Source organism: Capra hircus, chromosome 18 (assembly GCF_001704415.2).
Source record: "Capra hircus breed San Clemente chromosome 18, ASM170441v1, whole genome shotgun sequence".
Taxonomy (NCBI): Eukaryota; Metazoa; Chordata; class Mammalia; order Artiodactyla; family Bovidae; genus Capra; species Capra hircus.
In genome coordinates this window covers 50,841,900-50,979,561 of record NC_030825.1, presented here as the reverse complement: position 1 = coordinate 50,979,561, position 137,662 = coordinate 50,841,900, and the positions used below count along the sequence as shown (strand labels likewise).

At 51.7% G+C, this 137,662-nt stretch overlaps 9 protein-coding genes and 1 pseudogene across 20 annotated transcripts; 4 read left to right on the top strand and 6 right to left on the bottom strand.

Moving 5' to 3' along the window:
• Positions 1-1,571, bottom strand: part of LOC102189704 — a 15,533-nt pseudogene extending 13,962 nt beyond the window's left edge.
• LOC102191547 (cytochrome P450 2F3-like) lies at positions 9,084-20,564 on the top strand. 3 transcript variants are annotated; one of them, XM_005692427.3, is made up of 10 exons: positions 9,084-9,205; positions 10,722-10,925; positions 11,005-11,167; positions 13,270-13,419; positions 16,337-16,497; positions 16,769-16,945; positions 17,351-17,492; positions 18,240-18,427; positions 18,955-19,096; positions 20,233-20,564. In XM_005692427.3, the coding sequence occupies exons 2-10, from the start codon at positions 10,755-10,757 to the stop codon at positions 20,412-20,414; spliced, it is 1,476 nt and encodes a 491-aa protein (XP_005692484.2). In that variant the 5' UTR covers positions 9,084-9,205; positions 10,722-10,754; the 3' UTR covers positions 20,415-20,564.
• On the bottom strand, positions 29,556-38,753 carry EGLN2 (egl-9 family hypoxia inducible factor 2). 2 transcript variants are annotated; one of them, XM_018062448.1, is made up of 6 exons: positions 38,633-38,753; positions 36,487-37,541; positions 31,331-31,450; positions 30,749-30,885; positions 30,486-30,553; positions 29,556-30,189 (listed from the first exon to the last, which is right to left on the bottom strand). In XM_018062448.1, the coding sequence occupies exons 2-6, from the start codon at positions 37,303-37,305 to the stop codon at positions 30,134-30,136; spliced, it is 1,200 nt and encodes a 399-aa protein (XP_017917937.1). In that variant the 5' UTR covers positions 37,306-37,541; positions 38,633-38,753; the 3' UTR covers positions 29,556-30,133. The 2 variants fall into 2 exon arrangements, with proteins under 2 accessions (XP_017917937.1, XP_017917938.1); XM_018062449.1 differs by lacking the exon at positions 38,633-38,753 and adding an exon at positions 38,142-38,358.
• On the bottom strand, positions 40,189-49,389 carry RAB4B (RAB4B, member RAS oncogene family). 3 transcript variants are annotated; one of them, XM_005692424.3, is made up of 8 exons: positions 49,223-49,389; positions 47,952-48,032; positions 47,573-47,687; positions 45,989-46,051; positions 45,751-45,905; positions 43,789-43,884; positions 43,567-43,697; positions 40,189-40,591 (listed from the first exon to the last, which is right to left on the bottom strand). In XM_005692424.3, the coding sequence occupies exons 1-7, from the start codon at positions 49,236-49,238 to the stop codon at positions 43,582-43,584; spliced, it is 642 nt and encodes a 213-aa protein (XP_005692481.2). In that variant the 5' UTR covers positions 49,239-49,389; the 3' UTR covers positions 40,189-40,591; positions 43,567-43,581. The 3 variants fall into 3 exon arrangements, with proteins under 3 accessions (XP_005692481.2, XP_017917935.1, XP_017917934.1); XM_018062446.1 differs by lacking the exon at positions 47,952-48,032 and having other exon boundaries at positions 49,223-49,388; XM_018062445.1 differs by lacking the exon at positions 49,223-49,389 and having other exon boundaries at positions 47,952-48,572.
• On the bottom strand, positions 50,110-53,856 carry MIA (melanoma inhibitory activity). 2 transcript variants are annotated; one of them, XM_005692423.3, is made up of 5 exons: positions 52,730-53,856; positions 51,335-51,406; positions 51,112-51,245; positions 50,522-50,632; positions 50,110-50,201 (listed from the first exon to the last, which is right to left on the bottom strand). In XM_005692423.3, the coding sequence occupies exons 2-5, from the start codon at positions 51,381-51,383 to the stop codon at positions 50,178-50,180; spliced, it is 318 nt and encodes a 105-aa protein (XP_005692480.1). In that variant the 5' UTR covers positions 51,384-51,406; positions 52,730-53,856; the 3' UTR covers positions 50,110-50,177. The 2 variants fall into 2 exon arrangements, with proteins under 2 accessions (XP_005692480.1, XP_005692478.1); XM_005692421.3 differs by having other exon boundaries at positions 51,335-53,856.
• Positions 53,964-64,853, bottom strand: SNRPA (small nuclear ribonucleoprotein polypeptide A). The gene is made up of 7 exons (XM_005692420.3): positions 64,748-64,853; positions 64,191-64,285; positions 60,887-61,059; positions 58,457-58,636; positions 56,199-56,372; positions 55,686-55,774; positions 53,964-54,342 (listed from the first exon to the last, which is right to left on the bottom strand). The coding sequence occupies exons 2-7, from the start codon at positions 64,261-64,263 to the stop codon at positions 54,183-54,185; spliced, it is 849 nt and encodes a 282-aa protein (XP_005692477.1). The 5' UTR covers positions 64,264-64,285; positions 64,748-64,853; the 3' UTR covers positions 53,964-54,182.
• On the top strand, positions 65,139-73,372 carry C18H19orf54 (chromosome 18 C19orf54 homolog). The gene is made up of 6 exons (XM_005692419.3): positions 65,139-66,153; positions 69,347-69,415; positions 69,892-70,016; positions 70,776-70,905; positions 71,016-71,086; positions 71,841-73,372. The coding sequence occupies exons 1-6, from the start codon at positions 65,840-65,842 to the stop codon at positions 72,176-72,178; spliced, it is 1,047 nt and encodes a 348-aa protein (XP_005692476.1). The 5' UTR covers positions 65,139-65,839; the 3' UTR covers positions 72,179-73,372.
• Positions 73,369-91,127, bottom strand: ITPKC (inositol-trisphosphate 3-kinase C). Its single transcript, XM_018062443.1, has 7 exons — positions 89,835-91,127; positions 85,189-85,288; positions 82,440-82,653; positions 80,769-80,973; positions 78,446-78,547; positions 77,757-77,828; positions 73,369-74,818 (listed from the first exon to the last, which is right to left on the bottom strand). The coding sequence occupies exons 1-7, from the start codon at positions 90,966-90,968 to the stop codon at positions 74,615-74,617; spliced, it is 2,031 nt and encodes a 676-aa protein (XP_017917932.1). The 5' UTR covers positions 90,969-91,127; the 3' UTR covers positions 73,369-74,614.
• On the top strand, positions 94,201-112,208 carry COQ8B (coenzyme Q8B). 5 transcript variants are annotated; one of them, XM_018062437.1, is made up of 15 exons: positions 94,201-94,285; positions 94,693-94,797; positions 94,934-95,053; positions 95,203-95,269; positions 97,035-97,112; positions 100,173-100,295; positions 100,445-100,530; positions 101,744-101,884; positions 101,971-102,052; positions 103,023-103,116; positions 105,950-106,091; positions 106,246-106,353; positions 108,670-108,735; positions 110,838-110,924; positions 111,427-112,208. In XM_018062437.1, the coding sequence occupies exons 2-15, from the start codon at positions 94,696-94,698 to the stop codon at positions 111,706-111,708; spliced, it is 1,578 nt and encodes a 525-aa protein (XP_017917926.1). In that variant the 5' UTR covers positions 94,201-94,285; positions 94,693-94,695; the 3' UTR covers positions 111,709-112,208. The 5 variants fall into 5 exon arrangements, with proteins under 5 accessions (XP_017917926.1, XP_017917928.1, XP_017917931.1 ...); XM_018062439.1 differs by having other exon boundaries at positions 94,217-94,289; XM_018062438.1 differs by lacking the exon at positions 94,201-94,285 and adding an exon at positions 94,309-94,422.
• Positions 113,060-136,946, top strand: NUMBL (NUMB like, endocytic adaptor protein). 2 transcript variants are annotated; one of them, XM_018062436.1, is made up of 10 exons: positions 113,060-113,311; positions 117,077-117,161; positions 118,974-119,113; positions 120,790-120,864; positions 120,951-121,025; positions 121,956-122,096; positions 126,863-127,052; positions 131,962-132,264; positions 134,323-134,445; positions 135,534-136,946. In XM_018062436.1, exons 1-10 carry the CDS (start codon positions 113,288-113,290, stop codon positions 136,157-136,159), a joined length of 1,782 nt encoding a protein of 593 aa, XP_017917925.1. In that variant the 5' UTR covers positions 113,060-113,287; the 3' UTR covers positions 136,160-136,946. The 2 variants fall into 2 exon arrangements, with proteins under 2 accessions (XP_017917925.1, XP_017917924.1); XM_018062435.1 differs by having other exon boundaries at positions 131,959-132,264.

Below are 137,662 nucleotides of genomic sequence, written 5' to 3'. Positions count from 1 at the left end.
ATCCTTCTAATGAACACCCAGGACTGATCTCCTTTAGAATGGACTGGTTGGATCTCCATGCAGTCCAAGGGACTCTCAAGAGTCTTCTCCAGCACCACAGTTCAAAAGCATCAATTCTTTGGCACTCAGCTTTCTTCACAGTCCAACTCTCACATCCATACATGACTACTGGAAAAACCATAGCCTCAAGTAGATGGACCCTTGTTGGCAAAGTAATATCTCTGCTTTTTAATATGCTATCTAGGTTGGTCATAACTAGGAGTAAGTGTCTTTTAATTTCATGGCTGCAATCACCATCTGCAGTGATTTTGGAGCCCCCAAAATAAAGTCTGACACTGTTTCCACTGTTTCCCCATCTATTTCCCATGAAGTGATGGGACCGGATGCCATGATCTTTGTTTTCTGAACGTTGAGCTTTAAACCAACTTTTTCACTCTCCTCTTTCATTTTCACCAAGAGGTTTTTTAGTTCCTCTTCACTTTCTGCCATAAGGGTGGTGTCATCTGCATATATGAGGTTATTGATATTTCTCCTGGCAATCTTTATTTCAGCTTGTGCTTCTTCCAGCCCAGCGTTTCTCATGAGGTACTCTGCATAGAAGTTAAATAAGCAGGGGGACAATATACAGCCTTGACGGACTCCTTTCCTAACTGGAACTAGTCTGTTGTTCCATGTCCAGTTCTAACTGTTGCTTCCTGACCTGCATATAGGTTTCTCAAGAGGCAGGTCAGGTGGTCTGGTATTCCCATCTCTTTCAGAATGGCCATCATCAAAAAGTCTACAAACAATAAATGCTGGGGAGGTTGTGGAGAATCCTCTTGCACTGTTGATGGGAATGCAAACTGATACACCGCTATGGAGAACAGTATAGAGAGTCCTTAAAAAACTAAGAATGAAACTACCATATGATCCAGCAATCCCACAACTGGGCATCTACCCTGAGGAAACCATAGGTGAAAAAGACACATGGACCCCAGTGTTCACTGCAGCACTATTTACAAGATCTAGGACATGGAAGCAGCCTAGATTTCCATCAACAGATGAATGGATAAAGAAGTTGTGGTACTTATTCACAATGGAACACCACTCAGCTATAAAAAGGAATGAGATTCTAATGAGGTGGACAAACCTAGAGCCTATTATACAAAGTGAAGTATGTCAGAAAGAGAAAGACAAATATTTATATTAATGCATAGGTATGGAATCTAGAAAGATGGTACTGATTATCTGCAAGGCAGCAATGGAAATGCAGACATAGAGTACAGACTTGAGGACACAGAGGGGAAAGCAGAGGGTGGGACCAATGGAGAGAGCAGCGTGGAAACACAGACATCACCACGGGTAAAATAGGTAGCCGGTGGGAACTGGCTATATGACTCAGGGAGCGCAAACCACTTTTCTGTGACAACCAGGAGGAGTGGGAGGCAGTGGGAGGTGGGAGGGAGGTTCAAGTGTGGGGGACATATATATACCTATGGCTGATTCATGTTGATATATGGCAGAAACCAACACAATATTGTAATTATCCTCCAATTAAAAATAAATTTTAAAACAACTCACCTGGCATACATAGGTGTGTAGATTTATCGTGAAATGAAGGCAATGTACCAGGAACATTCCTGATGTGATTCAGTCATTTGTTTAACAAATCTTGAGTTCTGTGTCAGGCACTTCATTATGGGTTGGAATGTAAAGTATTATCTCTATTCCACTCAAAAAGAAAGTGATGTACAAAGATACCCAGTATACAAAATGGATGGCTAGGAATTTGCCACATCTGCCAGTGGCTTCAAAAACAAATCAAAGGTTGAAGAGGAATTCCTTGGTGGTCCATCGATTAGGACTCCTCCCCTGTACTGACAGGTCTGTCAGCACAGGAAGAAATAAAAGTTATATTAAAAAAATTGAGAAACAGTCTTCAATTGAAAGAGACTCTCATCTGGCCTTCCAAACCAGAAAAAAATTATTATAATGAACATTATTTGGACAACTACCAAAATGGAAATATTACCAGAAGATTAAATAATATCAATACTAAATTTTTCTATTTTGATAATATTACTCTCAAGGTAATAAAAAGTGTCCTTCTTTGGAAATACTCAGTGAACATTTTAGAGGTATAAGGACACCAAGGCTACAATTAATTCTCAAACAATTTATCTAATTCAAGGAAATAAAGATAAAGAGAGACTCTGATAAAGGGTGGCAAAACGTTATCAATTGATGAGTCAGAGGAAAATGTGCATAAAAGTTTCTTATATTATACTTGCAGCTTTTTATTAAGTTTGGAATTATATACTTCTCAAATGTTCACAAAAGATTCCTAAGTAACTTAACTTCATGACAGAATAAAACGCAAGAATATTTATAGGAACACAAAAATATCCAGTACTGACAAGGTACTGGACATCCAATCAAAAATTACCAGGCAGAAATCATAAAATTCTCAAATGAGAACATAGGCAGAACACTCTTGGACATAAATCACTCTAAGACCCTCTATGACCCACCTCCTAGAGTAATGGGGAAAAAAAATGGGACCTTATTAAACTTAAAGGCTCTCTCACAGCAAAGGAAACTATGAACAAGGTGAAAGGACAACCCTCAGAATGGGAGAAAATAATAGCAAATGAAACTGACAAAGGATTAATCTCCAACATTTACAAGCAGCTCATGCAACTCAATACCCAAAACGCAAACAACCCAACCAAAAAGTGGGCAGAAGACCTAAACACACATTTCTCCCAAGACATACAGATGGTTAACAAATGCATGAGAAGATGACCAACATCACTCATTATTAGAGAAATGAAAATCAAAACTACAATGAGCTATCATTTCACACTGGTCAGAATGGCCATCATCAAAAGTCTACAAACAATAAACGTTGGAGATAACGTAGAGAAAAGGAAATCTTCTTGCACTGTTGATGGAAATGCAAATTGATACAGCCACTATCAATTGAAGACAGTACAGAGAGTCCTTAGAAAATTAAGAATAAAGCTACCATGTGACCCAGCAATCCCACTTACTGGGCATGCACCCTGAGAAAACCATAATTGAAAAGACATGAACCACAATGTTCATTGAGGCACTATTTAAAAGAGATAGGACATGGAAGCAACCTAGATGTCCATCAACAGACAAATGGGTAAAGAAGTTGTGGTACATATACACAGTGGAATATTACTTGGCTATAAAAAAGGAATGCTTTTGAGTTGGTTCTAATGAGGTGGATGAACCTAGAGCCCATTATATGAAGTCAGAAAGACAAATATCATATATTAATGTGTATATATGGAATCTAGAAAGATGGTACCCATGCATCAACTTGCAGGGAGCAATGGAGATGCAGACATAGAGAATGCACTTGTGGACACAGTGGGGGAAGGGGCGGGCGGGACTGATGGAGGGAGTAGTGCGGAAACACAGACATCACCGCACATAAAATAGATCGCTAGTGGAAATTTGCTGTATGACTCAGGGAGCTCAACCCAGTGCTCTGTGACAACCTAGAGGGGCAGGATGGCGTAGAAGGTGGGAGGGTGGTTACAGAGGGACAGGACATGTGTATACCTGTGGCTGATTCATGTTGATGTATGGCAGAAACCAACACAATATTGTAAAGCAATTATTCTCCAATTAAAAATAAAGTAATTTTTAAAATTATTTGGCATACATAGATGTGTAGAAGATTTATCACGAAATGCAGGCCATGTACCAGGAACATTCCTGATGTGATTCAGTCATTTGTTTAACAAATCTTGAGTTCTGGGTCAGGCACTTCATTAGGGGCTGGAATGTAAGGTATTACCTCCATTCCACTCATAAAGAAAGTGAAGTACAGAGACATTCAGTATAAAAAATGAGTGGCTAGGATTTGCCAAATTTGCCAATGGCTTCAAAAACAAATCAAGGTTGAAGGGAAATTCCCTGGTGGTCCAGAAGTTGGGACTTCTCTCCTGCACTGACAAGGGTCTGTCAGCATAGCAAAAATTAATTAATTAATTTAAAAAAATAAAGGTTGAGGAACAGACTTCGATTAAAAGAGACTCTCATCTGGTCTTCCAAAGCAGAAAAAAAAATTATTATAATCAACATCATTTGGACAACTAGTAAAATTGAAATATTGCCAGAAGATTAAATTATATTGCAACAATACTAAATTTTCTATTTTGATTCTTCTGCTATCAATGCAATAAAAATTGTGTTTGTTCTTAAGAAATACACACTGAACACTTTAGAGGTATAAGGGCACCTGGGCTACAATTTACTCTCAATTCATAGAGAAAGAGAGAAAAAGAGAGATTTTGATAAAGAGTGCAAAAATGTTAACAGTTGGTAAATCCGAGGAAATTGTACATAAAAGTTCCGTGTACTATTCATGAAGCTTTTTGTTAAGTTTGAAATTACATTTTTGTCAATGTTCACAAAAGATATCTAGGTAACTTAACTTCATCACAGAAAAAACTCAAGAATATTTATAGGAACACAAAAATATCCATCACCCACAAGGTAAAATTTATGAAGACTGACATCCAATCAAAAATTACCAGGCATACATAAGCATGTAGAAGATTTATCATTAAATGCAGGCCATATACCAGGAACATTCCTGACACTTTTCAGTCATTTGTTTAACACATCTTGAGTCCTGGGTCAGGCACTTCATTATGGGCTGGAATGTAAAGCCCATTATATAAAGCCCAGTATAAAGCCCATTACCTCCATTTCGCTCCTAAAGAAAGCGAGGTACAGAGACATTCGGTAACTCATTCAATGTCACACAACTTTCAAGTTATAGAATCAGGATTTTAATCTGAATCTACTGACTGCTAAATCCATGCTCTTTCTATGTGTCACACTGAAGGGGAAGCAAAAAGCTATAACTCAGTAACATAAAGCCATCGAGAGGACTTCACTGGTGGTCCAGTGGTTAAGAATTCACCTGCCAGTGCAGAGGACCTGGGTTCAATCTCTGGTACGGGAAGAACCTTCATGCGGAGGGATAACTAGATCCGTTTGCCACAACTAATGAAGCCTGTGCTCTAGAGCCGGTGCTCAGCAACAAGAGAAGCCATCAAGATGAGAAGCCCGCGCACTGCAATGAACAGCAGCCCCCCACTTGCTGCAACTCGAGAAAGCCTGCTTGTAGCAATGAAGGCCCAGGCCAGCCAAAAATAAGTAAATTAATTCTCTGGAAATAAAATAGAGTGTAAGACCCTAATTTTTCCCATACAGAATCTTTCAGAATCAAATTGTACTGTTGATTTAAAATATTTCCTTTTTTAAAAAAATTGACTCTTTACAGATGAGCCACCAGGGAACCCCTACACCAGCATATGCAACCAAAACTTAGTAAATATTCATGCAAGATCTGTATTTTTTTTTAATTGAACTATAGTTGATTTACAATGCTGTGTTAGTTTTGTTTTAATTTTGGCTGCCCTGGGTCTTCAATAAGCACCCAGGCTTTTTCTAGGTACAGCGTGCAGGGTCTTCTCTAGTTGTGGGGTACAGGCTCCAGAGCTTGCAGGCTCAGCAGTTGCAGCACTCCAGCTGAGCTGCTCCACAGCATGTGGGATCTTAGTTCCCTAATCAGGGATTGAACCCATATCCCCTGCATTGGAAGGCAGATTCTTCACCACTGGACCACCAGGGAAGTCCCTGTGTTAGTTTCTGGCATATAGCAAAGTGATTCAGATATGTGTATATAGGCATGTATTCTTTTGTAAAATGTTGTTGTTGTTGTTCAGCTGCTGAGTCATGTCCTACTCTTTGCAACCTCATGCAAGGCAGCCCACCAGGCTTCCCCGTCCACTATCTCCCGCAGTTTGCTCAAATTCATGTCCATTGAGTCAGTGATGCTATCTAACCATTTCATCCTCTGCTGCCCTCTTCTTCTTTTGCCTTCAATCTTCAATTCTTTCTTTAAACACTTTCATTTATTTGTTTATTTGCTGTGCTGGGTCTTCATGCTCTGAGGGCTTGTCTCTACTTCTGGTGAACAGGGCTACTCTTCGTTGTGATGTGTGGTTTCTCCTGTTGAGGAGCAGACTCTAGGCTCACGGGCTCAGTAGTGGTGGTGCATGGGTCCAATAGTTGTGGGTCCTGGGCTCTAGAGCACGGTCTCAATATTTGTGGTGCACAGACTTGGTAGCTCCAAGGCATGTGGGATCTTTCCAGACCAGGGATCAAACTTGTGTCTCCTGCATTGGCAGGTGGATTCTTTACCACTGAGCCACCAGGGAAGCCCCTATATAAATATAAGTATATATGTATATATATTCTTTTCATATTCTTTTCCATTATAGGTTATTACAAGGTATTGAACACAGTTCCCTATGCTGTACAATAGGACCTTATTATCTATCTATTTTATATGTAGTAGTTTGTATCTATTAGTCCCAATTTGTGTATTTCATTACATGTAAATTTTACCTCAAACAATTGTAAACTAGGAAAAAAATCCATCTGCCCACATCCACACAAAACACAATGCAATAAAGAGAAAGAAAGCCATCCAGCTAGTGACGGGGTGGGATGCCCTGTCGCCTTCAGGAAAAGCTGCACTTGGGAATTCCGGTGGTCCAGTGGTTAGGAATCTGCGCTTTCACTGCAGGGACCACGGGTTCTATCACTGGTCAGGGAACTAAGATCCCACAAAATAAAAAAGAAGAAGAAGGAAATGTTGCCCTTTCTCTGTCAGGAAAGCAAGGCTACATATGTGGCTCAGATTCTGGTAGGCGGGTGAGCATGCTGCTTTTTCTATGGGATAAGAAATGAGACCATCAACAGAGGGAGGAAAGGGTCTGGAGGTTGGAGAGGGCAGAGAATACTGTAAGTGTTGGGACTTCCCCAGTGGTTCAGTGGTTAAGAATCTGCCTGCCAATGCTGGGGATAAGAGTTCGATCCCTGCTCTGGGAAGATTCCATATGACACAGAGTAACTAAGCCCCATTCACCACAACTACTGAGCCCTGGCCATGCCTACTCTCCGAAACAAGAGAAACCATGACAGTGAAAAGCCTGAGAACCACAGCTAGAGAGTACCCATGCTATGCCAAGTTGCTTCAGTCATGTCCAGCTGTTTGCGACCCCATGGACTGTAGCCCGCCAGGCTCCTCTGTCCGTGGGATTCTCCAGGCAAGAATACTGGAGTGGGTTGCCATTTCCTTCTCCAGGGATTCTTCCCAACCACAGGGATTGAACCCGAAGAGAGTAACCCCTGCTTGCCACAACTAGAGAAAACCCAGGTGCAGAAACAAAGACCCAGAGCAGCCAAAAATAAAATAAATTAATTTAAAAAAAATTTAATGTAATTGTTGGAAGTCAAGGAGAGGCCAGTTGGAGATCAGGAGAGTTCAGCTGCCCTTGGGTGTCTTTCAGTTTCTCCCATTACACCTTCACTTCCCAACTGGGTTGGACTTTGCCCCCAAGTGGACATTAAATAATATGCGGGGTCATTTTTTTTATTTTTACACCTGGGAGAGGGGTTACTATTGACATCTAGGAGGTAGAAACCAGAGGTACTGCTAAACATCCTGCCACTCACAGGACAGCTTCCACCCCAAGAGAATTACTAGCCCAAATGTCAATTGTGCCGAGGCTAAGGAAACTCGCAATACATCCCTCCCTACCCTACATTCCCTCTGCAGCAGGGCAGCAAGTCAGACCATAAGAAGAACTCAAAGCCCCTTAAAACTCCCCTTCTCAGGAGTCCCAAGTTCCCCACTAAGGCAAGTCCCAAGAGGCCCCTCTCAAACCAGTTCTGGGGTCAGAGAAAAGTCACTTGTGGGGCTTCCATAGGTCAGGTACTACTCCTCTCCCCCAGAAGTAGGGGTTCATGCCAAGGGAAACTAGAGATCTGTGATCCCATAATCAAGCCTTCACCCCTCTTCCAGGACCTGCCCTAACCAGCCTTTCTGGGACTGAAACAGTAGCACAAGCCCCACCTCCATCCCAATAGGGGCCTGAGATCTGGGGTGTCAAATTCCCCAGGGCCTCCAAGCACTTCCTCCCCCACCCTCCATGGGAAAAACAACCACCATGGTGTCTACCAACGGACCTGGTTGCGGGGGGAGGCGGGGGGCGGAACAAAACCTCCACTTGGCCTTGCAGACTCTTGACCTCTGGGGCTCTCTCCCACATCTTACCCTCCAAGGAACTAGAGTCCTAGCCCCCCTTCAGGTTTTTGCAACCTGCCCTTCTGACCTAGCTAGGAGTTGAGTGTGGTCAGTTTCTGGGTGTAGAGACAAGGGTAGAATCAGAGCAGGTGGGGGGGGGGTGGCGCTTAGGAGAGACGCAGAAGTGGAGGTGGGCAGTAGCAGGGGTATCTTTTGCATCTGAGGTCCTGTCTAGTGAGGTTCCTGACTGCCCTGCCCTTCTTCCAAATCTTCCTTGATCCTCAGTCTGGCTTCAGTCCTGTCCACTGCACTCCACCTCTTGGAGGTATGAGAGACAGACAGACACTCAGTCAGGAGGACAGAGTGACTGAGAAACACTGTGGAGAGAGAGAGAAGCAGGGAGAAAAGAGAAAGGCCACAAAGAAAATCAGGGGGCAGAAGAGATGGTGAAAGACAGACACACAGAGGAAGAGAGCCGGGGAGCAACAGAGACATAAAAAAGAGACAAGAAGATGCAGAGGCCAAAGCAGAGACACGTACAGAATTTCAGAGACAAACTGCAAGAGACAGAGAAGGCTGAGAAGAGTTGTGAAAATGGGGCCCCAGAGAGTGAGAATCCTTCCCCTTTTCAGGACAGAGACCCCGACCTCATCCCTACCCCTTCATTTGGCCAAAGCCCTACAACTCTAAACCAGACCCAGAACTAGATCGAGGATCCCCAGTGGCAACAACAACAAAAAATAGAGAAGACTTCACCCCCAATCCAGGACAGATGGCCAGCATTGGCCACAGTGAGAAGAGGTAAGGTCAGCCTAAGGGAAGAGAAGGCAGGGCTCCCAAGGCACTCATTCGAGGCCTCATTCCAGCTGGCTGTGAGCCCCGGCCCGGGCAAGGAAGGCAGGAAAGTGGGAGGGATTAAAAGTCACTGGATGAACTAGGGAAAAGGGTGGTAAGCAGCAGTGGACGGAGATGATTTAAGGGCAGCTCCCACCCCTCAGTTCCGAGCTCCTGGGCACACATCTGGAGCAGCCGCTGCCAGCCGGACTGGTCCCTCCAGCTCCCCCCTGAGCAGCTCAGCAGGTAGAGGGCTGGTCACAGAAGAGGGGGTGACTCTCAAGAGAGACAGTCACTGGCTCCATCTCCCTGTCCTGAGACTGGCCGGGGTCTGCCTTGTCAGCTCCTCTGAGGGGTCTCTGGGTCTACCTCTCAGGGGCTCTCTCTGGGACCCTGTTCTTGAATTTACCAAAGTGTTTCAGAGTTCCGAGCCAGGGCCTGGCACTGCACACTCTTTGTGATGCACTTTACCTGGCCAGGTGGCATCTCTCTCTGAACTATGACTCCTGGGTTCAGGACACCTTTCGGTCTGTTTCTGCTTCTGCCCTCCCATGTCTCATCTGTCTTGGTCTCTCTGTCTCTGCCTGCCTCCGTCGAATGTCCCCTGCCCATCTGTCTGCCTGTCCGTCTGAGTGTCTGTCTCTCTCCCTCCACGTCTCTCTGTCTCCGTCACCCTCTTCTCCACCGGCCTCTGGGCTTGCCTCTGCCTCCTCTCTCCATCCGCTTGTCACCCTCTTCCTCCTATCTGTCAGTATCCATCTCAATGTCTCTCAGTCAGGGGGTATCTCTGTCTCCCCACCTCTCTCATCTCTTTCTCTAGCTCTGTGTCTTCTCTAGTTTGATCTCGCTTCTCTAGTCTCTCTCTGTCTGCCTCTCTTTCTGTGATTTCTCTCTGTCTGGCTATTTCTCTGTCTTGATTTGTCTGTCTCAGTCCCTGTGTGTCTCTATCTCTATATATCACTATGTGAAAGATGATAGATGAAAATTGATAGATGGTAGGCAGATAGCTGGGAGAAGGCAATGGCAACCCACTGCAGTACTCTTGCCTGGCAAATCCCATGGACAGAGGAGCCTGGTAGGCTGCAGTCCATGGGGTCGCTAAGAGTCGGACACGACTGAGCGACTTCACTTTCACTTTTCACTTTCATGCATCGGAGAAGGAAATGGCAACCCACTCCAGTGTTCTTGCCTGGAGAATCCCAGGGACGGGGGAGCCTGGTGGGCTGCCGTCTATGGGGTCGCACAGAGTCGGACACGACTGAAGCGACTTAGCAGCAGTAGCAGCAGCAGGCAGATAGACTGAAGACAGACAACAGACAGACAGATAATAGATTATCGTTGTTGTTCAGGCGTGTCTTCCTCCTGATAGACAGACAGATAATAGATACATAGAAGGCAGACATGCACCGATATCCAGATAGCTCGCTCTGGTTTTTGTCTCCTCATTATCTCTGCATGTAACTCTGTCTCTCTTAGACTCTGTCTCTCTGTCTCTATCTCTCTTCTGTCCCCCTCCATCGGTCTTGACTTCTGTCTCTCTGTATTTTGACTACCTCATGCCCTTTTTCCTCTCTCTCCCTCCCTTCCCCTCTCCTTCCATCTCTTCCCCCATCCCCTGACCTTTTCGCAGTGTCTCCCTCTCCACTTCCTTTTTTCTCTCCATCTGCTCCTATTTCTGGGGTCTGGGGGAGGCAAGGTCCAGAGGGAGATGAGCAGTGCAAGGCTCTCACTCCCTCCCCGGCGCTGCCTTCTCCCCAGCCAGCTCCCAACCCAGGTCCCTGCAACTGCCTGCACCATGGACAGCATAAGTACAGCCATCTTGCTCCTGATCCTGGCTCTCATCTGTCTACTCCTGACCACCAGCTCAAAGGGCAAGGGCCGGCTGCCCCCAGGCCCCAGGGCCCTCCCATTCCTGGGAAATCTGCTGCAGCTTCGCTCCCAAGATATGCTGACCTCCCTCACCAAGGTCAAAGGACTAGGCTTGGATGAAGGGAGAGGGGTCTCTGGCCCCAGAGCCCCCGTGACCTCTGTCTTCTTGCCCTCAGTTGAGCAAGGAATTCGGCGCAGTGTACACAGTGTACCTGGGGCCCAGACGGGTGGTGGTCCTCAGTGGGTACCAAGCCGTGAAGGAGGCGCTGGTGGACCAGGCGGAGGAGTTCAGTGGCCGCGGCGACTACCCTGCCTTCTTCAACTTCACCAAGGGCAACGGTGAGCCTGCTCCCGCCTCCTCCACTCCCCACCCATTCCACACTGAGGGAGGGAATAGGCAGAAGAATGGCCTCCCAGTTTTGGTGACACTCAGGACCTCTGATCTCACTGATGACACCAAGTGGAGTGGAGCCAAGTAGGGTGAAGTCTGTCCCACCTTCACCACCCCCAAATCCCACCACCACCTTTTTTTCTTCTTCTTTCTCTGGCTGTGCCATGCGGCATGAGGGATTTCAGTTCCCTGACCAAGGATGGAACTCATACTCCCTGCATTTTAAGCAGAGTCTTAACCACTGGACTTCCAGGGAAATCCCTCCCTCAGCCGTCTTGAATTGTACTTCTATACCCATTCCCATCTCCACCCAACTCCAACCCAATCCAACTCCAACCCTCATCGCAATGCTTCTCTCTACCCTAACCACGTCATCAAATTTCCATCTCAGTCAAGTGGCTAAATTATCTGGCCCGTCTGTATCGTCCACTTCTCCGCAGTCCCCACCAACCCTGTTTCCATGTTCCCCATTTCAATCTCAACTCCATCTGTCTCTCAACACTGACTACACCTCACTGCAACCTCCATCCCCACTACAAACCTCTCCCAATCTCCATAGTAAAATCCAGTATTAACTCATCCCGATCCTTTAGTCAAACTCAATTCCATTATCGTTTTCCTCCCCAGCCCCATTTTCTATCTCAGTTGCCTACTGAAGTTCGCAGTCCCTAGGTCTCACTTTTGACCTATATCCCTCTACTGTCACCAAAACCAATACTACCACATATGGACCCAACCCCAAGCTCAATCTCAACCCCAATCCACCAATCGCTCTCATTCTACCCAGTTCCATCCCCACACTAATCTCAGACCCAACTTCTCATCTCCCTGATATCTCCCCTCATCCCCACTTTCATTCCCATCCCAACTCACACCCAACTTCATCCCCACCCACCCAGCAACTCACATCACTCACTCCAAACCTCTCCTAGCTCAGTAGCTTGTCCTCTGTAGGTCTGGAAGTCACCTAGTCTTGTGGATTTTTTGTAACATAAATCTCTTCCTCAAAGGAAGCCGTGTGGCATGGCCCAATATATGAGAAAGAAAGATCAAAAACAAAAGGAAGGAAAGAGGAAAAGAGGGAGGCGGAGGGAGGTGGGAGGGAAAGAAGAAAGTTGCTCTAAACGAAAAGGGGGTCCTGGAGACCTGTCTCCTGGACTATTCGTCTCCCCCTAAAGAATCACTATGGCTCCCCTTTGCCCTTACACTAGATGTGTCCCAGCTGCCCCAGGATCTGAAGTTGGAAAGTTCTAATTAAAAAAAAAAGAGAGAGAGAGAGAGAAAGAAAGAACACCTATTGGATACTGAGTACACTTGCTACCTTCGTGTCTCCTGACTTGATCTTATGACCTCACCTGTCCAGATGCAAGGAGGTAGAGAAATGCCCCCGCTACTTTTACACAGAAAACATCTGGATATATACCTCATCTGTTACTAGAAATAGCCAGCATCTGGTTGTTCAGTATGGAGGGTAACAGCAGGGTTCTTCCGCCTTGCCTGCACTTTTGGCACTCCCCTCTCCGACCCTCAGTCTATTATCATGAGAAGGCTGCTACGAGAGGTCGATGAGATGATGCACACGATGAAGGCAAAGCACGATACTTTCTTCCTCTTTAGCATCCAGTTCTCTGAGGACTGGAGGACTAGAGGACTCAGAGATGAACACATGTGAGACCGCATGTCCTATTGCAGCTCCTATTGTGCTCCTGGGAGCACAGTGACGGCCAAGACAGGCTCCCACCCCGCCTTCACGGTTCACTGAAGGGGCAGGTTCCTTGTCAGACAGTGACAGCCCAGAGTGGGCAGGTCTGTGATAGCAGAAACAGAGACAGGGTAAGCAGGACTGTGGGGAGAAAAGCCCAGTGCCCTATGGAAGCTCAAAGGAGGTACCTGACCCAGCCCAGAGGGTCTGGAAGGACTTACTGGCAAGGCTGGGGAGAGATTCCAAACTCAGGGTCTTTCTCTTATCAAACATTGGGAAAGGGGATTCAGATGACAGCTGTCTTGGGAATAGGTCATTGGTGGAGCTGGCCCCTTCCCTTCTACCCAGGCATTGCCTTCTCCAATGGAGACCGGTGGAAAGCCCTTAGAAAGTATTCTCTTCAAATTCTGCGCAACTTCGGCATGGGGAAGAGAACCATTGAGGAGCGGATCCTGGAAGAAGGCCACTTCCTGCTGGAGGAGCTTCGGAAAACTCAAGGTCTAGTTTCCCACATGCAGCCCATACCCCTCATTCACCTACTTAGGGGATCAGGGCAGCCCCATACCATAGCATGGGTGTGTACTCAGAACTAGAGGCTTCTTACTTGACCAGTGCTGAGAGAGGCGCCCCCTGGAGGTGGATCAGTTTATGACGCTGTGTTTCCTTGAGGTATGGTGACAGCGGGCATCCCAGGTGGCACTAGCAGTAAAGAACCTGCCTATCAATGCAGATGTCAGAGATGCGGTTTCGATCCCTGGGTTGGGAAGATCCCCTGGAGAAGATCCCCTGGCCACCCACTCTAGTATTCTTGCCTGGAGAATCCCATGGACAGAGGAGCCTGGCAGGCTACGGTCCATAGGGTCGTAGAACTGGACACGACTGAAGCGACTTAGCATGCCCGCACAGGGTGGCAGAGTATGTCCTGGTCCCTTTGTTGCATTGTCTCTGTGTGGTTTTTCGAGTGATGCTCCTGTCATAGTGGCGGGCAATATGCTGCTGCTGCTGCTCTTGAAAACTCACCATGTATGGGGGCCTGTGTTAAGCTCACTTTCAGGCACAAGCCCCTTTAGCCTTGGAACAATCCATTTTGCAGATGAGAAGACTGAGGCACAGAGAGATTGAGCAACCAGCTTGAAATGATAAAGCTAGAAAGTAGAAGAGCCAAGATTTAAACCTAAGTCTTAGATACCAAAGTCCTCATGCCAAACATTAATACTCATTTATCCAGTGCTTACAGATCCCAGGTACTATGGTAAACTCTTTGCATGTGTTGACAAGTTGCACCCTCCCAGAAAACCTAGGGAGTTATTACAAGTGACGAAGCTGAGGCCTAGAAAGTTTAGTCATGTGCCTGGGAAGTGCCAGAGATGGGATATAAACCCCGGTCAAAGCTGTCGACCATGAAAAAAAGTTAATAATCAACATTTAAAGTGATGCCTACCATATGCCAGCACTGTTCCAAAACTCTGTGTATATCACCTTGAAAAATCACCCAGGGATGTCCCTGGTGGTCCAGTGGTTCAGGCTCCATACCTCCACTTCAGGGGGTGCAGTTTCCAGCCCTCGTTCAGGAACTAAGACCTGGCATGCTGCACAGCATGGCCAAAGTAAATTTAAAAGTTTCAGTTCTCCTTTAGAAAAGAGAAATTACCCAAACCTCAGAAGTAAGTGCTATCATAAACCCCATTTTACAGAAGAAATTGAGGCAGAGAAAGGTAGATGGCCCTCTACCCTGATCTCCGAATCTTGCTGACTTTAGGGGGGGAAGTGGCAGGTAATACCTCATGGATTAACTGACGTGATGTAAGTAAAAGAACTGCCTGAATTATTCTCCTGTTGCTGCTGCAACAAACTGCCACAACTTTAGTGTCTTAAAACAATACAAATTTATTCTCCAGTCCTGGGGGTCCAAAGTTTAAACTGGGTCAGCAGAGCTGGCTTCTTCTGGAGGTTCTAGAGGACAATCCAATTCCTCACCTTTTTTAGCCTCTAGAGGCTGCCTGCATTCTTCAGCTTGTAGCCCCTTCCTTCATCTTCAAAGCCAGCAGCATAGCATCCACCAATGTCTCTTCCTCTCTCTCTCCCTCTTTCCATCACCACATCACTTTTTGGGGGGTTGGGGGTTGGCCACACTGTGCAGCTTGATCTTAGTGCCCCAACCAGGAAGTGAGCCTGAGCCCTTGGCAGTAGAAGCATAGAGAACCAACCACTGGACCACCAGGGAATTCCCATCACATCACCTTTCCTACTCAGACCCTTTGCTTTCTAATAAGGACCCATGTGATGAAACCCACCTAGATAATCCAGAATAATCTCCCATCCCAAGATCCTTAATCACATATGCACAGGCTTTTGGAATTGGGACATGGACATCTTGGTGGGGGGTGGGGAGCGTGGCTGGGGGCATTACTCAGTCTACCATATCACCTTTCTTTGGCTTGTGACGGCATGACGGCGCTTAACTAAGGATTCCCAGCCACACATTCACTGACTCTTTATAAGAGCCCCATGAGGAGAAGACTATCATCAAGCCCATTTTATAGATGGGAAAACTGAGGCTCAGAGAAGGGAATTTGGTTCCCCTAGGTCACATGTTGGAGAAGGCAATGGCACCCCTCTCCAGTACTCTTGCCTGAAAAATACCACTTACGGAGGAGCCTGGTAGGCTGCAGTCCATGGGGTCGCTAAGAGTCGACATGACTGAGCGACTTCACTTTCACTTTTCACTTTCATGCATTGGAGAAGGAAATGGCAACTCACTTCAGTATTCTTGCCTGATGAATCCCAGGGACGGGGGAGCCTGGTGGGCTGCTGTCTATGGGGTCGCAAAGAGTCAGACACGACTGAAGCAACGCAGCAGCAGCAGCAGCAGGTCACATGTAGACTAACAGGCCAAGCCAAAATCCAGACTATGTCTAGTTAACTCCAGATTCAGTCTTCTGGGCTGTGCTGTTGTGTAATGGCCAGTGTGGGAATGCACTGTATTGGTGTTGCTTGCTGTGATCTGTTGGGTCATCAGATCATTGGGTGTCAGGTGTTGTGTTGTAGGTGTTGTGTCAGGTCATCAGATCAATTGTGTGTTATTGCTGAGTGAGGTTGTAGTGTTGTCAGGCACTGGGTGTAAAGTTGTATTGTGTAGGCTGTGTATTGTGTCACCAAGAATATCCTGTGCAGCTGTTTAGTACTGCTGTCGGTGTGCTGTAAGGTAATGTGCGTTCTGTGCTGTCTGTTGTGTGGCCAGATATTTTGTGGGTGCTGTTGTGCTGTGTTAGGTGGTCAGGAGCAGGAGTTCAGTGCTGTGAGTCACACTGATATGGTTGGGTTGGATGTCGTGCAGTTGCTGCCTGGGGCCTGGTTTGTCGTACACTGTGTCTCCTGAGCCATGCCCCTTGACCCATTCGCCCATCATCTTCAGGCAAGCCCTTCGACCCCACGTTTGTGGTGAGCCGCTCCGTGTCCAACATTATCTGCTCAGTGATCTTCGGCTCCCGCTTCAACTACGACGACGACCGTCTGCTCACCATTATCCACCTCATCAATGAAAACTTCCAAATCATGAGCAGTCCCTGGGGAGAGGTCAGGAGACCGAGTTCCACGGGCGACAGGGCTGGGGGGTCCAGCCAGTTCAGGGCTCTCGGGGAAGAAGTGGGCAGGGAAGGAATTGCTATTGGCCCCGCCCTCTCCGTATGACCCCGCCCCCGAGGTATGCGGCCCCGCCCACTCCGCAGGGTCTCTGCTGACGCTCAGGCCCTGCCCCACTCTACACGCACACACACACCCCCCTTCACCTTACCTTCTCTGCTGCTGCCTGCTCCTCCCAATCCCTCCAACTCTGCTCCATCCTTAGATGTACAATATCTTTCCGAACCTCCTGGACTGGGTGCCCGGGCCACACCGACGCCTTTTTAAGAACTACGGACGCATGAAGAACCTCATCGCCCGCAGCGTCCGTGAACACCAGGCTTCCCTTGACCCAAACTCTCCCCGGGACTTCATTGATTGCTTCCTTACCAAGATGGCACAGGTAAGTAAGCCCTACCTGGAAGTCCCATCTCTGATCTGACCTTCCATCCTGCTTCGAACCCACAAGGATCTCGAGATGAGCGTGTTTGGGTCTGAACTCCCCATATCCAGGAAGTGAAGTTGGACCACCTGGCTCTTCTGGAGCCACTCAAGGCCTCCGCCAATTAACAGCCTCATTAAGAAATCCTTCAGGGTTTGTTTATTTAATCGGCCGCATGGCTGAGATTTTTCCCTACCCTGCCCTCAGAGCTCCCCAGATCCCCCAAGGAAAGGAAATTGAACAGAGGAGGGGCTGAACTGGCACCCAGTATTAGCTGTGCAGGTCTGCCGGGAGTGGGTCGCAGAGACTCGGCGCCCAAAGATCTCCCTCCGCCTTGACTCACATCCCCGGCCCTAACCCCTGCAGGAAAAGCAAGACCCGCTGAGCCACTTTTTCATGGATACTCTGCTGATGACCACACACAATCTGCTCTTTGGCGGCACCGAGACCGTGGGTACCACGCTGCGCCACGCCTTCCGACTGCTCATGAAGTATCCAGAAGTGCAAGGTGCGAGCGCCGGGAGCCCCGCCCACAGACCTTGAGCGCCCACCCAGTGTGCCTGGTAGCGAGAGCCCCCAGCTCACGCCTGGGTCCCACAGCCACACCCTCAAGCCCACCGGAGGCTGACCCCACTCACGCGGCTCCCCCGATCCACATATTCTGTCCGGACGGAGACCCCGTCCGCAACGTCTTGCTTTGGGACCCATCTCTGACCCTGCACACACAACTCGCACAGACGCCCAGAGCCCGGGCCTACCCAAGAATCCCTCCCCTCCCACTGCACAGCCTGCGACCCCGCCTCCCCAAACCCTGCTTCTGGGTCTTCCCCTGAACCTTCCTGGCCGCCTGGACGCTGTGTGGAGACCAACTGGATCTTTGCCGCCCGCCCCACCCCTGATTTCTCAGCTGTCCTGCACACCCCGCTCACTCCATCCATCCTCCAGCAGCCCTAGTCCTCGAAACCCCGCCGGCAATCCCATGTGGGACCTGGACTCCAAGCAGCCCTGTACCCTGTCCGCACAACCTCGCCCCTGGAAGCCCAGGCGGGAACGAAACTTTCGCCCTCACTGCATCTCTGAACCCAGCCCCTCCCTCTGAACCTCCATCTAACCTTCACATGCACCCCTGCAGCGACCCCGACCTCGACTGGAAAGCAGTGGCTGGACTGCCTCCACACGCATGCACACACCTCTTCTCGGCACAGTCGAGTCTGCTGATCCCCTCAACAACCGCTCTCCCCTCCCCCCACCCCAGTCCGCGTCCAGGAGGAAATCGACCGCGTGGTGGGACGCGAGCGGCTGCCGACTGTGGAGGACCGAGCGGAGATGCCTTACACAGACGCAGTGATTCACGAAGTGCAGCGCTTCGCAGACATCATCCCCATGAGCTTGCCGCACCGTGTCACTCGGGACACGAACTTTCGAGGCTTCACGATACCCAGGGTGCGGGGGACACCTGGCAAACCATACCTAAAACCTTAGGAAGAGGCATCCCACACTCGATATGGGGCATCCAGGGTTCTAGCAAGGAAGACCCAGGCCCTAGCAAAAGACATCTGAGGCCCTTAAATCCAGAACCTCAGACCCTTCCCAAGACCTCATCCTATACCATACTAGACTAGACCCTGTCCTGAACACCAGGCTCCTTCCTTGTGACCCCTAGGACCTCTCTCTGAAATCCCCAAGTTCTGAGACTTCACTCTGGGGATCCCCTGTACCTAAACACTGTTCTGGGAGACCTTTCTCCCTCCCCAGGAACCCCAGATTTGTTTCTACAAGGAGGATATCCCACATCCCTACCTCAGACCCCAACAGAATCATTTTCAGCACCCATCACTGGGAACCCTAGACACAGATACCCATTTCCTGGACTCCTGATGTAGACCCAGGCTCTGTAGAGTGGAAATCCTCTACTGGGAACCTCCCAGCCCTTCTAACCGGCCACTGATTCTGCCTCCCCACCCACGCAGGGCACCGATGTCATCACCCTCCTTAATACAGTCCACTACGATCCAAGCCAATTTCTGAAGCCCAAGGAATTCAACCCTGAACATTTTCTGGATGCCAATATGTCCTTCAAGAAGAGTCCTGCCTTCATGCCTTTCTCAGCCGGTGAGAGTGGTGGCGGGCAACGGTCAGTCTTTCTGGCCCAATATTCCACCTACATTCCCCAAGCCTAATTCAACTCTCCAAACCCTTTCACTTCTTCATCCTACCCAATCCTCAGCTTTAGATGCGCAGACATCCTTTCTCCTTCCCAATTCTTCCCCTACAGGCTGATAGCAACTGAAAGCCTTGTGGAGGGAAGCAGGGTGACAGGATTGTCATCTAACTTGGACATGGTCATTATCAGTCTCTCCACTGGGTGGTGCAGTTGAAGTGGTTCTGGTTTTTCTTGGCTTTGGTCTTTAAACGGCTGGAAAAAACCTCTTTTCCTGCTTAACTCAGTGTTCGAAAAGGGAGTAGGGTGCATAATAATAGGTAACCTACAACATTGCCTGCTGTGCACCAGTGCTACCTCTGAGAACTGTAAGAGTGGTGGCTAAGAGATGCACTTTGCTGCCAGACCCCAGCTTTGTTATATTCTAGCCACTTGGCCTTGGATATGCTCCTTGCCTTCTCTGTGCTTCGGGTTTTACATCTATGAAATGGCGATCATAAAAAAGCCCACCCCTGGGAGTTGTTACAAGGATGAAATCAATTGATAGTAGGGCTTAGAGCAGCGAGGGCACACACATACTAAACTGACATAGCATTATATTCTCACTGTTTCACCTCCATTTGCCTTTCACAACAACCTGAAAAAAAAGTGAAAACGTTACTTGCTCAGTGGTTTCCAGGCTCCTCTGTCCGTGGAATTCTCCAGGCAATAATACTGGGGTGGGTAGCCATTCCCTTCTCCAAAGGATCTTCCTGGCCCAGGAATCCAACCCCCATTGCAGGCAGATTCTTCACAGTCTGAGCCACCAGGAAAAGTCCCTTATAGCAACCTATTGAAGCACTACTATCCTCCCCACTTCAGACACCTACCCAGAGACTCTGGCTTGCCCAAGATCACAGAACTAGTAACAGCAGTCAGGACTGCACTTGTAGGAGGTCCACAATGTACTTAAACTGTCTGTCCCGGGCCTTTAGATAGATGGGTCTGTGAGTCCCCACTCATTGTTCTCATGCTTTCCTCTGAAAGTGGAGGAGGCCCTTCCCCTCCGTTTTGTCTCATTGCTCCTCCCGGTCCTTTCTCCCTGCAGGACGCCGGCTGTGCCTGGGCGAGGCGCTGGCGCGCATGGAGCTCTTCCTCTACCTCACCGCCATCCTGCAGAGCTTCTCGCTGCAGCCGCTGGGGGCGCCCGAGGACATCGATCTGACCCCGCTCAGCTCGGGCCTCGGCAATGTGCCCCGGCCTTACCAGCTCTGCGTGCGCGCGCGCTGACGCCGAATCCCTTCCAGATTCGTCTGTGAACGATGGGGCCTGTGTGGAGGGGTGCTTCGAGCCATCGTCTCGTTCCCCTGCGCCCCGTCCCTCTCGCTGTCACATTCGCTTCCCATCACCTTGCGCCAGCTGCATGCCCTTCCCCAACATTCCTGTCTTTACCTTCTGCGGCCCTGAAGCATGGGGAAGGGAAAGCACGTGCCTTGTTTAATCCACAGAATTCGTTCTACTGCACACCGTTTGGTGGAGAAGGCTTTTTGTATCCGTTCCTATTAAATTATCTTTAGAATAGATTCAAAGCTACCTTGGCTGAATTAAAGGGAGGAGGACAGTCCTCTAGGATGGACAGAAGCAAGGTCTGGCTGCAGAGAAGGGAGACACCTGGCTTGTTTGCGTTCAACCCTCACTCTTAGGGAAGTTTAAAAAAAAAAAAAAGGGAGAAAGTGTTTCCTGGAGACAGACTGGGAGGTTAAGGCTGGGAGGGCCTAAGTGAAGACAGAAGTAAAGAAACCAAGGCCAAGAAAAAGACAGCAGCCCAGAAAGGTTCCATAGGTCTGCAAGAGAAGCAGGGTGCTGTACAAAGATGGAGATGTAAGCAGAGAAAGTGAGAGATACGGAAAAATAAACAGACATGGAGACTGGGAAATCACAAGTGCTACCACTTACCTGCTGCTGCTGCTGCTGCTGCTAAGTCGCTTCAGTCATGTCCGACTCTGTGGGACCCCATAGACAGCTGCCCACCAGGCTTCCCCGTCCCTGGGATTCTCCAGGCAAGAACACTGGAGTGGGTTGCCATTTCCTTCTCCAATGCATGAAAGTGAAAAGTGAAAGTGAAGTCACTCAGTCATGTCCGACTCTTAGCGACCCCATGGACTACAGCCTACCAGGCTCCTCTGCCATGAATTTTCCAGGCAAGAGTACTGGAGTGGGTTGCCATTGCCTTCTGTGACTTAGTGCTTCCTATTCACACACTGGTCCAAATGCCTCATTTAAATCTTCCTATGGGGCAAAGCCAGGTGGCGCTAGTGGTGAAGAACCTGTCTGCTAATGCAGGAGACATAAGAGAGGTGGGTTCCATCCCTGAGTGGAGAAGATCCCTTGGAGGCAGGCATGGCAACCCACTCCAGAATTGTTGACTGAAGAATCTTATGGACAGAGGAGCCTGGCAGGCTATAGTCCATATGGTCGCAAAGACTTGGACAAGATTGAAGCAACTTAGCACACATACACATGGCACAAAGCAATTTTGTTATACATTGTTTTAAATAAGGTAGGCTTTTATTTAGTTTACTATTTTTGGCTGCAGTGGGTCTTCGGCGCTGCACACAGGCTTTCTCTAGTTGCAGCGAACGGGGGAGGAGCTAGTCTAGCTGCGGTGCACAGATTCCTCATTGCAGTGGCTTCTCTTGTGGAGCATGGGCTCTAGGGTGTGCAGACTTTGCCAGTTATGACACAGGGGCTTAGTTGCCCCTCAGTATGTGGTATCTTCTCAGACTAGAGATCAAACTCATGTTCTGCATTGGCAGGCGGATTCTTAACCACTGGACCAGTGGGGAAGTGCTATTACATATTTTTACAGCAAAACTGAGGTTGCTCAGAGAGGTGAAGTGACTTGCCCAAGATCACAGTCAGAAATGAGCAGAGCCGGGTGCAGAAAGCAGATCTTCTGGCTCCCACCCCGCTCTTTGAAATCTTATGAGTCAGAGATACAGAGGAAAGGAGAGAGATAACAAGGACTGAGACCTGGGGAGGTAAAGAGAATAGAAGATAGAGACAAAGAAAGAAAAAAAAACAATGACCAGAGAAAGACAGACAGAAGGGCAATTAATGGGGAAGTGAGGCACTGGAAGGCTCAAACTCTCACTCATTTCTCATCCCTCTCACTGAATTATCTGTCTTGCAGTTCCTCCCTTTGGGGTCTATAGCAGTCCCAGGCATGGGGCCTCCCAACGTGGGACTGGATTTGACAAGCTGACAATCCTGCTGACAGTAGCTTTTCTCAAAGAGCAGGCATCTCAAGCTTCACTGAGCTGGAGGCAGACAGAATGAGGCTGGCCCCTCAGCCAGGGGCAGAGGTGATGTGGGAGGCCCTTCCCTGAGTGGAGTTTCCCAGGGTCATTCAGAAGTTGGGACAGCTTTGCTGAGTATGGGGCCAGCTAGAGGGAGGCTTATAGGCAGTCCCGACATGGGGCGGCAGCTCCCTAATCCCCATGCTGTTCCCACCCCAAGCCGAGTCTGCCCCAAGGCCCAGGCAGGGATGCAGAGGTGGAGGGGGAAAAGGAGATTCACAGGTCCTAAGAAGGAAAGATGGAGAGACAGCAAAGAGAAACACATGGTGAAGAAAAAGAGACAGGAAGAGACAGAGAGATACATAGAGCGAGATACTGAAAATCAAAGACTGGGAGTGAGAGAGACAGAGGAGGAGAAAGAGAGGAATTGAGAAATGGGGAGAGACAGGTGTCCAAAGAGATGGAAGACAAGGAGACGCTAAAGCCAAGATGGAAATTAAGAGAGGCTGAAGAAAGGCAGCGATCTGAGAGGACAAAAAGAGAACTGGAGAGAAACCTCAAGAGATGAAATAGAGACAAGGCGGGAAGAGAGACATTTACAAGCATTCAGCCAAAGACAGAGACAGAGAGAAACAGAGTCTGAATTAGAGAGAGACAGAGAAAAAAAGGCACAGAAACAGGGATGAATCAAAGCCATGCCTTCTTTCAACAAACACTTACTGGGTGCCCACCGTGTGCTGGGCACTATTTTAGGTGCTGGGGATACAGAAGTGAACAAAACAAAATGCCTCCTCTTGAAAAGAGCTTGAAAGGAACTTTCCTGGTGGCCCAGCGGTTAAGACTTCACCTTCCTTCCAATGCAGAGGGTATGGGTTTGATTCTTGGTCAGGAAGCTAAGATCCCACATATCTCGTGGCCAAAAAACCAAAACATGAAACAGAAACGGACTTCCCTGGTGGACCAGCAGTTAAGAATCCCCCTGCCAGCACCAGGGACATGAGTTTGACCCCTGGTCCTCAAAGATCCCACGTGCTGCAGAGCAACTAAGGCCATGCATCACAACTACTTAGCCTGCGGTCTAGCTTCTGCGCACAGCAACAAGAGAAGCCAGCAGCACTAGACAGTAGCCTCTGTTCTCCGTAACTAGAGAAAACCTGCGTGCAGCAATGAAGACCCAGTGCAGCCAAAGAAAAAATTAAGTTAAAAAAAAACCAAAACACCCAGAAGCAATAGTGTAACAAATCCAGTAAAAACCTCTTAAAAGTAGCCCGAGAAAGAGGATCCATCTGAGAATCTGGGAGGGAAGTTGGAGGGTAGAGTCCAGGAGGGCACACTTGCTGCAACCCTGCTGTCTGAAGGGTCAGCGCCTTTAAGCAGAGCCCTGCCCCTAAACCTCTGCCATTCACCAGACAGGGAAAGGTTGACAGGTAGGGAGATGTGGTACACAAACAGGCAGGGAGATGGGGAAGCAGAGACAGAGGGAAATTAAGGTAAAGACAAAGTGAAAGAGGCTCAGGGAGAGAAACAGACGGACATTGAAAAGGGCACACCAGAGAGAAAACTGGTTTTCAGACACAAACAGAGGCAGACCCTGAAAGTAAAACAGAGAGAAATGGGAAGAGAGAGAAAGAGACGAATAGAGAAACAGAGGGATTGAAAGTGAGAGATACTTCCAAAGGCAAGCCCAGTCCTGGACTCTGCACAGTCCCCCCATCATCACCCTGGGTCTCGGCCCTGTGCCAGGCACCTGGCGGAAGCCTGGGTCCAGCAGGACCTGGCCGCCTTCCTGAACAGTCTGTTCCGAGTACAGACTCAGCCACATCCCCCACCCCTGGCCCATCCAGGCCTGGGTCTGCCCCACACCACCCTACCCCAGCCCACACTCCCAGGGCCAGCTGGAGTGAGGGCAAGTTTATCTGCCATCGTGGTCTGGCCTCAGGTAGAGGTGCCCACTGAGGGACCTGGGGAACTGGAGACCAGGGGTGTAGCAGCAAGGGTGTAGGACATTTGGGGCATCTGGGAGCCAGGACATTGGGAACAGAGATGGAGGAGTTCAGGACAGGGCCTAAGTATGGAGATTCAGGGGGATCAACTGTGGGAAGGTACCCAGGAGTCATAGGATAGGCATGGAAGTGGCAGGCTGAGTGGCACTAGGGGGCTCCTAGTGAGCATCTAGAAGACAGGTACAGCATACAAGGCTCCAAGAGTAATGAGTGTGGAATTGACAAGGGCTCAGGTGCTGAGTCCTTAGGTGGTAACACAGGCATGGAGCACAGGTGCTGGAGTCCAGCTCCAGCAGCCAGGGAATCAGCCTGAAGGGGTGAGCGGTGTCAGTGGACAATGATGTAGCCTCTGACTCGAGGTACAGAACTACATGTTTATTTTAAGCCTCAGGTTTTCTTTTATACTTTGACAAAAGCATTAGGTCAGAGGTTTGACATTTTTAGTTTTCCCCACCCAGATTTATTGTCTCCAGAAATCATTGTTGCCCTGCAGAGTTCCTGCTTCAGCGATTCTCTCAGAATCAGCTTTACTATCTATTATCTACTTCCTCTTATATGTCTTATACTTAACTTGTGATTACATTGTAACCCATGTTACATTCCTCAGTTTATTTCTTATCTTTCTAAATCCTGTTTGCCCCTAGCATCTTAAGATCACTATCTCCTAAAAAGGCTTCTACCTATTCTTAATTCTTCCTAAACCCTAAGCTCAGCAAACTTCTTTTGCCATAAATATTTCCCTCACAAACAGGTCTCAGATAACAATCCTTCCCATGGCCTCAAGCTGCAGCCTACGTGCTCATCCTGGAACATTTTTGTAAAGATCCTTGAACAAATGTCAGTGGTTACTTTATATTTTCTGGGCACAACTGCAGAAGGCTTTGTGCTTTCTCATGCTTCTCTCAAGAACAATAAGCACCTTAACATTTTTTCCAGCCAACTCAACAGAAGAACGGAAAGAGCAAGTCAGGATCACAAGGCCTAACTCCTTCATCCTGGAACCGTACCTGCGGGATGAGGAGAGGGGGTTGGGGCCGTGCCTCCATTTTGTCACTAATGCCTAACACAGCTCCCAACACACAGGAGCACCAGGCTAATGCACACATCACTAGGGGTGTTTTATGAAGATAATTTAGGAATCAGGGTGTATTCAGCAATCAGAAGGGCAAGGTACAGGACTTCCCTGGTAGTCCAGTGATTAAGAGTCCGACTACCAATGCAGAGGGCACAGGTTCGATCCCTGGTGCAGGAAGATCCCACATGCCACGGGGCAACTACCTTCGAGCTGCAACTACTAGAGCCTGGGCACCCTAGGGCCTGTGCTCTGCAGCAAGAGAAGCCACTGCAACGAGAAGCCCGTGCACCGCAACTAGAGAGTAGCCTCTGCTTGCCACAACTAGAGAAAGCCCACTAGTACTGACAAAGACCCAGTGCAGCCAATTAATTTTTTTTTAAGTATAAGGTCCAACATTCATGGACCCAGAGGTCTCTGGGGGATTTAGGAATGCACAACTACAGGACAAGTAAGATGGACCCAAAGGTGCTATGGAGGGTGTACCTGTTGGTGTGCTGACATGAAAATGCTAGTGCATTAAGACTACCAAATAAGACAGGCTGAGGCAGGCGCACAGGTGCACACATGCGCGCGCACACACACACACACACACACACACAGCCAGGAGAAGCCAAGCACACCAATGACATGGAAAAGAACTGGATTGACAAATCACAGAATGAGAGGCTGGCAGGTGCCCACTCCTCCCACACTCAGTCTCCACCCTTGCCCCACCCAAGACCCCAGGGGAATAAAACAGAAGAAATGAGGAGGTGCGAGCCTCGAGGATCAGGGTATGATGATCTCTGGCCTCACAGCGCTGTCATTGCTGGTCCTGCTACCGGCACCAGCCAGGCAGGGTTGGGGTGCACGCAGCACTGAGGCAGGGAGCCCGACCTCCTAGGCCCACTCCACTCCCGCTGCTGGGGAGCTTGCTGCAGTTAGAGTCTGGACGCCTGGACTGTGCACTCATGGAGGCAAGCCCCAAGTGGGTGGGGGGTCAGAATTCAGAATCCTGCATTTCTGGAAATGGGGCTGGGGGCTGGAATTCTTAGCTCCCTGAATGAAGACAGAGCTGAGGGCTCAGACCCGGCGAGGCCTGAGAGAGGCTGAAGGGGCTAGAGTCCTGCTTCCTGGGGAAGGAGGAGACGAGACGGGGTGGGAAGGTAGATCTGGAGGGAAAATGGGCAGTGGGCCTGAGCTCCTGGTTCAGGGCGGAGTCTCGCTGCCACACGCCAACCCTTACTCCCGGGTCCTGAGGGAGGGGGAGCCTACGGCCGGCCGCAGAGAGGTCTGTTTTGGCTCAAGGCGGTGGGGGAAGGGGGGCGGGTCCTGAGGACCCAGACACCTAGTTCTGAGGGGGCAGGGGGCTGGGGACCTGAACTTCTAGATTTTGACGGAAGGCGGAGGGGCTGGACTCCTGGATCCGAAGAAGGGAGCTGGGGTCTCGGCGGCGGAGGGGTCAGGAGCCCGGACTAGGTCCCGCTGACCGCCGGCTCCGTGTGACTCTCTGGCCGCTAGGGGCCGGTGTTCACGGTGCGGCTAGGCACGCGCCCTGCAGTGGTGCTGTGCCGCTACGCAGCGCTGCGGGACGCACTGGTGCTGCAAGCGGACGCCTTCTCTGGCCGCGGGGCCACGGCAATCTTCGAACGCTTCACACGCGGAAATGGTGAGGCCCGGGGGTGGGCGGCGGGGGTGGGGGCGGGGGAGCGGCGGAAGAGCTGCCGGGAATACCCAGCCGGCGAAAAAAAGCTGGATCTGAGAAATCGGGCGGGGCCTCCTAGAGTCAAGGCTAAAGAGGAGAGGTTGGGGCGGAGCTACATTGTAGGGGTCGAATGGGAGTAGGGGGACTGGTTCCTTGTGCAGTCCCTAGAAGAGCCTAAGAGTCAAAGCCAAATAGAGCACGCACTGGTCAGGGGTCAGGACCAGCAGAGGCGGGGTCAATGTGTGGATAGGGCCGAGAAGGCTGGGGTGGTGGCATCCAAAAGATCTGGAACAGAAGCAGACCGAAGAGTTGCGAGAAAGTCGGCTCCATCGCGGGATGCTTCTGGGATGGGGCGTGGCCAACTTATCACCCCACCCCTTCTCTTCCCAACGCCCCCTACAGCTCCCTCAAGGCATAGCGTTTTCTGAAGGACCGCGCTGGCCGACGATGCGCCATTTTGCACTTGGAGCACTTAAGGAGTTTGGCTTGGGTACGCGGACTGTCGAAGAGCGTGTCCTGGAAGAGGCGGCTTGTCTGCTTGGTGGATTTCAAGCCACTGGAGATACGGCCTGGAAAAAGAGAGGGACCAGTGTGGGCGTGGACGCTGGTCAAGAAAGGACCGAGTGAAGGCGTTTGGGTGGAATGAAGCCAGTAACCCAAGAGCTGGGTGGGATCTGAACCACCCAGCGTATGACCTCGTCATGTTCCCATCTCTAGGAGCCCCGTTCAACCCCTGGCGGCTACTGGATAATGCTGTATCTAATGTTATCTGCTCCGTGGTCTTTGGGAACCACTATGGCTATGAGGACATGGAGTTCCTGAGGCTCCTGGACCTTTTCAATTACAACTTTCGCATCATGAGCTCCAGGTAGCGCGAGGTCATGTGCCCAGTCTATGCCAAACCCGAGTGCATGGACCATTAGAATGGAGCAGTCTTAGAATGTTGGAATGGAAGAGTTTCACAACTTATAACATCGAAGTCCCAGTCCAGAGCCCCCAAAGGGAATTAATGGTCTTGTTCAAGGTCCTATTGATTTCCTGTCCCCCAAGATGTACATTTTCCCCTCCCTCCTGGACGGGCTCCCAGGCCCACATCACTGAATATTCCAAAACATCGCTTCGGGTTTTCATCTCTCAGCAAATCCAGCTGCACCAGCAGACGCGGCAGCCCAGGAAGCCCCACTATTTCATCCATAGCTTCCTGGATCAAATAGATAAGGTACAGGGCCCTGCTGCCCTAAACTCCAGCCCTGCCGCCCACCAGCAGGCGCCTGGCACGCAGCAGCACCTATCTTCTGTACCCACAGGAACAGAGCACCCAGAGAGCCATTTCCAGGCAGAGATGTTGGTGATGACGACGCATAATCTCTTCTTTGGTGGTACAGAGATCACAGGCACCACCCTGCGCTATGGACTCCTCATTCTGCTCAAATACGCAGAGGTGTTATGTCTGCAAGCTGGAGAGCTAGGGACGAGGGGGCTGGGGTTTGGGGTCAGCTGGAGGCTGCGGTAGGCACAGTCCACATCTCCGGTAGCCCCAGCCAAAGTGCCGGCTGAGCTGGATGGCGTGGCTGGCCGAATGCATGCCCCAACCCTGGAGGACCGAGAGCACCCGCCCTGCACCAACACTGTGCTGCACGAGATCCAGCGTTTCATCAGCATGGTGCCCTTCGGGCTCCCGCGTGCTCTCACCTGCAACACTACTTCCTGCCCAAGGTGCCCATTGAGTCTGGGGATCCTGCACAGGAACGGGGAGGGCCTATCAGCGGGTCTGAGCGTTCACTGCTGATGCACAAATGATTCCTTGCGTTGGCTTCTAACTGGGGTCTTTTTTGAGTAACCTTGGCACATCACCCCAGGGCACCTTTGTGATTCCTCTGCTTGTCTACACACTGGGTCCCCACCCAATTCAAGAACCCAGAATGCTTAAACCCCACCAACTTCCTAACGACCAGGGCGAGTTCCAGAGCAACAACGCCTTCATGCCCTTTGTCCTAGGTCTGGGCTGGGCAGGGAGGGGACCGGTCAGGACATGCCCTGGCATGCATGGGTTTCTCACTCCATACCCGTGTCCCCAGGAAAGCAGATGTGCCTGGGTGCAGGCCTGGCCCCAACCGAGATCTTCCTCACCTCCATTCTACTGCGGTTCTTCCTGCTCCCTGTGGGGAGCCACTCCGACACAGACCTCACCCGGCAGTGCACTGGCCCGGGCAACGTGCCCCCAGCCTTCCAGCTCCGCCTCGTGGCCCGCTGAAGGCAGATTCAGCTCAGCTCACTGGCTCTCAGAACTCCTTACCCTCTTCGGTCAATAAAGGCCTGAACTGCAGATGGAGGACTCTTTTCAAAAAGAGGTAGCAAGAGAGTCAGCTGTATGCAGCTCTGAGGTAAACTTTTATTTCTTGGCTGATAGGACTTGCACACCCATGCTCCTCCCAGCACCTTTATCCTGCCCAAGCAGTGGCAGCCTAGTCCAAAAGGTGCCATGGTTGACAGGGGTTAGGGAGTCACTTCACATTCCAGGCTGGAGGTGTGGGGGGCTTGGGGATATTCCCCCACAAACCTTTCCCAGCAAGAGGCCATGACTCACCCCAACCCCAGATCCTGCGTCCTGGCAGGAGGTGGCGATGCCTCCTTCCAGCTCTCCAAACCTGAGAGGGGCATGACCAGACAGGGCAGGACACAGGCCCCCAGCTCCAGTAACGGAAGGCCCCAACACTGGCTCCTGTCCAGGTCACAACCCCCGTCCCCATCCCAGGGCAGTAGAGGTCTCTCCTCCTCCTTGGTCCTCAGCAATGGACGGAGCCCTCCACACCAGGCAGGATGGAGGCAAAGTCAGAAGCAGTGGTGGTGGCGGGGAAGGAGCAGGCACCGAGACGGGCAGCACCAGGGCCCAGGGCTCTCCTGAAGCCAGGGCAAGCTGTCTGTCCATGCAGCTCTGGGACTGGCCACTAGGTGGGCGTAGTCGGCTGTGACACGGGCACTTGGACACCTTTCTGTCCTGATGCTGGGGAGGAAGAGGGACAGGGGATTGAGTCATCGGGAAGGAACAGAGGCCAAGGGAAACTGGGAAGATTGGGAGAGTATCAGAAGAGAGGGGCTCATGCTGGGGACACCAGGTGAGTCAACTGTCTAGGGAAAGCAGGCAAAGATGGGGAAAAACGAGCTGCAAGGTTCAGTGACTTCAGATTCATCAAGAGATGATGAGATTCATCAGAGATTGATGAGACAGCTTGAGGCCTAAAGAAGTACATGGAACAGGAAGGACTTAAGAGGCGGAGTCACCATTTGGGAAGCAGGTACCTAGCTGATACTTGTCTTTGGCTGCTGCTCGCTCCTTGGCATCAAAATACCAGACAGTGATGGCGTACCTGGGGACCAAAGCAGCCCCAGAGGGCCATTAGAGATCACACTTGATCCCACCCACTATCTCCACCGTCAGCCGCCCCCCCCCAGCCCCGCCCTCCGTCTTGGCATCCCCTCACTTCCTAGTCGCTCCAGGGGTCTGACAAGACTGCTAGCGCAGGCAGAGTAGCTGGGCACATCCCCAGAAATATGGATCCTACCTGGTGGCATAGGCTGGTTTCACCTCATGGGGGTTCCGCCGATCAGACCAGAAAATGAGCAGCCGGTCGAAGAGAGGCTCAATGTTGGCTACCACGGGCCGGCCCTCAGGGAATATCTGCAGCAGGCCGCCATGCACCTGAGGGCGGCCCAGAGGATGAGGCAGGAGGCTGGCCAGCACTGCCTGGAGCCCCGCCTCCCCTTGCACAGCCACACAGCCCCCAAGGGCCCGCCAGGGGGCATAGTAACTGCACGTATCACTCCCTCCCACCACTCAGACTCTGAAAATGAATGACAACCCAGGGTCTGCATCACCATGGAAACGGGCAGGAAGCTACTAAAGACGACAGGAAATGGGGCGGGGGAAGTGCTCCTTAGGCTGGGGGCTGGGCAGACTGCACCATTACCCAACACCAGGAGCCACCACCACACAGGCAGCTGGAAGGAGGTGCCATTTCCAGGAAGGGCCCCTAAAAGATTACAACGCCCCCCAGTGGGTTGAGAAGAGGACCGGGACCATACGAGCAGCTGAGCGGGGAGAGGAAAAGCCTCTGGGTGAACGCCGCCCCAGCCCACCATCCTACCTTGACGTCCCAGTTCTGATTCAGGTAATAGATACAGGTGATGCAGCGCCCGTCGCCATGGGGATTGTCCACGTGTCTCACGTACCCCAGCCCGTTTCCTGGGTAACATGCCACCATGGCCTGGCAGAGATGATGGAGACAGGGTTTACTGAGGCGAGCAGGCAGGGACTTTTGAGCAAGCCAGCCATTACCTCCTCTTTCTCACCTTTCAGCCCCTCACCTCTCCTCAAGGGTCCTGGGGGCTCCAAGGGTTCCAGCACCCAGACGTTCCTTTTTAGCCAAGCCTCTATCCACAAGAAACCTCAGCTCCCGGCCCCAAGAGCCCACTTCCCACACACACGAGGCACACAAAGACTGAAGGCAAAAGGAGAAGGGGGCACCGAGTTTGAGATGGTTAGATAACACTACTGACTTGATGGACATGAATTTGAGCAAACTCGAGACAGTGAAGAACAGAGAAGCCTGGCATGCTGCAGTCCACGGGGTCACAAAGGGTTGGACACAACTTGGCAACTGAACAGCATACACATGCCCAGAGTGTGGAACCAAGACACAGCTCAGTGACTTGAGGGTTTTTTTTAAAAGATAACCCGATCCCAAACTCAAACATTTCAGTAGAATAAAACCAATTTAAATGTTTTTAAACGTTTTCTGGTATACAGGGATGTGGCCTCAAAGCCCCACATGAGTTCTCTCCCAGAGCTGTAGAGTTGGAATGACCTGGGACACTGATGCCCAGGCCCACCTCAGAGGTTCTGATGTACTTGGCTTCAGGTGCAGCCTGGAATTGTTAAAGGTTCCCAGGTAACTCTAATTTGCACAATGTTGAGAAGCACTGATCATAACGGCAAAGAGTATCTGCTAGATACAGTCTCCTACACATGTGAACAGTACCAAAACCTGTAACATGACTAGAACCTGAGATCTAATCACAGTTCCAAGGACAGCCTGTCAAGCAGCCCTGGACAGTCTCATCACCTGCTACTGCTGCTGCTGCTAAGTCACTTTGGGCCTCAAATGCCTCATCTATCTCATCTGTCAAACGGGGATAACAAACAGCTTCTGTTCACAGCAGTAGCATGAACCCCTCTGAGAATATGACTTTGGGGGCTCCTGACCCCCACAGACCTAAGAGTTAGGCCTCATCCCAGGCCATGGTTTCTATATGGAGAGGTCTAGCCACCGGGTTCCCCCTTCTCTCCTTGACTGCTGCTGCTGCCCAAGCCAGCCCTAGCCACGCTGAGCTCTGGGCCTGGCCACTCCAGGCCTGTACGCACAAAATGACAGGTGTGGTGTGAGGGAAAGGCCCAGTGTTCCCGCAGAGCTAACCCCTGGGTTCACTGGTCTCACTGCGGCCTCAAGAGCTGTGATGCTGGGCAGGGGACTGGGCTGAACTCTTGTTCAGGCTCCTCATCCCTGAAATGGAGTGTAACTACTACTTCACAGCTTGCTGAATGAGACATAAATGTCTGGGAAAGCACCCGGGATGGTGCCTGACACATGACAGTTAAAGCACAGGCTGAAATCTGAAAGGTCCCTGTCCTGTCCTCTGCCCACAGCCACTGGGAAGGCTGAACAAGGTGAATAAGGGAGCACTGGCATGAAGCTCCCCATCTGGGGACCCTCTATGTTGACCCCTCGACGCACAGTGATGCCAGGACACACTCCGCTGGCCCCTGCTCCCCATAATGCTCAGCTACACCTGGGGGCCATGGCCATCTGCCACAGCCCTGGGGTAAACATTCCCAATCAAAAAGATCGGCATCTGCTGCCAAAACCAGGAGGCTTGCCAGGCACTCCATGGCAGGCCAGGCTGACTCAACCCCTCGGCCTCCTCCCAGCTTATTATTCCCCGGGGCTCACCCCAGCGCGGACCGTAAGCTGCTGTGTTAAACGTGTGCACCTGGCCCACCACAGCACCTGCCCCGGCGAAGAGGCCAGGACAACTGCCACCACCATGGCTACCCAGTGGGGCGCCTTTCTCTCTGGCAACATGAGGGCAAGGTCTTGGCCCCCACAGCCCCAGGTTCCAAAGAACTTTCTTTGCACCGCTCACTCCCTGCAGACGGGTCAGTGCTCTGAGCAACTACTTCACCACGAGGAAAGGATCCCTGGCTGTGGCCAGAATGGGGGGTGGCCTGGAACCAGTGAGTCACTGATTAGGGACAGGCAAGCCCTCCCCATTGAGAATCCAAGCCGAGAATTTGCCAGTTTTGAGGATGGGGTGAGCAAAGGGGTCCAGGGCTGAAACCTCTTCCCCCACATACCATCCCCACACAGCTGCCAGACACCCTTTACTCCCCCTCACCACAGCTCAAATCCTTTCAAGTTCCTCACTGCATCCCCAGAGAACACAAATTCCTGACCACAGCCTCCAAGGCCACCAGCCTCCTAAACTACCTCTGGCCTCGCAGTCGTCCTGACTCTTCCCTGACCAGGCTGAGCTCACCCCCAGGCTTCTGCACCTGCCAGGAACACTCTTCCACTGGTCCCCCTCGTCAGTCAGGTCTCGGGACCAGCAGCACCTGGAGTCCTCTAACTGAAGGCACCTGGGCTCACTTCCCCTGCCATCCCCCTCAAAGTGAAATCAGCACAGGCACTTGTTTACCCAGCACTGGCCTCCAGGGCCAGGCCAGGCTCCCTAGGGCCAAGAAGGGAGCTGCTGACTGAAAGCACTCTTCTTCTGGGTCTCGGGGCCTCCATGTGTCCCACTCATGCCCCCTCACAGGACCTCCCACCGTGCAGGCAGGGACACACTAGTCTTTCATGAAGCAGGACTCCTGTGTCAGGCTAGACACAGAAACAGGCCCTTTAAGGCCCCACTCTTCCTCCGCCAGATACTCACCTGGGAGTGGGGGGTGGGGTAAGCATCCTCTGGCCTGAGAAGCATCTACTTCCCACGCCCACAAGGAAAAGGGACACAAGCAGAGTAATAAGGAAACGTGTTCTTTACACTTCCATCTCCGGGAAGGGGCTGCTAGGATAAGGGACAGCCAGAAGCAACATGCCAAGAGCCCCACAAAGCACACACACACACACACAGTACCCACCCACCCACCCCAAGTCAGAATCCCAGGACTGACCCAACAGCAGGCCCCACCTCCATACTGGTCTTAAAGGGGCCTCCCTGGGACCCCTATGGTAGTCCTTGAAGCCAGTGCAAATCAATTCCCTCCCACCTGCCAGTCAACTGAGCAGAGGAACCAGAGAGGAGGAAGGCGGAGGAACACAGGGGGCGAGTTCAGGAAGCACAGAGAGGCAGGCTGTGATTGGCCGCAGCCACACTGTGACCTGAGCCCCACCACCACTGTGGCCACCCGGCATCTCAGAACCCCACCCCATCTTACTCCAGAGCCTGGGACAGAACCCAGATGTTGCCCTGTGAAGGTGAGGAAGCTGAAGTTGCTGTCTCACTGGGGCAGGGGAGGGTCAGAGAGGAACTCCAGTGATTGGGCTGGCTCCTCCCCTCCCTTCTCAGTCCAGCCAGGCTTTTTCTTACTTCCTAGGGCTAAAAAAGTCTCAACCCCCAGCCACCCACCCCCTCCAGGGCCCTGTTTCCAACCACATCCAAAGCACCAAAGGAGAGAGGATTCACGTATTCTCCTTTCCCTCCTAAGATAGCCAGAGGCTAGCTAGGCAGTTAACCTGGTTTTCCTATCCTGTGATAAGCAAACTGAGGTTCAGAGAAGTATCCCACCTTGGGCTATTTAGTTCTTGTGGTCTCCCCCTAACCTCCCTCCTGTAAGGATGGGTAACCCTGGGAAGAAGGTGCTGGTCACCCTGTGGCTAGGGAGATTCCCATTGACCTCCTGCCCCTGAATGGCCGCCTCTGGCTCTCCACTACCAAGGTAATAGGAGGCAGAGCAAAGTGGGACAAATTCCAGCTGGGGTGGGGAGGCCAGCATGGCTTCAGCCTGGGGGAGCCCTGGTCCCTGAGCCAGTTCCTGCCTGAGAGCAAAGCGGCAGAGGCAGAACCCAAGATGGGATCTGAGGGAGGATGAGGACGCCAGGAGCACAGCCTCATGCCTGCAGGGCAGAACACAGCCATGCCGTCAGCCAGGCATCACTGGTGCAGGGCAGCAGGCACTCCCTACAGGGCCTTGTCCAACCACCACCACACCGTGAACTCCAGGCCAGGGCCCTCACATCCCTCCATGAGTTGGCAGGCTGAAAGGCCCTATGGACTATTGTCTTGTGCAGGGCTCCTGACCCCAGATTCCTGAATGGGCAGCTAGAGGCCCAGAAGGCCCTGATGACTGCCCATAAACTCTAATCAAATGAGCGTTTTTCTTAACACAGGGTTTGGTTTTGAGCAAATTTAAAGAAAAAAAAAAAAAAAGATTAATAACTACTACTCTAAAACAAAAAAAGGGGATCAAGAGAAGACCCAAAGGCAGAAGATCAAGTAAACAGACCAGAGCCAGACAGGGATGAAGTGAGGGACGGACGGAACAGAGAAGATGGAGGACACGGACTAGGATGGGGCAGGATGGGCGAGATGGGGTCGTGACCTCCACCTGAGCCAGCGCACGGCCACCCCGGGAAGCTGGCGTGAGGCAGACGTCCCAGTATGGCATGCAGGGTGCAGTGCAGCCCAGCACCAGGCATGGTGGGCATCTTCCCTCAGCCTGGCTTGGGCCTCACCACTGCCACCTACCTCTCCCAGTGCTCCTGCCTGGGAGACAGACCAGACAAGACGCGCACAGTGGCCAGGATGGACTAGGTACACTTGGATGGAGGGAAAAATAAGGGGACAGAACACAAGATGGGCAGACACACGGAGACACAAACCTTGCCCACTTGCTCTAAGGCCCATGAACAGACATCACAGGGCTGCTGACCCCAAGAAGGCTCAGACACAGATGCAGGGCTACGAATGGTGACACCTCTCTTCAGCTTCTTTGAGAGGATCCCCGGCAAGGTCAAGAATCCCGGTGACTATGGGCCAAACCCACAGCTTGCAGGTGCACAAACTAAGGCCCACAGGGCACAAGAGCCCACAGTGAGCTCTGACACTCCCTGCACCAGGGCTGCCTAAACCCTTTTGTGACCCCAGGAGCCTGTCCCCAAACTCACTGATACTCAGAACAACAGGCGTCCAAGTGCCTGGGGGGCCCCGTCCCACCACCCCTCACAGCAGGTCTCCGCGGCCTCACCTTGGTGCGCCCATTGATGACATAGCTGCCCAGCCTCCCAGCACAGTGGCGAATGACGGCATCCACGTGGGCCATGAGGGCACCGATGCTTTGGCAGCCCGGCTCATGGCCTTCCACCCAGGCAATCTGGTCCCCACGGATGCTGCGTGGCGGGATAGCCCGCTGGCTCACAAGCTGCCCGTCTCGCAGGCGCCCGCCCCGCTTCAGGGCCTCTACCTCCGCCAGCACTTGGCCACCCAGGGCCGCCCCCAGAAAGCTGTCCTTGACGCAGATGCCATAGTACCGCATGCAGGGCACAATGTAGTCCAGGGCCAGGCGCTCGGGTGCCGCGGGCAGCACCTCCTCCCTCAGCCCGGCGCTGGCCTCGCTGCTGCCACTGCTGCAGCCCTCCCCCTCCGCCTCCTGGTTCTCCTGCCTGGCCCAGGGCCGCTTGCTAGGTGCAGGGGCATCCCCACCATCCTCTGCCCATTTCCGTTTGGGGGCCTCGGGCCGGGCGCCCTGGGCTGCCAGCCGCTGGCACCCCTTGGTGACCAGTGCCGCAGCACCCTCACTCTGCAGCGGCCGCAGCTCGCCGCCATCCTGCCCACCGAAGCCCTCCCGCAGGGGGCTGCCTGTGGCGGAAGTAGCTGTGGCTCTGGGGGTCCCACTCCCCGCTGAGGCCTCAGTGGGCGCTCCTGGACGGTGGTAGGACAGCAGGGGACAGGGCAGGTAACTCTCCACCCCCATCCTGGCCCGGCTAGGCTCCAAGGGCTCTGACACTGAACCCGGCAACTGAGGGAGAGCCTGACTCAAGGGCTGGGGCTGGCACGGGCTGTCCATGGCAGCAGTGTCTTCATCCCCCGGGCATGGAGGGCACGGCCCAGGCCCATGGTGCCACCCTCCTCCACCTGCTCCTCCTCCACTTGATGCAGCCGGGGGCCGGGGCGGCTGGGCCTGGCGTGGGGCAGGATGAGGCAGGGCAGGTGGCAGAGGCTTTTCTCTCGCCCTGGGGGTGCTTGCTGGTCCCCAAGTCCTCTGCTGTCCCTAGGGGCTTGGGAAGGGACCTGTCACAGTGGCTGGAGAGAAAAAAAAGGAAGGTGAGAAGAGCTACACAGACAAGTGCACTGGAGGGGAGTGGGGGCAGTGGTAGGGGCAGTAGAGAGCAAGGCAGACTTAGCTACAAAGACCCCAAAACCTGAGGTCATGGCGGGAGGGGGGTGGGGGCGGCGGAGACTCTGGGACTTGGGGGGAGTCACGAAGAGACAAGGGGCAATAAACGGGACAGCTGGACAAGTGAGGCTGGGTAGGTGACCCACAGCCAGAGGACTGCAGTGGGGGCTACGAGTGAGATACATCCGCACACACAGACCCACAAACAAAAAAGTAGTAAAGGAGGGGACTCTTAGTAGAAAAGGATGGCGGAGTGAGAACTAGAAGTTAGTAACAAACGGGGAGGACTGGGGGGAGGGGGGCGGATCAGTCTGGAAAACACAGAAGGAAGGGGGGGGATCTACAGACAGTGGAAACTGGTGGCGGGGGGGGGGGGGTCCCGAAACAGAAAAAATAATACAGCGAAGAAGAGGAGAGAGAGTGGGCCTGAGACAGCCGGGCAGAACCGGGTGGAAGGGTCGACCCGAGCCCAACAGGAGGAAAGCCCGTTAGGGGCTGACACACACCCAGACGGAAGGGAGGTCCTGAGACGGACAGACGGAAGGGAGCCGTGGGAGCAGGGTCCACGGCGACAGAGGGAAGGGTGGAGGAGGGTTCACGCACTCAGGGACGGGATGAGGCGGGGAAAAAGAGCCCCCCTCCCAAGTCCCTCCGGTGCGGGCCCGGAGGCCCCTCGGGGCGCAGCAGGACACGAAGGCAAGGCCTAGGGACCGCTGGGACCCCGTGTCCCCTCCCCTCCCCCCCGCTCCGCCCGACGCGCGCTCCCGGCTCCCACCCCAACACCCCCAACGGCCGGCGCTCGACGTGCCCGGCGCGCGCTCCCTCCCCCACGCCCCACCCCCACCTCCCCTCCCCTCCGCTCCCCTCCCCTCCCCGGGGTCGCGGCGCTCCGCCAGAGTGCCGGGCGCGCGCCCCCACACCGCGCCCGGCTCGCGCCGGCGCCCGACTTCCAACTCCTTTTCCGCCTCGTTCCCTTCCCTTCCCGGGCTCTCCTCACCGAGCTTTTTCCTCCGGCCCCGGCGCCGCCGTTTGTGCCAGCCGCCCTGCGCCGCACAGCGCGCCATACCCCGCCCCCACCACCCGCGACGCCCCGCCCCCGCCTCGCCCGGTGGACACGTGACCGCGTCCGGGCGGAGGAGATGAACAGGCGCAGGCGCGAGCCGCGCGGGGCGGGGCGACGGAGTTCCGAACACCCTCTCCCAGGAGAAAGGGGGAATAAATGGATCCGATGGTAACGCCGGGCTTCTTGGCGCCCTCCGCCCCGCCCCTTTTGTGCGAGAGGAGGAACGCAGTTAGGAAGGGCGGGATAGGCGGTGGGGGCGGGGGGCTCGTATACGACGCCACCGAGTGGGAGGGGCATGTAAATTAGCCTATTTACATAGACAGGCCGGCCCGTCTCCTTGGAGCAGAGAACGCTGCGGGAGGATGAGCAGTGGGGTCTAGGAGTGGCAGGTATATTATGGATGTTATTAACATGGACAGCCCCGCCTTCTCACAGCCCAAGATTAGGACTGAAAAGCGTCTGGACAGATAGTTGGGAAATGTATGTAAATTTGCACGACAGCAAGTAATTTACATAGGGACATTTTATAAAAAAAAAAAGCGCAACGTCCTTGAGAGAAGGGAGAGAGGACTAGAAGGGATGTGCAGGTTCTGACCCGCTCTGCCCTGCCTCTTCGGGACAACTGTGTGGAGTCTGAATAAAACCAGCTAGGAAAGCTAGAGAAGACACTGGCATGACTATCTCGAGAGTCTTTTGAACAGTCTGGACGACCTGACCTAGGGGGATAAAATGCAGATGAGGTCATTTAAATGCCCCGCCCCCTCCACCAGCCCCAGGCTGAGCAGGGACTCGGGCCTCCCTTGAGGACGGTTTAAGGCCAGCCTGGGGGAGGGAAAGCCATTGTGAGTGTCTTCAGTGGGTTGCACCAGTCCCTGGCAGAGCCCGTGCAGGTGTCAGCGGTCCACCTGGACACAGGAGGTAACACACTGATCTTAAGTATGCATGGGGGTTAGGGTAGTACAAAAGCCCACACAGTCTTCAGGGGCACACACAGGGTTCATGGTCACACACAGGTGTGTCAACAGAGCCAAATACACACCAAAACACACACAGATCTCAGGGGCACATATGCACAGTCAAGCACTAACTAGACACTGCCTCAGACTTTCAGGCATCAGAAATGCATAAGTATCACCCACTGAGCAGACTCAGGGCTCACCCACAGGCCTGAATTCTCATTCCCTAGCCTCAGCGTCCCAAACAACATCACCCTTGTAGACACAATCACCAAGGGCACAGAGCACTCACAAGCAAAGTGTCACACACACACAAGCAGCACTCATTCCTACAGATCCCATCACACCCATCACAAACAGAGGGACCCGCGTGTTACATATGTGGGCAAAATTCCTCCACAACAGACACCTGAGCCATGGAGTCATGGTGGACCCCACACCATGTCCAACCCTAAAACATGGACTCCAAACATAATCAGGGACCTCATCTGCCTCCCTTCCCTCCCCACCACCCCAAAATGACAGAGGCTATGACACAGGTGTAAACAATGCTTTATGGGGGGGGGGGTGGGCATTGGAACAGGACAGGCCTCCAGGTAATAAATAACACGTACTCGCAATGGCAGGGCCAGGGATGCTGAGGCCAAATGGCCCTGGTCTCAGGCTTTGTGAACTCTCTGAGTATGCTCAAAGAGGAGTTAGGGGCTCAGGGGAAACAGGGTTAGCCAAGACAGAGGAAGCAGCAGCAGGCACGGAGAGAATCCCCCTTCCCCCATGGCTCAGTCTTGCCCCTCAGCCAGGCCCCACCAGGCCAGGGAAGGGAGACCGGTGGCAGGGCAGCTTCTCTGGGGCCAGGGCAGGTGAGGGGCTCGGCCTCCCAGGGCCTGTGTCTGGGCCCCAGACGGAAGGACAGGGCTGGTCCTGGAGAGCAGGTGAGCTGCAAGAAAAGTGTGCGGTGAACTGGGGGGATCCCGGGTCTGTCAGCTGCAGCTTTGTCTCCTTTCTGGGTATCTTCCTGCCCTCCTATCTGTGCTCTTCTGTCTATACTTTTTCTCCCTAACTTGCTACATTTTCTGACTTTCTGTTTCTTGTCTGCAGGTAATGTGCGGCTCTCACTCTGAGGGCACCTGCATTCCCCTGTCTTTGCCTCAGAGAGCTGTCTCCTTGAGTCTGTAGAGGGGCGTCTCGGTGTCTACATTCTGCGTCCCCACCTTTGTATCTCTGTGTTCCTCTATGTTCCTGGACCACCCTGGCTCTAGGTCTCATTCCAGGGTTTTCCAAGTCAGAGATCTATTTGACAATTGGTTCTTGCTTTGTGGTTATCTGAAGACAGCATTACCTGTGAGCTTCTAGAAATACCCGGATCACTTCAGAATCTCTGGGGTAAGGCTGAGGCATCAGTAGCTTTTAAAGCTCTCCAGGTGATTCCAATGTGCACAACTGCATTAGTGGGGTGGGAAATCAGTTTGGTGGGCCTTGAGCAATTTTTCATTGAAATAGAATAAAATAAAAAATACCAGAGTGCTTCATACATAATAATGTTGGTCCATAGACACAGAAAGTAAGTGGGTATAGGTCAGAAGCTGGAAGGGGAACAGAGAGTGAATGTTTAATGGGTATGGGGTTTCTTTTTAGAATGATGAAATTGCTTTGAAACTAGACAGAGGTGATGGTTTCATAACCTTGTGAGTGTACTAAATGCCACTGAATTATACACTTTAAAATAGCTAAATTTATGTGAATTTCACCTCTGTTTTCAGAATATTAGTATGAGGGAAATGTGTGTTTTAGTTTTCTGTGTGTGTGACTGCATTAGAACAGTATACAAAGTGTATTTCCTCCTGTACATTGCAATCAACAGTTTGAAAATGCACTCTTATTAGATTTGATTCACTGAGAAAACCCTGAAACAGACTCAAAATTATTTCCTAAGGTGAAGAGAACACACCCCTCTGTTTCTATACAGCCCAGAGTCCTTAAATTGGATAAGAAGAAAAATAATAAACAGTCTTTAGTTTATTGAGTCTTAGTTTACTGACTGTCAGGCCCTGTTCTTAGCACTTTACATGACTTAATTAATCTTCTCAACACTCACTTGAGGTAGGTACTATTATTAGCCCCACTTACAGATGAGGAAACCAAGGCCCAGAGACCTTAAATAATTTGCCGACAGTCACGCAACTATGCAGTGAGAGTCGGAGTATGAATGCAGGCAGCCCAGCTCTGGAGTCTGTGATCTGTCACCTTCTCAGACGGGGGAGACAAACACCATAAATAATGACGGAGGGGACAGAGTTGAACACTTTAAAAAGGAGGGACGGGGCTTCCCTGGTGGTCCAGTGGTTAGGACTCTGCGCTTTCACTGCCGAGGGCGAGAGTTCCATCCTTGGCTGGAGGACTACGATCCCACAAGCCATTCAGCACAGCCGAAAAAAAGGAATAATAATAAAAAGGAGAGGCAGACTGCCCATCTAGAGAGAGTGACCCCTTTTGGGAAGAGACATTTTAGCAGAGACCTGATGATGAATGGGAGTTGGCCTGAGAAGGGAGGTAGGAGGACAGGCAGGGCTGATGCGGAGGCCTGGGAGGAAAGAAGCCCCACCCCAAGAGCTCACCCTTGGCTCATCTCTCTCAAATCCAATCATCTGGAAATTATGTTGGCCCTGCTCTCAAAGTACCTGTGTCCAAGGTCTAACCACTTTGCTCCAAGGCCATCCTGGAGCTGCCAATGGCTGGGGGTGGGGGGTGGCGGCGAGTGGGTTTGAAGCAGAGAGACAAGAACTGTCACGACGTAGTCACCCACAGAGAGGTGAGGATGGGACCAAGTCTTTCAAGCCTGCCAAGGACTTTGGACCAAGCATTAGGGGAACAAGCAAGGCTTCCTGGAGGAGGGGGGGGAGGCTACCAGAAGAACAGAGGGGAAGAAGCAGATTTGTGCTTTAGGAAGACCCAGAGATTACATCAAGAGGGGACACGCCTGGAGGCACAGATGATCTAACCTAACTCACCTTTCAACTCCTCCTCTGCCCCCATCCTGGTCCTGTCCACCACAGTCTTGACTTTGCAGTAGCCTCCTCACTGGTCACTGGGCAACCACCCCTGCCCACCCCACCCCCCGCCCCCCTGGCAGTCTCTCTGTTTGCAGCCAGAGGGGCCCTATGAACACCTGAATCAGATCCTGTCCCTTCTCTGCTTGTATAAGCCAGAGCCTTCCCCGTGACCCATGAGGCCTCACTCATCTGCTTCCCCCACCCCAACCTCATCTGCTCACCTACCCCCAAACACACTCACACGCACGCACACATACACTCACATCCACACACACATCCACTCACTCCACTGCAGCCACACTGGAGTGGCCTTGACTTCCTCACCCAGGGGAGGCAGGACCCTACCTCAGGGCCTTTGCACTGGCTCTTCTTTCTGCTTACAACACTCTTCCCCCAGGTCCCCACACAACCTTTGCTCAAATGTCACCTTCTCAGTGAGCCCTCCCCTCATCATCCCATTTGACCATCCACTCCTCCACCTCCCCACCCTCCTTGGTCCTTCTCCATAGCTTTTATCTCTCTGGCTGTTATACAGTTTGCTCCTGGGTCTTGTTTATTGTCTGTCTCTTCCACAAAGGCAGGCATTCTTGTCTGTTTTCCCCATTGCTGTTATCCCCCATGCTGTGAACAGGGTCTGGCGCATAGTAGGTGCTCAACAGACATTTGAGGAATTATGAACAGGAGGGTCGGAGATGCAGGGCAGAGAGCTGGCAGTGGGATGGGAAGAATGGGTGGATCTCCCGTGTCTGGGAAGATGGCCCTTTTTCCTGGTTGTGTCTCCTGTTCTATGTCGCTGTCTCTGCTCTGTCCTTCCCACTGCTGGGAGACCAGCCCTGCAGCTCCCAGGTCCCCAGAATCCCACCTGACTCTGCAGGTCTCAGCAGCCACAGGGCTGAGGGGCCACGGCCTGGGCACTCCGAGGCTGCCGCAACTGGCGAAGGGAGGCATCACCATACTGAATGCCGGAGCCCATCCTCTCGGGGTCCAGTTCACCTGGGGGGAGGGAGGGGAGAGGTCAGGACCAGTCCCTGGAAACCTCTGGGCTCTGCCTTCCACTCCCAGTCCAGTCAGTTGGGGGTCTCACCTGAGTCGATCTTGTTCAGAATGGTGCGGGCACACTTCAGGAATGCCTCCTCCACATTCTCACCCGTGAGAGCGCTTGTTTCCAGGAACATTAGCTCTGGTGGGGGCAGGGGGACAGACACTCAAGACAGTCAGGGCCTCAGTCAGTCTAGTTTCCACTCAGACTCTGACCTGCTACCTCTCATTCTGTCCCTCAAGCCTTCACTTCGGGCCTCCATACATGTGTTTTCCTGCCATGAGAGCCTCCTTCCCCAGGTACCCACCGAGCTCTTCCTTCAGAACTCAGCTCCTATCTCCTCCTCCAGGAAGTCCTTCCCAGGATGAACCAGGTGCCTCCCCTGGGCTCTCACTGACCCATTCGCCTCCCCCTTCCCAGCCCTGAGCTCTCTGGGCTGTCACTCTCTGGAAATGGTCCTCCTCCCTCCGCCCTGGGCTGTGAGACCATGAGAGCTGGGCCCAGGGCTGCTTTCATCACTGTGTCCCCAGCACCATCCAGCACAGGCCCCATTCATAGTCCACCCATTAGCCATGTGACAAGGCCTCACAGTAAGTCAGAGCCAGCATTCAAACCCACATCTTTCTGATAGCAAATCCTCTAAACCTAGAGGTTACAAAAAAGAAGGAAGATGGACAGACCCTAAGTCAGCAGATGTGGACCAACACAATGTTTTCAAATGAGTTTAGATCTGCATACCTCTTGTTGTAGCCACTAGTTTATTTTCTGGATTCCACATATAAGTGATACCAAACAATATTTATCTTTCTCTGACTTACTTCACTTAGCAATACCTTCCAAGTCCGTCTATGTTGCTGCAAATGGCATTATTTCATTCTTTTTTATGGCTGAATAGTATTCCATTGTGTATATATACCACTGTATCCATTCATCCATTGATAGACACTGAGGTTGCTTCCATATCTCAGCAATTATAAACAATACTGCTATGAGCATTGGGGTATCTTTTTGAATCCGTTTTTCATTTTTTTAAAAGATATATACCTAGGAGTGGGATTGCTGTGTCACGCGGCAGTTCAATTTTAGTTTTCTGAGAAACTGCCATACTGTTTTCAAAAGTGGCTACACCAGTGTACATTCCCAACAACAGCGTGATACTGCTAAGTCACTTCAATCATGTCCGACTCTGTGCAACCCCATAGACAGCAGCCCACCAGGCTCCCCCATCCCCGGGATTCTCCAGGCAAGAACACTGGAGTGGGTTCCCATTTCCTTCTCCAATGCATGAAAGTGAAAAGTGAAAGTGAAGTTGCTTAGTCGTGTCTGACCCTCAGTGACCCCACGGACTGCAGCCCACCAGGCTCCTCTGTCCATGGGATTTTCCAGGCAAGAGTACTGGAGTGGGGTGCCAACAACAGCGTACCAGGGGTTTATTTCCTCTAAATCCTCGCCAACAATTTGTCATTTGTGGTCTTTTTGATGATAACGTACTTGCATACCTTTCAGTGTGGCTGTCAGTCTTGTCCATTCCCCTAATGTCTGTACCTGCTAACCTGAGGGTCTCCCCTGCCCCTTCTCCCTTATTCACAAAATGTGCCTGTCCCCTATAGCCGTCAGAGTTTACAGTCCCCACCTTACACCAATATTCTATACTGTCTCCCCATGGTGGCCGAAACCTTCTTAGCAGCCAACATTCATGAAGCACCCATTCATCCAAGCCATGCCGGGAGTTCCCCTGGACCACCCTCCTTTAACCATCTGTGAAGCAGAGTGTGCGATAGTTCAGGGAGGTGGTCTGGGGGGCACCCATTTTTCCAGATGGGGAAACAGAGTGGTCATGTAGCCCGTACATGGCCAACACCCAGATTTGAACACAGACCTCCAAAGTTGCATGTTGCCCTGCTGGGCAGAGCCACAGAGAGCTAGGGGGCTCTCACAGGCTCCCCCTGAATGCCCCTCATCCCTCTGCTGGTCCCCTGCCCCACTGATCCACCACCTAGCCCTCACCGTTCTCCTGGGCAAAGCGGGAGGCCTCCAGGAAAGTGACCTCGCGCTCCGGATCCAGGTCCTTCTTGTTGCCACAGAGAATGACCACGATGTTGGGGCTGGCCAGTGTGCGCGCATCCGTCAGCCAAGCAGCCAGTGAATTGTAGGTCTCCCGGCTGTGGAAAAGGGAGCCAGGAGGGAGGCAGGTGCAGCAGCAGGGGGCAGCCCGGGCCCCACCCCACCCACTCCGTGCACCCACCTGGTGATGTCATATACCAGCAGGGCTCCAGCTGCCCCTCGGTAATAACTCCGTGTCACCGACCTGTGGGGCCAGGGGGACCCAGTCACCCCCAAGGCTGGGGTCTGCCCAAGACTGCCCCCCTCTGCAGAGAGAGACTGGTGGTTCGGAGGCCCCCCTGCGCTGCTGGCCCCTCCTCCTAAACCTGGCCATGGTCTGGGTCTCACTACAGTCTCTCCCACTGGTAGCCTACTTCCCTCAGTCCTTATCTTGGCTGCCTGCCTCTGTCACAATCTCTCCCTACCATTTCTTTGTCTTTGGCCACACCGTGTGGCTTGTAGGATCTTAGTTCCCTGACCAGGGATGGAACCTGGGGACCTCGACAGTGAAAGTGCCAATCCTAACCACTGGGCCGCCGGGAATTCCCTCTCCCTACTTTTGACTCTCTCTGTGTCCCTGTCTTTCTGCATCTCTTCCTTGGTATGTACCGTTCTGTCTCTTGTAGGTATATGTATCTTTAATTCTCTGTTTCTCTCCATCTCTGTTGCTCTGGCTCTGTCATCCTTTCCCTTTCATTCATCCTTTCCCATTCATTCAACATTTTCTGTCATCTTCCCTTTGCCCAGTCCTGGCCAAGCACTATGCAACTACATCCGCTTGGCCCTCTCCTGCTGTTTGGGGGAGGCCTCTTTCCCAGGGTGGTTAACTGTCTGCTTCTCACTGTGTCGCCAGGCTGGATCCCTCTGGAATTCGTGCAATCACACCACAACCATTTACAGAACACGTACTGCCATCCTGGCGCAGTCACACACCTCTCTCCCCTCCATCCTCTCTCTGTCTCTGGGCAGCTCACACAATGAACTCGTGCATGAATATGAACTCAGCAGCTACTCAGTGCTGACCAGGGACCACCCTTTCCCAGAAACTGGATTCCTCGTTTCTTTCTGCTGGCTATTTCTCACTCAGGGTTTCCGTGTGTCTATCACCTTTTCTGCAGACAAACTGTGTGCTGAGCCCTCCACATTGCCCTATCCCCCAAAAACATCCATTTCTCCATCTCTCTGGCCACACCTGTCCCATTCTCCCTGTCTTTGTCTCTCACTTCTGTTTGAGTGTCCTAATCTGTCTCTTCTCTCTCGGTCTGTCTCTTTTTCTCCCTTCCTGAGCATCTGTACCTCTCAACTTTCCTTTTCTGTTTCAGTCATATTCAGTTACTCTCTGCTCCTTGCCTCACCCCAAGCATCTCCTCCTGCCCAGGCCTCATTGCTCCCTGGAGACAAGTCTCCATCCTTCCAGCCACATGGGTCTATCCCACAGGGTCTCGCTAGGGTCAGTCATCCCTCCCTGGCCCTCTCACTCTTAATCATGCTTCCTTCTCAATCTCTTTTTGTCTGTCTGCCATCCTCTCTTCAAGACACCTTCTTTCTTTGACTACATGGACCTGCTCATCACAGTCTCTCTTGCCCTCTCTCTCTACCTTGCCCACCCTCTCAGTGTGTCCTTGCTCCCGTCATTATGTTTCCAGGTAACTCTGCATGCCTCTTTCTCTCCCTCTCCTCCCCTTTCCCCCCACCCCCTTTCTCACTGGGAGCCCAGCCCACCTACCGAAACCGCTCCTGGCCAGCTGTATCCCAAATCTGTAGCTTCACGGTCTTCCCACCCACGTTGACCACCCGAGATCCAAACTCCACGCCAATTGTGTGGTTGGAGTCCTGTTTGACTGGGAGTGGAAGGGAGAGAAGAGACAGGAGGGCGCTCAGAGGATTCCCTGTCCTCCGAGGCCTATACAAACCCATTCTCATTGCTGGGTTGACTGAGGCTCAAGGAGGACCTCGCAAAGAGTGTATACCAAAGTCAGGACCTGGCAGCCAGCACTGAAGTTGTACCTAAGGCCAGCCCCACCCCTGCCCAACAGCTGCCTACTTGCCCCCACCATGGCCCTGTCCATGGTTTAGTGCACCCAGAACCACTCCCAGAAACTCACATTTATTTTCAATGAACTGATGAAGGAGACATGATTTGCCTGTTCCTGCACTGCCAATCACCAGGAATTTGAAGAGGAAGTCTGAGCGGATGGAGCCAAATTCAAGAAAAACCCATTCGGAGAGAAAGATATGGAAAGATGGAAACCAGGGGAACATCACAATTACAGGGAGAGAAACAGACACAAGCAGATACAGAACTGTGGGTAACAACCATTACAGATAATTCTTGCAGAGCGCTTACCACATACCCAGCAGAAGTAAAGGTCTTTACTTACATCAACAACTCACTTAATCCTCAAGAAAGCTCTGTGAGGGAGGTATACTAATAATTATTCCCATTTTCCAGATGAGAAAACGGAGGTCTTGAAAGGTTAACTGACTTGCCCAAGATCCCACTGCTGGGTACAGCTGGGATTCAAACCCAGACCAACTGGCTCCGGAGTCCAAGTAACTATTACTTTGCTAAAGCCTCTTGAAAATCATTTTATCAAGGACTACAATCTTGTCCTTGCTCCACTCCCCCACCCCGCCCCACAACTTTGCTTCCTACCACTTTCTGATTCATTCACTGCACTCCAGCCTCTGGCCTGCAGTCTACTCCGTGAAGATGACAAGCTATTTCCTACCTCAGCGTCTTTGCGTTGTTCCCTCGGCTTCCTCTATTCGTTGAAAGAATGCAGCTCCCTCTGACTCCTAATCCATTGTTCTTTCTACTGCACCCTGTTCTCCCCCTTTCTACCCATCCATACATCCGGATTTTCCAACTCTGTCTCTCCTTCCCTCCCGCAGTCCGAGGCACTACCGCTAGTCTCAAGCTTAAACCCCACCCCTTGCCGCTAGTCCCACCCGCTATTTAAAAAACAACTCACCCGCAACCGCATTCCAGCCCTCTCCCAGGGTAATCCCTGGGTCCAGAGCATCCCTTCAGTATCCCCCAGCCCATCAAGCTTGATCCTTGCCATTCACAGTCAGCTCCGCCCCATCCACTCAGGCTCCGCCCAGACACAGTAAGGATCATCCTTTCCTTCCTGACCCATCCTCACTGCATTCCTCAAATCCCGCCCCAGACTTCGCCCACACCCCAGACCCTCAGGCTCCGCCCAAATTGACTAAGCTCAGCCTCAGGCCCACTAAACCCCTCCCAGCATCCTCTAGGCTCTGCCCCATAATACCAGGCCCCGCCCCCTGACATATAAGGCCCCGCCCCATACACAGGCCGCATCTTTCCTGGGCCCAGACCCCAGACCCAGCGTCCGCCCACCACCCTCACCGTAGGTCTCGGCCATGACTCGGTCGCGGCCGCTTAGGGCCGCAAAATGGCGACACGGCCGCGCCTGCTCCTCGGCTGGCAGCCGCTCTGCTCGGGGTGCAGCCCCGGCTCCTTCCTACTCCCGGGGCCGGCGCCGCCACTTCCGCCTCCACCCCCCTCCGGCGCGACCCGCTAACGCTGCGGGATACTAGGGAACGCTTCCCCAAGGCCGGGATTGGAGGACTCGGCAGGTAAGGGGCGGGACAAAGGCGTAGATTGGTGGTGAGAGGAGCAGGCGGGACCAAGACGAGCGATTGGTGGTGCCACAGATGCTTCGCCCAGCTCAGAAACGGATTTGGTCAGGAGCCCAGGGGCAGAGTCGAGATTCCAGATTGGGTAGGCGCGGACTTGGGGGCGGGGATACGGATGCAAAGACGGGGATAAGTGTAAGATTGACAGAGCCTGAAAGAGGAACTACCTTGAGCTGGGAGTACTGATCTCAAAGGCAGAAGGATGAAAACTGGCATGGTACACACAAATTACCTTCCTACCTCCTTCTGAGGAAAATCTTCCAAGAGAACCCAGAAGACCTCTGCTCTGTGATTTGTCTTCCTCATGGTCCCATTGGCTCACTCCCAACAGTTCAATAGTTCTCCTATTGGTCTAGAGAGGACACTATAATTCCCCAATTTGACTGTTCAGTTACTCCATCTTCTCATTTATTTGTCTGTAATAGCTAAGCTTAGGAGCCCAACTCGACCGAGCTTAGGGCAGAGCTTTCAGTCCATGAAACTCTGCCTAGCAACCACTTTTGTCACCACAGTTGGTGGGTTGATTGGCTAGATTCAGAAACCTGGGAGAAACATTTTTTTCTAGATCCCCACACCACAAAGACCACAGACACCCAGTTTGCACTTGGCTGATGTATTTGCATAAAGTCGGGGAGAAACACCACCACTGACAGCATAGACTGAGCTCACTGGCAGTAGAAATCCCATATCTGAAAAAGAGAAAGGGGAAACAGTGGGGAGAAAACCAGTGGTCACACCACAAAGGATCTAGTGGTTTTAGCAAATGCTGCAGCCTCAGGGACCAGGTTTGGCTGCACAATGCTATGCAAATTAGCCTGGAGCCCTCAACTCTGCAGCTCTCAATCAAACTAGGATTTAGAAATCACTCATCTTTCAGATAAGAAAAGGCAGGGAGTCTGTTCCAGCACATGCAGCTAGGCTGCCAGGGTGCCAAGGTTAGGAGCATCTTTGCCTGTCATTGCAATGCAAAGGTTCTCCCTCCATTCCTACCAGCCCCCAAGATACTCACATCTGTCTTCACATCGGTTTTGGCAGGTTTCAGGGTCTGGTCTTCACGTACGATGCTACTGGGGAAATAGCCCAGGCGAGCAACTCCGTCTCCATAGTAATCTCCCTGAACCTAGGGAAGAGAAGTTAAAAGCCGGGGTCTGGGAACATGGCAAGCTTACTCCTGCTCAAGTCCTGTGCACACTTGCTCCTCCCTGATCACTTAGCTGGCTCCATCCCTGTCAGTCCAATCTCAGCTTAAAGTCACCTGCTGGAAAGTCCTCCCTGACCACCCCATGTGAATTAGTCACCCAGTCACTTTATACTAATTCTTAAAGCAGCACACACGAGTTGGTATTTTTGATGGCTTGTCTCCTTCCATTAGAATAAAAGTGTCATTCTTTATCATACCTTTGGTGTCTATAGCAATTTGGCACTACAGGACATGCCCTAATAATTGCTGAAGAAAGAAAAACAGAGTGGATCACAGCAGCCACCCCCTGCTGACTCTATTTCAGTTCACCCCCCCAGATTCGCCCTGTAGGTAAAAAAGTACGGTAGGCTCCCACCCCAGCTCTCTACCCTTTCCTCCTCTGTTCTCCCAAGACTCACACTGCCTCCCCAGAAGAGCCGCCCTCGGCCCTTGAGCTTGGAGAAGACATACACCACTTGGCCCTGGTGTATGGTCAAGAAACGGCAGTCAGGGGCCACGTAGTCCTGAAGGGCCACGGCCATGGAGATGGGGTCTGGAGGAGGAATATAGGAGTGAAGGCACCCTCCTCACACAGGCTAGCAACCCAAGCCCTCCACACCCCCCGGGACCCCTAACGCTTACGGCTGCATTCCTCATCGGCACACATCTTCCGGTCAGCCAGCTTGGGCATGGGGCGGCCCCCAGCACCAGGCCCTGGGAAGGCAGACAGCAAGACGACACCGAGAAACACCAAGGACCAAGCCATCATGGACTCTGGGCAAGACAGTGGCTAAGGCAGGAATGGGGTCTCTAGTTTCCTCCTGCCCTCCCTCGGCAGTAGCATAAGGAAACCTGTGTTCTGGGTCTGGTCCCCTCCTTAAACCAGTCCCAGATTTCGCCCACACCACCTAGAGGCTGCTACCCAGGCAGAACCATTTCAACGACAGGGTGAGGGTTGCCAGCACAAGGAAATACCCAGAGAGCCCCAAGGCAGCCCAGGCCACTCCAAGTAACAAGTCACCCCCCTCAACAGAGGGGCCCAGACAGGCAGGTTAAAATATTCAATTCCATCTTTTTTGAGTTGGCTTGGAGACCTAGGCCCCTCGGCCGTGTCCCTGGAAACAGAACAAGAGGAGCCAGTATGGAAAAACCACCTTGGAATTTCCTGTGCTGAGGGGCAGCAGAACAAGGCAGCCCTTTGATTGCCAGAAATAGCCCCAGCTCTCAAGTACGGAGTGAATATTATACGTTGGGCCTTAGGCTAGGCGATGTCCAACCACGATCACTATTTCTTCTCAGAAACCACTTCCTGACTGCACTAAACTACTCTCAGAGCCTCACCTTTCTCATCTGGGATACTAGTTATTTAGTAAAGAATTCACCATGCATATTTTTAATTAGCTCAAGTACATAGCCTGCACCAACTTGAAGGGGGACCGTCATAATCCCATTTTAGGTAGAAATGGAAGCACAGAGCCTTAAGGAACCTGTCCAGGGTTAGTGTAAGTGGAGAGGCTAGATCTGGCTGCAGGCCCATACCCATCACTACTGGGCTTGGAGCTGTCAGCAGCCCAAGGTCAGAATCAAAGAGTGGCAGAGGATGTGAACTCAAGTCTCCTATGAAGACCCATCTCGTTCCTCAGGTATTCTCACCTCTAGCCAGCAAGTCCAAACTTTAGTTTTAGGGGAAGAAAATGGACAAACATAGGCTTGGGGTGGGGAAGGATTCCTCCTGGTCAAAGACTGGGCCTAAGCCATCTCCACACACGCAAGACCCAGCACCAAGTACCAGGCAAGCATCAAATAGCTCTATTCATGTCACCTCCCAGAGAGGCTTGCCTTGATCACCCGTTACTGCTCCCCAGCTCCACCACCCCATCACCCCATCATGTCAGTTTTATTCCTATCAGAACCCAGCATCTGAAATTAGCTTGTCTGTTTCATTAACTACTGCGTATCCTATGCCATAACAGTACTTGGTGTGTATTAGGTACTTGGCAAGTTATCTGGGGAATTTACTGAGTGCTTGCTAAGTACCTGGGGTGGGGTGCACAGCTCAGGAAGAAACGAAGCTCAGAGTGGGGACATCAGTTGTCTATCGTGGGAGTTGGGGGGGACTGTCCAGAGACCATGTTCCCACGTGCTGTCTGCAATAACTTGATGTAGTGAGGGTGACAATCACCCTCCCGCTTCCATCTTTCAGATCCTACTAGGAGGAAGTGTGCATGTGGTGCCGTAAATCTTCAGCGTTTCCAACACTGTCGTTCTTCTTTAATGGAGAGAGCAGAGTAGATGCAAGCTGGGGCTCAGAGCCTTGACACGGGAAAAGACATCCAGGGAGAATTTAACACTGTGCCTCATTGTATTTATTTCTGTGGTTAATTTTCTATTTCTGGCAAGGGATCTCATTTTGCTATCTATATGGTGTGAGAAAGGGTTTTGAGCTATATATATTTAAAACACACACATTTAGTCAACTTAAAAATTGTCAAGTCAGATCTGTGACAGACTGCTGAGGAAGGTCCCCCATTCAATCTCCCCTTCTTATCCAGCTTCAGCTGGGCATGTAACTGTCCAGCCACAAACCACATCTTCTAGCCTCCACTGCAGCTGCAGCACTGGAGGGAGACTGATTCAGCCACCTGCCCGAGGCTCCTGGCTGCTATCTCCTGTGTGTGATCAAGTCAGCACGGGCCCTCACCGCAGCAGCAGCAGGGACCTCTTCCTGAACTCCAGAGACTGCAGCTCAATCAGGGGCTGCAAAGTTGAACTCAGCTCATCTCCCATCCAAACTGCCATTCCTACCATCCTTTCAATGACTCCATGAATACTCATCTTCCTTCCCTTTCTTCCTGAAGTACCTAGAGTGGTTTCCGTGAGACTCCTGCTATGAGAGAAGGCATTTTTTTTCTAGGAAAAGGTAAAGAAAAACCTCTTTCTTAACACTCTATCATGTCAGAAAATTATCGCAATCAACATGAGTCTATACAGTGAATGGTGTGCCATTAAAAGCAGCATCTTGTGCAGTATAGAACCTGCCCAACTGTATTTGGCAGCCTGGGTTTTAACTTCTTGCCCTGAATTCTGATTTGAGACAAAACAGAAATCTGCCAAAATAGTAAAAGTGATTAAAAGTTTGGACAGTGATGCTACACTATTCTGTATTTTCCCAAGGTTGCAATCCCTCAATGTGCTGAGCTGCTCAAACACTAAGAATATTCTGGTGTGCAGGGAAGGGAAACATGGAGGATAAGAAAATAAAAACAAATGGTTGTGAAAAAACAAACCGCAAAAAACACTTTAATTCCAGCCTAACAGCGCCAGGTGCAATGTCTGGGGACAGACTCTGGGTACAATGCTGTGTGGCGACCACTCACTCACACACGGCTCCAAGAAGGCCCCCAAGGGGGACTTACCTTCAGGGGGCTGAACCAAGGGGGGAGGGGGTGGCCCCAGAACAGGGGGCCGGGACAGGCATGGGGAAAGGGTGCTACTTCTTGGCAAAGGAGATCTTCATGGCGTTGTTCTGGGTGATCTTGAAGCCCTGCAGGGCATCTCGAGCGGCCCCTGCCTGCACCTCATTGTCAAACTCCACGAAGGCGATGTCATGCCGCCCAGGGACCAGCCGGACCTCCTTGAACCCAGGGAACCTGAGAGAAAGGCAGAGACCTCAGGGATCCAGCCTCAGCACTTCCCTCGAACATTCCAGCATCCAGTGAGTAGGGGCCAGGAATACTGCTAAACACCCCATGATGCAGAAGATGGCCCCGATAACAAAGGATCATCCAGCCCAAAATGGAGACAGTGCTAAGTTGATGTGCTCAGCTGAGTCCGACTCTTTGCAACCTCATGGACTGTAGCCCACCAGGATCCTCTGTCCATGGAGATTCTCTAAGCAGGGATACTGAAGTGGGTGGCCATGTCCTTCTCCAAGGGATCTTCCCAACCCGGGGATCAAACCTGCATCCTCTGCACTGGCAGACGAGTTCTTTACCAACAAGCCACCTAGGAAGCCCCAAAATAACCACTACCCTCTACTTTTATGATCTGCTGTTTCTTTCATTTCCCTCTTCTCATTCCTTAGTTCCTTCCCCATTAGGCAACCATCTTCAGGATTCCCCATCAGTATTCTTAGAAACTGTGCATTGTTTTGTGGACATGGTATAAAATTGAATGGTATGATTTTTGTTTCATTCAGTTTTTCAAAATTTCCTCTCAACCTGGGTATAAAGGGTCCTGCTCCCTCTAACTGCGAGCACCTGTACTTGACTTCGCCCTTCTCCCAGGCTGCCTCCAGCTCCTGACCACACCATGAGGAATGCCCCACCCAGCCCCTTGGGCATGACAGAATTTCATACAGTCAGGAGCAAAGTCACCAAGTGTTGTTCTTTAGTCACAAAGTCACGCCCAACTCTGTGACCCTAGGCTCCACTGTCCATGGGATTTCCCAGGCAAGAATGCTGGAGTGGGTTGTCATTTCCTTTTCCAAGGGATCAAACCTCCATCTCCTGGATTAGCAGTGGATTCTTTACTGTTGAGCCACCAGAGAAATCTAGGTGAGCACTTGACTAAACAGAGGACAGTTACACCACGGAATGGCCCACGTCCACGCACATCCCCGAGGGGTTGAGCATCCCCCAACCCCACACCTGCAATCTGAACAGGCTGACTTCTTCCAGTCTAGCCAGCATTCAGTGACATCTCACTGTTGCTGGACTTGCACCTCGCCTTTGTCTAAGTTAGAGACTGGGAAGATGAAATCCAGAGTCATCTCCATAAAGGCAAAGGACAGTCTGCCCATCCTGGCCACTGCTGACAGCCACGCCCGGCCGCTGCAGGGCCGGCCTCAGCCTCCTCCCTCTGGCCTCCAGGCACTGTGCCTGCCTGCACAGGCTCGGCCTCCACGAACAGAACCATAAGGCTTGTCCCTGTGGTGCCACCTCACGGCCACCACCCTCTCTCTGGGCCCAGCCCAGCCACAGGCCCCACTTACTGGTTGAAAAGCATGGAAAGCATGAGCTCGTTGGTCTCTTCCGGTAGGTTGGTAAGGAACAAGATGTGATTTGGTGGATTCTCTGAAAGCTGCAGGAGAGCGATGGGAGACCGTTAAGTCTGGTCGGGGATCTATGGCCCTCCTGCCCTCCAGCCTCTCCCTGCCTGGATTCTTTCTCGTCTTTCACCTAACAGACCCCATGTTGTTGCCTGTCTACCCGACTGTACCCTAGACTGTAAGCCACAAGAGAGCACACTTGCACCTGTAAGTGGGTGCTCAGCAGAAGTTCAGAGTGAACCGAGGTGCAGCCCACCCCCGTTCCAGCCTCCCCTTGACCTGCTCCAGCAAACACACCAATTCCTCTGTCCCAGGGCCTAAAGCCACTGCTAAATCTTCATCCTCCAACAGCAGCTCCTCGGGGAGGCCTGCCCAGACCACCCAACCTAAAACAGCACCCTGCCTGCCATTCCTGTCTCCTGACTATACCAGACCCCGGGAGGACCAGACACTTACAGGCTGGGCAGGTGGCATCTGCCCCGGCATAAGCTGCTGTGGCGGCATGGCCCCCGGCGGGAGCTGGCCAGGCGCCAGGCCTGGAGGCGGGATCATGCCCGGTGGCGGCATGTAGGGGGGCTGGCCCGGCATGTGGTGCATGATGCGGGGCGCCTGAGTCATCGGCGGCATGCCCTGTGGGGAGAGGAGGGCAGGGCTGAGGGGCACCAGCAGGTGGGAGGAGGTGTGCTTTCAGTGTTGGGAGGAAGCAGAGAGGAGAAAAGGTTGTTGTTACAGGAAACCCCGGGTGTGAGACACAGAAAAGATCCAGACTTGGAAAAGGCAAGAAAGGCATCCAAAGAGGGATGGATGGAGCAGATCAGGCCCAAGCTCACAGGGGACATCAAATTAGAAAAATAAATAGAAACTTTTTTAACATATAAAAATTGGTTAGGGAACTCCCTCGCTGTCCAGTGGTTAGAACTTGGTGCTTCTACTGCAGGGGGAACAGGTTCAATCCCTGGTCAGCGAACTAAGATCCCACACGTCACTCAGTATGGCTTCCCCGACCCCAAAAAAGGAAAAATTAGAATGGCCTAATTTTGCTTGTAGACATATGAACAAAGTTAGGGACCTACTGGGAAAAAAAAGACTAGGAGAAAAATAAAAACATTATCAACTCAAAGGGATGGAATAAACACTATAAGCAGCATGCTGCACTGCTTTAAAACTTTACAGGGACTTCCCTGGTCCAGTGGTTAAGAATCTGCCTTACAATGCAGGGGACACGAGTTTGATCCCTCGTCTGGGAACTAAGACCCCACGTGCTGCGGAGCAGCTAAAGCTGCACACCACAACTGGAAAGTCGGTGTGTCAAAACAGGAGGATCCCGCATGCCGCAACTAAGACCCAACACAGCCAAATAAACAAACAGACTGTATGGAGAAAGAAACAGGCCCAGAGAACAGATGGTGAAAGGCATAGGTGGATGGGGATGGTCAGGGCTGATGCAGAAAGACATGGGAAGGGGTGACAACAAGGGGACGGGAGAGAGGCTGAAGGCAAAAAGCACGTGCTCCCAGGGGAGACAGGAGCTGAAACCCATGTGAAGTCAAAGTTGGACGGACAGCTGGGCACAGCAAGAGCAGAGGGGGTAAGAGTGGGGCAGCTTAACCCAGACACGGACACCGACACAAGACAAGCCATCAGAAGGTTCGGAGACCACAGTGGGTCCAGTTCATTCATCTTTTCTTTAGTACTTTATGCTTTCTGTATCTTGTTTAGAAAACAGGATGTTTCTACTCTTACGGCCTCACCAAGGTCATAAAGACATTTTTCTGTTTTCTTCAAGAACTTTGATTACTGGTGCTGACACATTCAAGTCTACCATTTATCTCAAATTAACTTATATGTAGCCAAGGCAGGACTTAACTTTTTCCTCTTACAAATATCCAACTGGTCCAGTACAATTTACTAGGGGAAAAAGCCCTTTCACCACTGGAGAGCAGTGAAACCTCAGTCATATACAGAGTGACCACAAACACAAGTGCGTGTTTCTGGACTCTACTCTGCCCCACTGGTCCATCTTCCCATCCTCAGGCTAATATCATACCATTCCTGAACAACAGGCCCCAGCTTTGCCATCACAGACATTTACAGACAGCCTGTCTGTCCCCACAAATCCCTCTAGGGATTCTGATTGGAACAGAGTTGGCTCCTAAACCAGTTTAGAGAGAAATGACATCTTAATAGCACTAAGTCTTCCAATTTCTCTCAGCCATGTTCTATCGTTTCAGTGGGCGGCCTTGCACACTTTCCTTGGGGTGTTTTTCGATTTGAAGTATCCTTGTTTGTTGCTACTGTACAGAAACAAAACTGACTTTTCCATATTGATCTGGTGACCTTGTTAAATGAAATTCTTTTCAATCCTAATAGCTGGTTAGTGGTTTCCTCTGCATTTGCTACATAGACACTGACTTTAGAAGACACAACAAAATCAAGGTCAAGGAGAGAAAAAACAAAAAGACTGAGACACACAGAAAAAGACCCCAAAAAAACTGGCAGAGAGGTATAGACATTAGACATTTCCAAGTGGAGATACCATCATTCATATGCTCACCCTGCTACAGGTAGGCACACAATCTCCACAAGAAAAATGGAAGTGGGGGGAACGTCTGGATCCCCAAGGGGATACCTTTCCCTACTGCACCCCCACGCCAGCCTATGAGGCTGAGGAAGACCTGATGGGGAGAGGGCTGCGTCTGTGCGCCCTGGCTTACCGGGACAGGCCCTTGCACGGTGCCCACCACAGGGGCGGCTGCCCCTCCCTGCACGGCTTTTTTGGCAGCTGGGGTCTCCTGGCTCTTGGGCTTCCTCTTTTCCCGCTTGCGGTCCCGCTCCACGAAGGTGCCCTTCATCTTGGCAATGATATCCGAGTCGGTCTTGGCGTATTGGATGCGCTGCCCAACAGAGAGCAGAAGGTGAAGGAGACTGGACTTAGGAGCCCAAATCAGACCTTGCCTGGAGCTTGATGGGAAACATCATAGAAATCCCTTGGCCTCGATGTCTCCATCCGTCAAATGGGTACTGAAGTATTTCCCACTTCAAAGGATGACCAGGAGGACCAGGAGCTAAAACATGCTTTAGACAGTGCCTGGCGTGCAGCAAGCTCTCCGGAATGGATGCTGGGATTCTGATAGGAAGATGGGACAGCCCCAAGCATTGCTCAGGGTACAAGGAAACAGGCCAGGACAGGAGCACTATACAGGGGGCTTTCCATCACACACGAGACCGAGGCTCCAAACTAAATCTCATTCAGTGGGTTACAGAGTACCCAAATGTGCTCAGGATTCAGCAATGAGCCAATCAGACAAAAGCCCCGCCCTCGTGGCATTAGTTCGCTGGGGACAATATGGCAGAGATCAAAAAGTGAACCAACAGGAAGAGGAGGTGAAGAGTTGAGAAGTGAAATGAGAAGAAGTAAAATTTTCAGAGTGCAGCCAGAAAGACCTCAGGGAGATAATGCTGGCGTAAAGACAGGGAGGGGGGCACGCAGGCATCTAGGGAAAAAAGCATTCTAGCACAAGGAAGAGCCTCGAAAAGCCAGCGTATGGGGTGTGTTCAAGGAACAGCAGGGAGGCCTACGCGGGTGAGGAGGAAGGCGACATCACAGAGCCAACAGGGGGCCTTGGGACTTTGTCTTTTCCTGAGCAAGCCAGGAGTCACAGAGTGTTATAAGCAAGGGGATGACAAGCTCTCACTTGTGACTCCCAAGGAGCGCTGTGGCCACGGGATGGAGAGAGGCCTGGGAGGAGCAGGGAGTCAAAACAGGGAGAAGGGTCGCGGCTAGGACTAGGCGGGTACCAGGGGAGGAGCGGGAAGAATCAGTGGAGGGTTTTTTTGGAGTGGAGCTTTGGATTTCTTGTGTTGTTGGGTTTTTTTAATTTTGTTTTCAGTGGAGGTTTCCCAGGTAGACTTGACAGGATTCCCTGATAGAGCTCACAGCGGCTCAGCATTTCCTACGGTTCAAGCAGTGATGTTAGAGAAAAGCAGGGGAGGAAGGTCCACGTAAAATGATTTATGATTTTTAGTCCTCAAAAGGGAATCTCCAGCTACTCCAGAAAAGCAATGGAAGACGTGGCAACTGTGGGCTCACACACCCACAGCAGGACACACAGGCAGGAGTCAGAGAACAGCCCCTTCTGGAAGGGGGTGAGGGCACCAGGCCCGCCCTGTGCCCCTGGGGCCAATGTCGTCCACGTGAAGCAACCTGCCTGGGACCTGCAGGCACTGACACTTGCTGTCACCACCCTACTGGTTCAGGGAGGCATATTCCAATCAGGTGAGAACTGATTGATATGACAGGAATTCTGGATCAGCGCAAGGACTCTGAACAATAGACTCGCATCTGTTCAAGGCCTACTGAATATCTGTAACCCACTTCCTCCCATCCCATGGCCCCATGTAACAGTGATTTATACATCAGCACCTGGTACCCAGTGTTAGCCATCAATGGAACCCCTGATGCTAAATGAACTCTCCCCTTATCCCAGACCTGGGACCCTGACCCAGCCTCACCCTCACAACTGAACCCCATCTCCCACAACTGAATCCATCCTCCCTAGCAGCCACAGGCATCTCCCTAACCCTTCCATGATTTGCCGGCAACCTTGGAGTCAAGTCCACCTTCAGGATCAGCTCCTTAGCCTGACTTCTGACAACTCTCCAGGCCACGCCCACCCCACCATCTCCCACCCTTCACTTCTGCTGAATGAACCTGACTCACTTCCTCAGTTACACAGGTTCTTGGTTATCTCCCATCCTTAGTTTATTTGTCGTTCTCAGCTACTCTTCTCCAACTCTTACTCATCCAGAAAGGCTCCCCTGCAAACTCCCAGACTGGGTGAGAGTAAGCTCCCTGAGTTCCATGCATTCGCATGTCCCAGCCCTGACCCCTCGGGTCGTCGCCACCTGGAGACAGGCATGTCTCTCCAGCGGCACTGTGGGTCTATGAGGGCAGAGCTGGGACTTCTCATGACTGCTGTGTGTCTCCACTGCCCCAGTACAGTGAACAGTGGATACCGAGGACCAACAGGAGGAACTCCCATCCTTAAGGCTCTGGACTACAGGTGACAGTAGTCCAGACCCATCCAGCCTGTAACAACACTTGGCACGGGCACTCATCCATACCCTCCACACCCGGTGCTCACCATGGGCTTGTCGTAGAAGGGGAAGCCCTGCATGGAACGCAGGGCGTTGGTGGCACTGCTGACCTCCTTGAAGATGACAAAGGCCTGGCCCCTCATCTTCAGGCTTCGTGACACCAGTATATCCAGGATCTGGCCAAACTGGGAGAAGATGGCATACAGGGACTTCTTCAGCTCTGCAGTGGGGAGAGAAAAGACCCAGGGGTGACTGTAGGCTGGGGTATCATGTCCTGGGGCTGGAGCTCCGCTTTTCAGAGGAAATGCAGCCCAGAAGGGAAACCATCAGCCCATTGACAAGAGTACTGAGCAATACCATCAGCAGTCTAGAACCACTCAGGTGGTCATGTGCGTTGACTCTGTAGTAGGTCAACAGTCACGACACGATACCTACCCCACAAGGTCGCTGCAGGGGAACATGAGTCACACATACAGAGGGCACACAGCAAATGCTCGATAAATGCAAGGACTTTCATTGTCTCCAGCACTGTGACACAAGCCCCTCTGATCTGGCCCTGGTGAATTCTCCTACCTCATCTCTCCCCATGCCCCATCTTCACTCCTATAGCTCTAGCCACACTGGCCTCCCAGCCCTTTCTCAGGCTCGTCACAGCAACCTTGCCTCAGGACCTTTCCACTGACTGCTCCCTCTACTAGGAGCAACTATCTCCTGATGTGTACATGGCTGCCTCCTTCCAGTCACCCAGGACTCAGCAGAGATGTTACCACCTGAGGCCTTCCCTGACCACCATGGTGAAATGAGAGACCCCTCATGTCACTCCTCTCACCGTGAGAACCTACTTGCTTTTCTTTCATGGCACTTCCCACCTCCTGACATCATGTTTGTTTTCTTTTTGTTTGGTCCTCTTTCTGAAGAGGTACAAGTCTATCCTATTTGTTTATCACAATATCCCCACAGGGAACTCCCTAGTGGTCCAGTGGTTAGAACTCTGTGCTCTTATTGACAAGGGTCCAGGTTCAATCCCTGGTCAGGGAACTAAAATCCCATAAGCCCCTTGCTAAGTCACTTCAGTCGTGTCGGACTCTGTGTGACCCCAGAGACGGCAGGCCCCCAGGCTCCCCTGTCCCTGGGATTCTCCAGGCAAGAACTGGAGCGGGTTGCCATTTCCTTCTCCAATGCAGCAAAGCGAAAAGTGAAAGTGAAGTCGCTCAGTCGTGTGCTGACTCTTAGCAACCCCATGGGCTACAGCCTACCAGGCTCCTCTGTCCATGGGATTTTCCAGGCAAGAGTACTGGAGTGGAGTGTCATTGCCTTCTCCATAAGCCCCTTGGTGTGAGCCAAAAAAAAAAACAACAAACAAACCCCTAATGAACAGCATAGTTGCCAGCACACAAATCTCCAAATACACCTGCCTGAATAAACACATCATTAAATGATTTCTGGGAATAACTTCACTGAATTTTTACCTCTACTCCATGAGTTAGCAATTATAACTGCCCCAATTTTACTAATGTGGATAGAGGCTCTCAGAGGATCTGTCACTGACCGAGGACCCAAGTCCATCTGAACCCAGGACCACCAAACCTCCCTAGCAAATGGACAGCCAGGAAAGGGTACCAGTCTTATGCAAAGAAGGTACCTGAGCTTAAGACACCTGGCCGAAGAGACAGTAGGAAAGAAAAGGGGGATCGGGTAAAGAGGGAAGCAAATAGCCAAAAATTCTGATGACATTTCTGAGATTTGTCTCCACTTGCCATCCCCGTGAACCCAGTGCGGGCCCGAGTCATTCCCCTGGGTGCCGGGCCTCTCCCCAGTCTCCCTTCTTGCCCACACAAGTTCACCCTCCACAGCTGGAAAGATCTTTCACAATTAACTGCATCCCTTGCCTGGCTCCCCAAAGCCCTCAGGATGAAGTAAAACACCCACCCAGCCCTCAAGGCATCAGGAGCCAGAGTGCACTGCTTGCCTGAATGTTCTCCATGAATCACCAGCCTCTAAGTCTCAGGCACCCAAAACTGCAGTACATGTGGTTCCCAGAATGCCCTGGGCTCTCTTTTGCCCCTGGACATTTGTACATGCTGGTCCAGGTTAGTCACTCTTCTCCCTCATTGTAACACAGATGCTGCTTCCTCTCCCTGGTAGGCTTTCCCAAAATGTCTCCTGTTCTATGAACCTGAATACCCCTTTCCAAGTGCCCAATCCCAGCCTTGACTACTATGCCTCAACTTCCCCCAATTATGGCCATGGCTACTCTGGGCTATCACTGTCTGGAAGCAGATCTGTCATCTCTACTAGACTGTGGTTCCATGAAGTTAGGACCAGGACTGTCTCAGTCACCACTGTGTCCACAGCTCCACAGAGAACTGGCTGGGCACAATGCTCTAACAGTATATGAGGGATTTACACGGCTTATTATCTTCAATAGCAACTTTATCAGTAACCTCAACTTAATGCCAGCAAGCTCCTTCAGTTCTCCTAACAGTTTTCTTGAGGAGATAATAAGAGCTAATACTTATATCCAACCCTTACTAACAGCTAGGCACCATAAAAAAAAAAGCATGGAAGTTTAGCTCATATATTCCCCATAACATCTGTGCACAGATTTTGCCCAGCTTTCCTATATATATAAAAACATGAAGTTCAGTAAGAAGTGATTACTTGCTCAAGAAAAAAGAAAAGTATGTCATATCTAGAATCGAGTTCTTAACCAGAATTCCATTTAGTGGTCTCAAGCACGTTTCCCTGCTGTATGCCTTGCGCGAATCACATCCCTCTGGAGTCTCAGTTTCTAATCTGAGAAATGGGAACAATAGGTCCTTCCTGCAGGATTGCTGTGAAAGTTAAATGTAACCATTATTTATAGATCAGCACCTGGTACCCAGTGTTACCCGCCATCATGGTTCATTTCACTTGATTTTGAAATGAAACGTTTTCACTGTGGATTATTCACTTGAGGCCATGACAGTGACCAACAGTTGCAGTTCTTACCCTCCTGGAGCTCAAAGGCCAGGAGAGAGACAGTCCCCTGACAGCCAGATCAGGACTTGGCTGGGGAGGTTCAGGGTTTTAGGAAGTCAAGAGGCAGGCACGTGGGTGGAAAAGGGAAGGGGGAGGCATCCTGGAGGAGGGGCGTCTTGAAGCTGAAACCTTGAAAGACAAGCAAGTTACCAGGTTACCGGGAAAAGTGTAAGAGAAAATGAGGAAATAGCAAAAGCACTGCTTGTGCAAAGGCCGAACTTAAAAGAGTTTGGCTGGAGAAGGCTGAGGAAGGGACATGGATGCTGGGGACAGAAGAGGGGGCAGGTTCGTGCGGGATAGCCTGGTGTCCGGACTATCCCGAAAACTCACCATCCTTCTTGATCTTCTCATTGAGATTGTTGATATAAATAGTGTGGTTGGGGCGGGTCTCGGGAACTGCCATGGAGTAAGTTGCTGAGGTAGGGCTGAAAGAATGAAAAAGTCCCACTCAGTCCTGGGTTTCTGAAAATCCTTTTGTCCCAACGCGGGCTACTAAAGGATCTTCCTTCCAAGAGAAACTCAAGTAAGGTAAAGAGGAGGAAAGAGGGAAGCACGGCTCGGAAAACAAAGAAAACGCAGCACACAGCTTCTCCTCCCCGCGTGGTGAGGGAAATCTCGTGAGGTTTACTACGAGTCCCAGGATGCTCTACTCGACTTAGTAGGCGGAGCGGCCTAGGTGGCGATTCCCACTGGCCCACGCGCTCAAAGGCCGGCCCAGGAGAAATGGCCCGGATGTAAGCGCCAGTTAAGGCAGGCGGGACGAATTTGCCGAACCCTGGCCTCGAGCAGAAAAAAAATAGTTCCCACTACACGAGGCGCAGGAAAGCCCGGGCGTCAAGCGCTCAGCCGCCAGGCGCCTAAGGCCGTTTGTGCCCAAGGATACTCACCGAACCAGACTCAGCTCCCGCAAGCGATGCCTGCTACGCTGCTGAGCGCCAACCACAAAACTTCCTCCTCTAGACCCGCCTTGTCTATCTACAAGCCAACCCCTGCGCAGAAACTTGGTAGCTTGGCCAATCAGAGTAAGGCTAGCTCCCGGACCCAGATTTTGCCAATAAAAACGGCAATTGGGTTCGCGCCTCAGCAGAAAAACTCCGCCCAGCCCCTGCAAACCCTTTTGCGGCGCACGCGACTACGGACCAATCAGTGAAGGCCGCGCCCCCTCACGCGCCTCTTGCCAATCGGGACTCGGTTCTTGCGGCAGTCTCTTCCAAGGCCTTTCTTTCGCAGCCCGTCTCTGTCACGTGATCGTTAAAGGGGCGGGCTTGAGTTGCGAGTCTTACCGCGGGATTTGGGAAAGGCTGTACGCTGCGGCAGCCATTTTGCGGCAAGGGTAGACGCGTTTAACTGCCCGGCCCTGTTACCCAGGCCGTATGGGGGGCTCCCATCGACCTCCAATCTGTGAGCCTTCTCCAGCCCACAAGACTTCCTGTTGCGCCCCGATTTCAGGACTTTCTCCACAACTAGGCTAATTTCCCTGCCAAGTGTCCTTTTGACCTCTGACTCAAAGGTCAGCTCTAAGGTTCCAAACTCGGGTCTGAGATGCGAAGGGGGTAGGATCTCTTCTAAATTCTTCCAGTTTTTAGCCCAGGGGTCCTCAATCCCACGCTTTACGTGCCTTGCCCCAGGCCTGGGCTTTCGTTTCCCATAATTTCCTAACTTTCTAAACAAGCCCAGGATAAGAAGTTAACTCCTACTAAGCCTCACTCTTTGAGCTCTGCATCCCAACTCTGTACCACAGATCTGTTTGCACATTAAAGGACCCCTTAACCCTCAGATTCTTTGTGATTTGCGTCAGCTTCAATCCCTGCTCCCAAGGTTACAGATTTTAGCCCTGTTTTTTTGCAGTCCCAACTTCAGCTCCAGATCAGGAGTTCAGCTCTAAGACTGTCAGACTCTCCATCCCTGTGACCACATTTTGGAGGATCTGTCCCCTCTCTCCCATTCTCGACCTTCCAGCCTAAGTCACAGACCCCAAAATGATTTCTCCATGTTCTCCCCCTGCAGAGCCACCAATTCCTCCTCCCGAAACCCCTGCATCCCAGGCCCTTAATATTCCACTTCCTCCCCTTCCCCTAAACCTCCCCGAATTAGCTTTTCCACCCTCGAGTTTCCAGACCCCTGTTCCCCCACCACCCCCACTGCCGCCTCCGCCCCCTACCACTGGGTTTGCCCCCCCTCATGTCTTCGGTCTAGAGAAGAGTCACCTCCTGAAGGAGGCCTTGGAGAGGGCCGGCCCAGTCCCCGGGAGCAGAGAGGACGTGAAGAGGCTCCTGAAGCTGCACAAGGACCGGTAGGGTCCCATGGCCCATCCCTCCCACCCGTGGTCTCACCCAACCACCTCTCCCCACATAACTTCAGTCATCTTCTCTTGGGGTTTCCCATGTTCTCAAGGGCAAACAGTCTGCTTCAGCTCCCTATTTAGACGCTTTCAGTAGCTGTGTGCCTTCAGCAATGAAGAAAGCTCCTGCTCCTTGAGAGCACCTCATCCAGTGGGAGAAACAGATTGCTCCCTCCACCAGACAGTGACAGCCCAGAGAGGTCAGAGCCATCGGGAGGGAGTCTAGAGGGAGTTGGTGCCTCAGGAGTGGGGGGGTCCCAGGGGCTTGTCTAGAGGAGGGAACCCCTGAGTGCTGTCGAGGAAGTTTCTTGATGAGAAGAGTAAATAGCTTTTGCCTGGGCCCAAAAGTGAAATGAAGAGATGTTCTTTTCAGGGACCTGCAAATATTTGACAGAGAAGGGGCAAATGTGGGGTTTCCCAGGTGGCCAGGAGCCCGACACAGGGCATTGGAGCCGGGGCGGGGGGTGGGGGGGTGGGGGGGGAGGGTTGCTGTGAAGGAAGGTGGACTGTCCTGAGGGCTCTGGGGAGCTGTGGAAGGGCTTTGTGCCCTTCCAGGGAGGGAGGGAGGCTGCCTTCCAGGAGTGGAGATGGTAAGACTGGAGGCTAGGGGCCCAGAAGGAAGCTGGAGCACCCAGAGACCCAGGCAGGACGGAAGGGGCCTAGACATGGGCTGGGGGTGAAGGGGAAAGGGAGAAATGACCTGTCCCTGTCCGGAAGGAATTTCCAGTTCTCTAGACAAGTTTATAATCAGTCCTAAAGGCCCCAAGTATAATAAGACGAATTGTTTTGTTTTTTGTTTCTGCTGCACTGTGTGGCATGTGGAATATTAGTTTCCCAACCAGGAATAAAACCCACATCACCAGTAATGGACGCACAGAGCCTAACCACTGGATTGCTGGGGAATACCCCCATAGAGAGGCAAATTGAATGCAAGTAACAACCACCCATTATCTATATATGCCAAGTGCTGTTCTAAGTGTTTTTTACTCATTAATTTAACCTCAGCAATTCCATGAGGCAGGAACTATTCTTTTTTTAATTGAAGTATAGTGGACTTATAATGTCATGTTATTTTCAGGTGTACAACACAATGATTCAGATGCACATACACACATACATATATGCATGCATGCTAAGTCACTTCAGTCGTGTCTAACTCTTTGTGACCCCATAGACTGTAGCCCACCAGGCTCCTCTGTCCATGGGGATTTTCCAGGCAAGAATACTGGAGTGGGTTGCCATGCCCTCCTCCAGATACAAAATAGCATATCTGTTTTAAACTCAACCTTTGAATTTATCTCTCCCCTCTCAGGGCAGGAACTGTTGTTACCCCATTTTTCAGATGAGGAAGCTGAGATTCACATTGGTTAAGTCACTTGGCCACAGTGCTTAGAAGAGGAAGGGCATGGCAATGGGGTGCCCTGCTTTTTGCAGGGCGGGGCGGGGGTGGTGCCCTGCTTTTAACCAATGTGCTGTGGTATCTCCTCATCAGGAAGGTGCCTCCCAGCCTTGCCCTTTCATTGGCTTTGTGATAGAAATATAAGCACATTGCCCAGCACTTCCTGAGCCCTGGTTGGGAGGGGGGAAGGATTGGAATCACCAAAATATTCTGAGTGGCCTCCCCTAGAAGGGGCTGGGCCTGACTCTTATCAGTGATCTCTTAGGCCTGGAGCTGTCACCTGGTTTTGCCCAAGGCTGAGTGAAGGGATTTTCATCCTAACTGCGAGAAGAACAGGCTTGAGAGGAGAAAACATGGAGAGCTTCGGCATTGATGAAATTAAATTCATGTTTTATGGCAAGACGAGAAAAATTTCTTTTTCTTGATGTGGATCATTTTTAAAGTCTTTATTGAATTTGTTACAGTATTGCTTCTGTTGTTTATGTTCTGATTTTTTGGTCGTTTGGGCTTGTGGGATCTTAGTTCCCCAACCAGGGATCAAACCTGCATCTCCTGCTTTGGAAGGCAAAGTCTTAACCACTGGGCCAACAGGGAAGTCCCAGCAAGATAAAATTTAAATGTGAATTGTTTCTTTGCCCATTTGGGCCTCCTCCCTCCCATTTAGTGTGCATTTACCAGACCTCCTTACAGAGTGATATTCCTTCTTAATCTCATCAAGCGGAGAAGGCAATGGCACCCCACTCCAGTACTCTTGCCTGGAAAATCCCATGGATGGAGGAGCCCGTTAGGCTGCAGTCCATGGGGTCTCGAAGAGTCGGACACGACTGAGCGACTTCCCTTTCACTTTTCACTTTCATGCACTGGAGAAGGAAATGGCAACCCACTCCAGTGTTCTTGCCTGGAGAATCCCAGGGACAGGGGAGCCTGGTGGGCTGCCGTCTATGGGGTCGCACAGAGTCGGACATGACTGAAGCGACTTAGCAGCAGCAGCAATCTCATCAAAAGACTTTCCTTCTTAATCTTGTTAAGGGGTCAAAATGACCCATGTCCCACAACTTGCTTTGTACTTGTAGATCTGGATTGAGTAAACTGTCAGTAATATTTTGGCAACCCTTTGCCTCAAAAACTTAACATATAACTGTGTTTTGACATCTGATGGGTGGAGAAGTCCTCAGAGCGTTCTGAAAGACTGTCTCCCAGGTTATAATCCTCAGGTTGGCTCCAATAAAATTTTCTCTTCTTTCTTTCGTTAATTTTTTCATCCATGGTGTAGAGCATGCATGCATGCTCAGCCGCTAAGTCATGTCAAGTTCTTTGCAACTGTAGCCCACCAGGGTCCTCTCTCCATGGGATTCTCCAGGCAAGAATACTAGAGTGGATTCCCATTCCCTTTTCCGGGGGATCTTCTCGACTGAGGGATCAAACCCGAGTCTCCTGCATTGGCAGGCTGGTTCTTTACCACTGAGCCACTAGGGCTCAACATGATATAGAGACACCCCTTCTAATAAATTCCTCTGACTCCTAGTTGCAAAGCTTTTGCACATCTGCTCTTTGCCCCTTCAATGGCTGAGAAAAAGCAGGGAGTAGCAGGCAGAAGAATGATTCCCATTGAACAGATGAGAAAACAGGTGGGGAAGGGAAGTGTCTCATCAGGGATGAAGGCAGTCTGACCCAGCCAAGAGCAGCCCTTGAGGGTGAGACCCTAGGATCTGGTTCCCTCGTGACCTGAATGCGCCTCTGATTCAGTTTCAGAAGTGACCTGCAGTGGATCCTCTTCTGTGCTGACCTGCCCTCCCTCATACAAGAAGGCCCTCAGTACGTACCCTGATTCGGGACCCCAGCCCCTTGGCCGGCTGTGCCCTCAAGCCTTTGCCCTCACCACCCTCTGTGAGGATTGACCGGGGAGTGTGGGAAGAGTGGGTTCGTCCCAGGCAGCCTAGGGGGAAGGAGAAGGGGAACTTACCCAGGTCAGGGTCCTGGGAGCATGCACAGTAAATTGAAACAAGTCCATTATCTCTGAGTCCCCCTTGGCACCTGCTCCTCCTGGAAGCCCAGGTGACATGTCTGCCTAACCTGCCACCCACTCACTCCACCCTAGCCCTCCAGCCTTGGATTCAGGCCTTGGCCATCCTCTCTGCTAGGAGGGGGAAGTCAGGTCTCCCCACTTGACCTGGGAGACAAGGGAATTCCCCCATGGCGGCAAACTGTTCCCTACACTCCAGCTTCCAGGGCAGAGGGGGCCAGGAAAGACTCGAATTAGAGGTTGGGGGGCTGGGCCTGTCTCTCCCCAGGTGTGGGCTGGTGGCCTTGTGGATGGCAGGCACCCTCCTGGCGCCCCCCAGCGGCACCCCCTTGGAGAGGCTCGTGCAGGTGGCCATGGAGAGAGGATACACGGTCCAGGGGGAGATGTTCTCAGGTAGGTTGGGTGTGGAAGGGTGTTACCCAGATGTCCTGCAGGAGGGGACTGGAGAGCTTGGCTGGGACACGTCAGGCACATGGGGGACTTTGTTCTGTACTTTGCACCCTTCTTCCCCCACCTCCTCCGCCCTGCTGAAGAAGAGCAGAGTGTTATGAGGTGGACTCTGGAACCAGGCCACCTGGGTTCCCAGCCCAGCTCTGCCACTTCCTGCTGCGTCACCATAGACAAGCAACTTATCCTCTCTGTGCCTCACTTTTTTTTTTTTTTTTGCAGTAGGGTTGCTTCACGATGTTGTGTCAGTTTCTGCTGGACAGCAGGATCAGTCAGCCATACACGTAGATGTACGCCCTCTCTTGAGGACTTCCTTGTCATTCAGGTCACCATAGTGCATTGAGTTCCCTGTTCTATACACTAGATTCTCATTAGTTGTCTATTTCATACATCGTATCAATAGTACATAGGTGTCAATTGCAATCTCCCAGTTCCTCCCACCCCCGCCCGCTTGGTATCCATACATTTACTATCTGCGTCTCTGTGTCAGTGTCTCTGTTTTGCCAGTAGGATCATATGTACCAGTTTTCTAAATTCCACACACATGCATTAATACAGGATCTGTGTCTTTCTCTGGCTTGTTTTCCACGTTTGCACAAAGAGATGATGGTCACAGTGAGGGTTATAGGCACTGATTCCTAAAAGCTTTTCTCCAGTGCCTGGTGCACAGTGACTGTTCCTCGTGTGTCTGCTCTGTCCCTGCAGTGGCTGACATGGGCAGGCTGGCCCAGGAGGCACTGGGGTGCCAGGCAGAGGTGCTCTGCGGCGGCCTGGGCGGTCCCAACAGAGACCACGTCCTGCAGCATGTTGTCGCCGGACACCCCCTCCTTATCCCGTATCCCAGGGTCAGGGAGGGAGCCGGGCTGGGATGGGGAGAGTCGGGGGCAAGTGTGTGTGTGTGTGTCCCGGGGCTGCCCCCCAGCATTGGCCTTGACCGCAGCGCAGCTACGACGAGGACTTCAACCACGAGCCGTGTCAGAGGAAGGGCCACAAGGCCCACTGGGCTGTGAGTGCAGGTGGGTTCCCCTCCCCTGCCCTGGACCCTCACCGTGGGTCTCCCTGATCCTGTCTCCCCTCCTCACATGCTCACCCTTGTGCCAGCCTCTCCACACTGCTCAAGGCAGGAGCCAGGGTTGGACCACCTTTGTCCCTACAGGGTAATTCGCAGGGTCCTGGCCGGGAGCAGGTAGTTCAGCATCTGTCAATCAGGGTTTTTCCCAAACAAGAAACTCAGAGCACAGAGGAGGATCAAACTGGGCTGCAAACCTGGTCCAGACACTCCCAGGCTCTGTGACTCTGGATCTCCAGGTCCCCATCTGGAAATCAGGGTGAACAGTCCCCAGGGCAGAGGGCTGTTTGAATGTTCAAACTCTTTAAATGGTGCCTGGTGGGTTCCATGTTTCAGTTAGTGTTAGCTATAGTCAGCAGCTTCGTCTTCCCACCTGCCTGGTAGAAGGCAGCGCCCTGGTTGCACACCTCTGAGCACGGCTCTCCTAGACAGCTCACAGCAACTAGGTGGTGATGTCTGCTCTGTTCATTGCTGCCTTGGCCACCTCCCTGTGCTGACAGGCTGTTGCAGGCTGGACTTAAAATGCCTGCAGTTCTGGAGCCCAGCACCACAGGTTCAAATCCAAGCCCAGCTGTGCCCACGCCGTGTCAGTGCAGGGATCATGGCAGCGCCCACCCCGGAGGGCAGTGGGGGGACTCCGGGAGCCCCGGCCCCTCGTCAGGGCTCAGCTCCTACTCACAGCCACCCCCTCTTCCCCGCAGGGGTCCTGCTGGGTGTGCAGCATGTGCCCAGCCTCGGCTACTCAGAGGATCCCGAGCTGCCTGGCCTGTTCCACCCAGTGCCCGGCACACCCCAACAGCCACCGTCCCTGCCGGAAGAAGGCTCCCCGGGGGCTGTATACCTCCTCGCCAAGCAGGGCAAGAGTTGGCACCACCAGCTGTGGGACTATGACCAAGTCCGGGACAGCAATCTGCAGCTGACAGACTTCTCACCCTCTCGGGCTGCGGATGGCCGGGAGTATGTGGTGCCTGCCGGCGGGGTGCGAGCCGGCCTCTGTGGCCAGGCCCTGCTCCTTCGACCACAGGACTCCAGCCACTAGGCTGCTGTGGCCCCAGCTCAGCTGTGTCACCAGCCACAGAGTGCCCGGCTTCTCTCTCTGAGCGACAGCCCAAGGGGTTGGACTGAACCTCAAACCAGAGATCCTTCATCCAGGGTCCCCCAAATCCATCCTGGGCATCACCCCAACTCCCCCAAGCCCACCTCCCAGTATTGAGCACCTACTCTGGGCTGGGGTTATAGCCAGGAGCCACACAGACCAGCTGCCTCTCTGCAGGGGAGAGAATGACAACCGCTGAGACCCCAGGGCTATTCAACAACCCCCCCACCCCACCCCACCCCCGTCAGTGCTGCATCCACCCATTTCTGGCTGCTGACCACCCTCTCACTGCACCCCTTGCCTCCCAGTGTCTTCACGTCAAGCCAGAGAAGCCTTTTAAAACACGAACTGTGGACTTCCTGGCGATCCAGTGGTCAAGACTCCGTGCTTCCACTGCAGGAGGTACAGATTCTGATCCCTGGTTGGGGGCTAAGATCCTGCGTGCCACGTGGTGTGGCCAAAAACAAAACCCAAACCACGTTTCACCACTGCCCTCCAGAGAAGCTTCCGGCACCTCCTGCGTGCTCCTCGTGCTGCATCCTCCTGGATACTAAACTCACCTGTCTCCCTCGCCCCAGGTTCCTCCTCACACTTTCTGCCGCCAGTGGCGTCTCAGCTGCCTGGGGTGTCCTTTGCCTGTACCCGGCCCTCCGTTACAACCCCTGAACTCCACAGTCCTGGTTCCTTATCACTTCCTCAGGGAAGAGGCCCTCAGGCTCAGCACCTCCCCCACCTGTGTTCTCTCCTAATTTAAAAAGCGAAAGCTTCCACTGCTAGTTATCTGTGCCAACCCCTTCACAGTTAACTCATCAAGTCTTCCAACCCTATAAGGAGGGCACTAGATCCTCCCTGTTTTTGAGGGAAAAACAGGCTGGAGAAGTACTGGCCTGAGGTCACAGGGCTGGCCAGTGGCAGGGCCAGATTCAAGCCAGGCACACAGCACCTAGACAGGTGGGGTCGGGGCGGGCCAGGCCCAAGAATAGCAACTCAGTGAAGCTGATGAATGAACCACCAGCTCTGAGCCCACTTCTACCCCAGACCTGTCGTCATCCCCTCACCTCATGTGGCACTAATGCCCCAGTTATGAGCTCTGAGCCCATAAGCTCCAGATGTAAAAAAAAGACTCCACGAAATGAACTACAAATGTGTTTATTGGGGTGTCGTTGCAGGGGGAAGGCAGTGAAGCGATGTTGCCTCCTGATCCCCAGTGTGACCCCATCAAACTACCTCTCATATAAATAAGTATAAAGATGGTCAGTAGAAAAGGAGCAACCCTCAGCCTGGAAGACCACGCCAGAGCTTTAGCCAAGGGGGAGGAGGCACTTCTCTTCCCCCAGCCCAGCCTGGTAGGCCAGGAACCCAAAGTTGGGAGCAGGAGGACAGAGGGGCTCCACCTGCACCTCAGGGTGCTGGGGTCTTCTGGTTTGGACCAGGTTGCCAGCCCCGCCCATCCTGCACCTCAGGCCCAACCAAGCAAGGCATCTTCCCAGCGGAGGCCAGAGAGGGGGCGCTCCCGAGGAGAGTAGCTGGGTCCTGAGCCAGGCCCAAGTCTGCCTGGCGTCAGAAAGCCCTCACTGCGACCGCAGCCCTCTAGGAGGAAGGAGACAGAAAGGGCAGGAGGAGGAAGTCCCCAGCTGAGGCTGGTGCCTGAGGGTCGAGATGGTGCTGTCACAGTGGCGGTATGGGATGTGGCTGTGGTTTCAGTCGGCAGGGGGTCAGCAGTTCTGGGAGCAGGGAAGGAGCCCGTGGGGACAGGGGCCAGTAGGACAGGGTGAACCGAGCCCTGCCCAGCAGTGTCAGCCCTCAGGCCCAACCCACAGCGCCACACCCGCACAGCCTCTGCCAGCCTCAGCCACCCCCAGGTGAAGAGTAGGGGCCATAACTGCTGGGTGGGAGGAGAGCTGCTGCGTTTGTTCAGTAATGAGGTCTGGCTCTCCAGCCCCGCCAGCAGCCAGCCCGCAGAGGGAGGGGCCATGGTTATAGTCACTCTTGTGGCGACAGGCCCGAGGTCACGCCTGTACTGTGCAAGCGTGGGCACTGCGTTCTTTCAGGGCGCGTGGTTTAGCTGCGGCCGCTGCATCCCCTCCTGGCTGGTCAGGGGCCCAGTCTGGTTCTGACTCAACCACGGGCCCCAGCCAGGTCACACTGCCTCTCCGGTTCTTAACAACCTCCCATCTTGTCAAAGGGTGGCGCGGGCCCCCACCCCCATCTCCAAGGCCCTTCGGATCTTCCACACTGGTCCTGCGTGGTGTGCAATGCCACCTCTCCCATCCCTGGACTTCAGCTCCCCTGTGGCCGATCTCAGGGCCCTCACATCTCGGGGCCCCTCCAGCCAGATGGGCACCATCCAATAAATGAACCTGGTTGTGGACAAGCAGGTCAGCTCTGGGCCAGGCCCTGGAGCAGGCAGATCATGTTGTCCAGGCCCCAGAGGTAGCCGTCCTCGCGATTGCCTTCAGCCCAGGGCAGCCGGTGGCTGAGTGTCTGGTGGTCAGGCAGGGCCACGGTCTTGCCGAAGTCAATCATCCAGACCTTGGCCAGGCCGGTGTGGTCGTGCACAAAGAGGAGGGAACTGCCTACCACCTGCAGAGGAGAGGAGAGGCAGGAGGTTAAAGGGAGGGGCAGGCACGGCCAAGGTCCCTGCCCCAGCAGACAGGTGAGAGGGTGGCTGATAGCATGGACTTTCGAGTCAGGCTGCCTGGGTTCAAGCCCCAGCTCTGCCACTTACAGGCTGCATGCCCCTCCCTGGGCAGGGGACTTTTAACTCTCCTTACCATTTACCTCAAAGACTGCTATGCATATTATCTATAGAAGTAATCCACATAAAGCTCTTAGAAGACTTGCCTGTATAAACAAATGCAAAATACGGATTTCTCTGGTGGTCCAGTGGTTAAGAATCCACGTTGCAATGCAGCGGACAAGGAGTGCGGCAACTCCTAAGCCTGCACATTGCAACTAGAAAGAAGCCAGTGACCAGAGAAGCCCGAGAGCTGTAACTAAGACCTGACAGCTAAAATAAGAAAGTTTTTAATGTAAAACAGTGTTAGCTGTTACCCCTTTTCAAACTGGAGTACAAAATCCAATGCCTGCAGGATCCCAAATGGGTCAAAGGAGCCTGGTGGGGACTGAGGGTGTGGATAATGCCTCATGGTAAGGGGCAGCAGTTACTCAGCCCCAGGGAATTGCTACTGGTGATCCGAGGCAAGTGGCTTCCTTTTTTCCAGGCTCAGTTTCCTCATCTGTAGAATGGGGATGATGGTAAGAGCCCCTCCCTTTGCGGCATTCCATGTTTCACAGCTCACAAGCTGCCTTGTGGAGCTGAGCACACCACCCTAGGGAGATACTGGGCTGTTTTTTTCTTTTTAATTTAGAAATACAGGGCTTCCCTGGTGACTAAGTGGTAAAGAATCTGCCTGCCAATGCAGGAGACATGGGTTCGGTCCCAGGTCCAGGAAGATCTCACATGCTGCGGACCAACTAAGCTGGTGCGCCGCAACTACTGAGCCTGTGCACTAGAGCCCGGGAACCACAACCACTGAAGCACATGTGCCCTAGATCCTGTGCTCTGCAACAAGAGAAGCCTGCACACCAACAAAGGGCAGCCCCCGCTTTCTGCAACCAGAGAAAGCTCGAGCAGCAGCAGCGAAGACCCAGCACAGCCAAAAGTAAATAAACTTTTAAAAAATAAACTTAAAAAAAAAAAGCAACACATTCCTTCCTCTTGTCTAACTACAGGTTTGCAAGACCCTCCCTTTTGCTACTTGGGTTTCAAACATCAGTTCTTCCAGAGAACGCAGATGACGGGGCAGCTGAGCAGGTGGCTGTCAGGAGAGGTGACGCCGCCCAGTTCTGGATGGCTGTTGGCACATGGGGAGGAGCCCAGGACTGCCATGTCTCCTGCGGTCCAAAGGAAGCTAGAAATCCCGATTTTGGCGTGAAGTCTCAGGTTTTAAATCTTGGCAACTTGTTATTTTTTCAGATTCTAGTCACCAGGCAAGTGACACCAAACATGAGGATAGAAGAGACGGAGTCCCCAAGCCGCCTCTTTGTGCCTCACATGTGAAGCTCAAAGGCAGTGACAATGATGAGGGTGACGGTCGGTGATGACATGTGACAGTAAAAACTGGCACACACTGAGGGTTTCCTGTGGGCTGGGCTTTACCTGAGTTAGGCCACTTAACCTTCACTACACCCAGGAGGCAGGTGCTACTGGGGCCCTGTCCTATCAGAAGACAGGCCTGCAGAGCCACTGCCCAGGCAGCTGGGGTTCAAACACGGGCCCGCCTGACTCCCAGATGTGGCTCTTTCGGCAGTCAGTGCTAACAGGAAAAAGAGGACAGAGGGACTTGGAAGAGAGAGATGAAAGAGCGTGGAGATACACCTGGTGACGTCACCACAGACTTCCTGAGACAGCCCCAGAGAGGTGACAGCTTCCAAAGAGACACAGGCTGGGAAAGCGTGGGAAAGGGGAGGGGGAGAGCTGCCAAAGGAGGAATGCAGGGAACAATGACTGTAAGTAATTATGGAGAATTCCCTGGCGATGCAGTAGTTAAGAATCTGCATTCCAGATCCCACATGCAGTGAAGCAGCTAAGCTCATGCGTGCGCAACTACGACTGAGCTTGTGCACTAGGGCCCAGGAACTGTGATGACGGAGCCCATGTGCCCTAGAGCCCACGCTCCGCAACAAGAGGCCACTGCAATGGGAAACCCTTGCACCGCAACTAGAGAGTAGCCCCTGCTCTCCACAGCTAGAGTCCCAGTGCAGCCAAAGACAAAAAAATAAATAAAATTATTTTCTTCCAAGAGAAAAGAATCTGCCTTCCAATGCAGGGAACTTAGGTTCAATCCATGGTCAGGGGACTAAGACTCCACATGCGACAGAGCAGCTAAGCCTGAGCACCACCATCCCTGAGCCTGAGAACCACAGCAAAGAGCTCGCGTGCCTCAGCTAAGGCCTGATACAGCCCCAAATAAAGAGAAGTTATTTTAAATAATCATGGCTACAAAATCATCGCAAGAGCTGGGAGCTCTTCTGCACTCTGAACAGCACTCTATATTCGCTCAGCTCCACCTCAGCAGCTCCATAAGGAAAGCACTATTTTCCCTTCCTCCACCAGGAAGAAACCAAGGCCCAAGGGGGTAGGTCACATGCCCCGGGTCACATGGCAGGGCCAGCCTTCATCCCAGGCTGTCTGCCTGTAGTCTATGCTCCTAACTGTTCCCCTCCCTAAAATTCCTGATGCTGCTTACCCTAAAGAAGCAAACTCCCAAACCTGGGGGAGGGGCCTCGTTTTTTTTTGGCCATGCCATAAGGCTTGTGGGATCTTACTTCTCCGACTAGGAATTGAACCCAGGCCCTGGTCGGTAAGAGTCCTCACCACTGGACTGCCAGGGAATTCCTTCAGGGTCTCCTATAGCTTTGGCAGGTGACTGTCAGCGGTTTCTCCTGAGGCCACTGGACCCAGACACCCCCCAACACACACAGGGCCCTCTGTTCCCATGGCGGCTGGGGCTCGCACCTCATGGGTCCTGAAGAAGGGGGAGCTTTCCAGAGCTTCACGAAGTTCTTCTAGGCGTGCCACGTACTTTCTCTGTGGGTGAGAGGGAAGATTTCTTGGTTAGTTCATGGACTTTGTGGGTCTGTACCCATCTTAAGATCTCACTCCATCTCATTCCCCCCAAAGGAGTGGCAGACCCCAGCCAGGATGGGATAAGAGGAGCCATGGGGAAATTTGGGGGGGGGGGGCAGAATTGGAGGCATCAAGGTGGCACAGACAAGAGTATAGCTGGTAGATTACATGAATGCCCACAATTCCTAGCAGCTTTTCCTACCAAGAGGCAGACTCTTTCCCTTATAATCTAGGCTTGATTGTATGAGTTGCTTTGGTCAATAGAACCTTGCAGGAATGAAGGTGGCCATTCTGAGCTCAGTAATTGAGAGACCTTGCTTTTTCGCTTGCTCTCTTGGCCTGCTGCTTCCACTGTGAGAACAAGCCCAGGCCAGCCTGCTGCGCGATCTAGCCAGGAGCTGAGACAGTAAGGCAGCCACCAGACATGACAGCAGGGCACCCCTGGACCTGCCCACCCTGACAAGACAGTGGGCAATGCCAGCCCAGCGTCAGCTGAAGCAAAAGATGGTTAACACAGGAGGAACAAGGATGTGGCGGTCCTACGCTTCCAAACTTGGGGGCCTGGGTGTCCCGCTCACCAGGATTGTGTGGTTCCCGTCCACAAAATCCTCCAACACCTTTGTCACCTGCTCCAGCTTCTGCGTCTTCTTGAAGTTGGTGTTGCAGGTCCCATCGGCCTTCTGCAAGACGAGGGGTGTCATGGCTTTTCTTTCCCACACCCAACACCAAGCAGCCTCAGACACCTCTGGGGGGCAACTACCTGCCTCCAGGCGTACTTGCTGTTCAGGGGAAGCCAGCCCACCTGGTCATACTCAGCCCCAGGTCATACTCCTGAGCAACCAGTCCTTCAGGTCTGAACTTAAACCCCCTGGTTGAACCAGTCTAGCCAAGTGGGCTTTGGAGAGGCTTGGATCTGGCTTTGAATCGTGGCTCTGATACTTCGTAACTTGGTGGCCTTGAGCAAGTCACTTCACCTGCCTCAACCTTGATTTCCTCATCTGGAAAATGGGATTGTGTTAATACCCACCTCCTAAAGCTGGTATAAGGATTAGGAGAGCCTGAGTGTGTAGGATCCATAGCACAGCGCTGGGCACCACTCAATGAAGTGCTCAGCTGCTCAGTCATGTCTGACTGTTTGTGACCCCGTGGACTGTAGCCCGTCAGGCTCCTCTGTTCATGGAATTTTTCAGGCAAGAATACTAGAGATGCTTTCCAATTGTGGTGCTAGAGAAGACTCTTGAGAGTCCCTTGGACTTCACAGAGCTCAAACTAGTCAATCTTAAAGGAAATCAACCCTGAATATTCGTTAGGAAGGACTGATACTGAAGCTGAAGCTCCAATACTGTGGCCACCTAAGGTAAAGAGCCAACTCATTGGAAAAGACCCTGATGCCGAGAAAGATGGAGGACAGGAGAAGGGGGACAACAGAGGATGAGATGGTTGGATGGCATCACCAACTCAATGGACATGAGTTTAAGCAAGCTCTGGAAGACAGCAAAGGAGAGGGAAGCCTGGTGTGCTGCAGTCCATGGGGTTGCAAAGAGTCAGACACGACTTAGCGACTCAACAACTCTAGGGGATCTTCACTACCCAGAGATCAAACCTGCGTCTCTTGTATCTCCTGTATTGGCAGGCGGATTCTTTACCACTGGGCCATCTGAGAAGCTCCCATACTACACTTGATCTTAGTCAAAAGGCAGAGAAGCAATAAAATAAAGGAGATTAATGTTACGTGTCATGTCTGAGAGAGGTACAAAGGGCCCCCTGAGTCATCCTGCCAGGCTATGCCAGGTGCCCTGTGGGCAATGGTAACACACAGGTAACAGCACAGGTGTAATTAGATGAGGGAGGCAGATACTGAATAAGATCATCATAAAGGGAGATAAGATAAGGGAGTGTAGGAAGTTATAAGGAGGTGAGGAGAGGCCCTGAACTAGTAGGACAGAAATCAAGGAGGGCATCCCAGAGGAAGTGGAATTTGGAAGGAGACTGGACAGTAACTGAGAGTCAGTCAACCAGGGCAAGGAGGAAGAGCAGTCCTGGCACAGGAAACAGCAAATACAGAGGGCCTGTGGCAGGAGACAGGAGAACCCTTTCAAAGAAATGAAAGTACTTTACTGTGCCATCTACAGGGGCTTCTGGCACACCCACAGAGAGCTAATACAGAGGGAAAAGGAAGGAAGGAAGGAAGAAGGGGAGGAAAATCTCTCTCTCTCTGCAATGATAAGGAAAACTCTCCAGGACCATGCCATCTTTTGTAAGAAAGGGAGGAAAATGTAGGCTGCATTGTTTGTATATACAGGAAGAAATACAAGTAACTGACCAAGCGGTTCCCCATGAGGAGGTGTGGGGTTGGAGGGGTGGGGGCACAGAACAGGAAGGAGAGCAACAGGGTTGGGAGAGAGATTTCTTTTACATTATTTTGACTTTTAAACTGTGGTGGATAGCTATTCACAGAATTAGATTTAATTTGCGGAAAAAAAAAAGAAGAAGAAGAAAAAAGAGAAAACTTTTCTGCATAAGGAGGAAAAAGCCCATCCAGCTGCTGTATCAGATGATGGATCAGAGTGGCTAAGTCCAGCATCTGGGAGCCCAGGGAGGCTGGGGTAGGAGAAGGTGGGGCTGGACGCGGACAGGGCCTCTGGGAGGGGGAAAGAAGGTGGAATCAAGAGACTTTCAGGCAGGTGGACAGATAAAACTTGGTCTGCGACAGACGAGGCAGGAACAGGGAAGCGGGCCTCTCCCAGCCTGTTTTCCATCCTCTGCAGTCTCCTGCTTGCTCTTCAGATCTGGCATCTTTCCAGTTTTTTCTGACATCCTAGTTGGTTGGTTTTTCTGTCACTCTGTCTCAGACCTAGCTCTTAGCCCACCAGAAACAGGCCAGCAGCTCCTGGGCCTCACCTTGATGCCCTCGATCCGGAAGCCCAGGGTGGAGGTCGAGCTCACGGTCTCCCTCCACTGCATGTAGCGGGGCTTGGTGACCGCACACTGGGCATGCTCCTCGGGGGTGGGGGCGCCGGGGTCCACAGCCACCATCTTCTCATACATGTCCTTCCGGGGCCGGGGCCGTTCTCGCGCCTTCACCAGCTCCTCCTCCAGGTAGGTCCTGGGACACAAAGGATGTAACAAGGGAAACCATGAAGAACAAAGCTGGAGAACTTTTACTCCCTGATATCAAGGAGTGTTATAAAACTATAGTATGGCACAAGAATAGACAAATAGATCAGTGAACTGGGACAGAGTCCACAAACAGACACACAAGCACATTCACTCGATTTATGACGAGAAAGGCACTGCAGTTCAATGGGGAAAGAGCAGTCTTCAATCAATGATACCGGGCCAACAGGATTTCCATATGGAAAGGGAAAATGAACCTCAATCCCTGCCTCACACCGTATATAATTTACATCTAGATGGATTGCGGATCTAAATGTGAAAGTTAAAACAAAGCTTGTAGGGGCTTCCCTGGTACCTCAGTGGTAAAGAATCTGTCTGCCAATGCAGGAGACACGGGTTTGATCCCTGGTCCGGGAAAATCCCACATGCCACACAGCTACTAAGCCCATATGCCACAACTATTGAACCTGCGCTCTAGAGCCCAGGAACCACAACTGCTACTGAGCCTGCACACCCTAGAGCCCGTGCTCTGCAACAAAGAGAAGCCACTGCACCGGGAAGCCTGTGCACCACAGCTAGAGAGCAGCCCCCACTCGCCGCAGCCAGAGAAAAGCCCTCGCGGCAGCAGAGACCCAGCACAGTCAAAAGTAAGTAAATGATTTTAGGAAAAAACAAAACCTGTAGAAGAAAACACAGGAGATCGTCGTGATCTTAAAGTAGGCAGATTTCTCTAAAAGCTACTAACCGTAATGAAATAAATTGATAAACTGTACTACATTAAAAGTACTTCTGTTTATCAAAAGACGTTATGACAGTGAAATGGGAGAGTTGGAGAGAGAGAGAATGGTGTGTGTGTGTGTGTGTGTGTGTGTGTGTGTGTGTGTGTGTGTGTAGCTACAGCAAAGGACTTGTATCCAGAATATATAAAGACTTACAAATCTTTATCACAAAAAGAAAGCCCAGTTGAAAAATGAGCAAAATGAAACAGTAAAATGGGCAGTTTTCAAAAAAGGATATCTAAATCGCTAATCAACGCTTAATTTCTTTGGTCATCAGAGAAATAGAAATTAAAACAATAAAGAGATACCCGCCAAGATAGCTAAAAGTAGTAAAACAGGTAATACAAAGCATTGATGACAAGATAAAACAACTGGAACACTCATACACTGCTGGTGGGAAAGGATGCTAGTACAACCACTTTGAAGATTGGCTTAAGACTTCCCTGGTGGTCCAATGGTAAGATTCTGTGCTCCCAGGGCTGGGGGCCCAGTTTGACCCCTGGTTAGGGAACTAAATCCCACATGCCACAACTAAAGATCCCACATGCCACAAGCTGGATCTGGTATGGCGAAATAAATAATTAAGTATTGTTTAAAAGGAAGATTGGTTTGGTGCTATCTTCAAAAACGTTCACCCAACCCTTCACCTCTGCCCCATGGCTGCCCCTGAACCTACCTGCTGCCCATCTTGCAGTCCATGATGGAGGGGTTCTCAAAGTCTGCCAGGAGATCTTCCATCTGGTTAAAGGTCTGGCCATCCCGCTGCACCACGCCATAGTAGGCTGGCACAAAAGGCCGCAGGGGGTCACCCATCAGCTGCTCCAGGCTGCGCTGCTCATACTGACAGAAACGCTTCAGAATCCAACCATCTTCTCCTGCCTGAAAGTTCCCTATGAGCAGCCATCAACAAGAGGGTCAGAAACTGAATGAGCCACTTCGCTGTCTGTCTCAGATCCTGGCCACCATCATCTTGCCTGACCCGTCTGCGATACTTTCTCTCCCTCCCTGCAGCTCTCAAAATCTTGGCCAGGGGAATATATCTGAATCAGTTCTAATGAGGTGGACGAACCTAGAGCCTATTTTATTGAAGTAAGTCAGAAAAAGAAGTATAAATATTGTATACTGATGCATATATATGGAATCTAAAAAGATGGATTTATTTTCAGGGAGTCAATGGAGAAACAGACATAGAGAATGGGCCTTTGGACATGGGGGGAGGGGAGAGGGTGAGATGTATCCAGAGAGTAACATGGAAACTTACAATACCATATGTAAATGGGAATAGCCAATTCCCATAGCCAGTGGGAATTTGCTGTAGGATTCAGGGAACTCAAACAGGTGCTCTGTGACAATCTAAAAGGGTAGAATGGGTAGGGAGATGGGAGAGAGTTTTGGGAGGGAGGGGACATGGGTGTACGTATGGCTGATTCTTGTTAATGTATGACAGAAAACCACAAAATACTGTAAAGCAATTATCCTTCAATTAAAAAAAATATATTGACCAGAGTTGGTGAAGGAAGGGCCTAGTTCTGCATTTTTGTCTTAACAGAGTCAGATTCCCAGCACACTATGTTCTCATTTGTTTTGTAATTTTGGATTATGAGCTCACGATCAGCAGTGAGAACTTTTGTGAGAGCTGAGTCAAGAACATGACTCTCCCGAGCAGATCTGCATTTGTTTCAGCCTGGAGTCCCAGAGTGCTAACAAACGGACCTTGTTAATTCACAAATCTGGCATTTCCTGGGCCGTGCAGATAGTGTGGATTAGAATGACAGATAGTATTTTCAGATTATATTTTCCAAAATGTCTGTAACGGTAATCATGAACCCTTCTCCTGGGGCATTTGTTTTGTCTTCATCATATATACATGATGAGTAAAGAGTAGCTCATGTCCACACGCTCTTCTAGAATTTTGCCACTCCAATCAAGAAGTGGAATCTAATTCTTTAATTCTTTTCCCCTTGATTCTGACAGAATCTTGACTGTCAACACTATGACTTCAGAGTCTGAGATGCAGCCTCCACTTGGTTATCACAGACCCTTGCCTTTCAGTCCTGAGCTACCAGGTAAGAAATCTGCTGAGGCCACCATACTGTGAAGAACCCCAAGCAGCCACACACAGAAGTCACACATGGGCTTTCCAGCTGGCAGTCCCAACGGAGAACCAGCCAACAGCCAGCATCAACTGCCTGGTGTGTGAATGAATGAATCTCCAAAGGTTTCCAGCCTGCAGCCTTCGATTGTCCTAGCTGAATTCCCAGGTATCATGGTGCAGCAATAAGCCATCCCAGCTATGCTCTGTCTGAATTCCTGACCCAAAACTTATGAGTGTAATAATATGGTGGTTTTATTCCACGAAGTTGTTGGGTTTTTTTTTTCCCCAAACCGCTAAGTTTTGAATTTTGTTTTCGGTTTTTTTAAACTCAGCAATAGTAACTAGGGTACATACAGATGGCAGGCCTGTGTTGCCGGTTTTGGTGGTGGGGGGTGGGGGGGACTTTGCCTTTCTCTGACTCAGATCTGAGGATGAACAGGAAGATAAGTTCCCTTCCCTTTGTTGATAGGAACAATTTGTCTAGTCCAGCCCACTGCCAGTTTTTGTAAAAAGAAAAAAAAAAAAGCTGTATTGGAACACATTATCTATGTCTGCTTATATATTGCAAAAACAGAGTTGAGTACTTTATATTTATTATCTAGCCCTTGACCAAAAATGCCAGATGCTTGGCCTCATGCTACTATGTGCTTAAAACACTGTGCTAGGTTCTGGGGGGATGGGGGGATGACATTTAAGCTGCTGTTTGTTGTTGTTTAGCCACTAAATTGAGTCCAACTCTTTTTGACCCCATGGTCTGTAGCCCGCCAGGCTCCTCTATCCATGGGATTTCCCAGGCAAGAATACTGAAGTGGCTTGCTATTTCCTTCTCCAAAGGATCTTCCCCACCCAGGAATCGAATCCCCATCTTTTGTATCAGCAGGCAGGTTCTTTACCACTGAGCCAACAGGGAAGCCCCATAGCTGTTGTTTCCTGGGGGCCTACTCTGCTCCAGACACAGACGGGGACAGGGGCTGGTAACTGCCATTTAGGAGGGGCAGGGCCCCAGTGAGGGAAAGCAACTTGCCCAGGGCCATCCACAAATAAAGAGCAGAACTCGGATTCAAGCTCAGGCCCCTCTGTCTCCATGGTCAAAGATTTGCCTGCCAGCACCCTGACACCAGGCTAACAGGAAACAGCCCTCCATCCTGAGGTATGAACGGCCCGGCCCAGCCTAAGCACGTGCCGCAACAGCTCCAGGAACTACAGACTGCCACTCAGCCCATTTCACAGATGGGGGACCTAAAGTACAAAGGGTGGTTCCTTCCCCGCCCAGGCACCTCTGCCCAGCTTGGCCTGCCCCTCAGCCACCCTTCTCCCCGCCCACTCTCACCAGAGTGTCCAGACAGCTGGACCCAAGGGTAGTGTTTTCGGAAAGAGACCACAAAGGGCGAATACTTCAGAACTGTCTTCAGCTTCTTCCACGGCTTGTTCTGTGTGGGGCAGAGAGGGTGGGGTCAGGGTTGAGGCCAGGAAGGGAGGGTGAGGTGAGTGCTCTGAGAGGGAACCAAGGGGCAGCCTGGGGTCTTTCCAAGGGCCAGGGGGAGCTTCCTGGAATCACTGGGCTTAAGCTCACTGGGGTGAGCAAAGCTCACTTTAGCAATCATGAGCACCCCCCAATGCCTCAGCAAAGGTGAGAAGAGTCCCTTTCCATTTATCTCAGTGTCATCATTTTTTTTTTTTTTGGCTGCACAGCATAAGGGATCTCCCCCAATCAGGGATCGAACCCTATGTTGGGAGCAGAGTCTTAACCACTGGACCACCAGGGAAGTCCCTCAATGTGATCACTTTGTATCTGTGTCTCTCTGTCCTTCTCAAAGAAGTAAAGATAGGCTAGGTTTTGCTGTAGTCACCAGCAACACCCCACATCTTTCCACGACATCCACACAACAAAAATGGGGAAGCCTGCTGTTCCTGAAGGCAGTCAGATCTTCCAGGGAAAACGATAAAGGAGTTGATGGATAGAGGCCGAACAACAGAGAGAGAAAAGTGGAGACAGGGGACAAAGTGAGGACAGGGACAAAGACAGGAACTGTGGCGGCCCTAATAGCTGCTCACCAAAGACCTCAGGCCCGCCTCCCTTCCAGGGATACCCCTGCCCTCTCGAACTTAGCTTTGGCCAATGAAATGTGAGTGGAAGTGTCGTTTTTAGGTGGAGTCTTAAAGCCAGTGTGTGAATCCATGTTCTTTTTCCTGTTAAAGAAGGGGGCAGGGCGGGCAGGGCACTATGGGAAGAGAAACAGCAGCTGAGTGAAGGCAGCATGGAGCAGGTGGCCCTCGCCTCACCCATCACTGCTGAGGGCCCATGTTCAATCCCTGGTCAGGGAACTAAGATCGCACAGGCAGCACAGCCAAAAGAGAAGAAACATCCTTCGTTGCTCCAAGTCACTAAGTTTGGGCACTGTTTGTTACTACAGCAGTCCTGACCTCTTCCCACTGACACAGAGTTACTAGAAGAGAAAGAAACAGAGAAACAGAATGGGAGAGGCGGTAATGACAGAGAAAGAAAATGAAACCTAGATGCAGAGAAAAGGTGGCAGCAAATAAAACAGAGACACCAACAGAAAACAAGGATTTAGTTGTATCCTGTTGACTCAGCCAAGAGCATCTTGAGAACTGGTTAGGGCCTGAGTTCACTGCGTATGCACACACACACCCATGAGCGTACAAACACACCCGTGCATGCACACATGCATGCATGCTTCAGTCCTGTCCAACTCTGTGTGACCCTATAGACTGTAGCCCCCCAGGCTCTGCTGTCTATGAGATGTCCCAGGCAAGAATACTGGCGTGGGTTGCCAAGCCCTCCAGGGGATCTTCCTGACCCAGGAACCAAACCCCAATCTCTTACGTCTCCTGCATTGGCAGGTGGGTTCTTTACCACTACCTACGGACACACACACACACACAAATACCTTCTCTGCTCTAAGCACATACCAAACTTTTAGCAAGGATTGGGAAAACAAGTTGTGGTCCAGAGGAAAAAACCTACATGGCTCATCTCCCTCCACTGAGGGTCAAAGTCATGTTATCTCCTACACCCTGAAAACCCCGTTACCTAGCAGACATCTAATGGATGGTGGGAAGGTCAAACACAGACCAGGGAGTTGGACTGCAGGACTCAGGAAGGGTTCTTCCCTCCCCTCTCCAGCTGCCAGCCATGGAGAGGAGGTGATGAATGAAGGTTCCTGTTTACTAAGCACCTGGAACATTTCAGGCACAATGACAAAGGCTCAGTGTGGCATAACCCACCTAATCCTAAAAACACCATCCCAGGAGGATTGTTGACTGTATTACAGGGGTGGAAACAGACTCAGAGGGGTGAAGTCACCTGCCTAAATCACACATTGTAGTGTTGGGGCTCTATCTCTGGTCTGCCCCTACTGCCCTGGGGTTATCCACCACAGCCCTGCCAGATTACAAGCCTTGATTGAGGGCAGAACTGAGGTTGCCATGGTTACAAGCATGTCCCCAGTCATGGCCTGACACAGAATAAGTGCTCCAAAAATATAGTTTGGGTTGAAGGAAGTTGATTGAAAGTGTGTTTTTCTTTCTGTCTTTTAATCATAAGCAGATTCAGTATCTTCTTTATCTCTCTCTTTTTTCTTAGATCTGATGGTTAATCTGGGCTGTCTCAGATTTCATCATGCCCTCAGCTCACATGTCCCCACCCCCGCCCCCCGCCCCACTCCAGGAAGCCCTGATACCCTAGGTCTGGCCAGTCACCTTCTCTGGACTCCCACAACCCTGTGCGCTTCCCCCATCCCAGCCCTGACCCCTCCAAGCTGTCACTGCCTGGTGATGAGTTTGTCTCCTCGCAGTGACCTGGGAGCTCCATGCAGGCAGCATTTGGGTCACTGCTGCGTTCCCAGCAAAACCAACATGGAGCCAAACACATAGCAGGGACTTGGGGACTGTCTGTTGCCTGATTAGGAGGATGCATGTGAGAAGGAAGGAAGGGGGGAGGAAAGGAAGAAAGTAGCTGGGTCTGTAAGGTCAGATGGGATTTCAAAACGAAGGGAGCAGGAAGCGAGGGGTATTCTGGGTGGTGGGAATGGCTTGAGCAACAATCGGAGGCAGGATGGCAGCAGTGTGTTCGGGGAACAGCATGTACTTAGGCTCCGTTGCAACAGCAGAAGGGGTCAGGAGGGGAGAAGGGAAGCTGAACAGAGGAAGGAGCCTGGAGACAGGAAGCTGTGAACTCAGGACCAAACTCCTGGTCGCTATCAGGAAAGCCCTGGGGAACCATGGAAGACTCCGGAGCTGGGCACCTTCATATGTTAGTCACAGCTGGGCCCTGGAGGCAGATTCTAGAGGATGAGGAAACACTGAAGACAGAAAGGCTCCAGAGGAAGGCAGATGAGGAGGAATGGAGCCACACATCATAGGGGTGAAAATGCCTGGGTTTTCAACTCAGTCAGAACTGAGTTAGAATCTAGGCTCCGACTGGACGAGGCCAACTCTAAGCAAGTGAGTGATCTCACCTCTGTAGGCCTTAGTGTCCCCTCTGTAAAATGGAGATAATAATCCCAAACTTAAACAGTGCTGTTAGAAAGATTCAATGAGTTAATATATATACAGCACTTAGAAAAAGTGCCTATCGTTCAGTAAAAGTTGGAATCTGTGCCTTCCAAGGTCTGTGACTTTGGACAGGTCTGTGTGTTTCAGTCACCTCATCTGTAAAATGGAGATAAAGGAATCTACCTCATAGGGCTGCTGTGAAGTTTAAATGAGTTGATACAAGCAAAGAGTTCAGCAAAGGGACTTCCCTGGCAGACCAGTGGTTTGGATTCTGCACTCCCAATGCAAGGGGAGAGGGTTTGATCCCTGATTGAGGAACTTAAATCCCTTATGCAGCAAGCTGCAACCAAAAAAAATAAATAAATCAACAAAAGAGCTTGGCACAGGGCTGGGCATGAGTGAGTGAGAGCTGTTTTGTTTCTTTTTTTGAGAGAGAGTTTTTTTTTCCTTCATTCACTCCAGCTCAGCTGCTATGAGATGCCAAGGAGGTGAGGGAATAGGGAGAAGGAACAGCAACAGCAGAGCCCCAGAGGGTCAGTGCAGGCAGGCTGGGGCAGGTCTGTCTGTTACACCTGCGGCCACATGTGTGAGCATGTTCAGAGAGCAAAGCATGTGGGGTGAGTGGGGCTCAGGGCAGGCTCCAGCCAGGGGCCCCAGGACAATGGGAGGATCCAGCAGACTGACCCATGGGAGGCTCTCATACCTGCCTCTGCATTGACCCTCCCTCCCTGAACCTGCCCTGCCAGCCCTCCTGATTCACCAGCAGAGAACCGCACCCAAGCTGAGGATGGAGAATGTAAACAAGAGATTGCAGGAGCACCCTGGGGAGCTGGGGGTAATGCAGTGGGGAGATGGAGAGTCCTTGGCTGGGGTCCCTTACCGTTTGGGGTTCACACAGCCCTTTGAGAATGATTAAAAAAAAATACTGGGCGCTTGCTCCCTGTAGAAGTGAATGAGCTTAGGGGTGTTGAAGGCTGATGATCCCTTAAGGAGCTACGGGCCCCAGACTAAGAAAAGTGGGGTAGAAAGTGCACCCTTTCTGTCTCCCTAAACTAGTATTCTTTAAAGTCTGGGGCGGGGGGTGGGGGGGTGGTCACAGACTGTCCAGAGGATCCAACAGAAGTTACAGACCCTTGCTGCAAAAGCATGTGTATATACTCACAGGACTCACACAACTTTTAGGGGTTCCTGGGTGCCATGAAGTTGGCCAGCAGCCATCCATTTTAGATCCCAGGACTGGAGGCAGGGGAAAGGAGAGAATGAAGAGGAGGGTGCCTGGAGAGCTAGGAACCCGGCTGTCAAAGGGAAGAGGTTGGTGGATGGAAGAGGTGCCTGGAGATAAAACTGCTGCTGGAGTTCTAGAGAACTTCTCAAAGGAAAGGTGGGGGTGGGAGAGTTGGGGGGTGGGCTATTGGGTCTGTAGGGGTCTGGCTCAAGGGCAGGATGGGTCCCACTCACCCCAGACCTGTCCTCGGGGTCGCTGGCACCTCCGCCCCCAGCCACCACGTCATCCTCAGACTCGTCGAAAGAGGAGGCCGAGGAGAAGCCACCACTGCCCGCCTCAAGCTGGGAGGGGGGTCCCCCTGGTCGAGCCTCAGGCTCAGGTGTCTCCGGAGTGATAATGAGGCGGGGCACAGGGGTCAGGGGGCTACCCTCCAGGTGAGAGTACAGGTGAGTCACCAACTCCCTGTGTTCTGGTTCCTCTAATGAGTCATCTTGGTTGGGCTCCCCCAAAAGGCAGTCTGTCCTAGGCTCTGTCTGGGGTCTGTCAGTGCCGGGCTGTGACCACAAGCCATCGGTATCTTGTGTTGGGAAACCACAGGGGTCAAGCTGCTTCCAGGCTGTTTCAGTGTCCTGTTGTATCTGGGAGCCATCAGTGTGCAGCTCCGTCCAGGAGTCTTCGGTACCTTTTTGCGTCCTGGAGCCCTCGGTAAACGGTTGTTTCCAAGAGCTGTCAGCACTCCGCTCTGTTGAGAGAGGGACCCCCTCTGGCTGGGTCCGGACGATTGACCTGTTCTGGTGGGTGCAGAGGTTATCCGCCCTGGGCTTGGCCCTCTCTGACTGGGTCTGTGACCCATATATTTCTAGTTCTGTCCAGGGCCCGTCAACCCCTGGCTGTGCCCAGAGGTTAGCCCTCTGGGGCTGAGACTGGAGGTCAGTCCTGTGTGGATCAGCCCAAAAGCCATCTGTCCCAGTCTCTGTCCAGTCACCGGCTGTCTCCAGCTCTGACCAGTGGCTGCTCCCTCCTAGATGTGTCCGGAGAATGGACTTGCCTGGCTCCGTCGTTGTGTTGGGCCGCTCCGTCTCCGCTCCGAGGCCAGCTGCTTCAGGCTCAGCCCGTCCGTCGGCCCCCGACGCAAGCCCGAGGCTGGCCCTCTCGGGCTCGGTGTGGAGGTTGGACTCCTCGGTCCGGGCCCGGGGCCCGCCCCCTTCCGGCCGCCCCACCGGGCCCCCTGCTCCGGGCCCAGGCCGTTGCTGCCTTGGCTGCCGCCGCCGCCCCGCTCGCGGCGCCGCCAGTCCCATGCGGGCTGCCGCCGGCAGCGCCTGGGCCTCCACCTCGTTCAGGCTTCCCCGGCACGGGCAGCGCCTCATGCCCGTTCGCAAGGTTCGGGCTTCGACCGGGCCCAGCCCCTCCTGTCCCTTTAAATCCCGCGAGGGGTGTGGCTGGGGAGCCCCAATTCGCGGGTTCCGGCCCTCGGAGCTCCAGCCCGCCCAGCCACGGAGGGGTTAACCGATACTCCCTCCTCCATCCCGGGGAAAGCCCCGAAGCCCCGCCTCGCCGGACGTGACGTAAGGGACGGGCCTTGTCTGGCTCCTCCCACCTCCTTTGGCTGGGTGGACTGCGAGTCCCTGACGGGTCATGTTTGTGGCGCTCGTGTCCTGATCGCGGGGGAGTAGACCCCTCGCTACACCCTCGCAACTAGTCCAAACTCGCCACACCCTCGACTGGCTAGTTTAGTCTCCCTGTAACCCCCTGCGACGAGTCCAGCAGCCCGCTCATTCTTCACGCAGCGCCGGGAAGGACTTTCAGAGACTTGGGAATTCTATTTGCGTCAGTTGAGACCCGCCTCTGCTAGTTCCTAGCCGCGTCCCCCATGAGGGAGTGACTTCCACTCCCAACCCCTTATCTGAGCCCCAGACTCAGTTTTCTCATCTGTAAAATGAGGATGCTTTACTTTATTGTTTGGAAAAAGGTGTGTTCAGTGTCACAGGAGCCAATTACTTGTAGCAACTGGGAAATTGTGGCCCAGAGCAGTGAAAAAAATTGAAGGCCAAATTCTGGTTCCAACACTGACTTCCAGGATGACCTCTCCCAACAGACTTGTCTCTTCTGAGCCTCAGTTTTCCCATCTGTAAAAAGGGTTGTTATGGGGATTTTTAATTTACTTACAATAACACATTTGTGTACCTGTTTTGTCCCGGGAGCTGCACTTACCATTTTGTACCCAAAAATCTTAAAAGGTGGGATCATCGTCATCCCCGTTGCACCATCAAGGAAACAGGCACAGAAAGGCAAAGCAGTGAGTCCAGATCACACATCTGAGAATTCCCCTGGTGGTCCAGTGGCCAAGACTCTGCACTCCCAATTGAGGGGACTCAGGCTTGATCCCTGGTCAGGGAACTAGATCCCACATGCCACAACTAATGAGTTCACGTGATGCAAAGAAGGTGGAAGATCCTGTGTGCTGCAAATAAGATCCTGTGCAGCCAAAGAGCTTAAACTAAAAAAAAAAAAAAAATCATACATATAAATTGTATAGATTTGAACCTTCAGTTCAGTTCAGTCACTCAGTCGTGTCCAATTCTTGAGTGACTCATGAGTGACTCCTTGTAGCACACCTGAGCTGGCTCTGTTTACCTCCAGACCTCATCTTATCCTTTTTGCCTCATTCACTCTGCCATTAACCTCTTTCCTATTTTTCTTCCATGGCAGGGACTTTGAACTGGTTGTTCCCTCTGCCTGAAACATTCTTCCCTCAGCTATTTCAATAGTTTCTTCCCTCACCTCCTTCAGATCTTTACTCAAACGAAGTCTGCTCAATGAGGTCTTTCCTGACTGCCCTATTTATTTATTTTTGGTCCACACCAAGTGGCATGTGAGATCTTAAGATCCCAACCAGGGATCAAAAAAACGAGCGCCCCCTGCAGTGGAAGTGAGGAGTCTTAACCCTTGAACCATCAGAGAAGTTCCCTGAACCACCCTATTTAAACGCACAGTCTTCCCTCCTCTCCCTGCCCTTCCCAGGTTTATTTTTCTCTTTAACAAGTGTCACCTAATTACATATACTCATTTATTTATTTATTACATATACTTATTTATTGTGCCCCTCACCAGAAGCCAGTACCAAGAAGGCAAAGATTTTTGTCTGTATTGTTTCTTGCTGTGTCCCCAGAGCCTAGAAAAGCATATGGTAAGCACTTCACAGAAATTTTGAAAAGAATGGTTTTTCCATAAGAAATTTCTCTCATGTATAGAGCTCTTGTTCTGTACTGGCTCTGTGCCAAGCTCTTTACAGACACGATTTCACTGCATTTCTCTCTCACTAACCCTGAGTAAGAGGGAATGCCATGACCCCACTTTACAAATGGGGACACTGAGGTTCAGAGCTCTGCCAGCCTGTAGCCTTTGCTTGTAGTCTCCAGGCTAGCTGATATGATCTCATGTACATGAGGCATGTGATACCCAACTTGGTACCATCAGTCACAGCTTTGTAGGATGAGTTATTGTCACAGGTGCTTTTTATGTATTTTGCCCCTTGGGGTGAGCTGCCACCTAGCTCCTGAGTCAGACCCTTGTGTCTGGTACGGTACAGGGGGTGGTTTCTGTCTTGAAACTGAGTCACCTGGAAAGGGATGTTGGGCACAGACCCAGGGCTTTAAAATGAGTCATCTCTTTACAGACCAATGAGAAGTCATAGCAGGGTCCCCCTAGTGCATCATACAGGCTAGGAAGCTGAAATTCAGAAAAGCATAAGGCTTTTATAGTACAGGGAATAGTACAGGGACAGAGATAGAGAGGTCTGATTCCTGACCAAGGGGGATAGACAGGGTTGTGGGGGGAGGCTGTTCTGTGCAGTGTCATATCCCTTCTTCAAGTGATAGGAGAGATGCCCCAGCCAGCTGCTTCTATTCCAGACTGTGAGAAGAGTGAGTCAGCCTATTGTGTGGGGAGCATGCTTTAAGCCTGTCCTCCTTCCCCCATCAACAACACACACACCCAGATGAGCTGGGAGCTGGTTTTCTGGGATGCCGGGGCTCCTGAGTCAGCACAGGGAATCTTGGCTGAGTGTGTTCTGGGAAATGTCAGGCCTACAGGAAACAAAGGACTCCCACTCACACCATCCTGCAGGTGGGTGGGGAGCCAAGAGAGCAGGGTGTATGGGGAACGGGGGCCAGTGTGCAAAGGGCTGCTTGTGAGGGAGTTTTCACATGGGGCGGGGGGAGCAGGTACCAGGATATGGCTATTTGAAACAGAGGGTGAACTTGCAAAGTGGAGGGGCTCCATGTGCAAGGGAAATGTTTGCTGGGGACATATGTGTTCAAAGGAGAGATGCGATGAACCCAGTGGGAGTACAAATAAGAGGTTGACAAAATGTTCACGCAACGGAGCAGTGAGTTTCTACAAAAAAAAAAAAAAAAGTTTGCAAAAAAGACGTGTAGGAAACTGAAAGGTCTCCTGCGTACAAGGTTCTTTGAGGTGCGTGGAAGGGCATAAAATGGCACGTGTGAGCTCCTGTAGTGCCCCTAACCACCCTTAGGCCCCGCCCCTTCACGCACAGCGGGGCGTATTTTGTGCCAGTCAGTGACCTGCTCCTCTGTCATTGGCTAGCTGATCGGACTGGGCGGGAGTGAGGAGACTCCCGGAAGCGCAAGAGGCCCCCGGCGCGTAGCTGACCCCGAGCCAGGGAGTGGGTGCTTAGCAACCAGGGGATGTGCCCAGTAACGGGTTGGGGGTGGGGGGGGAAGACAGGAGGAATTGTGGGTGCCTAGCAACAGAGAGGAAGGCGGTGCCTAGCTACGAGGGGGTACTGAGAGCAGCGGAGAGGTAGCCCTGGAGGATCTGTGGGTGTCTAGCAACGGGGAGGACCCTAGCAACGGCGGAGATGGGACGGGGGAAAGTAGTTTGGAGAGGTGCGCGGGAAGAGCCATGGGTTCTTAGCAATGAGAGAGGGAACCAGGAGAAACTGGGAGCCTATTAACAGGGAAGGAAGTCTTTGGCTGGTGGGAGCCTTAGGGTAGACACGGAGGAACGTGAGGCAAAGAAGAGATCAGTCCCACAACTCCTATCCATATAGTCCCTCCTCTTCTCCCCTAGACAATGTGGCAGGAGGTGGGGGCCCTACTGCGTGCGACCTGTGGACAGCTGGGCCGGACTATTGGTCTGCCTTGTGGCGCCCTGGGGCCGGGGCCCCGCTGCTGGGTAAGAGGCTGGGGAGGGGTTTCCAAGGGGAAGAGGCTGAAGGAGGCTTCAGGGGGCCAAAGGACAGGGAGGGGTCTAAAAGGGCCAGGCAGATACCATATCCTCCGCTCTTTACCAGTGTTCACGTCTCTTGCAGGGGCCATGTGGGGATTCTTGGGCCCAGAAACTTCATCAGGATGGGCCTGGCAGGGGCCTGGGTGAGGAGGACATTCGCAAGGCCCGGGAGGCCCGGATCAGGAAGACGCCCCGACCCCAGGTATCATAGTGTACCACTCAGCAGCACCCCCATGAAGGCAGCTGGCCTCCAGAGCTTGGGAAAGGGTGTGGTGGAAGGTTGGTCGGACTGTCTGGGTGCTTTGTCCATCTTTTCCCGCTCAGACCTTCTCCCCACTTCCCACTTCCCAGCTGAGTGACCGTTCTCGAGAACGCAAGGTGCCCGCCTCCCGCATCAGCCGCTTGGCCAACTTTGGGGGTAGGTATGACTGTGGGAGACTGTGACCTAGATCAGAAGAGGTGACGTTTACAGAATGAAGCAAGGGAGAGAGTGAATCAGAGAGAGAGGAGGGAGAGATGAAAAGAGAATGAAGGCAAAGGCCTGTAAAACCAAGAGAAATAGAGAAGAATGTTATATTTATTGAGAACCTGGAATGTGCAGGGCCCCTTACACGTGGTCTCTGCAGTGAATCATTGACTGTTTGTTTCCATTCTATAGAGGAAGTGGAGGCTAAGGGAGGTAAACAGGACTAAACCCTGGGTCCTGCACCAGGATTATTCAGACTTCGGGTCACAACCTGCATTAAATAATTTAGTAGGTTGCAACCAGCATTTAAAAGAAGAATGGAAAATATGAGTGCAGATGTAGAGTCAGGGAAAAGTCTTGTTTCATGAAACATAATGTATCACTGGTCTCTATCGGTTATAATGCAAATGTCTTCTTGACTGTGAATCATGGTTCAAGTTTTAAAGACACTGATTCACAGTGTAAAGAAGGAGTCAAATGCACTGCTTAGAGCTTTGGCACCAGGCTGCCCAGGGTTCAAGGGGGTGATTCTTATGCATCCTCACTTTGTGAGTCTGGATAAGTTACTTCTCTGAGCCTCGATTTCCTTTTCTGTAGAATGGAAGTGTTTTTATAAAATTTCTCTCATGAGGGTGTGAGGACAAAATGAGTCAGTGCATAAAAGGCACTGGGAATGGTTTTTGGCATGGAGAAAGTGCTCAGAAAGTTTGAACTATGATTATTTATGGAAAGGATGAGAATACAAGAGGCAGAGTGACTTAAAAAGTCTTTGAGGACAAGGAGACAGAGGAGGCAGAGGAAATCAGAGCTGGAGAGATAACATCAAAAGGAGGAACTGAGAGGAGGCCTAGACAGACATACTGGGTGGAGGGAAGGGCAAAGATGGAGAAAAAACTGACTTAAAAGGAGAGGTACGCATGAAGAAGAGAAACAGGAGTCATAGGAAGACAGAGCGACCTGGGGGGAGAAGGGGATTGTTTCCAGGCCTTCTTACTCTTGGCTGTACACTGGAATCATCTGGAATGGATGCCTAAAAGAAAAAGAATTCCAATTCTGAGGGACTTCCTTAGCGATCCAGTGGTTAGCACCTTGCCTGCCACTGCAGAAAGTTCAGGTTCAGTCCCTGGTCAGCGAGCTAAGATCGCACATGCCGTGTGGCAAAAAAAACTTGAAACATAAAACAGCAGCAATATTGTAACAAATTCAGTAAAGATTTTGAAACTGGTCCACATCAAAAAATATAAATAATAATAATAATAAGGCTAGGGACTTCCCTGGTGGTCCAGTGGTTAAGAATCCAACGCAGGGGACTTCTGTTCGATCCCTGGTCGGGAAACTAAGATCCCACATGCCAAGGGCTCGTCTCAGGCCAGTTTAACCAGAACCTCAGTGGTGGGGCCTGGGCATCGTATTTACAAAAGCTCCTCGCGTGACTCTGGATGCAGCCAGGGGTGAGAAACACTGACCTGGGAGACAGAAACAAGGAGAGAGGGATGGAAACAGAGGTAGCTTCACCTTCATGGGAACCTCAAGCAGGGAGGCAGTGAGTAAGAGCCTGATGTAGAGACAGAGGGCTGCAGAGAGCTGACTGCAAAGAGATGGGAGACAGGGGTGCATAGAGGGAGACAGCAAAGAGGGTCAGGGAGGTGGCGAGGGGGTGGGGAAGGAGATCGCCCCAGAGCAAGCGAGCACTCAGGCCCCCCTCTCCCTTCCTCAGGACTGGCTGTGAGCTTGGGGCTGGGAGCACTGGCTGAGGTGGCCAAGAAGTCCCTGCCTGGAGGAGGTATACAGCCAGGTAAGCAAGCCACGTGCCTGGGTCCACACCCTGGCCTTGCTGTGTGTCCTGGGGCAAGTGGTTTCATCTCTCTGAGCCCTAGTTTCCTCATACAGAGAATGGAGCCGATGATGACACAGCCACCTCTTTGGGTCATGGTGGAGTGCTCAGAGCAGGTGAAGCTGTTGTCAGGGTGGTGATGGGTAGAAGCAGGTCATGGGGGAAAAAAATGTAAGCCATCCACAGTGCAGTTCCTAACTGTAAGCAGCAGAGGAAGTACAAAAATAGGAGAGCTGCTGAGGGTCTGCAGCCAATAGAGATGGACTGGGCAGTGCAGAGATCAGCATTTGTGGGTACGATTCCCCAGCATGTCAATGTCTTGAAATGTCTTGATATTCTAAATGAAAAAGAGACTAGAGAGATAATAATCGACAAGGGGAACTTGTGAGCCATGATTGAATGTTGGAAAAAAAAAGACTATAAAAGACTTTGGGGGACAATTGGGAAAATCAGAATATGACTGGATGGTAGATAGTTGAGAATTAGTGTTAATTTTCTTTTTTTTAAACGTCAAATGTATTAACTCTGTTATTATTTTCATTTTGTATTTTTTGGCCACATGGCATGTGGAACTTCTCTGACCAGGGATCGAACCCATGCCCCCTGCATTGGAAGCATGGAGTCTTACCCACTGGACCATCAGGGCAGTCCCAGTGTTAATTTTCTTGGATGTGATTTTGGCATCGTGATTGTCTAGGGGATTATTCTTATTCTTAGCACAGGTTAAGTGCAGATCAGTCAGTAAAAATAATGGTCATTGTCTGGGTACAGTTAAAGTGGGTGAAGGAGCATGTCAAAACTTTGAATCAGGTATGTAGGTATTCACAGGATGAATGCATCCTTTCTGTCTGTTTGGATCTTTTTCAAAGGAAAAAGTTGACAGTAGGTGGAGGAACAGTCTGGCTTTAAGGTAAGGCCAGACTGAATTTACAACCTGCCCTGCCGCTTCTGTGCTGTGTGACCTAGAGCCAGGCAAGGCACCTTTCTGAATCTCTGGCTTCCTCACCTTGAAATTTAAGGCATTGGTTTTTCTTACATCCTGGGGTGATTGTAGAGATTCAGCCAAAGAATCCATAGAAACACTTAAAATTCTGCCTAGCACAAGGTGAGCCCTCAATAAAGAGCTCAATAACTGTTATGAAATAAAAGCTTATCAAACACTTTATTGAATAATAGAATTTGCATATAGAACCACACATATCTAATTGTACAGAATGGGTCATTTTCACAAAGTGGACGCATCTGTGCACCCATATCGAAAACCCCTAAAACAAGCAGTTCTCAGACTTTTTAATCTTAAGATCCATTTACACCTTTAAAACTGAGGACTGGATAGACCAAATGTGTTATATCTATACACTGGGATTTTATTCAGCCATGAAAAGGAATGAAGGACTGATCCATGCTATTGTGTGGTTGAATCTTGAAATACTATCCTAAGTGAAAGAAGCCAGACACAAAAGGCCACATATTTTATGATTCTGTTTATCTAAAATGTCCAGAGGAGGGAAATCTACAGAGATAGAAAGTAGATTAGTGGTTTCCAGGGGCTCAAGGGCAGGTGGGTGAGGGAAATGGGAGGGGGTAACTGCTCACAGGCTTCCCTGGTGGCCCAGTGGTGAAGAATCCACCTGCCAATGCAAGAGCCACCAGTTCAATCCCTGGGAAGACACTCTGGAGAAGGAAATGGCACCCACTCCAGTACTCTTGCCTGGAAAATCCCATGGACAGGGGAGCCTGGCAGGCTACAGTCCATGGGATCATAAAAGAGTCAGACACGACTTAGCGGCTAAACAACTGCTAATAGGTATGGGTGTCCTTTTGGGGGTGATGAAAATGTTCTGTAATTGATCGTGGTGATAGTTGCACAACTGAAAATACTAGAAGTCACTGAACTGTGTGCTTTAAATGGGTAAATTATATCGTGTATGAATTACCTCTCAATAAAACCATTAAAAAACAGAATGAGAACCCCAAGAACTTGTTTATGTAGGTTATATTTACTATATGTGCTGTATTGGAGATTAAAACAGAAAAATTTGGGAAGATTCCCTGGTAGTCCAGTGGTTAAAACTCTGCGCTTTCACCACCAATGGCCTGGGTTCAATTCCTGGTTGGTGAACTAAGATCCCATTTTTTTTTGGCACAGTTTTGCCAAAAAAAAAAGAAATTTAAAAACTGAAAAATGTTGTAAACAAGAATATACACACTCACTCCATCTGTCATCAGAGCAATTACAGCATCACAAGTCACAGAACTTCTGGAAAACTCCACTGAACATTTATAGGCTAATAAGGGTGAAAAAGGGCAAATAATATATTGATATAATTATGAAAGTTCTGTTCTCACAGACTCTCCTAGAGGGTTTCAGGGCCCCCAGACCACACTTGGAAAATTGCTGCCCTGGTTCTCCAGAAGCTCTTCTGTACCCATTCTGGCACATCCTCCCCACATCAGGGGTCCCCACTGTCTTGGCTTCTGACCCTCAAGATTAGTTGTGTCTGTTTTTGCTCCTTACACCCATATCATCAGACAGTATTTCGTGGCACGTGTCTGGCTTGTTCTGCTCAGCAGTCTGTTTAAGAGGTGGGTCTGTGTTACTGTAAGCTGTCATAGGTTGTTTGTTCAACACTGTTCTCATCACTCCGTGGCTCTCCCACAGTCCCTTTGTTGGTTCTGTTGATGGTCCTTTGGGTTGTTTCCATTTCGAGACTGTTAGAACAGTGTTGCCGAGAACCTTCTTGGGGCATCTGTTGGTGGACACATTTATGCATTTCTCTTGGGGATATACCTCAGAGAGAAATTGGGTACAGTTGTATGCCTCAGTGGAGACTTCCCAACTGCTTCCCAAAGGGCTTGGGCCGTGGCACAGTCATCAGCAGTGTTGGCATTCCAGCGTTCCACATCTTTGCCAACACTTAGTATTGTCGTCTTTGTTTTAGCCATTCTGGTGTCTGTGCGGTGGTGTCATAATGATCTTTTTTGTGGTTGCCGTACTAACGATGATTCTCTCCACCCCAGAGGGAGGCTCCCAGCCAGGCTCCAGCCTTTTCCTGTCGGAGGCCAACGCTGAAAGGATCGTGCAGACCTTGTGTACAGTTCGGGGGGCCGCCCTCAAGGTTGGCCAAATGCTCAGCATCCAGGGTACAGCAGCGTGATGACTCTTGACTCCTGACCCCTGACCTCAGCCTCACCCCACCCCACCTACCACCAAGCCCCAGCTTCAGATACTCCCACAGGGCCCCTCGTGGCCTCCCCTCTCACTGGCTTCCCTCTCCCCGTTGTCTCCCAAGACAACAGCTTCATCAGCCCCCAGCTGCAGCGCATCTTCGAGCGGGTCCGCCAGAGCGCCGACTTCATGCCACGCTGGCAGATGCTGGTGAGTGCTCCGAGTGGGAAAGGCTGTTGAAGGAGGCCTGCCCCACCTGCCTGGCCCTCCTGGCTTCATGGCTCGGCTCCCTGTCTGACTCAGTGTTCCCATTCGTTAAATGGGAATCACTAAAGCCCACATCTCGGAGGATGGTGGTGATGAGTCAGTGAGAAAAAAGCACAGAGCTGTTCGTCCAGTTCGTGGCAGGCTCAGGGCTCTGTCTGGGCTGTGAAAGAGGCTGTGAAGCACTGTGGTCAGAGGCCAGACTTTGGGAGTTCAAACCCCAGCTCTGCCACTTGCTACCTGTGCGGTCAGACACGTGGCCTGCCCTTTCTGCTTCAGTGACCTCATCTATGATTGGTGGTAGTTCTAACAACGCCCACGTCTTGGGGTTACAGAAACCAGTGTGTGCAAAGCACCTGGAAGGGCCCCTGACACACCACGAGTGACATGCAAATGTTAGCTCTTCTTATTACCGTTTTTTTAATTAAAGGAGAGCGTGTCTGTAAATAGGTTGGCACAGAGCCTGCAGTGAGTAACTGCCCAGGACATGAGCTGTTCTAGTCACTGGGGCAAGGGTGTGGAGTCCAGGATACAGCCACCTGCCTTCTGAGTGCTGTTTTCTCCCCCTCCATATGAGCCACTCTGCACAGGGCCCAGCCCACAGGAAGAGCTCTGTAATTTTAGCTCTTTTTTATCATGTTAACTGTAGAGTTAATAATACAATATACGGGTATATGGGTATAATGGAGGACAATTATCAATCTTGAAGTAAAAAGTGTTAGTTGCTCAGTTGTATCCGACTCTTGTGACCCCATAGATTGTAGCTGGCCAGGCTCCTCTGTCCATGGAATTCTCCAGGCAAGAATGCTCGAGTGGGTTGCCATTCCTTTCTCCAGGGGATTTTCCCAACCACTGATCAAACCTGGGTCTCCCATGTAGCCGGCAGATTAACTATACATAATAGCATTCCCCACAGCAGCCTGCACAGCCTCAGGAGTATGGGCCTTCCAGTCTGTCGGCGCCTGGCTCATCACCTTGGGTCAGGAGGCCTCTCTCTGAGCCTCAGTTTCCCCATCTGTAAAGTGGGGTAGCAGCCAAGAGCTTGGCCCAAGGCCTTGCATGTGGTGAGTGTGGTTATTAGCATGTGAAGCGCTCAGCACAGGGCGTGGATCCAGCTGCCTGAAACCATGATGACGAGTGTGATGACCACTCTCCCTAGAGAGTTCTCGAAGAGGAGCTCGGCAGGGACTGGCAGGCCAAGGTGGCCTCTCTGGAGGAGGTGCCCTTTGCAGCTGCCTCCATTGGGCAGGTGCACCAGGGCGTGCTGAGGGACGGCACAGAGGTGGCCGTGAAGATCCAGGTGAGAGGGGAAGCAGGGTGGGAGTGGGGGGGCACTTGGCCACCCCAGGGGGTGACTCCCATCCCCCCTGCCTCTTCCCCTCCCAGTACCCAGGCGTTGCCCAGAGCATCCAGAGCGACGTCCAAAACCTGCTGGCGGTGCTCAAGATGAGCGTGGCTCTGCCAGAGGGTGAGGCACTCAGAAACCCCCTCACCCCGACCCCGACTGTGGCGGGTGGCACCCTGAAGACATAAAGTCGGGGGAGGGGCTGGACGCAGCAGGGGGTGGCCAGCAGCTCAGGGCAGGGTGTTTCACATGTGTGAGCCCGAGTGAGCGCCCAAGTCTGGGTGTTTGAGACAGAATGAAGGGACACCAAGGTGGGGAGAGCCCAGAGTATAGGCGTGTGACAAAGTCAGGCTTAGACATGCCGACAGAGATCCTGAGAGACAGAAGCCCAGACAGAAATCCAGAAACAGACACACGGGATGTGCAGAGCAGGACAGGAGGCCTGAGCCGCAGAAACAGGAGGAGGTGTCAGTGGGACCTCACAAGTGTGTTGCAGTATGTGAGAGAGCGCCTGAGGGAGATGGAGCAGAGTGTGTGTGTAGAGAGAGAGAGGGCGGGGGGAGAGCAAGAATGAGAGAGTCAGGCCCAGAGGGAAGCTTCAGAGACACTGGAAGCAGCATAAGAGAGTAAGAAATAGGGACAGAGGGGGTCTTCCCCGGCCGTCCAGTGGTTAAGACTCTGCGCTTCCACTGCAGGGGGCACAGGTTCGATCCCTGGTCAGAGAACTAAGATCCCACATGCCATGGTGTGTGCAGTGTGGCCAAAAAAGGGACAGAGAACAGGTGGCAGATGTGACTGTGAAAGGGGCCTAAGGACCGGTGTGCGTGCCTAAGAAAGAGACCCCAGCCGAGAGGCTTCCACAGAGGCGCAGCTGTGTGAAGGGCTGAGGGGAGTGTGTGCCCAGAGCATATGGGTGAGAGACATGGAGCAGAAGGGATGAGGGCTGGGGAGACAGTGACAGACACGACTGACAGGAGAAGACGTCCCTGAGTGGGAGCCTGAGGGGTCAGGCAGGGGTCAGGAGGCAGGCTGTGGCCTTCCCTGCCTGACACGGCTGCACCCCCCACCCCCCGCCCCCACTCCCCACCCCCAGGCCTGTTTGCTGAGCAGAGCCTGCAGGCCTTGCAGCGGGAGCTGGCGTGGGAGTGTGACTATCGTCGTGAGGCGGCCTGTGCCCAGAACTTCAGGTGAGCTGACGCCCCTACAGGCCCCAGGACGGGCCTCCCTGGTGGCTCAGGCAGTAAAGAATCTGCCTGCAATGCAGGAGACCCGGGTTCAATCCCTTTGTGGGGAAGATCCCCTGGAGAAGGGAATAGCTACCCACTCCAGTATTCTTGCCTGGGAAATCCCAAGGACAGAGGAGCCTGGCGGGCTACAGTCCATGGGGTCGGGAATAGTTGGACATGACTGAGTGACTAACACACACACACACAGGCCCCTGGAGGCCCCCTTCCGCCCTCCAGATTCCTTCACGGGCTGAGAGGGCAGCTGGAGCCCTATGGTGGGGCTGGCAGACTGCTTCTCTCTTCGTTCATTTGGTCATCCATCCAGCCCTTCACTCATTACTTCATTCACACCCTGTGTCCTCTGTGAGCATTCTAAATTCCTCTCTCTAAATGTCTCTACTTTCTCATGGGTCAAATAGGACACTGAATCACTGCAGTCCGATGCAGGAGACAGACTTGTCAGCAGGCACTCAGTCACACGAGATACCATCACACCCACTGGACTAACAGAGATGAAGCTATCAAGAGTTGGGGGCTCCGGGGACTTCCCTGGTGGTCCAGTCCCTAAGATTCTGCCCTTACAATGCAGGGGCACAGGCTCAGTTCCTGGTCAGGGAACTAAGATCCCGTGTGCCTTACATCGTGGCCAAAAAATAAAACTAAAAACAAAAGAGCTGGGGGCTCCAGGGCATCCCTTATACTCTGTGGGCAGGAGGAACAATGGATAGCAGCATTTTGGAGAATGGTTTGGCATCATCAAGGCTCAGGATCCATATCTAACCCAACAGTTGCCCTCCTGGCTAAATACTCTAGGGACACTTATGCCAGTATGCACCATCAGACTTTTCCAGAATACTCAGAACACTCATAGCCTCAAATTGGAAACAACCCAAATCTATCAAACTTAGCCAGCAGGGTGGATAAATAAACTATGGTATATTCATCAACACAGTATCACGTAGCATTGAAAAGGAGTGAACTTCAGCTCCATGGAACAGTGGTTGTATCTTAGAGGCATCGTGATAAACTGCAATTAATGATATCTCACTGAGACCCTCCACAGTGCAGAGCATGGCCCACATGTTTACTGAGCACAGATCTGTAGATACGAAGGCAGTAGAAGGCAGTGGTTAGGGGCCTGGGCTCAGATGTGGGATCCTGTCAGGATTTAGTCCTGGGTCAGTCCTTAATGGACTGGATAGCTTTAATATGCATGGTGACCTCAAGAGAGCATCCTCCTCAGGGAAAGTGAAGATAAAGGAGAATTGTGCTGGGACTTCCCTGGTGGTCCAGTGGCCAAGACTCCCTGCTCCCAATGTAGGGGGCCCAGGGTTCAATCCCTGGTCAGGAAACTAGATCCCACACACCACATCTAAGAGTTCACAGGCCACAGCTGAAAGGTTCCGTGTGCTGGAACTATGACCCAGCACAACCAAATAAGTATTTTTTTTAAAAAGAGGGAATTGTTGTGCTGACTGAATGCTCAGCAGAAGCCTGGCCCATGAGGAGCACTTCAAACATCAGAGATTTAATCAACAAGCACAAAAATACCAGCCCCCAAAGCAGAACATCAATGTGGGAGACCTGGTTAGATCCCTGGGTTGGGAAGATCCCCTGGAGGAGGGCCTGGCAACCCACTCCAGTATACTTGCCTGGAGAATCCCCATGGACAGAGGAGCCTAGAGGGTTACAGTCCATGGGGTCACAAAGAATCAGACATAACTGAGTGACTAAGCACAGCGCAGGAAAGTAGGACCTGGAGAAAGAGAGTGTCAAGTGGGCTGGGCCAAAGCACTCCTGTGTGGGGTCTGGGGAGACCACCCCCTCCCAGAATTTCCCAGTGCTCTTAGGATAAAACCCATATCATTTCCCCAGCTCCCTGTCCCCCTACCTTCCCCACACCAGCCTTCCTACAGGTCCCCAACCAGAGGCCTTGCTCATATTCTTTGCCTCCCATATCTTACAGTAACATGCTTATCTCAGTCTACTGTTGATCTGTCTGTTTGTTAGAATGTGGTCTTCTGCGACTGATGGCGGGGGCAGGGGGGCATGCCTGGGGCTCCTCTTACTGCTCTGTCACCCAGCATCATCCAACACAGGGATGGACGCCAAGAATGCCCTTTATTAGTCAGTGCTTCCCTGGTGGCTCAGAGGGTAAAGCGTCTGCCTGCAATGCAGGAGACCTGGGTTTGATCCCTCGGTCAGGAAGATCCCCTGGAAAAGGAAGTGGCAACCCACTCCAGTACTCTTGCCTGGAAAATCCCATGGACAGAGAAGCCTGGTAGACTATAGTCCATGGGATCGCAAAGAGTCGGACACGACTGAGCGGCTTCACTTTCACTTTCAGAATAATGACTCCAAGGAGTGGCCAATGAGTATCACTGTGGACTCAAAGATTTGTATATCAGTGACTATTTTTCAGATAGATGAATTAATAAGTTGATGAGAAAGTAATGCTCATTGAGTTTCATACACTGAGCTCATCCCGGGGTGAACAGAAGTCAGAGAAGCGTTTCCAGTAGGGAAGTGGTCCCTGGGTCTCCCGCCGCACTTAGGGGCAGGCACAGACAATTGCTGAATGAATGCATGAGCGAATGAAGGAAATGTCTGAATGGGTGTCAGTCCAGCCAGGTACTGGCCATCACTCAGGGCAGAGAGGAAAGAAGAGGGCGGGAGAGAAGACAAGACACAGACTTTCCCACGGAAGACTTCTCAGAGGAGGGGCAGGGCTCAAGCCAGGGCCACAGAGGCCTGAAGAGTGAGGTGCCCACCCCTACCCTCCCATCTGCCCCAGGCAGCTGTTGGCAGATGACCCCTTCTTTCGGGTGCCGGCGGTGATTCAGGAGCTGTGCACGATGCGGGTGCTGGGCATGGAGCTGGCTGGAGGGGTCCCCCTGGACCAGTGCCAGGGCTTGAGCCAGGACATCCGGAACCAGGTACATGGACTCATGGGACAGTCAGAAGGGTGCTGCCCTGGGGCAGGGCTGGCTGGGCAGGGCAGGTCAGACCCAAGGTCCCCCTCCAGGCTTCAGAGGGCTTTACAGGGGCACATGACTCTGAGATTTCTGTTACTGCTTCTCTCCACCCCAGATCTGCTTCCAGCTCCTGAGGCTTTGTCTTCGGGAGCTGTTTGAGTTCCGATTCATGCAGACGGACCCCAACTGGGCCAACTTCCTGTATGATGCTTCCAGCCACCAGGTGGGTTCCTTGTGATGTGTCAGGGTGTGTCAGCTGCTGTAACAGATTTCCCAATATGTCAGTAGCTCAGCACAATAGCTCCAATAGCTATTATAGCAGGCTGGAGCGGCGTCCTGCATGCAGTGATTCAGGGACCCAGGCTCCTTCCCTTTTGTGAGTGTGCCACCCGCCGCCACCCCCCCACCCCTACCCCAGGCCTTGAAAGGCTCTCCTTCCAGTGCAAGGGGAAAGAGAGGTTGAGAAGGTAACCCCCTGCCTAACTGCTTTGGCCAGAAATGACCCATCATTCTCTTCACCATTCCATTGATAGGAACTGGACACATGATTCGTCTAGGTGCAAGGGATGCTGGGAAATCTCTGGCTAGGCAGTGGCAATGGAGAAGAGTCATTACCTCACCTGTCATTCATTTAGAACATCCCAAGTATTAACACCTACTGCCTCCTGACAGTGATGCCAAGACAACTCCAACCCTTGCCTTCCCAGAGTTCCTCACCCAACACAGGGCCCTATCACCAGACAACGTGACCTGCAGTTAGTACCTTGGTAGGGAAGCACAGGCCACAGAGGGGTCAAGTGATGGGGGAAGCTCAGGGGTTGGTGGGAAGCCAGGGAAAGTGGCTAACCCTGCCTGGGGTGAGCAGGGCCAAGGAAGCTGAAACAAGAAAGACACAGCCATTTAAGGAGCAGGGAATGAAGAGCTTTCCTGGTAAAGGACACAGGCCATCCAAAGGCCTGGGAGTGACAGTTTGCACTGAAAGGCTCTCGGCATGCATGGTTGCTCAGTAGCTTTCCAGTTGCTCAGTGGTCTGTGCCATTCCTTCCCCAGAGGGGTCCTTCTAAAGCACAAGTCCCTTCCACAGCTTCCAGCACCCTCAGGGTCCAGTGAGCCATGTGCTGGGGGCAACAGGGCCCCACTGCATCCAGCCTCTGTCCCTTGCCACCTTCTTCCCCCAAGTGCACAGACGCCTGCCTCCTTCCAAGGCTCCCACGGCAGGGAGGGCAGTTTCCCCAACTCGGGGGCCAGGGTGGGGGTTCAGGGCGGTGATCTGAGTCCTGACATCAATTCGTTGGGTCTCAGAAGCTGTTTTATTTTAAAGGCATAGACTATGTTGCCAGTAGGAGGGATCATATTGTTTCGGGACACTTGTGTTTGATGTTTATTTATGTGTGCATTCTCACTGGAGCCCAGAATAATCTGCATTTTCTTCCCCCCCACTTTATTTAAATTGGAGTACAGAGCTTCCCTGGTGGGTCAATAGTAAAGAGTCCATCTGCCAATGCAGGAGATGTGGGTTCCATCCCTGGGTTTCGGAAGATCCCCTGGAGGAGGAAATGGCAACCCACTCTAGTATTCTTGCCTGGAAAAATCCCATGGACAGAAGAGCCTGCCAGGTTACAGTCCATGGGGTCGCAAAAGAGTCAGACACAACTTAGCGACTAAACAACAACAAATAGTTGCTTTATACTGATGTGTCAATTTTTGCTGTAGAGCACAATGACTCAGCCACGCGTATCCTTATATCCCCTCATTTTTGAATCTGCATTTTCTTACTGTGGGTTGTGGTCAATAGTTTGAACTCCACTGTTACAGAGAAACTTACACATGTGTTCATTCACTAGCAAAACCCCAAAATAACCACAGTGCCCATCAAGCAGATAAATGTGATATATTCATCCAACAGGATCTTAACTGGGCAGTGAAAAAATGAATGAAAGAGCTAGAGCAGTGGCGATGAACTGCAAAACCATGTTGAACACAAAGAATTTGCAGAATGACTATCATAAATGCCACGTATGGGAAGTTTTAAAATACGCAAAACATGACTATGTATTGTTCCGGGGTCCACATATATGCAGAAAATGTAGCAATGCACACATGGGAATTTCGGGAAACAATAGTAATTTCAGGAAAGCGGCACCCTGAAAGAGAGGGTAGGGACTGCGGGAGGTAGAATCAGGCCCCACTTTGATTGGTAGTGTATTTGTGAGTATATTGGTGGTAGGATTTGTGAGCGTTGATTTCACTTTTCCATGTATTTTCTTATTCTCTAGGTGTTTCTTTTTCTTCTGTGCCTAAAACATGTTATTATAAAAACAACTAGAACCCCCCAAATAAAAGCCAGGTCCCATCAGCTTCATGTGGGGATGGATTGAAGTGTGGAGACCAGAAGCCAGGAGTCCCGGGAGGCGGCTGGTCAGGGACTCAGGCAGGAGGGGGTATGTGGGGGGACAGAGGGATGGGCCCTGGCACCCTCACAGACAATGGGGAGCATTGGTGGACTCCCAGCGTCACTTTCACCATCCCTCAATCCCAGGTGACCTTGCTGGACTTCGGGGCAAGCCGGGAATTTGGGACCGAATTCACAGACCATTACATTGAGGTGAGTGCCCCCCCCAGCTCTGGGGTCTCTAAGGGCCAAGCCTCAAGCCAGATACTAAGGCTTGCAGAGAAGGAGAAATACACTATCTGGTATTAAGAAATAAATAATAAGGCTCTGGATCTCTGAAGCCATGCTTTGCAGCTTGTATGGAACAGGGGAGGGACATAGAATTAGGAAACTCCTGAATAACAAGTGGTTTCTTAAACCCTAGGAGGCTGGGGTGGGGTGGGGGAGCTGGCAGAAGAGAGGTGTCAGAGACAGGCCTAGGGCTCTGGCTTGAGGAACTGGGCCTTGTGAGGTGTGGGGGGGTCCCCTTTGCATGGGGACAGGAAAGAGTTGGTTACCCCCCACCCCAACACAGACACACAGGCTCCCTGGGGTTCTCTCTGCAGGCCACTCTGGAGCTACAAAGCGGAGGCCTCTGGGTAGTTGGGACATCCCCTCCCCACCCCCAGAGTCCTGTTTAGCATGGCCCTCTTGCCTCCTCCCCAGCCTTTTCCAGTTTAAAAAAGCCCTGTCACACGGGTCCCCCGAGGACCACAGGCGTGACAGATGGCCAGACAGGCTGGGGCAGGGGGAGCTGGGACAGACCAGAACTGCCAGAGTTAATCCTGTATCCCCCTTCCTCCCAAGAAGGGGCAACCCGGTGGTGAAGGGTTCGTCCCCCTTCCCCTCCTCGCCGGGCCATTCCCCACTTTGACCCTGGTTCCTCTTCTGGGAAGCAGGGACCCTCCTATCCACCTTTTAATACAGTAAGTCCCCTACACACAAACCTTCTAGTTGCAAACTTTCAAAGATGCGAACCTCTGCTCACACGTCCTGTCACGTAAGTTAGTTCACGTGTCTGGCGTCTCCTGTCCCCTCTGTTGTCACCTGGCACATCCTCGACAAGGGCCTGTGCTTTCGTTTACTGCACAGTGTGGAGTACAGCAGTGCAACGTCTTTCTTTCAAGCCCACGATGTCCGGAAGCAAGCGTAAAAGCAGCAGTATATAACTGATTGTGTTAACGGGGTACCCAGGCTAACTTTGTTGGACTTAGGAGTAAAACTGAACTTAGGAATCTGCTCTCAGAAAGGAACTCATTCGTATGTAGGGTACTTACTGTAGTAATAGGAATTCGTGATATTTATGGTGTTTCCTTCATGTGGGCAACTTCCCCGGTGGCTCAGTGGTAAAGAATCCGCCTGCAATGCAGGAGACACGGGTAGACGTGGGTTCAATCCCTGGGTCAGGAAGATCCCTTGAAGGAGGAAATGGCAACCCACTCCAGTATTCTTGCCAGGAAAACCCCGTGGCCATTGGAGCCTGGAAGGCTACAGCCCATAGATCCACAAACAGTCGGACACACCAAGCACACACGCGCCACGCAAAGCACACCACAGATACACCCTCATCCTCCCAGAGCCCCATGAGGAAGACAATTTCATCACCCCCACTTCACAGATGAGAAAGCAGAGGCCCCCAGAGCAAAGCGACTTCCCCAGAGTCAGCCAGCGAGTGGCAGAGCTGGGATAGAGCCCAAGCAGGCTGGCTCCCGGTTCTGTCTGTCTGTCCCTGCGCCCTCAGCTCCTGCCCACTACATGGCTGGAGAGCTGCTTAGCTCCAAACACTGATTTACTAAACAAGGGTTTTCACCAAGGGCCTCCTGAGTGAGTGCCAGACCCTGTGCCACTTGGGACTACACCCAACTGCGATCCCTGCCCTCTTGGGGCTCCAAGTCCAGTATGGAAGCCAGACATCAACCAAGTGATCCCAGAGATGGCAGCCTCAGAGGCAGTTCTGGGTCACGGTCACACCCTTTAGCAACTGAGTGTTTGGACCGTGGGCATCACTTGGCATCTGCTTTCCTCTGTCCTGCTTCCAGGCAGCCTCTGCCTTCCCAGCCAAGTGGGCAGAATGCCTGACCACCCCAACCTCCAGGCTCAGAAACAGTCTTGAGAGAGGCACAGACAGGGGTAAGGTGGAGAGGGAGAGGCTTCCAGGTGAGAGGGCTTAGGTAGAAGAAAACGGAAGTGGATCTGGGCAGGGCCAGACTTCCAGCTCCCGTCTCCAGACCCACCCTTGAACCCCTCAGACCCTGTGCCCACATCCGCCTTTCCAGGTGGTGATGGCTGCAGCCAATGGAGATAAAGATCGGGTCCTGCAGAAATCGAGAGACCTCAAATTTCTCACAGGCTTTGAGACCAAGGTGGGGAGAGTTGGAGCTGGTGTCTCCTTGCGGAGAGTAAAAGCGCTTCTCTCTACTGGGGGAACTGTGGATGAATGGGGGACTCTAGGGGGACCACTTCTCTCTACTGGGGGAACTGTGGATGAATGGGGGACTCTAGGGGGACCGCTTCTCTGTACTGGGAGCTCTGGGGAGGAGGGGTAAATGGGGGTACCACTCATCTATTCTACAGAGGGAGTTGGGGGCTGCTTGTGGATCTGGTGGGACAGGCGGTTGAGGAACAGAAGCTGCATCTCTGTCCTAGAGAGTGAAGGCTATGTGTCAACCGGAGGCCCTAAGAGGACAGGAAGGGTGCTTTCTTTGGGGAGTAGAGGGGGGCTGCTTGTCTCTTAGGGGCTCTGGAAGGAGCGGAGGCTGCCTGTTACTCTCTGGGAAATTGAGGGCTTGTGTTTGTACTTGAGACTCTGGGGGAGCAGAGGGCTATATGTCCACACTGGGTGCCTCTGGTCTCCCCAATCCCTAGGCATTCTCGGATGCCCACGTGGAGGCTGTGATGATCCTGGGGGAGCCCTTTGCCACCCAGGGCCCCTACGACTTTGGAGCGGGTGACACTGCCCGCCGCGTGCAGGGCCTCATCCCTGTGCTGCTGCGGCACCGGCTTCACCCACCGCCCGAGGAGACCTATGCTCTGCACCGGAAGCTTGCCGGGGCTTTCCTGGCCTGTGCCCGCCTCCGTGCCCACATCGCCTGCCGGGACCTCTTCCAGGACACCTACCACCGCTACTGGGCCAGTCGCCAGGCATAGCCACAGCCTATAGCCTCCTAACCAGAGGACCCATCAGAGAGACTCCATCTCAGGACTCCAGCCCCATCGCAGGCCATCCCCTGCTATGAGGCCTCTTTTTCTCCCCTGCTCTAGGCCTGGGGGCCCACTTTTGGCTTGGGACTAGGACACTCCCAGCTTCATATGCCCATGTCCTGCCCTCCCCACTCCAAAGGGAGCATCCGGGAATTCTACCCTGGTATTAATTTATTTCTGGAAACATTTGAGAGTCTTAGACCCCTCTGCACTGCCATCACGGAGATGCAGAGGCAGCTAGAGGGGGAGCCCCTCACCTCTGCCTCAGGTCCCCCATAGATGTCCGTGAAAGAGGAGGGGGTGGTGGTTGGTGGGGGCAGCCCTCACCTTTGCCTTGCTCACCCCTGCACCAGCTGCCTTCTCCCTGGTGGCATCCTCTCTGTGTGTTTGGGGAGGGCATGGTGGGGGGTGAAACTTCAGACCTAATAAAAGTGACCCTCCCACTCCCCCAGTTCTTTTCTCTGCTACCGGGTGGGGGGAGGTCGCAGGCTGCCTCCAGGTGCAGATGGCCATCCCTCTCCCACCCTCTTGTCTGAAAGCCCCAGTCCTGCCTGGGCCATCTGTTGCCAGGAACCTCCTTCTCTCCTTTCCCTACCGCCCCCCCATCCTGCCCCTCCCGCACGTGCTGACCACCTGCTCTGAAGGCTGCAGCAGCTGAGAAGGCCTTCCTCCCCAACCCCCAGAACACATACACACACACACACCCCACCTCCCAGCCTCCTGGCTCCCTTCGCTCGCCTCCCAGCAACCTCGCTTTTTTGCTAATGGGCCTTAATGCCCCTGCCAGCTGCTTTGCCAAACCCGCAGGACTGGGCGGGAGCAGGGGCGCTTGGGTGGCCAGAAGCCGCTCCCCCGTCCCAGCCTGGTGCCCCCGCCCCCAAAGCTGAACCGACCGCGCACCAGGACGTCGGGGTCTGTTCACTCCCCCTCCCCTTCCCAGCAAAAAGTGCCTCGTCACCGCTTCTGCCCGCCCCCGCTGGGCTGGGAGATCCGTGGGGTTAGCGGAAAGATTTGGGGATGTGGGGCAGCGAGGCGCCTCCCGAGGCAAATCTTTCGGACGCAGAACTTAAGGGGATCTGAGGTCAGGGGTCACGGAGGGGAAGGGAGCCCACGCCTGGATGGACCGAGAAGAACCAGTGTCCGCGAGATTCACGTGCGTGCTCAGCCCAGGACTGGCCAATGGGCGTGGCGGGGCGGTGGCCACACCGAAGAGGGCGGGGTCATATTTGCGTATAGGCGGGGCCTGCTGCTCAAGGGGCGGGGTCTCTCTGCATATCCAGCAGGCGGCGGGCCAATGGGCGGGGCTGGGGCGGGGAGCTGAAGCGGGAGGGGCGCTCCTCCGCCCCTGGAACGGAATCCTCCAGGGAGCGGAGCAGGCTACGGAGCGTGCATCCCGCACCAACCCCCGGCCCCCATCCCCGGCCCGCGTCAGACGGAGCTGCCGCCGCCGCCGCTAGAGCAGCAGCAGCACTCGGGGATCCGGGCCCAGCCGGGGCCGCGGGAGGCGGGGGCGCCCGAGCCCTGGATGTCCCGCAGCGCGGCGGCCAGAGTGAGAAGGGCGGGAGAAGGGGGCTCGGGTGGGGGGCGGCGCCGCTGCTGATGTGGCGGAGGGTGGGAGGCGGCCGCGGCACCCGGATGGAGAGGGTGCCAAGGCTGGAGAGGGTGGTCCTGGGTGGGGGGGTCCAGAAATACGCTCCGCTCCAAGCCAAATCTTGGGAGACAGAGGTCTGGGGCACAGGCCCTCTCTTGCCCAGGTTCTAAAGATAGGGATCCCAGAAAGAGATCTCCCCCTCCAAAAAAATCAAGGACAGGGGGACAGCTTCTAGGTACAACTTCCTAGGCAAGATTTTGGGGATGGGGTCTAAGACACAACCTCCTTAGGAAGCCAAGGCCTCTAGGAGGGGATTCCACACCAGACACAATCCTTACCCCTCCCTGCCTGAGGGGGTCTCTGAATACAACAACCCTCTAGGCAAGGTCTTGAGAATGGGGTCTCTGAGCACAGCTTCCCCACCAAGGCAAGGCCTGGGGGGATTCCAAGCACAGTCTGTCCCCAGGCCTCAGAGGCATCCCAGGCAGAGCATCGCCCCCACACTTGGGCGCTGTCCCAGGAACATCCCTTTCTCAAAACAAGGTCTCTGTGCCTGGGACCCCATCCCCCTCAAGTCTGAATAAAATAATGGGAATTTCAGGCAAACCCCACAAAAAAAAAAAAAGGCTTGGTCAAGGGTCCCAGGGCACAGGTCTTCTGGGCCACCCTCTTTGTCCCGGGGGCTGCCCAGCTGTCTGGGAGGGGCCCGACCTGCAGACAATCCACCGCTTCCCTCTTCAGTTCTGGCCCCCCAGGCTCCAGGATTCAGGCTGGGCCAGGGGGCGGCTCCCCAGGGACCTGGTACAGCCCTGTCTGTCTGCAGTGTCTGCCGTGCTGGTGACGGCGGCTTTGTGTGTGGTACCTGGGGGGAAGGGGGGGAAGCCAGTGATGGGGAGGTGGCTAAGAGTGTGACCCTGTGTTTTTGTGACTGTGGCTGCCTGTGTGTGTCTGTGTGTGAGCTGCTGCTGGGGACTGTGAGGAATCGTGTGTGTGTGTTTCATGCTTGTGGTTGTGTCTGTTAGTGCCTGTGATTGTATTTGTGTATGACCCCAGCATTTGTGTGACTGTGTATGTATGTATGACAGCTGCTTGCTCCATGTGCAGAACCCTGTACTTTTCCTTCCGTCTCTGTTTGTGTGCATAGTTGTGACTCTGGTTGTATCTTTGATTACATCTTTTGTGACCCTCACATATGTACCTTGGTAACTCTAACTGGGTATGTGACAGTATATCCGTTGAGTCTGGGGTTGGGCATGTGTATGGCTGACTGAAGATGTGGGTGGAGTTGTGACTGTAAGTGGAGTTGTGTCTATGACTCTGTCCATGTGCGGCTGTTCTAATGACTTCTAGTCTTTGTGGTTGTGTCTCTAGCTGATTTTATATGTGTCACACATGTGTTTGTGTGACACATAACTCTGCCTGCAATTTTGGGTGGATGACTGCCTTTGTATATGAAGTCACATTGTGCTTATGTGACAGGTTGTGTGCTGGCTGTGACTTATGTGTTTCTGTTCATAACCACATATATGCATGTGATCAGGGCTGTATAAATGACTACATTTAGGTCTGTGTGTTGATACTGACGGATTCCGTGCATTTGTAGCTGTGTATGTGTGATTCGGGTTATGTGTTTGACTTAAGAGTCTGAAACTCTATTAATAGTGAGTTATTTAATTGCATGTGACTCAGCCTATAGGTGTGTCTATGTGCCGGCCCCAGGTGATGGCGTGTGTTTGTGGGGGTGTGTGTATGAGACTGTGACTTCTGTATCTGTGTGTGGCCTGCATGTCTGTGACCCTGGGTGACTCTGCGTGTCTGTGTCTGTGTCACGGTCTGTAAGATTGTGGTCTGCTACACATCGTGTAGCAATGTGGCTGTTTGGGGTGGGTGCGTGTGTGTCCCTGCAGGCGTGCTAGGCTGCTTTGCTGAAGTTGTATGATTTGGTGACAGAGTGAATGTCTCCTGACAGCATACACGTCTCGATCCGGAACCATGTCTTCCGTGTAAATGTAGCTGTAAGTATTCCATCTAGGTGTGTGAAATGGAAATTGCGTGCTGATGTTTCTGTGTGTGAGATATAGTGTGTCTGTCCACATGGGCTGTGATTATACATGGTCCTATACTTGCCTGTGTGACTTCCGTGTTTGCAGGAAGAGAGACTGTTTTTCTGGGATGATGTGACAGTACAGCTGGGAGTCGGTGGCTAACTGCAGTAGGTGTGCCATGACTGTGATACATGGCTGTGTAATCTGGACACTCCTGGGGTGGGACTGTGGATACATGACCGTTTCTGAAATGCGTATGACTGTGACTCTGAGCCACCAACTGTCTGGCTGTGTCCGAGTGGGGCTCGGGAGGTCTTTCTCTGGATGGCTGTGTGCATGTCTTGAGTTTGTGTGCCTGTTTCTCTCTAATGCATGGGCCATGGCCATCAGGGTCCCTGTGTGTGGTTGCATATGGAGGACCATCCATAGAAGTGTGGCTGATACTGTGACCAAAAGTATGTCTCTGACGAGGATGTATGACTGTGTAACAGTGTGTGACTAGAAAGGTGTGTTGGTGCAACTGATACAGTTGGGGTTAGTTGTCCTTGTACAGCCATGTGCTGGTCAATGACTAGACACATGTGTCTGCAGCTGGGTGTGACCAAATGTGTGTCAGTATGTCTACATGCATCCCTGACCGGATGTCAACAGGCAGCAGGGGAGCTGTGTGTGAACACTGTGTGTGCCTCGGTGCTAATAGGTGACCTCCAGCCGAGTGTGATTCTTCATGGGTGGGTCTGTGACATGAGTATCTTGGATGCGTGCCTGAGGAAGCAACTCTCCTTGGGTGTGGTTGTTCACAGGCTGCCCTGGTGGGTGTGCCTGGACCCGGCTCTTTGTATGTGGCGGAGAAAAGAGAAGTGACCGAATATCAGTTGCTGATATGACCAAACATCTGTGGCGCTGCCTAGGCAGCCTGGCACTCTGTACGTGTGTGCGTGCTTTGTTGCTCAGTCATGTCTTACTCTTTGCGGCCCCATGGACTGTAGCCCCCTTCCCAGTCTCCTCTGTCCATGGGATTTTCCTGGCAAGAATACTGGAGTGGGTTGCCGTTTCCTTCTCCAAGAATACTGGAGTGGGTTGCCATTTCCTTTTCCAGGGGATCTTCCTGACCCAGGGATTGAACCCGCGTCTCCTGCATTGCAGGCGGATTCTTTACCTGCGGACAAATGGTCTGTAGCAGAGATTGTGTGTCTGTGAACATGGATATGTGGCCAGATACTTACAGTGGCTGTGACTGTTGATGTGTATCTGTGTGATCCCGTGTGCGTAGCTGTGGTTGTGTCTGTATGTAACTAATTGTGCAGAGCTATAACCAGGTGCTGGGGACAACTGGAGACCAGAGTTGCATGTATACCTGTGACTGTATGTGTGTGTGCAGCCCTGGACATGTGTCTAGAGGGCAAGGCCACTCCCTCTCTGCACCAGCCCCTTGGGTACTGATGGCCTTCTGAGGCCAGGACATCCCCAACAGATGCTCCCAAAACACACCTACTCATTCCTAGGTCCTTGCCACCAGGTGGCTGATCGCCTTAGTAACAGTTGCTATAGTAACCAGGACTCTCATCAGCGATCCTGAGATGAAGGGGGGTTGGCTGATATCCAAAGAAGGGGTGAGGTGGGGGACTGAGCCCCACCCCAAGCCAGCTTCTCAACTTTCCCTCCCTCCCTCGGGCAGGGCGGACCCAGGAGGCCTGAGCAGCATCTGCCCCCTGCCCCCTGTGGGGCCCTGGGGCCCCCTGAAATCTCCAGGACGGAGCCAGGTGAGTGGCCAGCTGGGGACTGGTGAAGGCTGACTGATGGGGTGGGTCTGCCTAGCACAGCCAGAGGAAATGTCCCTGCAGTCACACAGGCTTAATCACACTTACAAGTGGACATCCTCAAATGACTCCCATCACACTCAAGTGACCTCCTTCACAGACTCACCTACCTAGACTGTGTCACACACACACATTCAGACACACACCAGCATCTCTGCACGCACAGGTACAGGGTCACACAAACATGCAGACACAATCCTCAACAACGTCCAGACTCCCTCCCAGGCGAGTGCTACCGACTTGGGGACTCTCAAGAAATGTCCTCTTGTACAATCTCTCCAACAACACACACAGACCCACACTTTACAGACCACAGCCACACTTTCACAAGCAGATCCAGCCTCACAGAGAGCACCCACGTGCTCGTGCCTATATAAGAGCCACACTTTGGCACACAGTCTCACAAATAAGTCAGCACTGTCATAGAGAGTAGCCACATTCTCACACCATCACACCTTCATAAATAACACAAACACAGCATCAAAGACAACAGCCTCATGTCCTCACAGACCCTCACAGACCCATGGCTGCATATAGACACACCCCCAGAACAACACTCACAGACCCACACTCTGCAACAACAACACATGATCTGACCCAGACACACTGTCACAAACAACAGCCATGGAAACAGCCTCACCACCAACAGCTTCACTCTTAGACAGACATGGTCTTTTGAGTATCTCTCACAGACACACACTGTCATGGGCAACAGCCATCAAAGGCAACAGCCACATCCTCACACAGACACACAGCATCAAAGATAACAGTCATAGACATGGCCTTTCAAAGAAAACAGCTTCATGCTCAAATACAGACCCATCCTCACAGGCAACATTCCCTGACACACACTCACCGCCACTCTCTTTAGCCATGAGCTTCGGGGACCTACACTCAGACAACAACCACAATCTCGGCCACAGACATCCCCTCACAGACAGCATTCACACACACACTCAGACTCACAGACACAACCATTCTCAGACCTGCATCCTTCCACACAACCTTCAACTGTACACACACTCACAGTAGTTGTCCGAGTGGTTGTATCTGCATCAGAGACCAGCCCGTCCCCAACACTCTCTGGCATGGGCTCTGAATCTCAATCCCTGGACCTTCTGTGTCCCCCACCCCCCCCATTTGGACCCATGCAACTCTCAACTCCTGTGCCCTCTGACCACCTCTGACCTTTACTCCTAAACCCCCTGACCTCATGGCCCCTGACTGCTATGCCCTTTACCTCCCAGGTCCCCACTGCCCTAACTTACCATGACTTTGGATCATCATGCCTCTTGACCGTCACATCTCCAAACTGCAGACCCCTAAAAGCTGTAACTCAGGACACTCCATCCCAGAACTCCACGCCCCTTAGCCCTGTGCCTTTTTTTGGCCTCACAACAGGGCATCTGGGATCTTAGTTCCCCGACCAGCGGGAACCAGTGCCCCCTGTACCCTCTACGTTGGAAGCACTCACCACTGGACAGACAGGGAAGTCCATAGCCCCATGTCTTTTGAATCCCTGCTGCCAATTCTCTCACTCCCCTGCCTTCCAGGTGCCCCCTTGCCAGAATCCCCTAGCTGCTGCTGGTCCATGTTTCCCGAATGTCAGATCCTCTGACCCCGTGACCCCTAACCCTGTAACCCTGCTGCCGTGTTATCTGACCCCGTGCTCCCTGGGCATTGTTTTTCCCCCACCTTAAGCCCCATGCCTCTGACCCTCGCCCTTGACCTGCACACCCTGTTTTGTGTCAGCAGACGGGGCGGGCACCATGAACAAGCTACGGCAGAGCCTGCGGCGGAGAAAGCCAGCCTATGTGCCTGAAGCGTCGCGCCCACACCAGTGGCAGGCGGACGAGGACGCGGTGCGCAAGGGCACGTGCAGCTTCCCGGTCAGGGTGAGTGGGCGGAGCTCGGCTGGGCGTGGCTGCAGCTGTAGTCCCGCGGTTTGCTGTGCTCATGCGTTCCAGCGTCCGAGAGGTGACTGAGACCTCGGCCTGTGTGGAAGAGACTTGACATCTGCAAAGAACTGTGGAGCCTGCAACATTAGCGCCCCCGCTCCCCCTTCCTGGGTCCCTCACAGTTGGGATTAAAACCCAAGACACATTCTCTTGTGCCAGGAAAATATTACCTGGAGTGTGTGTTGGGGAACTCGTCCCGCCTGGAGTCACACTGTTCTGTGGGAGCTCACAGTCTCCAGGGGGGGCACTAGAAGGTCACAAAGATTCTGTAGCATTTGCAAAGCCCTCTACTGTTAAGTGGGCTTCCCTGATAGGTCAGTTGGTAAAGAATCTGCCTTCAATGCAGGAGCCCCAGGTTTGATTCCTGAGTTGGGAAGATCCGCTGGAGAAGGGATAGGCTACCCTCTCCAGTATTCCTGGGCTTCCCTTGTGGCTCAGCTGGTAAAGAATCCGCCTGCAATGCGGGAGACCTGGGTTCGATCCCTGGGGTTGGGAAGATCCCGTGGAGAAGGGAAAGGCTACCCACTCCAGTATTGTGGCCTGGAGAATCCCATGGACTGTGTAGTCTATGGGGGTAGCAAAGAGCCCGATACTACTGAGCGACTTTCACTTTCACTACTGTTAAGTGCTTTCTGGTTTAGAGCACCACGACTCTTTACAACACACACTAAAATTTATGAGGGAGAGGGCAAGATTCAGGTTCAAATCTGCACTCAGTCTCTTCCTGGCTAGGAGACAACAGATGATGGTCACAGAAGGGGGAGGTCCCCCCCACCAACACACACACTCTCCTCTCCTCCCCACCTTGCCTTATTTTCCCTTTCCCTGGAAGTGGATCTTGTGTGAGGGGCTGTTGAGAGGTGCAGGAAATGCTGGAGAGAATGAGGACTGGAAGATGGCCAATAAAGGGTGTTTTACTAAACTACAGCTGTGAGCAACTGAGCTTGATGCCACTGGGGAACTCTGGGAAATCAGACCATCCCACCCGCGGGGTGAGGGAGCTGGAGCGTGTGTACCCCAGCTCCCATCAGTCATTGCGTAAGGCCAGTCCTCAGGCGCAGACAGTGTCACTCAGAAGGACACCGAGATGTGTTAAGGAAGCCCAGGGATACAAGAGAGGCGCAGACGTAGATTACGGACTTGTGGACATAGCGGGGGAAGGAGAAGGAGGGCTGAACTTGGGAGAGTTATATTGACATATGTATACTACCATGAACAAAATAGATAGCTATTGGGAAGCTACTGTATAACCCCGGGAGACCAGCTTGGTGCTCTGTGATGACCTAGAGGGGCGGAATGGGGGGTAAGGGATGGGTGGGAGACTCAAGAGGGACGGGATATATGTACACCTGATTTATGTTGTTGTATGGCAGAAACTAACACACCAGGGACAGAGGCAGGGTGAGAATCACTAGTCCGAACTGTGCTTCAGTTTTCTCACTTGTGTATCTGGGAGGAGAACGGAGTCCGCCACCTTGTAGGCCTGAGATGCAGAGTAATGAGTTAATACACACAATGTGCTTAGGACACTGCCTGATACAGCAGCCCAGTGAACACTAGGAATCGTTGATGACTGTGCTTGTTTCATGTTCTCCCTCCCCTTCCCCACCAAGTACCTGGGCCACGTGGAGGTGGAGGAGTCCCGGGGCATGCACGTGTGTGAAGATGCTGTGAAGAAGTTGAAGGCGGTGAGTGAAGGGCTGGAGTGGGGAGGGAGCAAGGTCAGAGCAGAAGAGGCAGCCCTGCCCACGCCCTCTGTCTGCCTCCATTTCAGATGGGTCGGAAGTCCGTGAAGTCTGTCTTGTGGGTGTCAGCCGATGGGCTCCGGGTTGTGGATGACAAGACCAAGGTAGGAGACCTGTGGGCCTGGGAGTGGGCACCAGTGGGCCCCCCTCCTCAGCCTGCTCGAACGGGGCCTTCTCACCCACCTCTGGGCTGTCCCTCCCTCGGAGACCTTCGAGATTCAGCTATGGGCTCCTGTAATAAATTGGCACATTCACAGTCATAATTCAGGATTGAGTCCTGTGGCTATTTGTGAACCGGCATGGAGTGTGTGTGAGAGCACAGACTAGAGCAGTTGCCTCAGCTGGTCTTCCAGCCCACCCACTTTCCAGCTGGGTGACCCTGGGTGTGAGGGGGGTGGGGTGGGATTTAACCCTTGTCATACCTCATTTGCCTCATCTGCAAAAATGAGGATAAAAGTGGAGCCTACCATTCAACGAGAATGTATGTGTAAATAGTTTAAAACCATGCCCAGCATAGAAGTGTTCCAATCAATAAATGTTAGCTGTTATGTGCTTATTGTCCATCTACCCGGCCAGATGGAAGCACCGTGGAACCAGGATCTGGGTCTCTGTCTGCTCACCATTGAATTCCCTGCCCCTAGCCCAGAGACTGCCCGGGAAGCCAGCCAGCACGTGATGACAATTAGGTTAATGACTGAAAAGGATTCACCCCCTCCAGGAAGCTTTGCTGGACTCCCGTCCAGCTTGGGTCAGGCACCTCATCTTGCTCCCAAAAGCCCCTGCACCTCCCAGATCCAGCCCTGAGCCCTCCACCCATCAAGAACAGCATGGCTGGGACTCTGGCCTGTTTCCATTGGGTGATGAGTCTGACTCCCGCCCTAAACTCGGGAGCCGCATGTAAGCAGGGCCCACAGCTGTTTCAACAAATGCAGGGTCTCCAAGCCATCTGGGACAGGACACAGTCCAGACACGAAGGGAATACTGAATGAATATGTGAGAGACAGTTCACATTCCTTTCCTGGCCTCCCTCCCAGGATCTGCTGGTGGATCAGACCATCGAAAAGGTCTCCTTCTGTGCTCCTGACCGCAACCTGGACAAGGCTTTCTCCTACATCTGCCGTGATGGGACCACCCGTCGCTGGATCTGCCACTGTTTCCTGGCGCTCAAGGATTCGGTGAGTACCGCCGAAGCCCAAAGCCACCTGACTCTGTGTCCCCCATGCCCCGGTATTCCCAGCCTCCCCCCGCTGTGTGGTGTCGGGCAAGTCACTCACCTTACCTCTCCTCTGTGTCCTCATCTGGAAAAGGGGGTGTGTTCACAGTCCCTGAGTGCATGCGTGCTATGTCATTTCAGTCGTGTCTGACTCTGTGCCACCCTGTGGACTGTAAGCCTGGCAGGCTCCTCTGTCCATGGAATTCTCCAGGCAAAAGACTGGAGTGGGTTGCCGTGCCCTCCTCCAAAGGATCTTCCCGACTCAGCGATCAAACCCGCAGCTCATGTCTCCTGCATTGGCAGGCAGGTTCTTTACCAATAGCACCACCTGGGAAGCCCATTCACAGCCCCTAACAGAGGATTATTGTGAGACTTGACGAGTTTGATACAGAGTATTTGGAACGATGCCTGGCATATAGGAAGCACTCAGAAAAACATTGTTTACCATCATCCTCCTCTTTGTCAATAATTCTTCATGTTTCTCTAGCTTTTCTCATTTGAGGAGCATATACATACAGTAACATGTACGGATGACCCATGCCTAGCTCCACGAATTTTTCCTTATTTTGAAATTTTACTTATTTATGTATTTTTGTCTGCATCATGGGGCATATGGGATCCTAGTTTGCCAACCAGGGATGGAACCCGTGCCCCCTGCAATGGGAGCTTGGAGTCTTAACCGCTGCACCACCAGGGAAGTGCCAAAGTAATTCAGGTGTACGATTCAGTGACATATATATATATTCACAATGCTGTTTACACAATTCCGTCACCTCTATCTAGTTCCAGACATGTTATCACTCCTAGAAGATACCTCATACCCATTAAAAAGTCACTACCTACTTCCTAGCTCTATGGAGCTGTCTATTGTAGACAGTGTGTACAAACTGATTCATACAGTATATGATATTTTATGACTAGCTTCTTTCACTTAGCATAACGTTTTTAAGGTTCGGCCTTGTAACATGACTCAATATTTCATTCCTTTTAATGAACAAATAATATTCCATTGTATGGACATACCGCCTTTTACTTTACTTATCCATTGATGAACACTTGGTTTGTTTCTCCCTTTTGGCTATTATGACTAGCGCTTCTATGGACGTGGGTATGCAAGTATTTGTTTGAATACCTGTTTTTAATTCTTCTGGGTATGTACTTAGGAGTGGAATTGCTGGGGCATATAGGAAATTCAGTTTTTTTTAAGTTGGGGTATAGTCGCTTTACAATGCTGTATTATATCCCCTCCCTCTTGGACCTGCTTCCCATCCCATCCAGGTCACCAGCAAGCGCTGAGCTGGGCCCCCTGCTATACAGCAGGCTCCCACTAGCTGTCTGTTTTACACAGAGCAGTGTACACTTTTTGAGTAATTGCCAAATTGTTTTCCTTGGTGGCAGCACCACTTTCATTCCCACTCACACTATACGGGGGTTCTAATTTCTCCATATCCTTGTCAACACTTTCTTTTATTATAGCCATCCTATGGATGTGAGTGCTATCTCACTGTTGTATTTCCCTGATGACTAATGATGTTGGGCGTCTTTTCATGTGTTTATTAGCCAACTGTACATCTTTTTCAGAGAAATACCTATTCAAATCCTTTATGCATTTTTAATTGGGTTGTTTGACTTTTTACTGTTGTGAGAGCTCTTTATATATTCTGGATACTAGATACTTATCAGTTGTGTGATTTGCAAAACTTTCCCCTCATTCTGTGGGGTGTCTTTTCACTTTCTCGATAGTGTCCTTTGATGTACAAAGGTACACATTTTGAGGAAGTTCAATCTCTCAGTTTTTTTCTTTTGTTACTTCTGTTTTGGGTGTCATATACCATATCTAAGAATTCATTGCCAAATCCAAGGTCATAGAGATTTACCAAATGTCTTATTTAAGAGTTTTATAGTCTTGTTGTTCAGTCACTCGGTCATGTTCAACTCTTTGCGACCCCATGGACTGCAGCACGCCAGACTCCCCAGTCCTTCACCATCTCCTGGAGCTGGCTCAAACTCATGTCCATTGAGTCAGTGATGCCATCCAACCATTTATAGCCTTAGCTCTTATATTTAGGTCTTTGATCCATTTTGAGTTAATTTTTATAAATGATGTAAGGTAGGAGTCAACCTTCATTTATTTTTCATGTGAATATCCAGTTGCTCCAGTATCTGAGCTCTCAGTTTTGTTGGTCTATATGTCTCTCTTTATGCTAGTATCACATTATTTTGCGGTGACTGCTTTCGCTTTGGGTAAGTTTTTAAACTGGAAAGTGTGAGTTATTCTATTTTATTCTTTTTCCAAATTGTTTTGGCTGTCCTGAGTCCCTTGCAATTCCATAAGAATTTCAGGATCAGCTTTTCCATCTGTGGAAGAGCCCATTGAGATTTCAAAAGGGATTGCATTCAATCTGCAGAATGCTTTGGAAAATATTGCCCTTTTAACAATATTAGTCTTCCAATCCACAAACACAGGATGTATTTCCATTTACTTAAGTCTTCTTAAATTTCTTTCAACAATGTTGTGTAGTTTTTAATGTTTACATCTTTTATTTCCTTGGTTAAATTTATTCTTAACCATTTTATGATTCTAATGGTACTGTAAATGGAACTGTCTTAATTTCATTTTTTAATTGTTTACTGCTTGTGTATACAGATATAACTGATTTTTTTCATGTGTTGATTTTGTATCCTACAACTGTGCTGAATTTATTTATTTGCACTAATTGTGGCTCCTTTATGATATTCTAAGTATATGATCATGCTTTCTGCACACAGAAGTAATCTTACTTCTCTCTTTCCAACTTGGGATGCCTTTTATTTCTTTTCCTTGTCTAGTTACTCTAGATAGAACTTCCAATACAGTGTTGAATAGAAATGATGAAAATGGCATCCTCATCTTGTTCCTGATCTAGGGGAGAGCTTTGTCTTTTACCACTGAGGATAATGTTAAGTGTGAGTTTTTCGTAAATGTCCTTTATAAGGTTGAGGAAATTCCCTTCTATTCCAATTTTGTTGGATGCATTTATCATGAAAGGGTGCTGGATTTTGTCATATGCTTTTCCCGTGAGAATCAAGAGAGTCATGCGGGTTTTTTTTCCTTTCATTCTATTAATGTGGTTGATTGATTTTCGTATGTTAAACCAACCTTGCATTCCTGGAGTAAATCTCACTTGATCATGGTGCATAACCTTTTTAATGTGCTGTTGGATTCAGATTGCTGGCATTGGGTTGAGGATGTTTGTCCTCAAATTTAACTTTAAGAGGTGACTGAGCATCTTGTTTCTGGGAGAAGGAAATGGCAACCCACTCCAGTATTCTTGCCTGGAGAATCCCAGGGACAGAGGAGCCTGGTGGGCTGCCATCTATGGGGTGGCACGGAGTCGGACACAACTGAAGCGACTTAGCAGCAGCAGCAGCAGCAGAGCGTCTTATTTAGGGAACAAAAGTCAGACATACCTCACGAGAATCCCAACTCTGCCATTCACTTGTTATAATGGGCAGGTTGACCAAACCTTAGTTTCTTCATCTGTACAATAGGTTCACAAGGTTGTCCACCTCCTGGCACTCCTGTGAGGATTCTGTAAAAGGGTGCAAACCAGAGCTCAACCCAGGGCTACACAAGATTTTTGCTGACACATATGTGGGCTCCCCTGTGCCTGGCTTTGTGCCACATGCCCTGCATAGATTCATTCACCTTTCTTGCAACGACCCGATGAAGCAGGTGCTATTACAGCCCTCATTTTACAGATGCGGAGCCTTGGATACTGGAAGTGCTTTTCTTGAGGTCACACAGCTGAGAAATGGGAAGCCAGCGTCAATCTCAGGCTCTCTGGCCTTTGTTGTTCAGTTGCTCAGTCATGTCCACTTCTTTGCGACCCCATGAACTGCAGCACACCAGGCTTCCCTGTCCTTCACCATCTCCTGAAGTTTGCTCAAACTCATGTCCATTTGAGTCAGTGATGCTGTCTCTGGCTGTGGAGCCTCTCAAGTAGGCAAACTTGAAAGATTTATAAAGTCAGCAGTCACTTGTACACCCCTCTACCCAGATCCGGCGATTAACATTTGCCTGGGCTTATATCACTTACCTACACATCTTATTTTTTGATGCATTTCATAGTTGCAGACATCAGAATACTTCCCCAAACACTTCAGCTTGCATACCAGTAAGCAGAATTCGTATTTGTTTCCAGCCTTCTTTTTTTGGCCTCAAGTTGTGGCCCATGGGATCTTAGTTCCCTGGCCAGGGTTTGAACCTATGCCCGCTGCAGTGGAAGCATGGAGTCCTAACCACTGGGCCCTCCAGCTCCTCTTTTGAAGTGAAATTCATGCCGCCAACAAACCTAAAGTATACATTTGTCGAGTTTTGACAACTGCGTCCACTGTGTAAGGAAACTGTGTGACATCAAGATCTAGAGCATTGCCACCAGCCCAGACTGGTCCCCTCGTGCTCAATCAGTCCCCATCCCCACTCTGTAAGAAACAACCACTGTTCTGATGTTTTTCCATCAAAGACTAGTTTTGCCCATCCTGTAAGTTCACATAGAGTAATACAGTTCAACAGAGCCATACAGTTATTACGCTCTTGTCTGCTGCTTTTGTCCCTCGTCGTGCAGTTGTGCACGGAGGCCCAAGAGAGGTGAAGGGACTCGGGGTCACCCAGCTGCTGGAACCCGGGGCTTCGGCGTCCGGTTTGCAGCACAGAGTCGCTAAGGCCAACTCCACCTCTTCCCACAGGGCGAGAGGCTGAGCCACGCGGTGGGCTGTGCTTTTGCGGCCTGCCTGGAGCGGAAACAGCGGCGGGAGAAGGAATGCGGGGTCACGGCCGCCTTCGACGCCAGCCGCACCAGCTTCGCCCGCGAGGGCTCCTTCCGCCTGTCTGGGGGCGGGCGGCCGGCGGAGCGAGAGGCCCAGGACAAAAAGAAAGGTGGGTGCTGCCCGGCGGGCGCGGCGGGGCATCGGATGGGCCGGGGGTGTGGCTAAGGGATCTGGTTTGAGGGAGGAAAGCAGAGGTACCGGGGCTCTACGGTTTACAAAGCAGAAAAGAAAACACAAAACAAAACCCAAAACAAGCCACCCCCTACCCCCCCAAGAAAAAGCAAGGCATTGACCACGAAGTCTGGTTACAGTTTCTACAGAGTACTTGGGGTTAAGGAGTCCTTTGGGCAATATTCTACCGGCCACAAACCCTGGCAAAGCTCACCGAGCGCTTTATTATCTGCTAACCCAAGGAGGTTCCCAGGCTTTTCAAACTGTGTATCCACCCTGTTAATGGGTTGTCGAAGTCGAATTGCTGGGTTGTGGTTGGCATTTTAAGAAATAAAATAGAAAACGACAGGAAAATATCAGCGTAAGGGAATGTAGTAAGGGTAAATGTCGTTATGTACTTTTATGTCAGTGGGCCTGTGTGCATGGTGGGGGAGGGGGACGGGTTACCAGGTAACAAGTATTTCTTACTGTGGATTGCTGTCATGAACGTTGGAAAAATACCTGGCAAGCTCTAACATTCTAGGTAAAGGCAAACAGTTTGTAAGTTCTCAAACTGTGTTTTTAAATATTTGAATGTATTATGTGTTGGGTCAGAACATACTTTTAAAATTTTTTTTACTGTGGATTTTAGGTTTTAAATTTTTGGAAAACACTGCTTAGAATTTACAAAGAATTTACCATTGGATTCAGGATAATCTGCAGAGATTTGACAAATATTATTAATAAAAAATGCAATGTTCGATCGTGTATTGGATCCTGGATATTATATATGTATTCAATGTTCAATATATTTTTTTAATATATATATGTTGAAATGTATATTAATATCCATAAAGAATATGAGTAGAAATTGGAATATGGACTGTAGATTACCTAATGGTATCATATCCATGTTTAATTCCTCAAGTGAGAAATTATACTGTGATAAAATTCTTTACAAATTGTCTATTTTACATATAGTAGTGTGTATCTGTTAGTCTCAAACCCCTAATTTATCCCCCCTCCCACTTCCCCCTTTGGTAACCATAGGCTTGTTTTCTATGTCTGTGAGTCTATTCGATGTCTGTTTGGTTTTTTCCTAATTTTATTTATTTATTTTTGGCTGTGCTGTCTTTGTTGCGTGGGCTTTTCTCTAGTTGCAGCAAGCGGGGGCTTCTCATTGCGGGGGCTTCTCTTGTTGCAGAGTCCAGGCTCTAGAGCTTGAGGGCTTCCGTGGTTGCAGCAAGTGGGCTGAGCTGTTTCCGCTCCTGGTCTCTAGAGCACAGGCTCAATAGTTGTGCTACATGGACTTAGTTGCTCTGTGGCATGTGGGATCTTCCCGGACCAGGGATGGAAACTGTGTCTCCTGCAGGCAGATTCACTGAGCCACAGAGGAAGTCCTATTTCTGTTTTGCGAATAAGTTCATTTGTATCATTTTTTTAGATCCCACATATAAGGGACATCTTTGATATTTGTCGTTCTCTGTCTGACTTGCCTCACTTAATATGATCATCTCTAAGGCCATTCATGTTGCTGTAAATGGCATTATTTCACTCCTTTTTATGGCTGAGTAATATTCCATTGTAAATATATATATATACACCATATATTCTTCATCCATTCATCTGTCAGTGGACATTTACATTATTTCCATGTCTTGGCTATTGCGTGCAACTTAAATGTTACAAAAAGACAATTATGGAAGAAGAGACAGCTGGAATACTGTAACAAGTTAACACTGGGGAACATTGGTTAAGAGAACCTGTGTGCTCTGTGTTCCATTTTTACATCCTTTCTGTAAGCTTAAAACATTTCTAGCTAAAAAGTTAAGAAAACAAGTTTTCATCACTTGCTATAATATTCAGGTTTACAATGTCTATTTTTCTTGGTAAAATATGGGACCGCTTACAAACCTCTTGACAAATTTAAAGATTTATTCACAGCTTACAAAATATTTTCTGTTTACATCGTCTGTCAGAACTTGTAAAGAACTTTATCAGTGGCAAAGCAGATTACAAAGTATAGTTAACACAGGGCCTGCATATATGATATTTTATTGTTTGCAAAAGAACACACTGAGTGGGTAAGTTTACTACTTATATAGGATATTAGAATTCACCAAGAATGTCATTTGCTTTAGAGTTTGCAATGGATTTTGCTGTTTGAATCCAAAGGATATTATAATTTCCAGGTAGAAAGCATTTTAGAGTTTGCACCGCAAAAGTGAGAGTTTACAAAGTGTGGTATATGATTTGCTGAACACATCATGGGGTTTTGCCCAGTGATGCACTGATTCACAGTCTGGAGGCACCGAATGTCTACAAAAGAGCTCTCTTCAGTTTAGGAGATAGGGAACAGTGCCCTTTCCGCAAAGTTGTTTACCAAGCTTTTGTGGGATTCCAGAGCAATTGAACATTCACTGTCTCAACTGAGGCTCTCAGGAGGCCTGGGGAGGCAGCAGGGAGATGTTTATTCCAGGTTCAGTTGGGGAAACTGCAGCCCAGAGATAGGAGGAGACTTTCTGAGGCCCCAGGTGGTGGGGGCAGAAGTGGTTTAGTGGTTCTAACCCGTCCCAGCCTGGTTCCACTGCCCCCAGCCTGACCTGGAGAAGGAAATGGCAACCCACTCCAGTATTCTTGCCTAGAGAATCCCATTGACAGAGGAGCCTGGTGGGCTGCCATCTATGGGGTCGCACAGAGTTGGACACAACTGAAGCGACTTAGCAGGCATGCATGCATGCATTGGAGAAGGAAATGGCAGCCCACTCCAGTATTCTTGCCTGGAGAATCCCATGGACAGAGAAGCCTGGTAGGCTGCCGTCTACGGGGTCGCACAAAGTCGGACATGACTGAAGCGACTTAGCAGCCGCAGCAGCAGCCTGACCTGGGGGAGAGCCTCATCGCCCCCTCGTGGACGATGGGAGAAGCGCTGGGCAGCCTCCCTGCCTTCCTTGTGCTAAGTCACTTCAGTTGTGTACGACTCTTCGCGACCCCATGGACTGTGGTCCTGATGCCGGGGCTCCAGCACTGGCGAACGACGAGCTGATCTGCGTGCAGAGGGCACTGATGCTGTCGCTGCCACTGGCCCCAGGCGGCTCCATCTCAGGCACTGGGAGGTCAGGGAACAGGCCCAGGCTTTGCCCTTGACCCCAGTTCTGCGGGTGGCCCTCACAAGGTGTGTGGGTCGTGATTCACTCTGCAGTAACTAAATGGCCATGGCCACAGAAATAGCTGTGCATGTGTGTGTGTGTCACACCTGAGTGGTACAAGAGCCAAGCAGTATGTGACTTGGGGCCTCCGTGCACAACTGCACGATGAGGGATAAAACCCACAGACAAGAGCATAATACTGTATGGCTCCGTTGAACTGTATACTCTATGTGAACTTACAGATTGGGCAAAAATAGTCTGTGATGAAAAAATACCAGGACAGCGGTTGTTTCTGAGGCAGTGAGGACCGACTGAGCACGAGGGGATGGTCTGGGTTGGTGGCAATGTTCTAGAGCTTGATGTTACACAGTGTATACAGTTGTCAAAATTCACAAATGTAAACTTAAGGTTTGTAGCCAGCATGGGGCTCCTCTGTCTGTGGGATTCTCCAGGCAAGAACACTGGAGTGGGTTGTCATGCCCTCTTCCAGGGGATCTTCCAACCCAGGGATCAGACCCGTGACTCATACCTCCTGCATTGGCAGGCAGGTTTTCTACCACTAGTGCAGCCTGGGAAGCCCCTGAGTTTAACCTCACTAGCACTCATCTTCCCTGGTGGCTCAGACAGTAAAGAATCCACCTACAATGCGGGAGACCTGGGTTCAATCCCTGGGTTGGGAAGATCCCCTGGAGGAGGGCATGGCAACCCACTCTAGTGTTCTTGCCTGGAGAATCTCCACGGACAGAGGAGCCTGGCGGGCTACAGTCCATGAGGTCACAAAGAGTTGGACACAACTGAGTGACTAACACACACACACGCAAAGCACTCGGGCTGTGGCTCAGGTGCGGCCACTTAGGAGGATGGCTGTGTGTTTGTGTATAGGTAGGAGTGAGAGAACCCTGCCATTTGGTGCTGAGTGGGGAGACCAGGTACCCACCAAGGACAAAGAGCAGCCCCAGCTGCTGAGCGATCCCAAGCTGAGAGATTGAAACAATCTGGAAAACTCCTCAGAGAAAGTGTGCCAAGCTGGCTCTAGAACAGCGGGTAGCAACTGAAGGAATGGAGGAGGTACTTGAGGCGGGAAGAGTGGTGGGAGGCAGACAAAGAACGGAGCAGATGGAATGACGGAGGATGACAGTGTGATGTGGAGAGAGCAGGCCAGAGGAAGAGGCAGGCTAGCACAGTCTTGTGGAGCTCAGATTGTGGAATCAGCCTGCCCCTTCCTTCACAGTGTGGCTCAGGCAAGTCACTTGCCATTGCTGGGCCTCAGTTACCACATCTGTAAAATGGGGATAAAGATAGTTTCAACCTCATTGGGTGGTGGTGAGGATTGAATGAGTTCATCCTTTCAAGGCACTTGGAACACTGCCTGACACATTGGTCATGCACCAAAGAAGTGTTTGTTAAATCGATTAGAAAGGGAGACAGGCAATCTCCGAGGGAGAAATAGCAGAAGCAGCAGAGGAAGATGGATGGAGGACAGAAAGCTTGAGACACACAGAGGGTCAGGTTGGGTGATGACTCCCCACGGGCCTCCTGGGGAAAGTGGTCTTGGCTTGAGTGGGGATGAGGGACATTTTAGGGCTCTGACCAGTTTGTCTTAAGGCCAGGGCACATGGGGTAAGAAAGGCAGCATTGGAAAACAATCAAGGGGACTGAGGAGAGGCCCCATGCCAAGGGGAGGTATCTAACCATCTCTCTCCCCCATGTCTCTAGCAGAAGCAGCAGCTGCCCCAACTGCGGCTCCTGGCCCTGCCCAGCCTGGGCATGTGTCCCCAACACCAGCCACCACATCCCCTGGTGAGAAGGGTGAGGCAGGCACCCCAGTGCCTGCAGGCACCACTGCGGCTGCCATCCCCCGGCGCCATGCCCCCTTGGAGCAGCTGGTTCGTCAAGGTTCCTTCCGTGGGTTCCCAGCACTCAGCCAGAAGAACTCGCCCTTCAAACGGCAGCTGAGCCTACGGCTGAATGAGCTGCCATCCACGCTGCAGCGCCGCACTGACTTCCAGGTGAAGGGCACAGGTGAGCCCAGGACTCAGCAAGAAGGAACATTGGGATCAATGCCCCTGACTGTTCTGAGCAACAGATAGGGAAGAGGTGATACACATCACGATTGATTAGCACAGTGTGCCACTGGCAAAGGAAAGGTGGAACGCATCATGATCAATTAGCAATGTCTGCCATCAGTCTGGGCAAGGAGAGAGGAAGTGTAAGCTGTGATCCATTAGCAATGTCTGCTACGGGTAAGGGATAGCACAAAGGTAGCTCAAGTCATGATCAGTTAGTACTGTCTGCTGTAGTTAGGGACAGGACAGAGGTGGCATACATAATGATTGACGAAAACTTCCGTGGGCAGGGGAGAGGAGAGCAGCTGGGCCCGGATGGCATGCTGTTGCTCAGGAGACTGAAGCACCATAGGCTAATGTGTCCTTCCAAGCTTTTGACCAGTACAGCCATGAGATGCAGGTGAAGGATACAGGTTCAGAGGAATGTCTGTTTAGGGCAGGGAGAACAGAGTGATGGCAGACATCACGGTCTCCTTACAGTGTCTGGCATGAACAAGAAAAGAGAGTAAGGTGGCACACCACATGATTAATTACCAAAATTTGTTTTGGGCAAGCAAGAAGAGAGAGCAGGATCGTTACATTTTGCTCAAGAGATGAATCCCAGGATTTGGCTTATGGAAGCAGGAGACGAAGGGCACAAGTAGCCTGGGGATCATGGAATCAGGGAGCACAGTGACAGATTCGTCATGTTGCTTGTGGATAAAGGACTGTGGGAGGCAGGACCCATTGTTACTGATTAGACATGCCTTCCTGGGAGAGTGACAAGGCAAAAGGTAGTGTGTCATCATTGATTAGCAATGTCTGCCACCCTGGTGATAGGAGAGAGGCAATACAAATGTCCTTTTTTGTTGGAGGAAAGATGGAATTACCAGTCCTTTCTTACAGCATTTGGCCAGTAGAGCCTTGAGGTCTTGCCAGGTGAGGGGTAAAGTGAGCAAACAGTTTAACGGGAGAAAAGCATCGTGTTTGATTACTAATGTCTGCCATGGACCAAGAAAAGGAGAGAGACTGCATATGTCATGATTTAAAAACAACGTCTGCCATGGGGAAGAGAGAAGAGAGGTGGCATGGAACTGTGTTTTGCCCGAGGGAGACAGGCTGGAGGGTTGCCTTTCCTCCCAGCTGTCAGTGAAGTCATGCGGTCTGGCTCGCTCTCCTGTTACCATATGCCAGATCTGTGACACCTCCCCCTTATGGCCCCTGGGATTGGTGTGGGAGGTGTTGATCTGTATCCAAGAGGCTGGGCTAGTCCAAAAGGTGACTGCAGAGCAGGTGCCAACGCTTGTTGGGAATGACGCACGCTCACTCCATATCCTGCAGCTCACTCCCGTGTCCTGCACACACCCTCGCATTTGCTGTCTTCATTAAGCAGCCTGCCAGTAAGCACACCCCCAGGGCTCTCACATCTGCTCTCTGAGGGGGCAGACACCCCAGACTTCATGTGGAGGCCTCGAGTGCCTGTAGCCAATTGCACACTTGCTTGGATGTGACTTGCTACCCAGAAATTTCATAGACTCACATAGATGTCCCACTCTGCTGCGGGTATCATGCTCGGAAGTCACACACTTAGAGAGAGATGCAACCGAAAGTCACACACGCACACACAGAAGTTGCAGAACCAGGTGTGACCATTATACACACTTAGAAAACACATAATCAATACAAACTGTTATATATAAAACAGATAACCAAGGCCCTGCTGTATAGCACAGGGAACTATTAATATATTCAATATCCAGTAATAAACCATAATGGAAAAGAATATGAAAAAGAATTCACACACACATATATACATGGATGTATGTATAACTGAATCACTCTGCTGTCACACACTGCTTGACTCTCGTACCAGTCAGGTGTGACACACACACGTGCACAGTCATTTTTGTGGCCATGGCCGCTTGGCTACTGCAGAGTGAGTGCGCTGACACACACACCTTGTGAGGGCCACCCGCAGGGCTGGGGCCAAGGGCAGGGCCTGCTCACTGACCTCCGTCCTTTCCTGACCTCCCAGTGCCTGAGATGGAGCCGCCTGGGGCCAGTGACAGCGACAGCATCAGTGCCCTCTGCACGCAGATCAGCTCGTCGTTCGCCAGTGCTGGAGCCCCGGCATCAGGGCCCCCGCCGGCCCCTACAGGTAGATGCCGCCCTTCCCCTGAGCCAGAGCCCTGCAGTGCTGCTCCCGCCTCCCCCTGCTTCTTTCAGGACCACTGCAGAGACTCTGGGAATCTTGGAATCCCACAAGCTTGGAACCCTGGGTCATCTCAGAGCTATTAGATTGCCATAGAAACCATAGATTACCATAGATTCTATTACCATCAAATCCATAGGTTACCATGGATCATTCAAGATCACTCTAAAATCATGGAATCAATCACTGTAGCACCATGGAATCATCTGCGAGTCATGGATCATTTAAGAGCTATGAATCATCGTAGAGAATCTACCACTTCGGAACCATGCACCATCTTAGGTCGTTTCAGGGACATGGATTCATCCTAGAACCATGAAATAACATAAGAATTATGGGATTAGAACTTTAGAACCATGGGATCAATGTTTAAAACCTTCCTGTCTTAGAATTGTAAAATCTAGACACCTACAGTCTTTGAATCACAAGATATTAGAGCCTAATACATTTGGAGCCACAAAACCTTGGAATCTCACAGCCTCGAAAGCAGGCTCTCTGAGAAAATAATGCCAGACAATCCCCCTCAAGCCACATGCTTATCCCAGAACCAGGGAAGCACCTTGGAATTCCAAACAATGTAAATTTAGAACTCCAGAATCTTCGAAAACGCAAACTTAAAACTACTGAAACTTACCCACCATGTTAGAATAGTACATTCTGAGAAAGAGCCATGCGATCTTAGAATCTTAGCCTTCTAAAGCAATACTGTCAAAATATTAGAGCCAAGGGTAATATTGAAAAGTATTTAATAACAGGTTTGTTACTGACCAACCAGAAGGGAAACCAGCCTGGGTGATTGTCACCCTTGCCTGTATTTTTCCATCTCGGGACCTTAGAATCTCAGAACTGAATTTTCTGAGAGCTGTATGACCTTATGTGGTCAGGAGGGGTCAAGTCATTTGTCCAAAGTCCGTGCAGTTAATGAGGAGCCAGGCTAGAGGCAAGGCAGGCAGCCTGGTGCAGCATCTGGTCCCCAGCCTGGGGTTCTCTCTGCTGCAGCCCACGCCCCCTAACTGCCCCTCTTCTCTCTCCAGGGACTTCTGCCTGGGGTGAGCCCTCTGTGCCCCCTGCAGCTGCCTTCCAGCCCGGGCACAAGCGGACCCCTTCGGAAGCCGAGAGGTGGCTGGAGGAAGTGTCCCAGGTGGCAAAGGCGCAGCAGCAGCAGCAGCAGCAGCAGGCGGCCCCTGTGCCCACTGTGCCCCCCAGCCTGCAGCCCTTCCCTGCCCCCGTGGGGCCCTTCGACGCCACACCTGCCCAGGTGGCTGTGTTCCTGCCGGCCCCGCACATGCAGCCCCCTTTTGTGCCCGCCTACCCGGGCTTGGGCTACCCACCCATGCCCCGTGTGCCTGTGGTGGGCATCACCCCTTCACAGATGGTGGCCAACGCCTTCTGCTCAGCCGCTCAGCTCCAGCCCCAACCCGCCACCCTGCTCGGAAAAGCTGGGGCCTTCCCACCCCCTGCTGCCCCCAGCGCCCCTGGGGGCCAGGCCCGTCCACGCCCCAATGGGGCGCCCTGGCCCCCAGAGCCAGCACCGGCCCCGGCCCCTGAGTTGGACCCCTTTGAGGCCCAGTGGGCAGCACTAGAAGGCAAACCTGCTGTGGAGAAGCCTTCCAACCCCTTCTCGGGCGACCTGCAGAAGACCTTCGAGATTGAACTGTAGCCCGAGCCGCCCTGCCCACCTCATCATCTCTGGGTGCCCCACACCTGGGAGTGGAGGCCCAACCTCTCCTCTAGTCCTGCACCCTCCATGGCCCCTCTAACCCCTTCTCTCGACCACCTCCCACAACCACTACGGAACTGACATTGTGACGCCCAGGTTGCAGCGGGATGGAATTCAGGGACGGACCCAGCCTGGCTAAGGGACTCATTTCTCTGCCAGACTTAGGCTGGCACAACCTCCTCTCCCCTCACTCCAGACACAGGGGGATGGCCACAGTCCCACTGAGCGCCTTGGTTCGAGCTACATTTCCCAGTTTCTGTTGTTGACCTTCTCTACCTTCCAGTGTTGGGTGGGATGGAGGCAGGATACCCACCTAGGGGCCCTCCTGGGCCCCACATGAGTGCCCATCCCCAAGTCTGATCATCCCACCCCCATACACAGCACAAGCAAAGGGCTTCCTTCTGCCCACCTGCTGCGTTCACTGCCAATGCTGTGCTCACCCCTCCCCTCCCCTCGGGGGCCCACCTCTTCTTTGGACCAAGGTCTCAAGGGGATAGGGGGCCAAGCTGGGAGGCCAGGAGGTGGGGTAGGAGGAAGGGGAAAGGGAAGAAGAAGAAGCTCAGTTACCTCACGTCGGTGCCCGCTGGGGAGGGGCTCCAGGAAGAAGGAAGGGGTGCCTGGCGGGTACTTTTCTATCTTTTATTTCCAGATTTTTTTGTATCTAAACTTGCAGATTTGTATTATACAAGGACAACCAATAAAGGAAGAATATAATGGTGCCCCTCGAGAAAGCAGGGTGTGTGTCCAGGGGAGACGGTGTGGAGACCAAGCCTTTCCTCCCAGTCACCTAAAACCAAAGGCAGTAAAAAGGGCCTCCCTGCGTATTAGCCTCTGAGTCATAGCATGGTAGCAGGTAACGCTGACCTAGGACTCAAGAAGTGGATATTAGTGGGCACCCCACATTAATCACCCCATTTCTGATTCTACAGATTTTGAACCAAAGAATTATGTAAATATATATGTGTGTGTAATGGCACCCCACTCCAGTACTCTTGCCTGGAAAATCCCATGGACAGAGGAGCCTGGTAGGCTGCAGTCCATGTGGTCTTGAAGAGTCAGATACAGCTGAGCGACTACACTTTCACTTTTCACTTTCATGCATTGGAGAAGGAAATGGCAACCCACTCCAGTGTTCTTGCCTGGAGAATCCCAGGGACGGGGGAGCCTGTTGGACCTCTCTGGGGTCGCACAGAGTCAGACATGACTGAAGCAAAGCGACTTAGTAGCAGCAGCATATATATATATATATAATCTGCTTCTAATAAGTGTAGTATTAATATTTTAAATAATTAGGTTTGGAATAGCACAGCTTTGAGCTGGCTTCATGTTCTACCAATTGCATTTTCCATAACAGGTCAAAGTGTCATTTGACATGGCAGCACGTTTTTAAGTTTCTCTATTAGTTTCCTGGGTTCCTTGATAACAATCTATAAAGTCATATAT

Coding starts and splice junctions, on each gene's coding strand:
- LOC102191547 (XM_005692427.3), top strand. CDS start 10,755: ATGGACAGCATAAGTACAGCCATCTTGCTCCTGATCCTGGCTCTCATC. Junction 16,946..17,350: donor TCCTTACCAAGATGGCACAG/GTAAGTAAGCCC, acceptor TAACCCCTGCAG/GAAAAGCAAGACCCGCTGAG. Junction 17,493..18,239: donor GAAGTATCCAGAAGTGCAAG/GTGCGAGCGCCG, acceptor CCCCCACCCCAG/TCCGCGTCCAGGAGGAAATC.
- EGLN2 (XM_018062448.1), bottom strand. CDS start 37,305: ATGGACAGCCCGTGCCAGCCCCAGCCCTTGAGTCAGGCTCTCCCTCAG. Junction 31,451..36,486: donor TCATCAATGGGCGCACCAAG/GTGAGGCCGCGG, acceptor CATCTCTGCCAG/GCCATGGTGGCATGTTACCC. Junction 30,190..30,485: donor CAAAGACAAGTATCAGCTAG/GTACCTGCTTCC, acceptor CTTCCTCCCCAG/CATCAGGACAGAAAGGTGTC.
- RAB4B (XM_018062445.1), bottom strand. CDS start 48,108: ATGTTCCCCTGGTTTCCATCTTTCCATATCTTTCTCTCCGAATGGGTT. Junction 47,688..47,951: donor TCAGTTCATTGAAAATAAAT/GTGAGTTTCTGG, acceptor TTCCACTCCCAG/TCAAACAGGACTCCAACCAC. Junction 43,885..45,750: donor CCGCTTTGCCCAGGAGAACG/GTGAGGGCTAGG, acceptor TGCCCCCACCAG/AGCTAATGTTCCTGGAAACA.
- MIA (XM_005692421.3), bottom strand. CDS start 51,461: ATGATGGCTTGGTCCTTGGTGTTTCTCGGTGTCGTCTTGCTGTCTGCC. Junction 51,246..51,334: donor TGCCGATGAGGAATGCAGCC/GTAAGCGTTAGG, acceptor TTCCTCCTCCAG/ACCCCATCTCCATGGCCGTG. Junction 50,633..51,111: donor GGCTCTTCTGGGGAGGCAGT/GTGAGTCTTGGG, acceptor TCTCTTCCCTAG/GTTCAGGGAGATTACTATGG.
- SNRPA (XM_005692420.3), bottom strand. CDS start 64,263: ATGGCAGTTCCCGAGACCCGCCCCAACCACACTATTTATATCAACAAT. Junction 58,637..60,886: donor CCTTCTACGACAAGCCCATG/GTGAGCACCGGG, acceptor TCTGTTGGGCAG/CGCATCCAATACGCCAAGAC. Junction 55,775..56,198: donor AGATGCCACCTGCCCAGCCT/GTAAGTGTCTGG, acceptor GCTCTCCTGCAG/CTTTCAGAGAATCCACCAAA.
- C18H19orf54 (XM_005692419.3), top strand. CDS start 65,840: ATGATTTCTCCATGTTCTCCCCCTGCAGAGCCACCAATTCCTCCTCCC. Junction 70,906..71,015: donor GGACACCCCCTCCTTATCCC/GTATCCCAGGGT, acceptor ACCGCAGCGCAG/CTACGACGAGGACTTCAACC. Junction 71,087..71,840: donor CCACTGGGCTGTGAGTGCAG/GTGGGTTCCCCT, acceptor TCTTCCCCGCAG/GGGTCCTGCTGGGTGTGCAG.
- ITPKC (XM_018062443.1), bottom strand. CDS start 90,968: ATGAGGCGCTGCCCGTGCCGGGGAAGCCTGAACGAGGTGGAGGCCCAG. Junction 82,654..85,188: donor CCAGCTGTCTGGACACTCTG/GTGAGAGTGGGC, acceptor GGCTGCTCATAG/GGAACTTTCAGGCAGGAGAA. Junction 77,829..78,445: donor ACGGGAACCACACAATCCTG/GTGAGCGGGACA, acceptor TCTCACCCACAG/AGAAAGTACGTGGCACGCCT.
- COQ8B (XM_018062437.1), top strand. CDS start 94,696: ATGTGGCAGGAGGTGGGGGCCCTACTGCGTGCGACCTGTGGACAGCTG. Junction 100,531..101,743: donor TGCCACGCTGGCAGATGCTG/GTGAGTGCTCCG, acceptor CACTCTCCCTAG/AGAGTTCTCGAAGAGGAGCT. Junction 108,736..110,837: donor TCACAGACCATTACATTGAG/GTGAGTGCCCCC, acceptor CCGCCTTTCCAG/GTGGTGATGGCTGCAGCCAA.
- NUMBL (XM_018062435.1), top strand. CDS start 113,288: ATGTCCCGCAGCGCGGCGGCCAGA. Junction 121,026..121,955: donor TTGTGGATGACAAGACCAAG/GTAGGAGACCTG, acceptor CCTCCCTCCCAG/GATCTGCTGGTGGATCAGAC. Junction 122,097..126,862: donor TCCTGGCGCTCAAGGATTCG/GTGAGTACCGCC, acceptor CTCTTCCCACAG/GGCGAGAGGCTGAGCCACGC.